Source organism: Orbicella faveolata, unplaced genomic scaffold, assembly GCF_042242905.1.
Source record: "Orbicella faveolata isolate gen_17 unplaced genomic scaffold, um_ofav_v1 contig_3, whole genome shotgun sequence".
NCBI classification, from domain to species: domain Eukaryota; kingdom Metazoa; phylum Cnidaria; class Anthozoa; order Scleractinia; family Merulinidae; genus Orbicella; species Orbicella faveolata.
In genome coordinates, this window is record NW_028301558.1 from 19,639,188 (window position 1) to 19,780,535 (window position 141,348).

Genomic DNA, 141,348 nt, shown 5'->3' on the forward strand with positions numbered 1-141,348 from the left:
GTTACAGGGTAAGCTGTCGCAAAGGGTTGCGCTGCTGTAACTAAAACTCTTTTTCATGTAGTTAGTTCTCAGAAAGGGAACAACAAGCTAAGTTAACCGAGTCCCTCAGATAATAATTTGATTCATTTCGCGTTACAAATTTAGAAGTGAGATATTCAGGAACCAGACCGTTTAAAGACTTGAAAACCATTAATTAGAGCTTTCTGAATTTGGTGTTTCAGTCTTTCCAGCTGAGTTCGTGAAACAAGGAATCGACATCAGCGTCATAGCCCGATGAAGTTATTACTCGTGCAGCACAGTTTTGTAGTTTTTGTACCTTATTAGATAATGTTTTGCCACAATTACCCCAGACTAGGCTGCAGTAATCAAAGTGAGGTTGAACTAGTGAGTTGTATTTGCAGAGTAGGGTAGATTGAGGCACAAATGGCTTAACTCGCTTTATGGCTCCAGTTGCAGTTCAAAGCGAACTTTTTACACAGTTTATCAAGTGGGAATGCCACGTTAGATTTCCATTGATATATACTCCAAGTGATTTCACAAATCGTTAATACAAATTAGAAATAAAAGAGGGCCAAGGATGGTTCCTTGTGGCACACCACATTTAAGAGTGGTGAAGTTAGAGAGACAGCCATTAACGAAGCACCATTGTGTACGATTAGTAAAATACGATTTAAACCAATCAAGAGTTTTCCCATGAGATCCGCACCGAAATTACTTATATCCCGTTAAGTCAGACTTAAGGATGGTCGTGCGAAAATTTTACAACATTGACTTTTTTTCTGGGACTTTTACCACTGCAAGATAATGAGTTAGTTATGTCAAAAACGTAAAAAAGCAATGGGGGGTCACCGACTTCATTTTGGAGAGAACATGCCCGAAAGAACACCCTAAATCTTAAAAAATCGGGCTTCGTTAGTGAATAAGGCCACAGCGTCTGTAAGCCCAAAAATATTGCAAGTGGATCTTTGAAATGAAATGTTCTCTGCCAAATATTGGTCTTTGGTTCCTTAAAGACCAAGTTCGCATTTAGCGACCATAGTTTCACGCGCCTTGCAGTCGCAAGATGGTAGGATCCAATGTCTCATGGACAGAAATCTTGAATTTTTTTTAACTTCCTGCATCGATTTTTTGTTCAGTTTTGGAAGTTGTGGAGATAATGGTAAATAAAATCTGTTTCTGGAAAGAAAAGTAGGGGTCACCGAACATCTAAGATCGTTAAATCCAGGCAAAGCTATAGCAATGGCCATCTGTCCTATCATTGCCTATTTTATTACTTAGCGCGCGCTCTCATGCATGACGTGGCTTGTGAATTTACGTGCACAGTAAGGATGCGCAGAAACAATTAGTGTGAACGTCCTGAAGGTGGCTCCCTAGAGTATTTACGAACACCCTTCCTATGGAGCGCCAGTTAGAAAAGGAAAAGTTTTCCCTGTAGAGATTTACCATTATGGGTACTGTTAAAATAAGGCTTATTTTTTGGTTGTCAATTTTTGGATTAAGGCCGTTACCATGGCAACATCTCATCTAATGACAGGCAGATGTATTCCTCATTTTCGCCTAAACTCCTCAATATTTATACTCTCCTTCGGTGAAATGTTTTCATACTTTGCCACATCATGGAAATGATATTGCGTGCCATTTTGAATTAATAAAAAGTCAAGGTCGTTCAGACGGTTTTTCCAATATCCTGTAACTTTTCATTCTTCTAAATATATCAAGTTAGCTCTGACAGATCTTAACAGAAATAGGGTATTTTACAGGAATTGTATGTGGTTACAACTCAGGCAAATGAAAAAAAAAAAAAAAAGAAAAACCTCACCGAAGGAAACGCGAGAAAATTCCCTGTCAGTTTTGCTTTTTGTGCTCATGTTGACGTCCTTTGAGCGCGCGCAGTTTACTTGAGCTTTCGTCCTACGCACGCGTGCAATCATAAAACTCTAGGCAGCCACCTTAAGCAAATCACCTCAACAGCCAACATAGATCCACGCTTTGTCTAAGCCTCGATTTGATGCAGAGCCCCAGTATGACACTGTTTCCAAGTTTGAATCTCTGATGACTCTATATGTAATGTTCAAAATGATTGCTTCATTTTATGTACGGGGAAAAACGAGAAAGAAGAGAAATAAAAATTATTATTCGTATTAATGCAATATTAGGTATTATTTTATTTTTTATTGAAATGATAGTCACGTGACTAATCACGTGACAACAATTTTAGACTCCCAGATACTTTATAAGTTGCTTTTATATTAAAAAGCAAGAAATCTAGGCAAAGAACTCCGGAGAAGGCTTAGAAATAAGCATTTTAACTCAGCCTCGTTCCCATGTAAAGGCTTAATATGTCATTTCTTGACATGCGCGTAGCATTGTTGTGGGTGTAAATTTGGGATGGCTCCATATCAGAAAATGTTAACCTTATATAGAGGTTAGTAATCCTGGGAAGTTTCATGCTTTTGTCACAAAATGAACAATTCTGGTTATTTTTGGCTCTTAACAGCAGGACTACTTTGGGATTCCACAGGAGCCGATAACACACAGTCATAGACAATCTTGGTAATCTGATGGTAGAAATCCAAACGAAGAGGCTGGAAAAGGAAACAAATGCAATGTGATTATGACTATTGGAGAACTCTTTCGCATGAAATAAGTTGTTCTATGGCAAAGCCATTCATAAACAACTCCAACTGCCATTAAAAACAGGGGCTCTTGTTGGAGGTTCCACGGTAGGTACGTCATGTATGGGGACATATATTGTATCGAAATTTATGTTTCATATGTGCTTGTTATGCTTGAGATGCTTGTCTAACTGGACATGCTTGACTTACTTGAGATTCTCGTCTTACTTGAGACGCTTGACTTACTTAAGATTCTTATCTTACTTGAGGTGCTTTGCTTACTTGAGGTGCTTTGCCTTCTTGAGGTTCTTGACGTACTTGAGGTTACTTGAAATGCTTGACTTACTTGAAACGCTTGTCTTACTAGAGATACTTGTCTTTCTTGAGATGCTTGACTTATTTGAGATGCTTGTCTTACTTGAGATGCTTGACTTACTTGGGGTGCTTTGCTTACTTCAGGATCTTTGCTTTCTTCAGGTGCTTGACTTACTTGAGGTGCTTTGCTTACTTGACGTGCTTTGCCTACTTGACGTGCTTTGCTTACTTGAGCATCTTTACCTACTTGAGGTTCTTGCCGTACTTGAGGTTACTTGAAATGTTTGACTTACTTGAGATGCTTGACTTACTTGAGGTGCTTTGCTTACGGCTTGAGGTTCTTTCGGCTAACTTGAGGATCTTTACTTACGTGAGAATCTTTGTGTTCTTAAGGCTCTTGGCGTACATGAGGTACTTGACTTACTTGCGATGCTTTGGTTACTTGAGGTGCTTTGCGTAATTGAGGTTACTTGAAATGCTTGACTTTCTTGAGATTCTTATCTTACTTGAAATGCTTGACTTACTCGAGATTCTTATCTTACTTGAGATGCTTGACTTACTTGAGGTGCTTTCCTTACTTGACATGCTTTGCTTACTTGAGGATCTTTACCTACTTGAGGTTCTTGCCGTACTCGAGGTTACTTGAAATGTTTGACTTACTTGAGATGCTTGACTTACTTGAGATTCTTGTCTGACTTGAGATGCTTGATTTACTTGAGGTGCTTTCCTTACTTGAGGTGCTTTGCCTACTTGAGGTCTTTGAGGATCTTTGCCCAATTGAGGTTCTTGACGCACTTGAGGTTACTTGAAATGCTTGACTTACTTGATATGCTTAACTTGCTTGAGACGCTTGACTTACTTAAGGCGCTTTCCTTACTTGAGGTGCTTTGCTTACTTGAGGTGCTTTGCTTTCGGCTTGAGGTGCTTTCGGCTAACTTGAGGATCTCTGCCTTCTTGAGGTTCTTGACGTACTTGAGGTTACTTGAAAAGCTTGTTTTACTTGAGATGCTTGTCTTTCTTGAGATGCTTGACTTACTTGAGATGCTTTTCTTACTTGAGATGCTTGACTTGCTTGGGGTGCTTTGCTTACTTCAGGATCTTTGCTTTCTTGAGGTGCTTGACTTACTTGAGGTGCTTGACTTACTTGAAGTGCTTTGCTTACTTGAGATGCTTTTCTTACTTGAGATTCTTGACTTAGTTGTGGTGCTTTGCTTACTTGTGGATCTTTGCTTTCTTAAGGCTCTTGACGTACTTGAGGTACTTGACTTATTTGCGATGCTTTGCTTACTTGAGGTGCTTGACGTACTTGAGGTGCTTTGCTTACTTGAGGTGCTTTTCTTGCTTGAGGTGCTTTGCTTACTTTGGGTGCCTTGCTTACTTGAGATGCTTTGCTTACTGGAGGTGCTTTGCTTACTTGAGGTGCTTTCGTTACTTGAGGTTCTTTGCCTGCTTGAGGTGCTTTGCTTACTTTAGGTGCTTTGGTTACCTGAGGTGCTTTGCTTACTTGAGGTGCTTTGATTACTTGAGATGCTTTGCTTACTTGGGGTGCTTAGATTACTTGAGATGCTTTGCTTACTTGAGATGCATTACTTACTCGGAGTGCTTTGCTTACTTGAGGTGCTTTGCGTACTTTAGGGGTTTTATTACTGCTTTGTTTTTAGTGCTCTAAAGATTTTTAATTCCGTCACCTTATACACTAGAAATGCCACGCTCAGAGAAGGGTAAAAAGGGAGGAACAACACTGTGTTATTGCTTCTTAATGACATCTTACACCCTTTTGTGCTCTGGTTGTAATACATGGGTGCACGCTACATGTGTCGGTCTTAGAAAGACAGCCGTCAAGTGTATTACTTGGATTTTCCCGACTTCGCTCAGACATGTTCATGGTGTAATCTTCCACTCGCGAATGTGAATCTTTCGTTTAAATAGAGTTAAACACGCAAATGAACACACTGTTATCAAGTTCGTCGATGGAAGGCAACGAAATTGAAGATGAATTATATGGTAATGATGTCCCTCTTAATCCCCAGGAGAGCTCGATTATTGAAGAACGAACAAACAACTCACACGATACGTTTGTAGCACACTTGAACATTAACAGCGTACAAAACAAATCTGAGTAACTAAAATTGCTGAATGGTTCTTTTAAAGTACAAATACTTATTGTATCTGAAACCAAAATTGACAGTTCTTATTTCGACGACCAGTTTAGACTACAAGGACACCATATGGATCGCGGAGACAGAACCAAAGGAGGAGGTGGACTCATTGCTTATTTTTCTAGAGCTACAAGACGCTGGAAGCTATTGCTGTTGAATGTACGATAAGGAGGAAATAAATATTGTGTTTAGCGCTTGACAAGCACCTAGACAATCGAAAGAGATCAGAATGTAGAGGAAGAAATAAACTACCTTTTTGGGTGGGCGTGTCTTCAGAAGCATGGCACATTTATATTAAGAGACTTAAACTAGGACAGGCTCAGCCCTGGTTGGGGTGAGGAAAATAAAGGTATATAATTTAGCCTAATAACAGAGCCTACCAGTCGCTACATATTTTTGCACGCTTTTAGATATGCTGCTCACAAACACCCCAGAGCTGTGCAAAAGGTGCGGGGTTTACAACCCAGAGATAAGCGACCATCACCTGATCATCACGGAGAAAGTCTGCAAGTGTAAGACTAAAATCATAACATTCAGGCGGACTAAGAACACAGATCTTGAACTGCTTTATCAAGAACTAATCAATGCGCCTTGGCATGTCGGTGACATTTTTACCTGTTTAGATGATAACTATGATTACTGGAGAGGACTATTTGGAAGTGTTGTGAATGAGTATGTACCAGTCAAAAGAAAGAAAGTGAGAGAAGAGGATATCCCTTATATGACACGGGTATGGAAAAATGCTCTGAGAATGGAAAGAAAGTACACTGGAAAGTTTCCTAAGTATTAAACGGCCGAGAACTTGGAACTCACTGACTCAAGAGGAAGTACCAAAACTTAGCCACGCATATTGGTACAAAAAGACGGAAGAACACAGAGACAGACCAGATAAGTCTTACGACACTTTCAAACCCGTTTATTAGCAAAAAAGGCAAGGGATCTACAGCAATAAACCTAAAAACTGAGGGAAACAATGTGGAAAAGAATTAAAATGAAGTGGCAGAAATGCTGGCCAGGTACTTGACCAATGCGGCATTAATTAAATATTGGAGGAGATCAAGTTAGTAGTCTGACCGAGGAAGATGATAGTTTTAGAAGAATACGAGAAGTTTACAAAGAAAACAATTTTGATTTACGGTGGCTGAAGTGTAACAGGCACTTGAAAAGATCAACCCAAAGAAATCTAGTGGATGAGACTTCGCGATCTCACAGAAGCTTCTTAAGAATGTGGCTAAGGGAACAGCAACATCGCTAACCAACCCGCTTTACAACCATTGTATAGATAAGAGCGAATGGCCGACTTCGTGGAAAATGATAGTGAGGAATGATCATCGCAGTAAATTTTCCAATTTAAGCAATTGGAAAGAAGAAGCCTGAAAAAATCAGGGCTTCAACGGGAAGATATGAACTCAATAAATTGACCTCGCTCCCAATGTGCGACTTCATAGCTCAGTTGGCAGAGCATCGCACCGGTATCGCGGAGGTCACGGGTTCGAATCCCGTTGAAGCCCTGATTTTTTCAGGCTTCTTCTTTCCAATTGCTTAAATTGGAAAATTTACTGCGATGATCATTCCTCACTATCATATACTACCGCAGTTCATATATTTATATTTCATATAAACTTCACATCACTTCGTGGAAAATGGGGGAATGGAAACCTGTCTTTAAGAGGGGGGATAGACGGGGTGCAAAAAAACTATCGCCCTATCACTTCCCTCACAGCAGTTGACAAGATATTTGAACAGTTATTAAGTCACCAGGTGATATGCCACTATGACAAAACTCTACTCCAAAATGACAGCGTACAGGAAGAAACTTGCTTGGACTGATGGACGATCGGAAACTGGCCGTCGGCACAAAACAACTTTTGTATGTTTTATCTACTGATATGAGTAAGGCCTTCGACTGCTTGAGTCACTCTTTGACGATAAAGATTAGTTGGAGGCTCGTATTATGGCTTTGGAAGTGGATCTCTTGACTTGATGCGATCGTTTTTCAAAAACAGAAAAAATACAGTAAAACTGGGCGAAATTACAAGTAACTGGAAAAAGATGGAACGTGGATGTCCTCAAGCATCATCCCTCGGGCTCTGCATTTTTTATTTCCCTTTATATATGTATCGTAAATTGATTCTTGTTAATGTATTCATCTCCACTTTTAACACTTATCCTAGATTAACTTCGAAAAACCTATAAAGGAGGAGTTAACATTCTACCTTAACTCTAGGAGAATGGTTAAGGAGCCCAGAAAAGTTTTTTGTTGTATGTTTTTGTCCGCTTTATGGGGAATAATGACACTGCACAAATACAAAAGGTGATTATTTGTGCTCATGCAACTTACCAAAAGAAGCTTTACGATTAGGTAATTAGTGTACAGCTAAACGAAAGATGTGGAGGGTCCTGGACCTTCCGACATAAATCCGTTGGCCTCTTTGGTTGCTCCTTTTTTGTTTGCCGGAACTCCTTGACCATTTCCCTCTATTAACTTTGGCACACCCATACCCATCTCGAGAAACTTCAAGGGTAAATGAGCAATTTTGAAGACAATCTCTCAGCCAAGGAGATTATCAGCCAACATACCAAAAAGGAGTTTATTTATTTTATAACCCTCCCAGTAATTTTCATATTGCACTTGAACCGCTCGCAAAAAGCCAGTGTTGATCTGAAGACGAATTGGTACGATTGTTGAGAGCTAGTTAACTTGATCGGCTTAACTTAATTTCCACTGCAATTAGACCAAAACTTGACAGACTGTGATGTGAAATGAACTCTTGCAGTGTCCCTTAGATGAACTCTCTTGCTGGCTTTTTTCCCGCAGACATTGCTCTTTTCAGTGGAAATCAGAGGAGGAGGACAAATATCGTCTCAAACGGGGGTTGTCACGCGATAACTGTCCACCACGTGACATAAAGTAGCCAACAAAATCGCGCGGAAATTAATGGGTGGGTTATAATGGAAGATATTCCCTCCGCTATAAGAATCACGGTAGTTGTATGCACCGGGTGCCGGTGCATAGAACTACTGTGATTCTCAAAGGGGAGAAACAGGCGTCCATTCATCAACGAAGCTGATTGGACAATCCGCCAATCTTAAGTTGCGAGTGTAGACTAGCGTCAAGGATCCTATGTGCTTGCGTCAACACGTCAACGCAGTGTTTTATTTTAGCATGGATCATCTCAAGTAAGAAAAGCATCTCAAGTAAGTCAAGCATCTCAAGTAAGACAAGCATCACAAGCAAGTCAAGCATCTCAAGTACGTCAAGCATCTCAAGTAAGACAAGCATCACAAGCAAGTCAAGCATCTCAAGTACGTCAAGCATCTCAAGTAAGACAAGCATCTCAAGTAAGACAAGCATCACAAGCAAGTCAAGCATCTCAAGTACGTCAAGCATCTCAAGTAAGACAAGCATCTCAAGTAAGACAAGCATCTCAAGTGAGAAAAGTATCTCAACTGAGGAAAGCACCTCAAGTAAGCTAAGTACCTCAAGTGAGAAAAGCACCTCAAGTGAGCAAAGTACCTCAAGTAAGTAAAGTACCTCAAGTGAGGGAAGCACCTCAAGTGAGCAAAGCACCTCAAGTAAGCAAAGATCCTCAACTAAGCAAAGCACCTCAAGTGGGCAAAGCACCTCAAGTAAGCAAAGCACCTCAAGTAGGCAAAGCACCTCAAGCAAGCAAAGATCCTCAGGTAAGCAAAGCATCTCAAGTAAGTCAAACACCTCAAGTAAGGAAAGCACCTCAAGTGAGGAAAGCACCTCAACTAAGGAAAATACCTCAAGCAAGCAAAACAACTCAAGTAAGGAAAGCACCTCAAGTAAGTCAAGCACCTCAAGTGAACAAAGCACCTCAAGTAAGGAAAGCATCTCAAATAAGCAAAGCACCTCAAGTGAGTAAAGCACTTCAAGTAAGCAAAACACCTCAAGTAAGTAAAGCACCTCAAGTAAGCAATGCACCTTAAGTAAGCAAAGCACCTCAAGTAAGCGGCAAAGCACCTCAAGTAAGGAAAGCACCTCAAGTAAGAAAAGCACCTCAAGTAAGCAAAGCACCTCAAGTAAGCGGCAAAACACCTCAGGTAAGGAAAGCACCTCAAGTAAGTAAAGCACCTCAAGTAAGCAAAGCACCTCAAGTAAGCAAAGCACCTCAAGTAAGCAAAGCACCTCAAGTAAGCGGCAAAGCACCTCAAGTAAGGAAAGCACCTCAAGTAAGTCAAGCACTTCAAGTGAACAAAGCACCTCAAGTAAGGAAAGCATCTCAAATAAGCAAAGCACCTCAAGTGAGTAAAGCACTTCAAGTAAGCAAAACACCTCAAGTAAGTAAAGCACCTCAAGTAAGCAATGCACCTCAAGTAAGCAAGGCACCTCAAGTAAGCGGCAAAGCACCTCAAGTAAGGAAAGCACCTCAAGTAAGTAAAGCACCTCAAGTAAGCAAAGCACCTCAAGTAAGCAAAGCACCTCAAGTAAGCAAAGCACCTCAAGTAAGCAAAGCACCTCAAGTAAGCGGCAAAGCACCTCAAGTAAGGAAAGCACCTCAAGTAAGAAAAGCACCTCAAGTAAGCAAATCACCTCAAGTAAGCAAAGCACCTCAAGTAAGCAAAGCACCTCAAGTAAGCAAAGCACCTCAAGTGAGTAAAGTACCTCAGGTAAGCAAAGCACCTCAAGTAAGAAAAGCACCTCAAGTAAGCAATGGACCTCAAGTAAGCAAAGCACCTCAAGTAAGCAAAGCACCTCAAGTAAGTAAAGCACTTCAAGTAAGCAAAGCGCCTCAAGTACGTATGTTCTGCGGCATTTTGTAATAACTACGCATTTTGTAATACCTTACGCATTTTGTAATGAAAGTTGCAGCACTTTGTAATTACCTGCAGTATTTTGTATTAAATGCAAACGACGCATTTTGTAATAAGAGCTGCAGCATTTTGTAATAAACGTCAGTCTACGCAATTTGTAATAACGTGGTGACGCAAATTGTAATAAGTCTCTTCACACGATAATTTCACCAAGCATACAGATTGGCTGGATTCCCTTCAACACTGGCTTAATATAGTTTGTCAAGTGCTCTTTTTTAGCAGATATTGGGAGCTAAACAACCCACATACTTCTATGCAAATCTATATTTTCAATAAGCATGTGGCATAATTTTAGTCTGAGAGGTGTATAAATTTTGGAAAATAAAATTCTCAATTCCTTAAAAATTTCCTAAATCTTCATAATGGAGAATGGAATACCACCAGGTGAAATAGTTCCACCCATTGTCACGCAAATGTTGACGTTTTATTACTTTCTTTTTCGTGAACCTAACTTGATTCCAAGACTCGGACAAAAGTGAGAAAAAAGAACTTATCTAAAAAATCGCGTGCATCTACTGTACAAATACCCATGCAGATACTGTACTCATATTCAGTTTAAAAAATCCTGCAATAATATAATAACTGATTTTCCATCAGGTTGGTGTTGAAGGGAATCCAGCCAATCTGTATGCTTGGTGAAATTATCGTGTGAAGAGACTTATTACAATTTGCGTCACCACGTTATTACAAATTGCGTAGACTGACGTTTATTACAAAATGCTGCAGCTCTTATTACAAAATGCGTCGTTTGCATTTAGTACAAAATACTGCAGGTAATTACAAAATGCTGCAACTTTTATTACAAAATGCGTAAGGTATTACAAAATGCGTAGTTATTACAAAATGCCGCAGTACGTCAATCACCTCAAGCAAGCAAAACACCTCAAGTAGGCAAAGCACCCGGCAAGTAAGCAAAGCATCGCAAGTAAGTCAAGTAGCTCGAGTACGTCAAGAGCCTTAAGAACGCAAAGATTCTCGAGTACGAAAAGCACCTCAAGGAAGCAAAGCATCTCAAATAAGCAAAGCACCTCAAGTAGGCAAAGCACTTCAAGAAAGCAAAGATCCTCAAGTAAGCAAACCTCAAGTAAGTCAAGCATCTGAAGTAAGACAGGCATCTCAAGTAAGTCAAGCATTTCAAGTAACCTCAAGTACGTCAAGAACCTCAAGAAGGCAGAACACTTCAAGTGAGGGAAGCACCTCAAGTAAGCAAAGCACCTCAAGTAAGGAAAGCACCTTAAGTAAGTCAAGCATCTCAAATAAGACAAGAATCTCAAGTAAGTCAAGCGTTTCAATTAACTCAAGCATTTCAAGTAACCTCAAGTACGTCACGAACCTCAAGTAGGCAAAGATCCTCAAGTAAGTCAAGCACCTCAAGTAAGCAAATCGCCTCAAGTAACCAGAGCACCTCAAGTAAGCAAAGCATCTCAAATAAGCAAAGCACCTCAAGTACATCAAGCACCTCAAGAGAGCAAAGATCCTCAAGTAAGCAAAGCACCTCAAGTAAGTCAAGCATCTCAAGTAAGTCAAGCATTTCAAGCAAACCTCAAGTACGTCAAGAACCTCAAGAAGACAGGGCACCTCAAGTGGGGGAAGCACCTCAAGTAAGCAAAGCACCTCAAGTAAGCAAAGCACCTCAAGTAAGCAAAGCACCTCAAGCAAGGAAAGCACCTCAAGTAAGTCACGCATCTCAGTCAAGTAACCTCAAGTACGTCAAAAACCTCAAGTAGGGCCAATTTGGCAAGGATCCTCAAGTAAGTCAAGCACCTCAAGTAAGCAAATCGCCTCAAGTAAGCAAAGCACCTCAAGTAAGCAAAGCATCTCATATAAGCAAAGCACCTCAAGTAAGCAAAGCATCTCATGTAATATATGAAACATATATTTCGGTACAATATATGTCCCCATACATGACGTACCTACCGTTTCCACTGGCCGTGCAGCTGGACGTGTGAAGCTGGGAACTCCCGGAAGTTTTGGCTTGGAACTCGAAAGTGTAACATCTTCCGTAAAAGCTTAAGCCCTTTAACGCCTCGCAGAAGAAAGAAATTGCAAGGTAAGCTGACGGCATTAATAGCAAGTTAACTGAAAATGGTTTGGTAGAGGTTTTCAAATGGATTTAATAATCGGATGATAAGTTGGATGTTGTGCTTATCAATCTAATGAAACTTTATAAGCTTATATCATGATAATTTCGCATCGAGCCCCTGTGAGGCAAACGTGCAGGGTTGACCTTGAGATAATGAAAAATATCTCGGAGGGGATTGCGTGGAATCTTTATCTCTGGTTATTTAGGCAGACCTTAGCACTAAATAGAAGAGGAGGAGGGAAAAAGATAACATTCCCAACAGTATGTGTCGCCAATATACAGCAGTTAACCCCAAGGGTTTGATAATAATTTCTATTGCCAACCACTTTGCTGAAACAAACCTGCTGAAACCTGGATGTAATCACAAAGAATCGGATAAAACTTCACCGGCAAAATGGACAATCACAAAAAACTACTCCCATGGAAACAACCAAAATCTCCCTGAAAACTGGCCTGACAACCTTGGCAGAAACAGCTTGCAACAATGCAGTTTCCATTTACGGCTGTTTCGAGAAAGGCTACCAGATGAAAGTGTCAAGCCTACACGATAAGACCGAGTGGTAGTCTGATAGAATAGAGGCGCTTATGGTGCATTCTTAGGAATTTTGTATATTGGTGTAGAGAAAATCCAGAAATTTGTATTTTTGCATGTGAAGTATTACCATCAGGAAGAAATAGAACTGGCCATGGAGGTTTGAACTTCACTGAAGGGGGTAAAATAATACACTCAATCCCAGGGTGTTAATCCCTTCATTAATTATAATCAGGTGTTCAAGCTGAATATTATTACATGTACTCTTAATGGCCTGTTCTTATTATGCATGGGTCTCTTGACTGTCATGTATGCATCTTAGTTTATCACCGGTAGAGGATGATGGGTTAAGTTCGTAACATTCATAGCCCAGTTGGTAGAGCAATCTAGGTTTGAATCCCATTGAAGCCCCCCCCCCCCCCCCCCAAAGTATTTTTTCTAACTTACTTTGCAACTGCTTTTGAAAATTGCAATCATGCTGTGTGAGTACTGTTGTGATGGTCACATCTTCATTTTATTTGTATTTCTGTAGTTCACTTCATTCCCCCTATGTTTCATTCCTTTCAAAGGTCAAGATGAACTCAATAAATAATTGCCCACTGAGTCTTTATAGCTCAGTTACATGGTAGAGCACTGCAACCCTAATGCAGAGGCCATTGCCTTCAAATCCTGTTTAAGTCCCCAAATTTTTTTTCAGGCTTATTACTTGCAATAATTTTGCTTGTTGACGTATATTTTTTATTACATAATTTTAATTTGGTGTTCAAGTTTTCCTCTTTAAGTTAAAAATGAAAAAAAAAAAAAACGAAAGCAAAAACAAAAATGCTTGGAAGGAAGAAAAGATAAAGCTAAAAGCGTCCACAAAACCGTTACTCTAGGATTCTGTGATTGTTCCATAAATTATATATTATTACATTGTTGCACATGCTGAAGACTTTCCACTGTGCATCGCAAAATGTTACATGAACTAATGAAACAATACACACGATAAGGTATAATTGGGGTACGATTGGCCCATCATATCTCTTAAGCAGGCATGGTGACAAAACCTTTTTTGGTCTATTTTTTGAAACAGTGCTTGGTAGGGAACATTCAGGGAAAATTTCAAAAAACAAATGTTTGACAAATTTTATTTCTGAGGAATCACCTTAAGGTAATAATCCCTTTTAAAGGATAAAGCTCCAAGTTTAAGAAGATAGCTCACCCAGGTGGGATCCACCAGCTAGGTCTGTTACATTGGGATGTTAAGGAAATATATTTTTAATTTTTTGTTTGATTGCAGCTTGTGCATTTATGACTCATTGGCAATGATTTGAGGAATCAATGGCAACAGGAGGGTAAGTTCATCTTAATAAGCACTTAAAATAGGCTGAAAATTGTGGCTTAAAAACATGATAGGGAATAATACAATGATAGAAGTCATTTGATTTGACAATAATTGTACAATGGTGTTTCATGGCATTCGTTCAGCGATTGGCTGATCTGCAACAGTGGCATTTGTGTTTGAAGATGGACCGTTTGGACATGTTACAGAAGCAATCATATAATCGAGACGAACGTCTCGACATACTCAAGATGTTCAAGGAACAACATGAGGCGTTGCTAGAGAGTTGTTTGCAGCGTACACTGCAAGCCTTCTATGAATTCAGAAGCCATGTAAATAAGATGGTTAACAACATGGACGTACTAGAGGAACATCTCAAAAGCAAAATTCAAGAAAGAAATTAAAACACCCATTGTTAAGACATTCCAAACGGCCCTTTCAGAGTCACCACAAGAAAAAAGTTGTCTTCATTTGCTTTGATTTGTGTCCTTGTTTTGTTGATGGAAAATTGGGAAAGGAAATGATATCCGATACACATTTAGCCAACTTGTAGCTAACAGAAAACCCCAGGTCCCTCATAACATTTCAGTCTAAGTCCTTTTTTGGAAGGCAAATGTCAGAGAAAGTAGCTTACAAGCCATAAAATCTAAAAGGAAAGGCCGAAAACGCTGTCCTGACGGACTACCGTGGCATTTTTGGTGCGCCAATGATACTTAGGATCAGCAGCAGATACAAATGGACACTTTAACGGTCCAATCATATGGTACACACACAGTACTGCTTCAAGTACCAACTCACTGAAAAAGCCACTTAACGGCCTACAGACACCCGGTCGGGCATCTAATTACACAGAGCTTCATAAAAAGTAGAAACTTTTTTTTGCGAGTTTTGGAAATCACATCAACAGCATTATTTTGTAATGTTTGCTCTCTTGTGTCATTGCCCGAATCATGACTATTTGGCCAAAAAATTACGTAATTTTCTGTAGCTGGAGGGGGGGGGGGGGGGGCTGCAGTCCCCCTCTACCCCCCAGCTCTTATGCCTATGGGTACCCTCATAACCACCTGGAACCCAGACCCACTTTCAGGGCCTAGTCCTCAAAGAGTTGTTTATAAGTGCTGGGTGACCATAGCAGCACTAGATGAGGTGCCATTAAGATGAAGTGCATTCAACAGACTGATCTTTGTTTCTCGTCACATCTAAGTAGCTCTAAGTGGATGTCTGCTGGCTCTTGCAGCCATCTGAATAAAGTATTCCTTGACCAGGGGCTACACCAGCATTAGTAAAATTAACTACCACAGAGACCTGTAATGTATTAAACCAGAACTCCCAATTCCAACCAGACATTTGCCCAGGTATATCAGCCGGGCACCGTTGGTAATCACGCCTACTCTTGAAGTCTACAATACTGAGCCACCTTCTCTTGTGTCCATTCTATAAAGCCCTCCCATAAAACAAAAATATTGGCCAATAAAACTGTAAGTAACCCATCACCTCGTAGCAGCAGATTGCAATGTAGAGAGGTCACAACATGGTGGGTTAACACCACTGGGGAGGATGGACACCAGTTACTGTGACTTATGCTAGAGTTGCCAACTTAAACCTTTCACCTCTACTTGCAAACTAAATCCCCACCTTCAAAACAGTGTTAAGAGCAGAGGCCAGAGCCTCTAACACTTGGTTATGTATTGCTGCCAATGCGACCCACCCGTAGCAGTAATGTGTGCCAGAGGTCCTGATTTGCCACAGGGGGTTGGCAAGAATTGATTGTATTGCATGCAGAAGCATACTAATTTTTTTTAGGGGTTCCATGGACACAAGTGCTGACCACTTAACATGCCTTTCCTCAACTGCTGCTTTGCAAGTGTCCCTCCCAGGTAAAAATCTTTTAGAGATAATTGAAGATCTATGCTAGGATCTTTGTACATCTTGATGTCGAGGCTCTAGCTGATCTTTGGGGACATTCATTGAGATCCCCAAAGATTTTTGAGTATATAAGGTCCTTCATGTTCTTGTTGTATAGGATTGTACAGGATCCTGACTGGATGTTGTACGGTTCATAGGATCCTATAGAATTTTAAAAGGATTTTCACCAGGGTGCACACTCTACTGAGGCTTGTCCCACTTGAACTTACCCCATCTTCCTTAGCTTGGTAGTTACCATACATATCATGTCTACAACTCTCGCTATCCTCATACACCTAAGTGCTCCTTAATGGCAGGCAAACCCTCAATGATCATGGTGGACAGTTCCAATAATCTTGTAAGGTGGGATTCTGGCAGGCTTCACTAAATTATTTCTCTCCAGTTTCTGCCACTGCCCATTTCTTCCAAGGCTGATCTGTATATGCTGCTGACATGCCTGAGGCATTAAGCTGCCAGCATGACCCTCAGGACACTGTCACACCATATGAGGACATTTAATGCCAGCATCACAATCTGTTCCAGCTGATGACTGCCAGCAAGCTTGCAAATTTGAGCTGAGTTCAAATTTCCAGCTCAAATTTACTCAGCTGTTGTGAACGATGCAGTGGTTGTCATAATATTGCCTGGCTTTTGAGACCATACAACTCTATACAAGGGACTTTGTAGGGAGTTGAAGCCTTGCTGTTGAGGGAGTAGACATTGTCCTAGTCCCTTCATGCTGAGAAAACCGGAGATAAGGACTGGTGTGATGGGCCACCAGGCTCCAACACAGACTTTTAACTACTCTAGTGTGGCTTCTGAATTCAAATCCTTAGTGCTTAGACTCCTTGGAGCTTCTTGGGATTGTTGGTCTGTTGGAAATCTACTGCAGTACCCCCCCTCCACACACACGCACCCACCCACACAATATGGAATAGTACGTCTTTGTTTCTTTCTTTTACCAGGGATGTGACAGTTGACTGATTAATAGCTGGTTATTGTATTTCAATTATCAATATAGTGGTAATAAAACAATAAAAATCCATATGTAATGGCGGGACACTGATTCAAAACTGGTTCTCCCTATTTTTTAGTTATTTGAGTAGATTTAGGTGTGTCCTTCTCGCCTGTTTTGTACTTTTGTTCTCATGTGCATGTTTAAAATAGCTATTACAACTGCTTTTAAAATTGAGACAATTTAAGCTATGAATCAGGTCCTTAATTAGCAAAGATGTAACGAATCAAGAAGATCCCAATTGCATATTTCCCCAGCAGTTTTTAAGTTTTTGTTTTCAACTATTGCTGTGAATAGTACTTTTAAATAAGCTGTAAAATTAAATTCTTGGAACTGTTTTTCAGGAACACTTTACACGGTGTTACAGACGACCAGAAAAGATGGTTAGTCTTTGGAATTGCACTCAACAAGGTCCTGGTTACCCAAATACGTTCCTTTTCTGAACAAGAAGTTCAGAGGGAGTATGGCAATCTTCAAACAAGCCACAATATTCACACTCAGAGCTCAGCTGGGCGACTTAAGAATTGGCTAACAATCTTAAAATATGAGAACATCAATGGTAACAGTGCATTGTCCAGGCTGCCAGGTGGAAGGTTTAATTACTCCTTGTTTGACTGCCGTGTGACATCACATGTTGACTTTGCCAAGCTCTATGTAGAGAACCACATGGCCAAGTTTAACGCCTTTGATGAACACTGCGATGCATCTGCCGTGCTCACCTTGCTTGGTAAAGTGCCAGTCTTCTCCCTGGCTGTACAGAGTGCGGCTGCTGATGTAAGAAAAGCTAGAAATTCCTGGGCTCACTGTGAATTCAGTGACTGGTATCCAGTGAATTATCAACGGAGGTTTAAAGAGATGGAAGGGCTGGTTAAAGCCCTTGGTCTGCCACCTGCCAACGAGAGAAATCTTTTAGGAGAATTGAAAGACTGGGAGTTGAAAGGTACATTTCTGATTTCCACAGTAACCTGTTTTTCTTTAAACATTATGATGAAGAAGTACTTTCCTTCAAGATGCATTAAGATAGGATCACGTAACCACTTTACCTGTAGTTTTACAGGTGGCTTAATTGTTACTTAGCTATCTACCAGGAAAAGGGCTCACAACCATCAAACGGGGGTTAAGGTTTGCACACAGAGACTGCGACTAGTTGACCTGCAACAAGTCATGGGGTCAAGTCCCATCGTTTGAACTAGCCATTTTTATGTCACAAAATCTAGTCACGAGGACTAAACCTTGGTCCTTTTGATTAATTTTGTCCCACGAATTCAAACTGGATTGAATTGATCAGGGAGAAGCTAATGCGACTTGCCCCACAAAAACCTTCGGGTGAGGAGAAGTCCTTGCGACTAAATTAAATTAAACCTTTCACAGATCCACATGATAAGCTACCATATAAACTCCTTACGAACTCCTTTTTCAAGGTGGTGATGTTCATGTTGAAGAAGCAGCTTGGCGTGAAAAACCAACCACTGAATAATTTAGCAGAACAATCTGCAGTTTTATAGCACTGATTTTGGTCTTAACCACCTAAATTTTTTCTAGCCCGGAAACAAATCCCTCAATCCATCCAATGATTCCCAGTGTTAACCTACCTCCATGCCTCTCCACGAGTTTTCCACTTCCTACTCTTAGCTAGCTTTCCATCCAGGCGAGAGCATGTAGTAATAAAACAGAGAAAGACTGGTGAAGTATTTTCTTCTTCCCAATAGTTGGGCATCATAACAATGTAGGTCAATGTAGACTGGACGTTTCTTCTGCAACAATTGGAATGGCGTGACCAGAAGTATTGTAACTCCTCCAGAAAGGAATGCTAATCCACCACCATTCCCCAACATTTTGCCAGGCTTTAATGAATAATTCGCTTCATTATATGGCTAGCTACGTTGAGCGTGCAAGATGAACTGAATTCTGTGCTGTGATTGGCTACCCGAGCGGGCAAGATGGCGCTATCTTGCCCGCTTGGGACTACCCGCCATCCCCGCAAGAAACATTTCCCCCGAAAGCCATATAAGAAATCCTCTATTGACCAAGCTTGTTCAGTCAAGATGGCTGGATTTTTTTTTTTTTTTGCGTGTTTATGGAACGCGACTACGTCTTGGTCCATAAACACGCATTAAAAGAACTTGGTTAATATCAGCCATCTTGACATCACGCTTGGTCAATAACTCATACAGTTGTATAGCGTGTTCCATGCTCTCGGTCAGTGGGGACGATCGGAAAAGCGGGCGGGCGATGAGCGGGGTGTGGGAGAGAAAAGGAGAGGTGGCCCGCTTCTGTGTCCCGCCCACTTTTTCGATCGTCCCTATTGACCGAGAGCCTGGAACAGGCTATAATTTGCCTGTACACAGTTATACTTGTGGGTGGATTGGGCTCTGCAAAGGTTAAGTGTCAGTTTCCCATGAACGCATGCAATGACCACCCGTGTCCAATATCACCGTTTGGTGGAAGTCGACGACATCAGAACCAGTTGCCATATTAGTGAATCATAAAGTTGCTAAGTGATGGTTTACTTGTTACTTTAGCCACCTTACTGTGTATGAACGCTACTGGGGATCCTGATCTGTTGAAGTTGGTACAACAGCATGTTAACTCACTGAAGGCAGACGTGGGGCAGTTGACATTTGAAGTGCAGGAGGATAAGAAGCGAGTAACACAAGCACTTAAGTACATTTCAACATGTCTGGAGGGACTAGGAACAAGAGTTGCGAGTGTGCAACATGAACGAGAAGTCGTGAAACAAGAACAAAGTTCGCTGTTGAATAAAATGGGAGAGGTGCAACAACGAGTTGCACGTGATGAAGACAAACTGAGTTCTACTCTCCAAGAAAACCAAGGCAAGTGTACAAGGAGGCGTCCATTTACTTGGTTATTATTATAATTCTTGATATAACTATTATTATTATTATTATTATTATTATTATTGTTATTGTTAATATTGTTATTGTTATTGTTATTGTTACTATTATTATTTTTATTATTATTGTTACTATTATTATTATTATTGTTATTATATTATGATTAGATACGGAAACATGTTTTACAGGTTTAACAGACATCAAATTATGTAAATATTATAGCATTTTGTAAAGCTTAGCTCTAGTTTTTGTCACAATAAACACTCTTTTCCAAAAAATTAAAAAAAAAAAAATTATTATTATAATTATTATAATTATAATTATTATTATTATTATTATTATTATTATTATTATTATTATTATTATTATTATTGGTTTAGCAAGGGACAAGTGACATTAATGGGGCAGAGTGGATTACAATTCAAGAAGAAATTTCAAAATCGACCAAACACTATGTAACTTTAATGCTCATATAACATTGTGAGCGCGACTAGTATTACAGTCATTATACTCCACGGAATCCACCACTTTTTTGAAATTAGAACTTTTGTTCTATAAGAAGGAATATAAGCTGAGCTAAGCTAACTGGCAATTGTGTTGCGATGCGAGAACATTGAAGACAGCCATATGTTATATCAGTACGGTTTTCCTTAACGATAGAAAACCAACGCCGGATGAGTGAGCCCGAGACTACAACTGAGCGCGCTTTACACTATGTGGAACGTCTTACACTGTAAAGTCTTGAGAAAAAATGTCAGTCACTGTCTTTTACAAAGAGATTATGATCATACTCTGGTGCTTATACCAAAATGATGGTGGGATACAAGTCTAACGATAATAATTGTTTAAAAAAACTCCGAATTATTGTTTCAAAAATATATAGTAGTTTGTAATTAATTGCAAAGTTTTTTATTCTTCAGGGCAGAGTAGCTGTGGTTATGGAGAATCGGCGAGTGTAGTGTCCCAGCAGGACCTCAGCAACTTATCCGTTGGTAAGTTGATTCTTTTGTAAGTCTCGAGTATGAATTTTTGAGATATCAGTTGACCCAATCTTTTGAGCCATGACCAGACACCGATAAATTGGTCCCATTTATGATGAACCGAAATACTCGTTCCCTTCGTAAAGCTCAAAATACATCTAAGCTGACGTGAAAGTAAGGGAGAAACTTAGAAGTACGTGAAAAGCGGAAAGCTCCTATTGCGCAATGGGTAAATCTAGCCACATCCCTGAAAGAAAAATGGACGTCAAGCTTTCATACCGAAAGAAACATGTGGTTTTTAATCTTCAAGGAAAACAGGAAGTAAGCATTTTTTTTTTGTTATTTTCAGAGATTGCCAGTTGTGAAGGTGACATTACCTTTTTCGCTAAACGCCATGACGTTGACACAAGACAGTGGTTTTTTGATGATTTTAACGAGTGGTTCAGTAATCCACGCGATTCCAGAGCTTATGTACTCCTAGGCGATCCAGGTGTCGGCAAAAGTGTGATGGCCGGAGTCATGGCACAGCGCAGGAGAAGGGCTGGACAGTTAGCCGCTGCCTACTTTGGCCGTCACAACGATGGTACAAGAAATGATCCCAGGTATCTTCTTGGGACTGTTGCACGTCAACTCTGTGATTTTAATACTCAGTATAAAGTAATTATAGGAGGAGAAAGTGGAGTAAAAATGTTGTTAGGCAATTCTAAACTTGGTGTTCGTGAACTCTTTACAAAAGTATTACAAGAACCATTAAGCAAGTGTCCTCCTTGTGACCAGAGGAAGTTAGTTATTATTGACGCGCTGGACGAGACCGAGTACGAGTCCAGGGAAGATTTTCTTGATCTCATAATGCACTGCTTTCCCCTGCTTCCCGAATGGCTTGTGTTCTTCATCACCAGTCGCCCTGAAGATTCGGTAGAGTTCAGATTGAAAAAGTATAACCCCTGTGTTAAGATTTGTGCTGGAAACAGCGATCAAGACAACGTCTATCAGCAGCATGAGCAGGATATTCAAATATTTTTGAACAAGGGAATCGATTTCTCTCGTTTATCCGTCACGGTAGAAGAGGTATCAAAAAAGTGTAACGGATTATTCTTGTTTGCACATTACATTGCGGAAGATCTGAGGCGTTCTTGTGATTCAGGTAAGGAATTAGGTCAATTGAGCGATATTTTCCCTGGAGATATGGACAGTTTCTTTTTGAAGAATTTTACACGTTTCTGCGATCAAGTGGGACAGGATCTCTTTAGGAAGGTGTTTGGTTGTGCCATCGTATCCCCCTCTCCACTTCCTGTTTCAAGCATTTCCTACATCCTAAAGAGAGAGAACTCAAATCACGATGAACAACAAGTGATCGATGCTGTATCACAATTTGTGGTGTTACGAACATCTGATCAGACATTAACTTTCCTTCACAATCTGATCCCAGCGTGGTTGACGGACAAGAACAAAGCTTCTCGAAAATTGTTCATCGATAAGAAGAACGCAGGTGAGTACCTTAGAAAAGTTTTTGTTGAAATTCTCCCTTTTGTCGTGAATGAACCTCCGACAGGCCCATCCATTGACGCTGATTTGAAGGACTATGTTTCACGTGTTGGCATCCGCCTTCTGTGTGAGAATGGGGAGAAAGATTCGCTGAAAGTTGCTTTTGATTCCTTGACGAATTATCATTTCATTGAAAGAAGAATGAAATATGGGAGAATTGAGATTTACCACCTGCTGGAAGATTTCAGGCTCGCGGCTAGCCGCTTTGCTCTCGAAGAAGTAAGTAAACAAGAAATCCTCCAGGAGATCTTGTTTACTATTGAAAGCAATGTTCTTATTCTCTTGGAATGCCCACACCTTCTTCATTCGTGTATACGAAACGCTTCAAATGCTGTCCAAGAGACCGTTTCCATCCCTCAAGTGTCGGCTCCTTGTTTGGAGTGGATCAATTATTATGCTTTTCCATTTGCTGTTGATGCCAACATTACTAACATGCACTGCTTTGCCACAGCTCCTAATAAGAGGACAGTGGCTGGAGCAAAGGGTAGGTTTCTGCAATTCTTTGACGCGTCTACGGCACAAAGAGTGAGTGGTCCTTTTGATATAGGCAACGATGCTATTGACTATAGTACCCGTTTGAAGTTTACCCCTGATATTACCAATTTGGAGTTTACCCCTGACGGCAAGTTTCTGTTTTTTGGACGCCTCGACAAGTGGTTTTCTGTTGAACGAGGTTGTGTCGTGGACTTTCCTCAGTTCTCAGGGAATTCTCATATCTATAAATGGGGCGTGTTTACTCGTGATGGACAGTGTATTGTCGTGAAAAGGGGTTTGATGTCCAACCCAATATCCTGTCAAAACAAGTTTTGTTTGCCTAACTTACTGGCTCTGTGGGCGCTGAAGGAGATTGAGCAGAGTGGAGATGATGAGGTGACTGTCAGTTTTTGTCCTGACGTATCTAACCAGAAGGAACCATATAGCAGAGCAGGATTGCAAATCGAACGTTTGTTCGAGCGTCTTGGAATAAGACAAATCTTGGGTGAGGGTCTCGGAGGGGTTCTTAGGAGGCATGATGATGTCTCGGAGTCTCAGGGTCTCTTGGATTTCCTTTATCCTTGTCAGTTCTGTAGGACGCCACACGAATTAATTCGGTCGGAACAGGACCCGTCCTTGAAAACTGTACAAGAACGTGTCATTGTGTTCTACCCCAATATATTTGATTATCAAGTTTGGGATCTACGGTCTGGGAAACCTGTGTTACAGCAATTGTTTTTACATGATATTCAGCTCGACCCGTTCACGTATTTGTGCCATGTGTCCTGTGATTATAGTGAAGCTGGATTGAAAATGAAGTGTTCTGGAATAGAAAAAGCCATGTCACTTTGTAACATTGCCATAGTAACTGCTGTTTGCCATTTTTCGCTGGAGTTGAAAATGGAGAGGGCTATTCAGCAGGTGTGGCCGAGGCACAGACATACTGGGCAGAGAACAAAGTTGCAAGGTTTTGTGTCCCCTGAGTTATTCAGAGAGGTCCATGATGACGCATTCAAGATTGGCCTGTGGAGGAACATTCCTAGAGGTTTTCTGAATCTCTTTAACTGTTTTGCTTACGGAGAAATTCTTACTTGCGTGTCACCAGAAATGAAATGGGTAATCCAGGCTGATGATTCACTGAAGGTGAGTTTGCTACAAACAGGAAATCAAGAACAACACCATATTCATCAGGAAGAAGCAGAATATACCTTCAGTACGTTCACACGCTTTACGTTTTCAAATGATGATCTTTATGTGGTGTATTCCTGTGAAGGTTCACTGCAAGCCTTATCTCTCACGACAGGTAAGATATTTTCGAGTGTGTCGGGTTGTAACCTTTTGTACTTTACAAGAGAAAGGCAAGTTGGGTATTTGTTTCGTTGTGGTACCGAAGAGACAGCCATCTTTTTGACAAGTTTATTCAGTCCTTTTAAGTGTCTTCCAGCATCACGTGTTCAACCGTCAGTTGTGGGAAAATCCGTTGCAGCGATGTTCTTTTCAAGTAATGCTCTTATTTCTGTTAGTTCTGACTCGATGGTTACGTTATGGCAAACTACTACTTTTGGTGGTAAAGAAGTCATCACCTTTAGTTCTAAGTCTTCGTTGACTGCATCCAGCCCGCAGTCTCTTCCTGTGAAGAATTGTGCGCTATCTTCAGACGGAAGGCTTATTGCCATTCACCAGGAAGCCAAGTTAGAGTTGTATAGTTTTGACGAATCGGAATTAAAGTTTCTTCACTCAGTATTTGCATCAAAATGCGCATTCACGGTTCCATACTGTGCATTTTCAGCTGACGGCAGCACTCTCCTCTTTTGTATCCAGGATAGCAGGAATGCTTCACGTTTCTATGCTTGGGATATCAAAGAGGAAGTATTTTCAGCTTCTTTCAAATCACCGTGGTTGCTGACTGCGGAATGTTGTTATCTTTCATGGAATAAACAAGAACTAGTCTTGTGTGGTGACGAGATCGAGATCTGGGAGTACGCTGAACATACCTGCCGCCTTCTTACGAGACTCACAATTAAGAAGCCATACAACTCTGTTAAGTTCAGTCAGTGCAGTGTGTCGGTAGATAATCAGGTTTTGGTATGCTGCATCGCAGACGTCATTCTTGCGTACAATCTTCATGCTTATGATATCGATTCCTCCAAACAAGTTCTCCGCGGCCATCTTGGTAGAATCGAGTTTTGTCGGTTTTTAAAAGTAAATCGTTATCTTATCTCATACGGTGTTGATGGTATGGTCTTTCTGTGGGACATCAGCGAGTCGAAAGCTGTTGGATTCGCCAGGATAGCTGAAGGGCAGGAAAGCATCGTAAGCATGGCCGTGTCCACTGAAGAAGACAAAGCTGTCTGTTTTACATCCTCTAATCGAGTGTGCATGGTAAAACTCTGTGAACTGGGATCTGCGCTTCCAATGAAACCTTGGACGACACCTTCGAAAGGCCAAGTAAGCAAAGCTGACACAAGTCCGCAACTGCAAGAGGAAGTCGCTTCAACATCTGAGAATTGCAATTTATCTCTTGAGGATGACATGTTCGAGGCAATGAGCAGTTCTGACTCTGAAGAAGAAATGGATTTTTCTTACTACCTATCCGACTAGATATGTCATATAATGTATGGAACTGCTCTACGGTGACTCTCCTTAATACGCTAAAAGAAGCTGGCGCTTGCAAACATGTGTATCATAATATTGAGAATCCTAACTGAGTGTAGTCGAATAAATAAGGCGAGAATTTCTCAAAGCAGCGAAATAGGAAACGTGAAATGTATTTAACGTGAAATCAAGTCACTGGTTGTTACCAAAATTCAAATTATTTTTTTTATGGACGTTTCCTCTACTGTTCCTATTTCCGAAACTAATCAGTGCAAAATTTCAACAACTGAAATACAATTCATTGAAAAAAAACTTGAAACAGACCATCATCGTGATCAGGATCGGTTTGACCTGGGGGCTATGGTTACCGCCCCGCAAATTATTAAAATATGGCTTCCCAAGCGGAATTACTTTCATCAGAAGATGGGCTTAAACTGATCCATAGCTGAGAATTGTTCAAGCTTTCAACTGTCTTCTGCGAATGGACACTTTCTTTAACTGATAGGTGAGATCTCCAAAATTCACCGATTGCTGAGAAATTCCCGAAAATTTAACGGATAACTGAGATTCCAGACTATCTTACCAGCTTTCTGGTGTTTTAATAAACATGGCCATTCGTTTGGAATTCGTAAATCTGTTTCAATAAAATTTTGAGCTGTAACTCAAATCATAACTAACTTTGCAATTCCATCAAGAAACACGCAAAAACCGAAAACCGCAAGCTAAATTTATGAAGGGCGCAAACGTCAAGAACTAAAGTTTGCAAGCTAGCTCGGTGTTCCCAGCGAAGATCACTGCTCAATCTCTCCTGGACTTGAATTCTGTTTTTCAGAGTGTGGAAGTTAACTCACCTTACCGATTTCTATTCATTTAAGACTTACTCTCAAGGAACTCAGTCACAGTATTTTCAGTTATATTGGCCACGTAAAAACCTGAAAACAGTAGTTTACTAAGATAGAAAAACACCAAAGAGATAACAATAAGCTATAAAGTAACGAGTATGGAAAAAGATGGAGAAGATTAACGCGGATTACAAACGATAAACTTGAAAAATTTAGGCTAAACTGTAAAAGATCAGCAAACCGTGACGTAGCTCCTTTAATGTCAGTTCTGAGAATTTGTTGTTGTATCAGACAATATCCACTTGTTGATGATTTTGCTTATTCTCCTCACCTGTCTGTCTGACAGTGTATTCTTAAACTCATTCAATCTCGTTCCCAGAGTCTTCGTTCCCCTTGACCAGCGGTCGGAAAACGAGTGCTCTGGGAGCAACCATTTTGAAATAACCGAATTCTGGTGATTCTGCCTATCCGGTTTCACTGCGCAGTCTGCATCTATGGCGCATGCCTGAAATGGTTGCTCCCAGAGTTCTCGTTTTCCGACCGATGGCCAAGGGGAACGAAGATTCTGGGAACGAGATTGAAACTCATTAATAATTTATTAAGTTTAAACAATGGAAATCATGACCGTGACGGTGTTTGGATATCAAATTGACAACGCCAGTGTATCAAACACTCAAGACAGTGTTTGACCACATTTCCAAACATCTTCGAAGTTCGTCAGAAATACTTCGCTACGCGTCGTATTTTCAACTCTCTTCTGGGTGTTTGGAAATGTGGTCAAACACTGTCTTGAGTGGTCGATATATTCCATCAAACTACATGGAGAAATTGGATGTTGGCGAGTCGAAGAAATTTGAAAATGGGTTATGTATCAGAATGTAGTTTGACCAGCTCATATCGCTAAGGACTACTAAGTAAATTTTGATCAAAATATGTACGTTTGGTACAAAGGGAATTAAAGTAATAGTAGTACAAAGTCATAGACTGTATTTAGAAGTTGTTTGTAAGGTGTAAGTGTACAAACAGTGCTGGTCAAGTATAGTAGATTTGACGTTTTTGACAGAGACATTCAGGTATTAACGTGTTATATTTTAAATTAAAGGAGCTTCGTTGATATATTAATATATTAATGTGTTTTATCTTTTTGAGGTATTACTATAGCAGAATATTTCAGTTGTAACAGAATAATTGAGCTCTTTTAGAAAGTGACAAGTCAGTGTATGAATTCTGCGCTAATAAGTAGTTTATTTCCAACCTTGTGAGGTTGTAAGTTTCGCTTAATGTGGATTAAATGTCAATTAATTTGTTCTCGATAGAGAAGTAAAAAAGTAATGGTGAGTTTCTGTTTGTATAGTACTGTTAAATTGTAGCATAAGAAAAGCTGAAAGAAGTTTAATAAATATATTTATATACATTCATGGGACAAAACTCTTACAGTTCACTTAAACCATTTTTTTTAGAAAGAAAGCGGTAACTGTCTCTCAATTGTCTTTACTTAAGTGCCTTGCGCCAGTCGGCCAGCCAGCCAGCCCGCAAATACCCATTTGGCCAGTTTTGCGCATGTCACTGGAATTTTCTCATGGGAGAAAATTAGTTTTGAAGGTTCTACAGTAAAACCCGCGTGTAAGAACCTAGTGGTTAAGGAACCTGCTGGCAGAAATTTGCCATTTTAATACGCACAAATATAAGAACCTGTTTAGTCAAACACACTCAAGCAGGTTCCCATGTGTGGGTTACAATTACTTATTAAATGATAAACATTTTAACGGAGTGTGCCTTTAAGATTGCAAATTTATGTCACAAGAAAATACGTAATACAGTTGTGAATAAATACACTGTGTTCAAGGACCAAACCCAAGTTTATTTATTTTTCTGGTTTAAGGTAATATCATGTTTTATACCATTGACGTCAACAGTTGCTGCCCTTTAACAAAGCTAGATTTGACTTTCAAACTAACAAAGAAACAAACCTTGTAAATTTCTGGGTCGCCCTGTGTAACGAACCAAACTTTTGACAGTTCTTTTTTCCGCGCTATCTATCTCACGTTTGAGTCATACGCATGAGCGGCGAAAAGCGAAGCAATTCGGCGGGGGTGGATTCCGGTGAAGAGGCACCAAGAAAGTAAGCCTGCCTTGATCTCTGTATTTTTCTCATTTCTGCTTCGGTCGAAAACCGGGAAAGACGAGAAAACTGTTGATGAGGAGCGATCATATTAGATCCCCACGGAGTTGGTAATTAACCGCGGATTCTCACGACAAAAAAGAACTTCCTCGTCTCGCGACTTTCGCGCTCGCGCTTGTGCTGCAACGTGGGCCCGTTCCGGCTATGCTTTCTTCAGGCTTTATCTACATTCTTCTTATTTTGTACCACCCAAATTATCTCGTGTTATGTAACAGACGTTAAAATGACTTGTGTCTTTTGGTTTACATCATCATGAAAGCAATTGGGCTTTGAATATGCAAAGTTTCAGGAACTCCTCTTAAATACCTTTTAAAGTAGAAATGTTGTCGTGAAGTCAGTCGGTACAGAAGTAGACATACGAGAAAAATGCACTTAACTTTTCTCATACGATGGATTAGTAAATGTAATCGCATGGTTAAGGATTAATTTCACGTGTATTTTCAAAGTTTTCACAAAATTGCCCGAGTCGCGAAGCGGCGAGGGCAATTTGGAAAACTTTGTCGTTAAAGGACAGGCTAGCAGTAGAACGAGGAAAGCCTACTATAATAGTAAGCAAAACACAGCAAGTTAAATTCACTCAAAGCAATTTCTTTACAACTAAAACTTCAAGCAATTTAATTTTATTTACCTGTTTTGCGAAGTTTGCAACGGCGTGAAACTAATACATCGATGAAAAAAAAAGTGTCCAAACGAGCTCTAATAACTTTCTTGAATCCAAAACTCTCCTTTCCATCGCGAAAACTTAACGTACCAACAAAATATACGCTGTTTTTTACACCGACATGGTGACCTGTGACACTAATAAGGCGACCCGAAGCAAAACGAAGAAATTAAGTTTACCTTCGGCAGCCATGGAAAAAAAAGTTCTGTAACTCTATGCTTTGTGCGACACTAACCAGCCGTTCCCACTCAAACTTTTTTCAGGCTGCGAATCAATACATTTTTTATAGTAGTAGTAGGCCTCCGTCGGTCAGGGTTGACCATGGGTAGCATCCTAGTTGTCTACTTGGCTGGAGCACCGGCGTCTGTGGCTGCAGAGGCCGATGTGGGAGTGACAGTCTCTCTTGCAGAGGCTGCATCTGTGCTCGATCTCTGGTCTGTCGAGGCTGTCTCTTTGTTTTCTGCGGACCCGCCTCTCTGTGCACGTTTTTTATAATAAAGTGTATTATCGTTTGTCTCACGATGTGAGAGTGTGGGTGTTTGTTCACCCTAACCATCAATCCGTTTCATCATGGAGATCGAGAATTACAGCAAGATCGCCTTTCTCGAAACGTCAGTTTATAGAGAACCTGATGGCCGCCTTACCACCAGTGTCTACAGGAAACCAACACATACTGATCAGTACCTAGCGTATGATTCACACCACCCTCAGTCAGTAAAGCGCGGTATTGTGAAGTGTCTGTACGACCGGGCTAAACGTCTCGTGACCAAACCATCAGTAATCGCTGGAGAGAAGAAACATGCATCTGTCATTTGTATTTGTTTCTAACGGATATCCCTTCTCTTTTGTACAGAAGATCACAAAGGCACGAACAACCCCAAGAAGAGAGCCCGTCGCGGAATTTAAATCCACCGCCGTTTTACCTTACGTCCAAGGAGTTTCGGAGTCTCTCCACCACTGCCTAGAACAACAAGGCATTCGCGCCGTCTTCAAGTCCACACGACACTTCGGTCACACTTAGTGCGACCAAAGGACACCGTCAACCTGGCTAAACAAGATGGTGTTGTCTACAGGATTCCCTTTGAGTGCGGCAAAGTCTACATCGGAGAAACAGGGAGATCTATGCAGGAGAGGATCAAAGAACACGACAGGGATATACGACTCGCCCGTACCCAGACCTCAGCCGTTTCTGAACACACCCACGAGACCGGTCGCTATCCTATCTGGAATGAGGTCAAGTTTATTGATCGAGATCCTCACTGGTACACTCGTAGGGTCAAGGAAGCTATTCACATAAGACTTCACCCCAATAACATCAACAGGGATAGTGGAATTGAAATTCCTGAAGCATGGATGCCCACGATCAAAAAACACAACAACAGGAGAACGGTACGACAGCGGAGCACTGAGGGAACAGCTACTCGCCGGAACAATGGAACAATAGGAGGATCGAAATGCACCAATCACAGCCGACCTCTGTGATATAAATGATACCGTGCAATCAGTCGACGTTATCGCCTGAAGAAGACTAGCAGTAAGCAGTCGAAACGTCGCGATCTACATCTCAAGTGACCACATCGTGAGACAAACGATAATACACTTTATTATTGCATCTACCACGATGAATAACAACAACCTTTCCTCGACAATACATTTTTGGATGGAAAAATTCTTTTGCTTTTCCGCCATAAGACTGCGCTTTGCTGCATATTGATTTTCTTTCACGTTAAGATGAAATAACCGCGTTTAGATCAAACTCAGAAGCGATGCGTTTCAGAAAATCCTTTTCAAGATCCTTTTGAAGGGGGAAACCAACTTAATGCAAGCGTGCTCAGCCAATCAGCATCAACTAATCCTGCCCTATTGATTCTTTTGATTACCAAAAGTGCGCTCCGTCTCAGCCTATCAGCATTCAGTAATTTTGCCTCGAAGCCCTGGCCAAACGGTCTCGCAAGTAGCCGCAAGTTGAAAACTTGGGTCTACTCACGACGGTTTGGCCAGGCCTTGTGTTCACTTCCTTCATGGCCTCTGGAGCCCGTTTCTCGAAAGCCCCGGAAACTTTTCGGGCCCGTAAAGCTATTTTTAGTTCATCTGTATCTAAAAACGGAAAGTGTATACGCCTGAAACTTCTTGTATGAATGGAACCTCTGTTCATATTAAGAATACGTGAATAAAACAGATTTGTAATCATAATATTCGACATTTTGTCATGGCTTTTCGGGTGCGAAAACATTTCGGAACCTTTGAGAAACTACGCTTGTAATTCCTCTTCATTGTTAGCAGCTGTTATTGTTTTAGGGGTAAGGGGATTGTTTCTGTTGTTTGTTCTACTGTACCCTCAAAGGGTATCAAACCATTCATGTGAGACCTTACCCTTTGGTCCAGTCTGGACCCGGGCATTCAATATCGGGAGGCCTAGTAACAAGTATCCTTTGAGCGGGAAAACATGGCCGCGAAGCGGTAAAGAAGAGTGTCAACACGATCTTAGCGGCTCTGCATCGTGCTTGGTGACTTTCTCTATATCGAAATACTCGTATATTTCATCTGTTTCTGATATGGATCCTTCAGAAGTGGAATTTCTGGCCGAAAAGGAGAAGATATCTATCCTAACGAACTTCTCAGAGAAAAAGTTATATTTGATAGGGGTACGTAAGGTTTGCATTGGCCATAACTAAACAAATATTATACAGGGGCGAGGGCCACTTTTATCTATAAGTATAACGTGGTATGAAACTATAAAAACTGCGATCGAACTTGTACAAGAATAAAGTGATATGTTACAGTTCAGAGTTGATATACAGATTTTGAAGTTTGAATAATTAAGATTACTATTTTTACAGGGGGACACAGGGCCACTGAATGCATCATTGCCCACAGAGGTGCCTCTGTGGGTCGCAATATTTCTGAAACAGCGAAGGAAGTGCAGAATCCAGCCTCCTGACTGGATGGAAGTCGGTAAGATTATATTAAAAGATCAAATTACAAAGGTATCCATTAGCAGTCATTCTGGTTTATGTAATCAGATAGGTGTAAAACAAGGGTGAGTGATGGAAGGTGAGCTCTGGTTAGCCTGAATAACGCTCAGGTTAGTCTGTTTCATCTCCCAATATCAGGGACCTTACCAATATACGATGGTGATGGCTAGGACAACACCCATTGAAAAGTGTGTTTATATTTTACTTTGGAATTTCGCATTTATTTACATGTGTAGATCTATTTAGTGTGTTTGTCAGTATTAATACTTGCCCCTGCTGAATATGCTATGACTGCATTCAGTTCCAAATAGGAATTACCAGTATATGAAAAATTCGCCGTAGTGGGCCCCGTTGTCAAAAAACTTGGAAATTGGTCATTTTACATAGTTGATTTGCAGAGGACAGCAAAGAAATGTACCAAGAATTATAATGCATGTGCACAGCCATTGTTCTGCTTGTTAAACCTTCTGTTTGGTGGCATTCTTGTTACTGTTGCTGTCGTGTTTTGTGCAAGGTCCCTAATGTTGATGACAACACACACCCCTACCCACCTCTCACCTCTAACCCCTGTTTTAGAATTGCTTATCTAATCCTGGTTTCTATGGTATGAATCAACTAGGATTGTTGTACCTCCCAACTCAAATAGGTTTTCGGATTGGAGGAGAGTGTGTCATGTGTTGTTGGTCAAAACTCGCTAACTCCCTAGGGTGAACAAAACTCACTAACTCCTAAGGGAAACAACAATGTGAACTTTTGACTTGCACATGATCAGGTCGTGCTCCTTGAAACTACAGCAAATTCGTGAGCCAGCCAGCATCATGCGAACGATTTCTTCGCAGTTTTTTTTATATAATTTTTTGAGTTGGGAGGTATAACAAAACACTTAATGACTGGTCCCACAGGAAACAGTGAGTTTTGTTTCCACTCGATCTCAATGTTCCCCTCAGCTTCTGCTCGAGGAACATTGAGGGTGTCGGGGAAACAAAACTCACTGTTTCCCTTGGGGCCAGTCATTAAGTGCTTAGTATTACTACTCCCTCTAGATGGAATGCTACTCATTTCAGGTTAATCCCCAGCATTTGCCGGATCTCGGTAACAGTTTGCTGTGGCAAATGAAACATTTATAACATTGGGTGGGTGGAAAGTGGAAATGCAGAAGTTTATTTTAGTGCTTGTCCTACTTAAACACAACACAATGATCCAGCCAGCAATCAAACCAAGACTACAAGATCCAGAGTGTAGTTCAGTAACCAGACAGTCACCTTCCCTGTGCAAGCAGAAATGGCTAATGTTGGAATTCTGGCTTTAAAGTGAAGAGGGGGCATAATGAAGCACATTTTTCTAAATAGCAATTAGTCTGTATGCTCAAGGTTTATATAGGCTGATGGATGGTGGAGTGTGCAGCCCCAAATCAACTATCAAGGTTGATAGAACCCAACAACAAGTTGTCTAAACATTTATTGGTTAGTAATTAGCCCAGTGCAGGCTGTTCTTTTAGAAATAGCATATTGATTAAATAGGTTTTTTGATAGCTTTGTTTAGCACTCTTCTATCATGTTACACATGATGCACTAAAGCTACACACATGCTGCAAGGGCCCTCTATTTTAAATATCAATAATTACTATTGTAGGTGGTTACATAGGTAATCAGATAGGGTGTTTGGTAATGGCTGGCTACAGGAACATGCCAACAAAGCTGTATAATGTTATTGCTCTGCAGAAAAGTTGCAGGAACTTAAAGAAAAAGAGAAAGATGCAGAGTACTTTACTAAAATGCCATCTAAACACTACATGGAAATTGCTTCTCTTCTTCTAAGCAGGTAGTTTGAATAGTGTTACCTCAATTAACATAGGAATTTAAGTGAATAGTTCAAATTCACCAATGCATTATAGGACTGACAGCCTAGAGCTGGAAAGAACTTATCTCAATCTGCAGGCTACGAACTGAGGTGGATTACAGCTGTTTTTCTCTCCCTTCCCCCCCCCCCCCCTCCCCCAACCCCCAACAAAAAATATATTTTTCATCAGCATGGAACAACAGCCAGGAATCCAACTAGATTTGCAGGTTATATCCTTTCAAATTTTAGCATTGGTCAAACACATCACAAAATGGCATCAGATGATATAGTAACTGTTATTATCAGCTGTTTTTTTTTTTTTTGCGAAAATTTGAAAAATTAAGAACATTCTGAGTACTTTCCAACTTAACGATAGATACACATCTTGTGGTTTTCAGTGCTGCTGATGACATTCCACATGCAGATGAAGTGCGTACACTGATTAAAGATATCTGGGACTTGAGGATTGCTAAACTAAGAAAGTCTATTGACATCATGGTCAGCCAACAGGAGGTTTACGCTAGGGTTAGTTGGATTTGCACTGGATATATCACTTATCTTATTTTATAAAAAGTATAGCAGAGTGTAGAAGTGATGCATGGCAGATCCACTTCCCTTGTGGTTTTTTTTTTTTTTTCAGCTCAGTCTTGAAGTATTTATGTCTTGTTTTATAAAATTACAACTGCAGTTACAGAGTATTGAAGCAAGATGTGACCAGATCCACTATCCTCTTGTTTATCCCAGACTTAAAGTATTGAGGCCTGCCTCATGAATTATTTTGGCATCCTTTGCCAATCCCAGTTCTTCTTCTCTGTCCATCCAAGATTCTTTTTCTGGGGCTGTGCTTTGCCCAACAGACACTGATTGTTCTACAGTGTTTGTGTTATAGTCACTGAAAGGAGGACTGAGGAGGACTGAATATGTGGACTGAAGTTAATTCCACAGCAACAGCCTATTTCTTGACAATAAGCAGTTCCAGAAAATACCCATACTCTCCCCACAGAATGGATTGGAATTTCCCGGGGGTGGGGGAGGGGAGGGGGTGGCTCTGTAAGACCAAAACATTTGAAGAAATGTACATGTAAGAAGTTTAATTGGAATTTCCAGAGGGGTATGGAGTCTTCTGTGGGGGAGGTATGGAAATGTTTTCAAACTACACAATTTAACATACCTTTCCAGTCAAAACAATTGAGATTGTTCCTTATTTTCACAGCTGGATGACTTGTCTTTGATGGAAATTAACATGATACGCCCATTCCTCACACAAGCACTTGATCACATGCACAACTTGAGGTGTCACGTTGTAGAGAATCCAAGTAATACGTGAATAACAAGTCGTGAATTGTGAAAGCTTGCAGCTGCTGGCACCTTAATGGAGTACAACTGTTCACGTCACTAATAAATTTCAGTGACACTAGAACTTAAAAGCAAGAGACACTGTAACTACTTCTAGTATCTTGTAAAGTAGTTTAAGGGTATTATTTTCTAAGTAAATTTTTGCTACATTAACAAGCAAGCAGAACAGTCTCTTAGTTTATCATTAACTTGGATTTGATAAGATAAATTCAATGCATCTGTGTTAGAGTAGAGCCTAAAACCTCCGTAGATTTGTCCCAAAATTCTCTACAACTAGCATTATTCTACTTCCTGTCATACATGCCAGTTTCCCTGCATCCTTTCGCTAGGAAATCCCTTTTGTTTTTTCTTCTGGAGCCTAATGCCTATTATACTTTCATTGGTCGGTGACATTGCTACTCTTTGTTACTGGATAGTTGAAGGGAAAAGTATGGCAGTTCGATAGCTTCAGTCATTGAGAACATGGCAGCCTCATTCCCAGGGGTTTCATTAAGGGCTGGGCACTGGGCATGATTTTGCCCGCCTGGTTTGACCATCTAGAGGAAAGTTTCTCTTATAAAGAAGTTCAGTTCAAAACATTTTGCCCGCCTGTGAAAACCAGTTACCCTCCTGCTGAAAACGCTAATAAAACCCCTGCATTCTAGAGTGAGAACAATTACCTCCAATAAAAGCTTAAGCGCAAAAAAGAAGTGAATGATCAAAACTTCAACCACTAAACTTGATATTGCTAACATGGGCATCAACAAAAGGGGGTGGGGGAGGGGAGGGTGGTGGGGCATATTATACATAAAACTTTCCATGCTGTTGTGAACTTTTTATAAAATACATATATTTTTTTTTTCGCTGTTGTGATCTTGTAGTGGCGAACACATCATAGTTTCCCTTAACTGTAGACCTCCAGTTAACAGACACGATATCTTCATTGACACTAACAGTAAAAACCCCTGGCTAAGTAGCTGAGTATTGTGATGTGCAGGTAAGAGGGTCCTTAGCTAAATGTAACATTACTAAAAAGGTCTTGAGGTTGCCTTTATTTTAATTGCACAGCTAACAAATAAAAATGTCTTTTTTATATTTTTACTGACTTTCCTGTACCTTTCAATAACATGTGAACTCTGCTTAATCAAAATCAACTATGGGTTACGCTTTAAAGTGGTGCTTAACAATGGCTGTGAAAATTTCTTTATTAAGATTGGCTGAGGACAGGCAAATTTACCACTTATTTTTAATTTGCCCTGCATGGCAAATTAATGCATGTACGTTTAATTTTCTCGCTTATGTAGCAAAGCTATCAGTGACATCACCCATTGTTAATAATATGCCAACCAGAGAACTATTGGCTGGTCAAACGAAGAATTCTTTTCTTTAACATTTCGAACATCTAAATAACAAAAATAATGTTTGTAAACAAATATCTTTCCTGTAAACAATAATAAATGAGTATTTGAATGAAAGCTTGTCATGAGCAATTAAGGATTTCCACTACTCAACAAGTTTGAAATTCACAAATTGCACTTACCCAAAGACTTGTGTAATTTTGAAAGAATTTCAGATATAACTTGCAGTGTCTACCCTAAATTGCACTTGCATTCATACAATTACCAAATTATATAAATATCAATGGTCAGACAGGTTTTCTTTTTAAATAGAATTTATTCATTTCTTCTTCACTTAATTTTGTTATCTAGCTAATGGATAACTCTTTTAAAGCATGCGGAAAAATTAACCTTTGCACAACATAGAAATCTCTTCAAGCTGAAAAATACATTAATGTCTGAGCTTTAATATTTTAAAAGTCTGGAAATCTTTTCCGACACTGTTGTGTCTCTGCATCATGTGAGGCAAAACTTTGTTTTCTTTCATAAGAGAATGCCATGAAAAATGTAGCTCTTAAATATAGAATCTTACATCTATGTTACAAATATATTATCTTTTTAGACTTTCAATGAAGAAATGGAGTTTGTCTAAGCCTTCTCTTAGGGAGTTCCGCTCTTCTAGAAGATCCTTTTTGGCCTGTACAAGGTTCTGCAAAGGAAAAGTATTTATAATTAATGCAATATGATTGTTATAGATTCACCTTAAAAGCCCTTGGCTTTCAATGGGAGTGGCTACAAGTCCTTAGTTAATGAAAACTGCAAAACATAGTCTCAGTGTTTGCTGTTTTAGAAATTCAATTTAATTACACCCTTCTACTAAACATGCCCTCCCTTAGAAGTGCCCCTTCCCTTGTAATGTGTTCTGTACACAGGTAAATTACATGTAGCTGTTCTTTGAAATGCTTAAGAACTGTAACAAGTTCATACCTGTGTTCAAATATTATAATACAACATAATCCTGTTAATTTTTTGAAACTTTTACCCATGTAAAACTGCCATGATACACACTTAAACTCTGACTATAGCTTTTGCAAACTCACCGTCATTTGGAGACTAAGGGCCTGTGCCTCCTCATTCAGTGAAAGATTTTGTGACTTTAATACATCAGCATTGTCTTGGAGCACACCTATTTCAAGACCCCTCTCTGCAAAGACATAGTTACATAATAATATTAATAATATACATGAAAAAATTACTTGATTCTGATTGGCTGAGAGTAGTGCAGCTCCAATGTAACACCAGTGCAAATTACACATTGTAATTCTGGATTATGATTGGCTGAAAGAAAATTGGAAATTTTCTGAGCGAATGCTATCATGCAAAATGAGGAAAATTGTGTGCGGAAGCTTTGAAAAAGTTTTTTCAAATGAGAAAAAATGGCTTCAAGAAAGATCTGGCACTTCCATGCAAATTTTTTTCATTTTTATATTATTAATAAGTAATCATACGGTTTTTCTCATTCAATTTGGAATAAATTTGCACTTGTGAGTTTTTCAAAAAGCTGAAATTGCACGAGCCACTTTCAGCTTTTTGACTAAAAAAAATTAATGAGTATAGTTATGTTCAACAATGCCTTGAACTTGCCTGATGCTAGCTTGAACTTGATACTTAAAGAACGCTAGTCACCCTCCGCCATTTTTGATGCCATCGTAATTATTGATATTGCATGGTGAAGCGAAATCTTAATTGCCTTTACTGTAAGTTGTGTTCCTAAAAGCTTGTTTAATTATTTCTTGATTAGTAGTTTCAAAGTGATTTCCTTTGTTTTAACATGCTCCAAGTAAAATATAAATTATAGCCAAACTCTCGCATGTAAACAGTGAGTGCTTTAGATAAAAAATTACAAGAGAATTCAGGGATGGCACCTTAGTTCTCACAGTATGTGTCATTCGGATGAGTGTCTTAAAGGTGCACTCGAAAATGTACAATTTGTACCCATGTAAAAGGTGCCCAAAACCAATAATGTACTAAAACCAGGAACACTGGAACACAGTATCCTGTTAAAAAACTACCTTGAACTTACCTACCTATAACAAACTGCTATATGACAAAATGCTAACTGCCAACTACAGATGGCACAGTGTACTACTGCTCACCTTATAATTATCTTTTGCATGGTAAACTTTTACAACGAATAATCGTACCTGCAGCATGTGTGAAATAGGACTGCATGACAGCCTCCACCCCACACCACTTGAATCCTTCCCTGTCTCCTGCAGATGATGAGTTCTTCTCATCCTTGACATTGTGACACAAAAGGTTATTAGGGAAATACAGTGACTGCGGGTACCACAGCTAAACAAAGCTTAAAGGACCCTAGTCAGCCTCTGCCATTTTCGATGCCATTGAAAATATTGCAGGATGAAGCAAAATCTTAATTGCTTTTACTGTAAGTTGTGTTCCTAAAAGCTTGTTTAATTATCTCTTGATTATTAGTATCACCCAACTAGTGGACTAATGCAAATCCTGCATTTTGATTGGCTACGCTACTAAGGGACTATTAGCAATAGTCATCGAGTAGCGAAATTAGCGCCATCGAGCGTGACGCTTTCTTTCGTTTTATTCCCGAATAAATATTTCTTCAACTTGCATTTGCTAACTTTATTATTACCTTTTCTGTCCGACTAGTTGGGTGATACTAAAACAATTAGACCCTTCGCCCTCAAGGGCCACGGGTCAATAGCCCATTCAGCTTCGCCTCATGGGCTATTGACCCGTAGCTCTTGCGGGCTACAGGTCTAATTGTTAAGTAGTTTCAAAGTGATCTCCTTAGTTTTAACATGCTCCAAATAAAATATAAATTATAGCCAAACTCTTGCATGTAAACAATGGGCCCTTTAACACTTGATTTATTACACTAGAAAGCTGTGTGCATTGTGTGGTTCCAGAAAATAACCATACATATATACAATCATATGCTTTATTAAATTACTCTCCAATTTACAAAGTGGTATTTCTCCATATTTCTTCGAGCTACCTAATGTAACAAATTAAAGTAAGGGGGAAAAAATTACAACAAAGCAAACAAACGTGTGCAATATTATTAATAGGACAAAATTAATTTGCCAAAGGTCTTGAAATCAATACCCACCCTGAGGAGGGTTACTAGAAATTCCAAGGGAGAGGGGGTCCCAAAAGCCAAACTTATGAAATAGTTTTTTTCTAGAGGGTTGTGGGGTGGGGGTGGGGGGCCAATAAACCTTCTGTGGAGGGGGTATGGATATTTTCTGGAACAACACATGGCAGGTTACCAGACACACATTTTGTCTGGTTTCTCAAACATAATTTCTTGGTATCAATTTACACTGAGGCGGTACAGATAGGAGAAACGTGTCTTGCCCAAGAACATAAGTTTCCTAAGATTATATCTTGCCAGGGCTTGGGCACGTTAACCATTTGGCCAATGAACCTTAACTTTCTACTATGATGCTGCATAAAAATCCAGTAATAAATATGACGGCTATTAATTATTTACGAAGTCAAAACATCCAGTGGCTAACTAAATTTTGAGTGGCTCACAAAAGTAGGCTGTGTTTAAGTTTTTTCCAAATGTACTCTCCTAATAATGTTTAAAACCGTCTGGTCAATCTTTTTAATGAATGAGACCTAAAATCTCACAAAGAAGGTAAAAAAATTAATAAATTCACCTTTGCTGGAGGCTCTCCTTGTTTATTTCTAGTTCCTTGTTGTTGTTCTGACAAAGGCAATGGTCCAAATTGTCGTCCCTGTATGCTGCCTGATGGGTGCTGACTGAGGTAGTCCCTGGTCTCTTGTTCACTAAAAGATATCCCCATACTTCTCAGAGGCTCAGGTCTAATTGGTTGGGTCACAGCCCGATGTTCAGGTCTCGTATGAGAGGCAACATTGCCGTGCTCATGCGAAATTGACAAGAGCCCTGTATGCCGTAGATAAGGTGGTCGAAATTGCGATGCACTGATGTTACTAAAGGGATCTTCCATGTTAGTTAGGGACTGAAGTGTTAGACGTGGTGGCAGATGATTAGTGTTACCGCTCATGGTGGGGCTTTGTCGATATCTTTCCTCACTGCCTCGGCGAAAGGTTCTGTCAAATGGATATTGAGCAATCCTTTTTTCTCCATCCTCTGTTTTTATATTAATGGGCTGTTCTTTGTCCACATCTTTGTTTTTGTTTTCTTTTCTTTCCTGCTCCTGTAATAGTTGTTGCTTTTGCCGAGTTATTGGTCCTGTTATCGTGTCAGGATCAACAGAGCCTTGGCTGTTATCAGAATCCCTGTCATTCTACAACAAAATCAAAGGGCCAAACAGTCAGAACCAAGTTTTTGTATCAATTAAGGAACAACATTAATTTCTTACTTTAATTTGTAAACTTCATTCAGCTTTAAAGGAGTGGTACCAGAGTAGTGCTACAGTCTACGAAAAGAGATGTAGTTTTTGCACATTTATAGGCAAGGCACTAATTTTTTTGCTAAAGTGTAACCTGTATGTTTTACCGCTACTCACCTCTTTATCTCTACGTGCTCTCTTGGGAGGACGACCTCTGCTTTTCCTGTTCTTTCTCTCGGTTCTTTTAATTTCATATGACTGCTCTAGCTCTAAAGGTAAACAAAGAGAACTTATCAGTTGTAAATTCATGGCACCAGGTAGTAGATAGCTCAATAACTTTGTGCAGTACAATGTCTTAAGTTATAACACTTTTTAAGACCGTCAGTTCCTTGTGATGACATTGCCGTAAGTTTGTGACCAGAAACTTCTATTATGAGCATTTCTGGAAATGGTATTAATGTACGAGTCAAGTTTGTCATGATTATTTTGAATTAAATTATGGAAGGAACAGATTCAAACTTACAGGCTTGGAAAACCAGCCCATATTTTTAGCCAATAAATGCCATTAGATAGAGATTTACATGTAATTTTTGGCAATTGATTATTTTTTATATTTTGGTCAAATTTCATTTTATATTTCAGAAGATCCACTTTTGTCACATAATGACCTAAGGACAGTAAACTGAAAGACTTGGTTCCCACAAATTTACCAGGTTCTTTTAGTGAGGAAGTTGAACCCACAACATAATCCAGTTCTAAACACATCTACAAAAGACTGAGCCCTGACCAATGAGGAAATAGTCTGCCTAAATACCCGGTGATGATGAAGACCAGGAGTAAGGAGTTGAAACATAGTGATCTAGTTCACTAGTGAATTCCCATCCCTAGTTGTAACATAATCATACTCAATAGTGCAATCAATTACCTGGAATCACAAACCTGACCTCATTCTCATTAATTTTTGTTGACAGACTGTTCACTTACCTTGTCTTTTACTAGGAGGTAATAAGCCAAGCTTTGCCATGAAGTCTAATTTCTGTTGATTGGAAAACATTTCAGTCACACATCTTTACAGGAAAGCCACCTTAGCTTTATGTAGCCAGTCTACCACAAAACCCAACTAGTCTTATTATGTTATCAACTGTTTAAAATCAACTGACCTCAGCACTAGGAAGAGGTGGTGGCACATTTTCATCATTCTCATCTTGGCCACCATTGACATCACTGTCATTCATCAAGTTAATTGGAGAATCAACACCATTTTCATTGTCATGGTCACCTTCATATTTTCTTTTCAATGTTGCGCCTCCTTGGTGGATTTCTGCAAGCAAACACATGATCATCAGTACCACAATTTAATTATACATCTAAACAAGAGATATTTCAGTCTGATTTTTCTCTTATGTTGGTGGCATGTTGATCACACATGTCATCAGTATGTCAGTGGTTTGCTAACGCAAAAGGAATTATGTGTATTGTCAGGTCATGCATTTATGATGAACAACAGAACAAATCGGTTGTGTCACCTGATGTATTGGTAGCATGTCAACTAACACTTTGACAGTGGCATGTTGGCCCATGGTAAATTATGTGGTATCACCTGAAGCATTTGCATCAGATCCAAAATGGGTGGTGCACAATCCAACGCATTGGCAATGTGTCAGCCACTGAACTGGCATGTGTTACTCAACATACATGTTGAGTAACACAACCCTTTGGGCAAGCTGTAATTGTGATGTGCTAGCCCAATAATAATTCTCATTAGCCTCCAAGAATTTCATAGCTTTCAATACTCTTGTAATTTGAATTTCCCCAAAAATTTCCCGAGAAACTTCTGTTGCCTATGGGGCAAGTACAGGACAGAAACCATTAACCCAGGTGCAAAACCCAATAGCCCCAGGTTAATGAACACAACTTTCTTTGCATGCTGCAATATGCCAGCAGTGTATTTGCTGCAATATGCCAGCAGTGTATTTGCAGCATGTTTCATAGACCAACATCTTGGTAGTACAGCTGAACATCTCCTTACAGATACCTCCATAATATGGCCATCTCTATTTAGCTGGAGGCCTACTCCTGAATACAGATGGAACCCCTAGCCAGGGATAGAGAGGATTGGAGGAGTCTTGTCAGTGGCCTCTGCTCCAAAATGGAGTAGATGGGCTTCCAGTCAGATCAGATTTATAATGGACAGTTCACTTGGTCCCAATAAAACACCAGAGTTCACTATACAACTAATGTAAAAACCTCTTTAATACAGACACTGTACCCCTTTGCTCCAACCCCGCAGTGTCTCTGTTGCAGAGGTTTGACCTAACTTGTATCTTATAGGCCATAGATTGAGTCATAGACTAGTTAGTTCAGATTCTTCACACAAAGGATTTACCTTTTTTCTTATCCACAGTTACAAGCCCTAGCCCCTCAAGAAACTTCAGTTTATGAGGATTGTGTCTTATCTTAACTGCAGGCTTAACAGGTGGTTCATCCATGATTCTTTCAACTTTAATTCTTTTGGCCAGGCTCGGGGATGATCTATCGGATGACTTTGGTCTCTGCACATCTACAAATATTAATGCAAGTTTAGGTGTAACATTTGAGAGGGCTGTTGAACATTAAAGAAACACTAAAAATCCTGACTTTTTTGTCTAGTACATGCAACACAAGTATCAAGGGAAAAAAGGTCATTAACATGCGCCAAAAAGTTTTTCCCTCCTGGTTATAACCCTCAAAGAAAGTTATTTATAAATATTATAGACATTCCCAAATGATTAAATATGCTGAAAACCAGTAGCTATAATTAATTCAGGCGGAACATACCTAGGCTAGATCACTTAAATATGAGTCTGAGCCACTCAGAATTGTTTACCACAAGCACCAGTGGAATTGCAGAACAAGCTTTTCACATAAATTGAGTCTTGATGTGAAGTAAATATGAAATAATTCATATTTGAACTGCGGTTGTAGATGAAAGTGAAGAATGATCATCACGGTAAATTTTCCAATTTAAGCAATTGGAAAGAAGAAGCCTGAAAAAAATCAGGGCTTCAACGGAATTCGAACCTGTGACCTCCGCGAATACCGGTGCGATGCTCTACCAACTGAGCTATGAAGCTACACATTGGGAGTGAGGTCAGTTAATTGAGTTCATATCTTCCCATGAGGAGTGAAATGATGTGAAGTAAATATGAAATAATTCATATTTGAACTGCAGTTGTAGATGAAAGTGAAGAATGATCATTGCAGTAAATTTTCAAATTTAAGCAATTGGAAAGAAGAAGCCACGGAAAGAAGAGGTCACGGGTTCGAATCCCGTTGAAGCCCTGATTTTTTCCAGGCTTCTTCTTTCCAATCACTTAAATTGAAAATTTACTGTGATGATCATTCTTCACTTTCATCTACAACTGCAGTTCAAATATGAATTATTTCATATTTACTTCACATCATTTCACTCCTCACGGGAACATATGAACTCAATTAATTGACCTCGCTCCCAATGTGTGGCTTCATAGCTCAGTTGGTAGAGCATCGCACCGGTATTCATGGAGGTCACAGGTTCGAATCCCGTTGAAGCCCTGATTTTTTTCAGGCTTCTTCTTTCCAATTGCTTAAATTGGAGAATTTACTGCGATGATCATTCTTCACTTTCCCTTTTAATTGAGTCTTGTCACTTGAAAGATGAAATATCATGGTTAAATTGTCACTTACCAGGTTGGTAATCTCCATTGACAAGTGTTACCCTGTCTCTTCTCTGCCACTCCCTCTCACCATTGGTACTTCTCTCTACTCTTTGAACATTCCCATGGAAGTTTTCACGGTTAAATGACTGAGAATCTAAAAAGGGCATTTCACGCACTCCCAATCGCTCTGATGGCCCACCCGCTAATCTTCTTACACTTTCAGGCTGAAGATGTCGAAGATCAAGTTCATTGCCATAACGATCACCGAATCCTTTTCCATCTGCAGGAGGGGGGTGGAAAGGATGAAAGGGGAAGCCCCTGTATAGGTGATCAGCCTCTCTATTGGCTACCATCCGAGCCAACGAGGGATCACCTTTGTGATGATCAACAGAGAGAGGACTCTAAAGAAGAAAACGAAGATTACTGCTTTGTGAAAAATTTTAACAGACAATACCTAGGGTTTATCAATTTGTTGCTAGCCTACTGGAACCTTAATACCTAGATCCATCATTGATGTGAACACATCGATGTGCAACATTAACTACTGGTTTTGATACAATTGATACTGTTACTCAAATGTAATCAAATTTCTCACAGAAGCCAAGAGGACATACAATAATTTTATCATAACTAATTCTTAGATATTAGTTATAAATCAAGATTCATACTTTGCTGGTATCCAAGCGTTGTTGATGAAGTGGCTGAGGATAATGCACCACGCCAATTCCTCCAGGTTTTTCCTGTGCCATGTGATGTCTTGGCCAGTCTTCTCCTGGTGCATGGACACCCTCTTTTTGCTCAAACATCAGCCGCTCATGTAATAAGAACTCCTGCCAAAACAAAAGAAAGAAAAGAAAATCAGTTAAATCATAACTTGTGTGTTTTCTGTTTTCACCTCAAAATATTATTTAGTTCTGATAATTTGGCAATACATCGAGACAATAGTTTAAGATTGGCTGAGTAGTCTAAATGGTAAGTAATTGGTTTGGTTTTGGTTTTACAACACTATGGCAGAACATTGTCAGTGATGTATGTTTCATTCTCCCAAGGGTGACTTCTTCAAGCACATAAAGGAGACATGCAACCAAGAAGACATCATGGCAGACCTAGCCAGACGAAGGTGGAATTAGATAGGCCATGTCTAGAGGAAGCCTACAGGCAACATCACCAGAGAAGCCTTGTACTGGACACCAACAAGAACTCACAAATGCTGTCTGGCCAGGCTTAAATGGTGACGCTCAGTTGACAAAGAGCTAAGGGAAAGAGTGACCTTGTGGGGGCCTCATGCTCCACATAATGCGAAGAGGCCTAAGTAAGTAAATATTTCACTGAAAGATGGCTAGCATGTGTACCATAAGTTCTGGTTGGACATTTTTTAAACCAGTTCAATTGTTTTTTTCCCTTTGTGTCATTATTCAAGCTGAGTTACCATAATCTGAGACTGGTAAACTGAAAGCAAATTGATTAGAAAAATTTCACATGGAAATCAAATTCAAAGAATGCCATTTACCCTCACCTGTCTTTCTCGTTCTCTAACAAACTCTGCATGCCTCTCATCCAGGGGGTGAATAGGGTAGGGAGGATCTCTATGGGGGTGGACTAAGTAAGGATGAAGCACGGGTACTTCATGAGCTGGGAGGAACATTCTTTTGTATTCTCCAGGTCGCCCCATCTTAGACACCAGTGCTGGGTCACCTCGGACATGAAGACCATGACTTCTAGGTGGCTCAGATGAGCTTGATGTTGGTGCCCCTCCAGGTGTGCCATGTCCATGAACAGGACAGGATCCTGGTTTATGTTCCTGGTAGAACCCCCGTGGAAGAGGTCCCTCTCCAGAACTCCTTTCTGGTTCCCCTTGGGCACCATCACTTTGTTTTTCTTTCTTTGTAGATTCACTTCCTTCCTAAAAATTCAAAGGTTTCATGAGAGATGGAAAAGTCAAGAATTTGTGTCAAAAATATAGAAAGATAAAACTTCAAAGCTTTAGGATGTAATTATTAACTGAGGTGTCTGTTCAAATACAACATAATATCTTTTTGAACATTGTGAAATCAAGCTACAGAGTCATGAAAACATTTAGAGCACTTACACCATAGGTTTGTGAACTGTACTTCTTAAAAATACTGCTAAATAGCTTGCATTTGAATGGTCACACACTACTGTACATATACACATACAGCATTTAGCGCAATTTCATTCACAGACTTAAAAGTCAAGATCCTTGTTAATTAGCACATTATTATATCACTTGTGTTTGTGGCTGATATAACACACGCTCTGATTAGATAATTCTACGGCATTATTCTCCCCTAATGCCCATGGACCATTTACAGGCCTGCAAAAGCAAAGCAAAAAGCCATATTATAATAAAAAGCTTATTAACCTTGAACATTTGGTCTTTACAGGAAAATCTCAAACCTTGGCCTTGCCGTATTGATCAAGCGATAGCAAGGTCGATATGGCAAGGTATCAGTTTGAGATTTTCCCATAAAGACCTCACTCTTGATTAATAAGTACATGTAGTTAGTAAGACTAACTGAGTAAAGGGTTATTAATATTTAGTCCTTGTTTTGTGTGGTTAGTATGGAGCTAACTCTTTGCTGCAGTGCACTAACATGGTCAAGCCTTCTATAAGAACAATAAAATCCTGTTCAAACCTGTTTCCTGCTTTCCCTTGCCTCAGGAGTATCTCCAGGTCTTAGGTGTGGAGAGTTCTTCCTGACAAATGGCTCAACACTTCCTGGTGGTAAATGTCGAGCCGGTTCCCCAACATGGCCGACATGAATGTCATATGATGGCTCCACAATTATTGTACCGTCTGGCAAAATTGAATGTCGCTCATGCTGCTGCCGTAAATGTTCTGCTGCTCGTTGTTGCCTCCAGGTGCTGAAACGTACATCATGTGGATCTAATACCTACGGGAAATGGACATCAAGTTATTAATCAATACTGACTGCTGTTGTGCTTGGACCCTCTTAACTAAAGTCACGAAAACTTATATAAGTACAACTACTTCAAATTTGCTACGACACCTAATATAACCTTCAGGTTACAGCTGCAGTAACAAATAAAACAAGTTACTTTGCCTCCTACAAGTCACAACAACAGTGTCTTAAATTCAAACACTACTGATAACCACTTTTAGCCCAAAAAGAAATTATTTTTTCCAGATTACAAAAATAACAGAGTCATCTTACTGGTGGAGGGTAAGGTGTTGGGTAGAATGCTGGTAACATGTGGGCCTCTGGACCCTCTCGTTTGGAGGCCAGGAGGGGAGGGGGCCCAGGTGGATGGGCTCCTCGAGGCACATATATGGGCATCTTGTCATAAGCTGGATAGAAGGCTACAGGAGCATGAGGAGGCTCTGCGCCTGGATAGTGCTCCGACAGCATGGGCACTTCTGAATGACCTGAACGAGAGAATACAATAAGTACCGACGGTTCACACATTGCAACCAAGTTATAACATGTTTGAGGAATTACACACTATGACTGGTCAGTTTGGGCTCCTTGTACTGCAGCTCCATAAAGCACAGAACCTATGTCACATGAATGCTTTACTGAGTAATAATACATGTGGCCCAGGTCACAAGCTTGAGTGTGTGCAGTTTCTTAAACATGAGCGTTTTAAAGAATACATTCAACTTGGCCTTCTTGCATTATAGCTCAAGTTATATGAAGAGCACTTGAGAATTCTTAACTCACAGGAAGTGAGAGAAGCACTCCTCTTGTGTTCTTAAAACCTTATTTCATTTCATTCTCAGGATTGAACTTCAAGTTGGCTATCATTAACATTTAAGTAGATGTGTTTGAAACATAACTGTGCAACTACATGTATCCTAATGGAAGCCAGAAGTAAACTCAGTAGTAACATAAAGAGCCTGATGATAAAAATCAGCCAGATATAATCATTCTGACAACATAACAATCCTATTAAATTATGAGAATCATACATTTCTTACTTTTAGACAACTTTGATTTTCAAATTTGTGATTATAATATTTAAGCCATATCATTAGTCAAGAATCACTTTGTTTTTGCTTTCTGTACTGCCAGGCCAGAATCAGTGTAGCCTGAAGGAGTTGAGTCTTTTTAAGCTGTTCAACGCAAACAATAGAGCATAAAGGCCTAAAATATGCATTTAGCCAAACAACAGAATGACAAAAAATGGACAGGTGTCTGATGTAATTCCATTCACACTTCTTTCGTGATTAAGAAATCAAAAAAAGTTTTTCCAAAAACATTTAAGCCCATCTTAGTTTACATTGTTCCTGAAATAATGATTTGAAATAACTAGGTATAGAGTCTGAATAGTGCCCTTCACATGTGACTTCTCTTTTTTCCATCCCGGTGAAGTTACTAGTATAGGGTCTTTGACGCAATAAGAAATGCTCCATTTAAAAAGCTGCCCATCAATTGAAACAAAAATTTTTTTTTTTAGAATTTTATGGTTTAAATTTCATTCCATGACTAGTGCTAAAAAGAATCAAAGATTAATACCAAAATTGAGAGACATACTGCAAGAAGATGACTATCATTTGACATCATAAACATGTTTAGTTCCCTCTTCTTGATATTTTTATCAGTGGTAATGTGTGAGTGATAATATACCGAGGGAAGAACTATTGCACAGCAACGGGCGATTGTAAGTTGAGTAGAACCTCAGATTATTCATGAATAGCTTGTTGATAAAAGACAAAACACCAAAATATGATTCAGTGTAAAGTGTTACAAATGTTGAGGAAACATCATCTTTAGGTAGCAAAATGATTTGTTCTTCTTGGAAATGGTATAAAATTTAATGCTTCAAGTGCTAATATCTGTAAAGCAAAAGTCACAGACAAGGAGACAAGTTGAATTGCCGGTAGATCTACATAAACCGAGCATGGCAACATTTACATATAACATTGAATAAACAGGAAACCCTAATCTGAATTAACTGCTGGCAGATATCTGTTTGTAGATTAATGCGACTTGCTTTTGATCGCTCAAATTAATTGACAGTGAATAGACATCAAAAATAATTTTTCACAAGAAATGCAACACATCTCTATGTAAAAGAGTTTTGTGGAAGAATATTGATAAGTAGCATTATTGTAAATGACCTGCTATTCAAGACAAATAAGAAAGTGTTTTGGTGTTATCTGCTAATGAGAGAGAAAGGTCTGGACTTCTGGGATCAAACCTTTATATTTTCAAATATCCACAATAAACTTAACTCCAATTTAAACTAAAAAAGATAACTTAAAAACCTCAAAGAAATGCAAGACACTGTAAAATATTTTATGGTTCTAAGTCCTTTCATATGAAAACCTTGTGTAATTATAAATAACCCCCTACCAAACATGAATAAATATTGTTCAAATTTTACACAAAATAAACCAAGACATGCATGTAGCCTTCCTAGAAAACAAGGAAATATTCCCTGTCAAGATGTCCCAAAATTTACCGAAAAAAACAGGATCGTACCTGATTCAAATCACCTTAAAAAGCCTCAAGAAAATCCACAATTCACTGATCTTATTAATTATTCAACAACAATGAAAGGCATAAGGAATGAACTTGTTTGGAGATTTCTACAGTCCTACCCTTTTGTCACTTTGCTAGGCAACTGAAATTTCCACAAGAGGAATGCAAATTGATGAATACTGAATTTAAACTTTTGTAAATCAACTCCCTGATCTCTCCCAAATTCAAAAACCTTGTAAACTGCCTTTGCAATCTACCTAGAAGTGCCTCAAACCATTTTGTTTCTTGTACAAATAATTCATTAAGTTACACTTTTAAAAAGACTTCTGTAAGATCTGCAATATGAGAATAACTGGCTCAACAATTGTTGCCTACCCTAGTTGTTTCTGAAGTCACAAAGACTGGCTGTAGCAGCTAACTGGGTGGCATGTTGCAAGACCTGAATCTGCTCTTGGTTGATGTTATGAAGGGAACGTAGTCAGAAATTCAGACAGGTGGCTTTAGCCAAATTAAAATAAACAAGGCTAAAAAGTGCAAGGCTCATTATTCAAATAACCAACATCCCAAGCAAAATGTGAATAAAATCACAATAAATCCTCATATGGATATGATTATAGAACAGTTGATCACACAAAAATGACTTCCTCAAATCTGCAGCAGTAAACACTTAGTACATCCACAAAGCCATTTTCCCCATTTCCCTTACAGTTCAATTCAAATTACATATATCCTCTTAAAGGTAAAATAATTCCCCACCTAGAACACTCTAGAGTGAGGACTAACAACTTGCCTTTGTTTTGTAATACGAATATCCTACCTCTAGCCACTGTTGAATAAACACCTGGCATCACTTCATGCCCCATCCGAGCCTGGTGGCTAACTTCTGGCCTTTGGGGACCCCTATTTGGGTCATGAGTTTGTTCACCTTCACAACAGAAATGATGATAAGATTTTATTATTGGTACAATGAAGAATTTCTTTAACCACTCTGAAGTCCAATTAATGAGACAACAATTATAGTAAAACCATCAAGTTAAAAAAAAAAAACAACCTGCATTAGTGTTTAGATTAATTCTTTTAGAATTTTAATTTAGATTTATAGAAGAATATTAAGACAGATTCCACTCAAAGTTCGAGCTATAAGTGCAAATATTATTTACTAAAAATCTACTGATACCATGGTAACTTTTTGAATACTATTTAAAACATCTCACTGTTATTAATTTCTCTAACTGACCCTGCGATTAAATTCTCAAGCATTCTCGAAAAAATTAATGTCAAACCTCGTGAGAATGCTTAAGGCGTGTGTTATTGTGTTTACAACTGACATGAAACGTCTGTTTCAATTGAAATATGGATAACTTCAAGTTCAATTTTCTCCTGTGCAGGCAGCTTGAGAACTTAAATCTTGATAGGTTCTTCTTACCTTTACTCAAAATATTACCATGCTATGAGGTTTTTTTCGCACATGTAACTTTATTTTTGCCATTATTGCTCAAATGTTCTGCAGAAATCATCTTAACCTTCACAGATTTTTACAGGTCATAACAATTACTTCATATGATTTACTTTTGGATGAACCAAGGAGGGCTTGTAGCAGATACAGTTAGTCTGCATTTTCAGATAACCTTTGATTATCTCATTGCTTCTTACAATGTCAAAACAATGTCAGCCACAAACAGGGAGAGAACGTTTATAGAACAGAGAAGTAGTTGTCAACTTCATGATATTATCTTGACATCAGGGCTTGAAAAAAGTGTCACTCAGTTATCCGGGACGAGTGGATTTTCCTTCTGGGCAAATAACTTTTCATTCTCACTGGCCCAATGGGTAAGGGCCCAGGCAAGTCATCTGCCAACAAAAAAAAACAACTAAATCTTGCCCAGGTAAGCAAAATTTGAGAGCTGCTTGTCCAAAGGGAAAATTGGAATTCAAGTTTTTTTCAACCCCTGTGATGTCAGGCGCCAACTTTAAAAAATGTTTTGATGTTGGTGTTAGCATGGATAGGAGTAGCTGGCTGTGACAAATTACACTCCATAAGGCTACTCATTCTAGCAGAGGTTGGGGGCATGTACTCCCAGAAAAGTTTGAACTCTACAAGCTTGGATTAATATTAATGCTGTTTCCAGCAGTCTAGTATCAGTTTCTGAAATCAATTCTGAAGAGATCTAATAACAACAGCTGCATTTATTGTACTATTTATTGTACTATTTTTTTTCTTAGATGGCATTTAATGAAACTAGTCATTCCCCGCAAGAAGACAATAAGAATTTCTGAATATTAGTGACCATGGTATCCTACTTTACAAGTATACATGTATGTAGAGCACAAAAATCAAAAATACATGTAACTGTTCACTTTTTGGATCCAAAGAAAACAGTAGACATGCATGTACAGTATTTATTTCAAGTGTAAATTTATGTGTCTTTCTGTTAAAAAACGTTATTGAAACCCCTGATATATACGGGCTATTTCATATATTACCTGGGCGGTGATTTCTGTGATCTGGATCCAGTGTTGCAGTGGACGTCACAGGAGGGGTACGGTTAGGAATCACTCCTGGACTCTGATGATCTCCCCTATCTTTGGTATTCATTTCTGTTTGACTTGCTGATGGTGAGGTTCTGGATGGAGACATTCCTAAAAATAAATGAATAAAGAGATTTAACACTTGACAAATTAATGCACCTTTCTCATCTGTAATGGTTGTTTAACAATGACTCTATAATAATTAATATTGACATTGTGTAGTTACAGAAAATGTCCAATACCCACACCATAGAAGGCCACTGGAAATTCCAAGAAGGAAAAGGCTCTCAAAAGCCAAAAAATTTTAAAGGAAATTATGAAGCTAAACTGAAATTTCAGGAGGGGTGAAAATTATGCAGATTGCAAATTTTATTGTGGACAAATTCCTAAGGCAGTAAAGATGACAAGAATACCCTCGTGAAAACAGCACAAAGATGAAATCGAAAGAGGTTTGAGAAGATGAATTGCAAGTGAACTAGAGGTTGGGTGGTGAATTTTGAACGTGTGATGTAATCATGCATAATAAGACCAATTTCGAATGTGAAATTAGAATATTCACCGCTAGGCAAAGCTGTCTTGACTTTTTAAATTCAGTGATAATGACTGTCAAGGAGATACAAAAAACAAAAACATGAATTTTTTTTTTTAGTAAGTTCCACTGGTTTCTATAACGGACAAATTGAGCGGTTGTAGGGATGATTTTGCCTGCCTGGTTAGTCCATCTGGAGGAAACATTTTCTTATAAAGAAGTTCAGTTCAGCATGATGGTTATTGGTAATGAAATAAATACTGTCTTCAGAAATTACATGTAGAGAATTTAATACCCCTTGAATTTTGTTGTTAAAGCCGTAAAGATTCATAAACAATAATATTAACAATTCAACAATTTAATTTGTTAAAAATATTTACAAATTTAATTTTAAAATGCACATGAATTTAATGACTTCCTAATTTCATTTGTTGCCTCAGAAAAAAGCTGGAAAAAGTATGCTTAACATGGAGGATCAACAATTGAAAATTCTCACCTGTACTTTTTCCACTGACAGCAGAGATACTGGGTGAAACAGACTGAGAGCTGCTGTTTGATGGTGCAGGAGATGAGGTTGAAGACGGAACTGGTTTAGCTTGTTTGGCTAATTTTCGAAGGGCTGCTGCGAAACTAGCTTGACCTGCTGACATGGACGGGTCAGTGGACGCAGGTGCTGAATCTTTATTAAGCAACACAGGTTGTATTCCGGGTGACACTGAAGTTGTATAGTGCATGGGGGACGCATTTGAACTCTGGCTGTTGGTATTCAATTTCACTTTCTTGTTTTGCAGCTGGACCAAGCTACCATCACCCTCTTCACTTTCTTCGCTGGAGTCAATGACTATAACCCGTCCCTGGTTGCTAAGTTTCGATTTGCGTCCTTTGATATCACTCTCTTGGAGATTCTTGAAAGAAAACATAGAAACATCAGTGAATTTTATCTCTAGCAGTGAATGATACACATTAAAAAGCCATTTAATGCAGTTCAACTGATTTGAGAGTGCGGTACTCCCAATGCTTGATCTACTATGTAGCAGATCGATGGGGCTGAGGTAACCTACTGTGTTTCCTGTTCCCATTGCATAAATAAAAAATAAGTACTAAATGAATTACAATGTTTAGAGAGGAAGACACATCAGCCTAACCCTTAGCTGGTTTTCATGGTCCTCTATCCTGGTCCAGTTGGAATTTGGAGAGAACCTGGAGAAAAATGCTTGGAGCAAGGCAAGAACTAACGACAAACTCAACCCACATATGACACCGCACCCGAATTGAATACAGGCCACAATGTTGGGAGGCAAGCACTCTCACCACTGCGCCTTCCCTGCTCCCCGAAGTTGCCAAGAAGGGTGCTAAGTGATGTGGCCAGTTGGGCTCCAGTTAATTGTGTCAGGTTAACACTATTAAATTAATTTATAAATTTGCCAAGTTGTGCCCAAGCTAACTAATCACAGATATTTTATGTGTGTCACCCTGACTACTACTACTACTTTTCCAAGGATCTCCTTTCTCTTTCAAACAAGAACGTGACTCAACTCTTAAGCCACTTCTAGCTTCTTGTAGACTCAATTTTCTTTTTTAGCATAGTGACATATATTCACCAAGTAAAACATCACATTGTGTTATACGCATGACATACAGTACATCTTTATTCAACAATTAAATTCGATCATTTTCAGAAATGCTTAGTCTTGCACAAATATGATAAACAAGAAACGTCTCCACTTTCCAAAACTCTCCTCAAAGCAAGTCAATAGAATATTGATCTGCAACTTCCAACAGTAATCAATTCCTCCTGAGAATTATATTAAGCAGCAATGTCAAATAAGAGTTAAGAAAAGAGATATATTGCTTATTTTATAAAAGTAGCGCTAACTTCTCAGCTTAAAGTAACTGAACAGGAAATAATTATAATTATGGTAATCCATAACTTGAGAAGTTTTACCTTGTTTCTTTTGTCTCCTTAATATTTTGGAATTTAGATTAAAAGAGTTGAATTGACTGTGGAAGTGGTACAAAATTTCCAAATATAAAATACACATTGGAGGTAGAAGCAATTTGAGGACTTAGGCATGTAAACTCTGAGCATTAAACTGTACAAAAATACACATGTATATGCAGACTGCATTTTGTGTAAACAAAAGAAAATATACTCAAAATAGCTTGATGATTATCCTGATACACAATTTGTGATCAAAATCCATCAATGAAAACAGGCACAGAGCAAAGGCAATTTATTGTAAAGTTCTTAAAACTGTGTAATTAACTCATGTGGAAAAAATAATGCAAATATATGATTTTTCAATGAAGACAAAAGAAATCTTGTAACCATGTTTGAATGTTAAAGTTTAACAGTGCGAATTTCTTTTAATGCAACAGTGTCTCAAAAAAATGGGAAGGCCTGAACTTATCACTAAATAAAACACCTCAGATCAGTCAATTGTGAAACATCTAATCAACTATTCTGGGGTTGTCCTATATGCAGTTCACAATATCTTTCCCTTGAAGAGCATTAAATTTGCATCAGTCTTTCGTCTGAAACAACAGCTTTCAATCATAACATGTTTCTCCTTTTATACTGTATAAGATAAAGTGGTAAAATATAGCAGAGATAAAACCCCTTAGGATGATTGCAAACAAAATTTTCAAGACATGTATGTAGATATAATTATTGTGTTACAAAAATATTCCAGCCACTAACCTTCTATCTGTCACACCGGTCAGGAGTGTTTGAATGTAATTTAATATGTTTTCATGATTGCTAGCAAAAGTGATTATAAATGGCTATTTCCATTTTAGATTTCTACTGTGAATTACTCATGTAAGAAAGCAATCAACAGTCATTCTTAAGACTTTGTGAACAATAAGGCACAAGCTATACGTCCAGAATTCACAAATTCAGAAATAGAATGATCAGCTTTCCCCTAAAATAAATTACCAAGTACGATGAAGCACCAACAAACAATGGATGTGCCTCATGTTAGAAACAGCCCAGGACATGTGCTTTACAACAACAGACTTCCGACCTCAAAATCAAAGATATTATACTCCACTACAGATGGAAATTTGCCACAGTACTGTAAGCAGAAATATTGGAAGCCATTTGAGTCTAAAGACTTGACTTCACAGATGAGTTGTTTTTTTTAACATGTGCTGTGTTAGCCTGAAACAACACCTTGCATAACCTGCCTTTATCTTCATAGAAGCCTTGAAAAACTTAGCAAAATGTGTGCCTTACCTTTGGGAAAAGTGTCCCAATTATAACAAAGGCTGTAAAAATCAATCCTCTGCCATAATAGAGGTAGATTTCTGTTAGTGATGCACTTAATGATATTCAGCAGCTTAATATATGCTGATATAATAACGGCTTGGTGCAAAATTAAAGCCTATAACTCCTGGCTGTAATATTCTTTTGCCTGATTAGCATAAACTGCCATATGTCTTCTCCAAACACTGGCCTTAATGTGAATTGAAAACGTTTTGAGACAATGATCTAGTCAGTTAATGTCATGCAAAGCATTTCAGCAGGTTTTTTTCTGGTACCTAGTGCTTTCCTTTTGTTCATGACAGCACAACTTATTCAGTATATCAAATTGTTCCCCTGAGAGGCTTACTAAAAGTAACCACAATCACATTTACCCAAGGGAGAAGTAATTCTCTTGCTAAACATCAAAGGATACACATGACAAAAAATATACCTTCTTCAATCTCACCTGAATTTCTTCATTAAAAAAACTTCTTGCACCAACAAACCCAATATTCTCTTCTCTTATCAATAATTCATTTACCATATTGCTTCTTTATTTAGCAAGAGAAGCCAAACCATGCTCTTTCATGCTTGTATCAACAAACATGAAAGACTGCTCTAGAAACCATTGTGCCTCACAAGAATGGACCCAAATCAATTGAGCCAATGTAGAGATGCTAAATCTCCACTGAAATAAAGCTAAATGCTATCAGAGCTTTGGTGTTGCTTTCTTATTTTAGGAGCCACCTGTTCTTTATTGTTCTTTTCATATGCAAATCACCACAATTAACCAACCACGTTAACAACCACCTTTGTGTTTGCTCAGAGAAGTTCTTTGGAGTACTGAATACATTACAATAACTACGTCAGGCAAAACCACCGAGCCAATGATTGCCATGACATTTAAGTTATTACCACACCATGCAGTGCAGGAAACCTTGATTTCAGAGGCTTAATTTTTAATCCTGACACACAAGGAATGCACACAAATATTTTTTATGTAATTAACAGATAAAAGGGACCACAAAGCATATCTTTTGATAGTATACATGTACTGTTTGGTTTACACACAGTAGTATATTACATATTTTGCCCCCCAAAATAGAAAGTTCTGATGTTTTGATTCTATCATGACCACTGTGAGAACATCAAAATCACCCTAAAGCTTACATCTACTCTGAATTCACATTTTGGGGAAACTTTTATTTACATGAAAACTAATTATAGCAATTGCTTATATAAATTAGACTCATAATGTGTAGAAACTTTGAGATACTGAAATGTATAAAATATTATGATCACTTTTTCTTCAAAAAAAAAATTTGTTTTCTTTGTTTTCTGAATAATGATGTATTAGAGATACATTTTACAAATTACAAAATCACATCTTAAATGGGCTATTTTGAAATACAGGACACATTCACATTGTTTTAAATATTTAAAAATAAGTATGTGTCAGTATAACTCCTTTTTTCTTGAATTTCAAATTTCTGTGAATGTCTTTTAAGGTAAAAGTGTCTAATTTATTATAAGGCAAAAAATGATATTTAAGAAATAGAAAACATGTACTGTGTTTCTATCGAGTTATAGAAACATGAGTGGAAGTTTAGGAGAACAAGAAATGCTGTGGGAACACAAGCCGTAGGTGAGTGTTTCCACAGCTTTTTTGAGTTCTCCCAAACTTTGACTTTGTTTACTTTGATCATCAAAATGTAAATTCTCTTTGCTCATGTCATCATTATGTCAACAGCTTGTGCTAGTTCTGTGTTTCTATCGAGTTATGGAAACACGATTTTTAACCGATCAGCGCACATAGTTTCTTAGGGCTGTTTCCTAGTTTATTTCAAAAATATGATGTACATTATAACAACTGAGACAACTTTTTAATTAGTTTGGAATCAACTTGCAGAGTCAAAGTTGAAAAGGGACATAACGACTGGACCATTATTAACAAAATTGGTACAAGATCAGTGAAACACAAAACATTTCAAATCAAATCATACAGTTTGAAATATGTGTTCTTAAGGATCATCCATCAGCCAGTTGACATAAAAACCCCCAAAGTACCCAGATTTACACGCTCATCTAAATTACAATATTTCTTAATACTTTTAAATCACTGATTTCAATAAATTTCCTTGGAAGATGAATTTTCATTTATTACATGATGTGCTTTTTCCTATTTCCTTTTAAGTCAGACATCATGTATACACTCTTATTTGAAAAATGACCTTCTTTGACTGAAAATGTCCAGGAAAAAGTTTCTGTGAAATACATGTGTTCCATGTAACTTACACTTATTTCATAAGCATTTCCTTTCTTTTGCACCATGAGTTACTAATATATTAAAAATGAGAAGACAGAGTTCATAACATGGAATTACCAACTTTGACCCCTAACTAACTGGAATGACTGATTAAAATAAAACAAAGTATAAAATAATGTACTAAGGAATTGCAAAATAAGTATCATTGCAGATTTCCATTTAAATGCATTTAAACTATTAATTTCTCCCCACTTTTTTTCAAATTCCTCTGAATGTTAGTAAATTTATCCGTAGAATATCATGAATTTATCAGTAAAATATCATGATCTCATTCATTTCCTTATCTAGTAACAAAGTTGACCTTACCATCTAAGCTTATGTACACAAAAAAAGTGTTATGCACAAACGATCAATACGTTAAGCACACTCTTCCCACTTCAGACCAACTTGGTTAATTACTGTTTAATGAGTTTATTTTTCCAACTGTTTACAACCACACTTGATTTCTTTAAAAGCAGATGGAATATTAAACTGTTTAACATAGATCTACAAGCCTTATACTCCTTTTGTTCATGTATTTGTGATTTAAAACAGTTTGATACAGTTAAGGTTGCATCACCAATTTTCCAGCCAAATAACAATTACAAACTTAAGGTAAATTTCCAACACCTTTTAAGATATCATCAAAGACATTGCTCAAGATCAATGGGAATTAATTAGAATTAAACTGCACAATTATTCAAATATATTCTCACCTCATCTTTATCTTGATTGTTCTGTTGCCATGTCAACATACCTAATGCAGCATTAGAATCATCCATAGCTTCGAGATCTCTCTGTACTTCCTTCTGACAACCATCACATAAAACAACATCTCTACCATTGTTAACCACAATTCCAGTTTTTGGTGGGTGGTGATTGGGAGGGAATGTTATGAGTTGTTTGTTTACAGCTCCAGAGAACGTCCTTGACCCTTGTTTAGAACAAAGATAACAGTTTATGGTGGCTACTAGATACTTTCGAAGCCATCTGTTAGAATCCTCACGAATGTCTGATCCTTCATAAGCTTTCCACTGCACCATTAAGTTATTATAACAAATTTCACAGGCAACTGCAGTGCCTTCACTATCTATTGGTTGGGCATGACGAGCAGGTTCTCGAGATGACAGAAAAGGAAAAAATGGTCCTCCATCAGAAATTCCCTTCCCACTATGAGGATAAGAATATAGCTTAAAATGAAATGATGCATTTACAGTAACACCACAGAGAAAACAAACTGAAGAGATATCTAGGTCTTCTGCTATTGCCGCACTCAATTTCAATACATAAGAGCGTTCCTCCTGGGGTACACCATTTTTCTCAAACTCTTCCCATTCTATTCTCAGTTGTGCATGACATTTTTTGCAAACAAACGTCCGGCCTTCAGCATCCAGGTGTCTACTGTCTTTCCGAGGTTTCATTGACGCTATAAAGGGAAAGTAGAAAGTCTCTCTTAGAGGATTGGTGTTTGCTTTGGTATGAACAGGTCTCAAATCGGATTCAGAACACTGCTGACCACAGGTATAACAGGCTATCTTGGTTGATGTTTCTGTTAACCCTGTTACACTTCCTCCCATCTGAACCATAACCTCATTGCGAATCCTGTACTCCCTCTTTTCATCACTGATCCCAGCAGCCTCAAAATGCTTCCACTGTCTATGGAGTGATTTGCGGCATCCGCTACAAGCCCTGGTGAGCCCTTGCTTTGTCAAAGGCATGGCTCCTTCAGGTGTTGGTAGATTGTTTAAAAATGGATAATATGGGTGTCCGGGTGTATGCTTACGAGAATAAAGAAATCTCCCTGATGTCGCAGGCTGCGTTACTCCACAAATGAAGCACACCATGGTTGACAGCTGGGACTGTTGTTCCCTTGGGAGGGAGGGATCAGATCTCAATTGGTACTGTCTCTCACTCAGAGGGGTCAAATTCTTCTGGAAAACTTGCCATTGGCGAAATAAAAATTTTTGACAAGCTTCGCAAACAAGAACTTTTCCAAGGTAGTCCATCTGCTTTGCCACTGTGGGTGGAACATGCCGAGCAAGGCATGGGTAAAACGGTGTCTCGGTTTTGAGCTGTGGCCTGGTGTGAACACTTCTCATAAATTCTTTTGGCTTCCGCCGACTGCAGATGTAGCATGTTTCTAGACCCACAGCACGTCGAGAAGCGAGTGAAGAATTCTCAACAAAAGGGCCAGTCGAGTGTTCAGAAATCGGATTAACACTTCCCAAGTCTGAAGTGGTTGCATTAATATTCCCTTCCGATAGTTCACCAGGAACTATCGTGCATTGTTCTGTACTTTCGGTGTCATAATTCTCTTCAGCCATTGTGTTGTCGTTAGGCATTGATTCCTCTCCCCTGACTTGGCTGTTCGCAACAGGGCTTTGAGCTCGTTCACTGCTTGACTCAGGGCCCGACCTTTTAAGCCAATAAATTCGTTTAATAACTGGAGTGTCGCTTTCTTCGAAAGCGTGCCATTGTTGAGTAAGGAAAGAGAAGCATACCGTACAAGAGTCGATTTGTCCGCTTGCTTTGTCCACCGGTCGAGCTCCCTCAGCCGGCTCGTGATACTCCAAGAAAGGGAAAAACGGCATTTTCCCCGAATTGCGCGATCTGCAGTAAACTGGCCAGTTCGCATTTGATGCACCACAAATAAAACAGATCAGCCCTTTACTCGAAGTTGGCGCCGTTTCGGCAGTGCTCTGATCTTTTACCCCGTTTAATTTAACCATGGCCGGTTAAAATACGCTGATGTAGAACTACCAAAAAACCTCACAGAACCTACAAGAGTGCCAGCGCATCCTAAATTCCATTCAACATCATAACCCGTCAATTTGTGGAGAAAATCCGATTTTATGGCACAACTGTAGCAGTCCGGGCCTTTGTTGTTGATGTTACCCAAGATGCTTTGCAGCCCTATCCACCTGGTTCAGCTGATGTTCATTGACTGACCTTACAACACAACCCACTATACTCACAGGAACGCCGTCGGCGCAACTTAACAGGAATCATTCCTTTCAAACCGCGGAGCTGAAGAAACTTCTGAGTGACAGTTACACAGGTCAAAAGATTTTCAGATCAGGTGGAAAACAAAACGCTGATAACCGAGTAGAAATACCGTTGCCAAGATACCGGCAGACGAGAGCGCGAAATTACACAACCCGGATTTAACACGTATAATACGTGTCAGTTTGAAAGGTCTTTAACCCTTTTGTTAGCGCCACAGATCCACTATCACGTACTACTCAGTTGCGACTTTATTTGAAGGACAGATGCGTAGTTAAATTAATAGAAGTATTTTAAGCTTACTCGAACAGATAATGACGGTCTTTCCGCATTGTTTAGACAAATTTTGTGGAAACGTGACCCGTTCACTCAAACCTTTCATTTACATATCACAAATAGACACTTTTTCAGGTTTTGAAAAAAAAAAGTGCATTTTGGCACGAAACTTCGCCGCACGTGCTTAGACAACTTCTTGATCATACCGGAAGTCCTTCACGGAGGTGGTAAGGTTCAGTATGGCTGATACGACTGCGCGAGCATGCTGTATGCATTATCAACAATATTGATAGCAATCTATTGTACTTTGAATCGTGGAAGCGATGTCGATAAGGCGACCACGAAAACAATCCTTCCAAAACGTAAGGATTGCCGGGTAAAATAGGGAATTTGTTTACATACAAAACTGATTGTGTTATATGGGTCGCTCGATGCGCGGCCCCAAAGCTGACATGTGTTCTGGCTGTGTTTATGTAATTTTAAAACATAATAATTTTCACTCAGTTAAGAATGCCCTATTGTAGTTTCGACGTTGCAAATAACAGGTGGCAGAAGCAGCTATCAATAAATGGATTTAATGGGGGAATTAACACTTAATCCGATGGTATAAGGATTCTGACTTATACCCCAAGCGAGTTTTGTCTTCTTAAACAATAAAACAAACAAGAAATCCATCAAATCTTTGCCATCTCATCTGATAAAATAAACTAGCTAAAAAAGTTTCTCTTATAGCAAGAGTTGGAGCCGTAGGAAACGGATATTTTAGGATTTGATGTTTTCCCGACGTTCAATAGTTTCGTCCCTAGTGGCCCGGATCCCTTTTGGTCACGAGATCCAAAACACCGGCGCCTCTGAGGACGACAATGGACGCGCTAAATGCACCTGGGTAGTTTAAACTGGTTCTCACCAATCAGGTGAAGTCAGTAACAATAAACTCGTACCAAAAATTTGCTCCAAAGGAAATATCTGAGTACGGGCCGGGGACGAAAAATAGAAAGGCAGCTCAAGGAAACCACAACGACAACGGTTACAAGAACGCCACTAACCGAACAAAAAATATAGAGCAAAACAATGGCTGTGCACCTGCGTTATAAATCTTTGTAAAGCATCAAAGTGAAACGACCAAGTTCTGCTTACATGTGTTTAGTCTAGAGCACGCTAAGGGTGGGGGTTAATTTCTCGTATTTCTATCTTTTGGAATTGAAGGCTTGCATTACACATTTAGCCTGAGCAAGTCCTTAGAGTCATAGGCGTATTGAACGGATCTAGAAAGTTGCGAAATTCGTATGTTAAGTATGAATTCCATTTTAACTAGACGTCGTCCTCGGCGTCGGCGTCGTCATTGCTTAAGCTCCCTAACAATAATCCAATAATCCAGACCAGAAGCATATCACCTATATGCTTCTGTCCAGACGTAAAAAAGTTTCTCTTTCAGAGAACAGTACATCTAGGTTCGTTGGTTCTCAAGCCCGGCAGCAAGTGCACGCAAGTTTGCGGTAAGTAAGAATATGGCGTACGACAGGAGAATGATCGATTTTACCTCCCAGTTTACTTTGTTTTCTACACGGAAAAAGTATTACTGAGACTGAAATTTGGAAGTGTTCTTTTTCAGTTTCGCACATAGATTCAAGTTCAAAGTCAATTTGACCTTGTGCGGAGGCCAGGCGGTGGGTGACTTCGATATTTGATGTAAAGTTGAAACTGAACACTGGCAATAGACTTTTAAATTTTTCCAAGCATTTTGCTTTTGCTTCAGGTGCTATACATGTATATATCTAATTAGTCATAGCAATTTGAAACGATTGCGTCTCGCCATTTCTTGCCAGGATCCAAACCATGGCCCCACCAAACATGTTTGATATGTCGCCGAAGCGTCAAAAACGCAGTTTGGTCTATTTTAGGGCTTTAATTCAAATTTTCCACCGAGCATCCTCGACCCTTTCATATGGGAGTCCTCGGCAAAAATGTTACCTCGTTTCTGTACGCCTTTCTCCCAGGCCTTCACGGTCAATCGATTTCATCGACGTATCCGATAAATGTCCGAAGCGAACGGTGGCCTCGGACCACGTGACCTGAAAACAATCGACCGCAGGCGAAATAGCGAGGCCTAGGAACTAGGCAATCAAAAGGGTGGGATTAGGTATTTCTCATACCCAAATTCGGCCAAAACACCAGCCATCAGTGACTTGACATCGCATGATATGATATCCTGACAATGCACATAGCTTCTGATTGGTTACTTCTGCGAATTTGTGTACTGTTAGGCGGCGAATTTTGCCGTTTCGCAACTGCTATGAGGGTAACTGCTTTAGAAAACCGAAAGTACGAAGAAAAAGCGCGAGTGCGCAACAATTGTGGTGCAGCAGCAGCTTTTTTGACGCGAAAGTTGTCCAGTTTAGGGGGTTAGAGCGCTTCTGGACTGGTTTGAGTAAGGCTAGTTTGGGCAAGGTTGGGCTTTAGGATAGAAGTGGTAGGGCTGGGTTTTGTTTTAGGATGGGCTGGATAGGGCTAGGTTTTGAGCTGGGTTAAGAAGAGGTATACATACTCTTTATTTTTGCCATCGTAGGCTAATAATAAATAACTTGCAAACTGCGGTAATAAACATGATGAGAAAACGCATTGTTGGAAAACAAAAATTATATCTTTTTACTTGACTTCCGATAGTAACGACCCTCCGAAAGTAGCAATCCCCCGAAAGTAACGTCAAAAAATCGTTGCCTCTAGTAAATCCCGAAAGTAGCGACCCCCCGAAAGTAGCGACCCTTCTTAAAGTAGCGAGCCAGCCCCACGCCAACTCCACCTACCCGCCAAAAATAACGAGACCAAGGTTTAATACAACGGTCAGTATACATTTCTCCAATCAATAGTCAAGTGAACAGGAAAATAATGAACTTTTCTTCGCATTTTCGCATAACTCGTCCAAACATGACCCGCCTAGATTAGCTCAGCTATCCGCGGGCATGTTATAATTGTAATTTTAATTTGATAACAAATAAAATGTATGTATGTATGTATGTATGTATGTATGTATGTATGTATGTATGTATGTATGTATGTATGTATGTATGTATGTATGTATGTATGTATGTATGTATGTATGTATGTATGCATGCATTTAAATTTAAAACTCTCCATGTCAGTTTGAACAGGAACGTAGGTAAGAACGGAAACGTTTCAGCTTCCCAAAAAATAAATTGAAAAATCGGCCGAATTCCTCCATGCGGTATTAGTCCGGTCAAAGCAGGAGTGCGCATGAGGGTGTGTGGGTGCAACGAGCTTAAGGAGGAGGAATAGAGATTCCTTGTTTCTATGATGTCACTGTGAAGAAAGGAAGGTGATTAAAGGGCTCACAAAAGAACTTCAGGAGAAACTTGCAGAACTTGTGCCTACGTCAGACAACACGGTGTAGACATGTAGAGGCCACCCCTTGTTACTAACATGAAACTGGAACAATGACGAATTTTTCCTTGTTTTGTTATGAATTGCCATCTTTTATTTCGTTAAAAAAGCTCAGTTGTACCAGTTTTATATAACGTTTTTTGCTCCCCGAAAGTAACGACCTCCCGAAAGTAGCGAGCCCCAAACGCTGCTAATTCCGAAAGAAACGAGTTACGAGGGCCGTTACTATCGGAAGTTTACGGTAATGGGTGAGTTAGGTTTTTGGGCTAGGTAGAGTATAGCTAGGTTTTTGGCTGGCTAAAATTAGCCAATCAGGTTGGTCCGTTACTAGTCCATTTCTGGTATCTATTTCGTACCTCAACCATGTTTTGTTTTGACAAGGTCAAGTGATACCGCGTTAAACCCTTAAAGAATTAGAAAGGAGACCAATTTGGGCGTGGCTCTACTGACTTGAGCTTCATTTGACCCCTAAAAGAGAGACAGACAAGGGCTACAATGATTTTAACGAATTGATGCTAAATAAATTTTCATCGAATATTTTCTTCTAAAAGTAGAATCTAAAAACCTCTGCTTATTTGTACTTGTTGAAGAGAAACCCTAAAAGATACCTCCCTTTACGGTTAAAAATAGTGGGGTTTTGTCTTAAACACCCTAAGTGAGACCAAACTCCGTGATTTACACCCCTAGCTAGGTCTAGCTAAGCTAGACGACGAGCATGCCCGACCTTCTCGCAAAAGCCCCCACTTCAACCTTTTTAATTTTGGCGCTAAAGATTGGCCAATGGTCAGTCACGCAATCTTTCGAACGATTGCGTGATCCAACTTACGATCCAGCGGTATTTTTCAATAGTTATGCGCTCTTGTAGCTTGGTCCCAATCCCCCCAATTTCCCGCGTTCTCTGAGTTAGCATGCTGACTGCAATCGAAATAAGTCAGAAACGAACGTCTTTCTCGAATTAACTGGCTCAGAACGTCTTCATTTATAACGCAGACAGTCAAAAAAGAGAAGGAAGTAGTTCGAAGAAAGGAAGAGAAGGAAGGAATTCGAAGAAAGGTTGGAGTATAAGACATGTCTTCTATAAACGTGGAAAATGATCCTAATGAACTGAAGATTTGCCCGTATGACCCAGTTCATCGGGTGTCAGCCAAGAGATTCCCATACCATTTGGCTAAGTGTCGAAAGGTAAGAGATGCACATGACTTAGTAGTTTTTACATGTATGTTATGTAAGAAATTATTTTCTTAAGCTTTATTCAGTATTTGAATGAAATACGAACAGTTTGGTTGAGAGCTCAAAACGTCGTTACGTCTGTAGCGCGTGCAGTTACTGAACCACACAAGATGTTATTAATTCCCAAGACTCCCTTCTTGGTTGAAACCAGGGGAATGTAGCGGTTTATTGCCTTAGCAAACGTTTTCTTTCTCTTCTATTTTGACTCCATTACGTCTTGGGTTTTGATTAATGCTGGCTCTTCATCACCAAGTCTCTGAAGCTGTGTTTGTTCAGGTGGCATATCCACCAAAGCAAATAACCTTTTTACAATAACTGCAGAAATTCTCTCGTACTCATTGGCTAATTTTCATTGTCAATAACCAGACAGACACATGCATTTATAATTATGTTATGTGTCAACAAGCAAATCGATGTCAGTTTTTCGTATGTCTGTCCAATTATTGACAATGAATTTTGTCATCACATTGTCAAAGTAGCCTGTGCATCCACAGCTACTTTGACAATGTTATGGTAAAGTTCATCATCAATAACGGGACAGATGCATGAAAAACGGACGTCAATTTGTTAAGTGGTCATCAAATATTGATAAAATTGGTAATTGATAACATTCGATAAATATCGGTAGAAATTAGATAATTATAATGGAAATCAATAAAAATCAATAAAAGGGGTTATTGTGAGTTATCTCTATTTTTCAATTTTTCAATTTGCATTATCGATTTTATTTTCAATAAACATACAGTGCAACCACCCTGTTAATACGACCACCTCGTTATTACGGCCATTTTATTCTGACCCCAAAAAAAGCTCAGTCAGTCATTTTCTTATTTCAAGAACCCCTGTAATATGACCACCCTGTTTATACAACCAATTTTCCATGGCCTGAAGTTGGTTGTATTAACAGGGTTCCACCCTAGAATTATTTGTTGAAGCAAGAAGCCAGACAAGGGCATCTGATGCTGAATGACCGATGATGAATAAAACCTAACGTAGTCACCGAATGTTTTAGAGTCGACCATAACATTACAAATAAAATTGCATAAAAACATGGTGTGGTCTCTCATAAATTGCTTCTTAACATAATATGTCACAGTTATAGGTGGCTATGTTACAATCAGTCGCTGCCTCGATGGACACGGTTTTGAAAAAACTAATGAACAAATACTAGATTTCAATTGATTCTAAAACAAATGTGAATCATGTTTGAGAGACACATAGTGGAATATTGATTATAATGGTTAGTTTGGAATGGTTACTATATACCCTAACTTTTCAACTATTCAAACTTGTTATTTGGTACTGAAAAGAGGGCCTGGATAAATTTTATAATAAACCCCCAAGCAGTCCTGTTGTTCACTTTTTGGAGCTCATTTGTGCCTGTCCAGTCTCAAGGAAGATCAACGTAGTATATCGATTGATTAATACTTTATGGAGTTTAACAACTGGTGTAGTAAAGTGATGTGAAAATAGCTGTAAAGAATAATACACAACAAAAATTGAATTATCATTGTTGACAGTGTTGACTGTGGTGGTACATGTATTTTGACAGCAATATACCAGCGCAGGATGGACAAAATGTCCCTTTAATGCAAGGCACGAGATTCCAGTTGAAGAGTTAGATTATCACATGTCAATCTGCGAACATAAGGTATGAGTCATATTTACATTGCATAAATTTCTTTTTTTAGATTCGTTCTTCACATATTTATAATTTTTAAAAGGCAAAGTTAATGTTGAGCCAACATGGTCAGCAGTCAACCCCATGAGGGCATGAGACTTGCAGAGTGACTTAAGGAGCTTGCAGCTTGCGAATTGACCTGCGTACATTTGGTGTCGTATTTCAGCTGATCTTTGCGAATCATTTGCAGTTTTGAGCTGATATTTGCAGATTTCTAGCTGCATATATTTTTCTGTGAATCATTGCTGATTCTAGCTCCCAGCCCTTCCCTCTCATGGTGCTTGAGTATATATGTTTCCACTGAACTCCTTTCAGTGTGATGGTGCCAGGTGACAGTTGCTTACAGGGGTGGGTCTTGCTCACAGGGTTGCCATGGATACCTCCCTGCTGTGCCTGAAGTGCTCAGGTACCCTGCTGACCTATAAGGCACCAGTTCCCAAGCTCATCTAAATTAGAGATGAGTTTGATGATACTTTAAAGTTTTAACATTTTTGTTGTTATAAATACAAGTAAAATACAATTACTACAATTTATTTTTGGATTAAGCAGCTACACCACCCATTTTAGACCTTGACTAATAACAATTTGGCAAGTTGTACATATTATTAAATTTTTCTTTAGGCTGGACTCTGGTATTATTTGAATAATGGCTTATTATTTGAATCAAGGCTGTCTAAATTGCTTTTGTTTGTGAATGTTTCATTTTTTTTAAAGGATGTCATCAGACAAGACATTGAAGAGTGTAAGTTTAATAAAATTAAATTGTAATTATCAAGCTTTGATTCATTATTTGGTCACACTAATTTGAAATCCTGTAGATAACCTGGCAATAAGGTCTTAGAAAGATTTGTCCACTGAGAGAACAAAATTGAATGCAACCCTTGTATGCTAGGAGATACATGTATACCCCCAAAGACAGTGTCAAGACTAGTTATCAATCTGCTTGAAACTACAAACATCTACATAGAAACTTGCACGCAAGTAGAGTTTATGTATCAGAATATCCATCAAGTATTAAGAGGACATGTCCACATACCATGACCCAATAGTAAGTAAGTAAGAGTGCCAAATACATGTATATTACTGTCTGACCCTCCCACTCAGTTACATGTAGTAATCCTCCATAAGAAAAAAGATGGTGACTGATACATTTACCCTTAATTCTTAGCCCACAAAAACTTTAACAAGACTCACAACATTGTATAGAAAAGTTCTAAAATCTTCAAACTTAGCATTCATGATGTTGTTAGCACAAGGGCAAATATCGCAAAAAATAATTATGGCTTTCCTAGTACTTTATGGGCTGGGTAAGGTTCACATGATATTGTGGTAAAATGTACAGATGCCATTTTTTCTACAGTGGATTGCTTATGATTGCAACAGTTTAAAACTCAATGGGTTTCATCCACAACTAATTGTGTGTCAATCTAAATTCTAAATTTCAGATGCATGTCAGGCGATAATTGAGGAAAAGCGACTATATCAGCCACAACCAACACCAACAGTTGATACTGATACGACGGAGGATTGGGAGTCAGGTATTCTTTACCTCATCACTTGTTAACTCAGGATTGCTAGTGATCTTTCTCAGATGATTTGCCCATCCAAAGGGGAAGACGGTGGGTATTTTGAACACTGGTTGATAATATCTTGCTAGCGAATTCTGACAACCATTCCTCAACCCTAATGGGGTTTCTGGTATCGACTATCAAAATTAGTCAGTTTCTGAGCTGTTCTGTCTTTAATCTCCCAATGAAACTGTGTTTCATATTTTACATCTTTACTTAGGTACCATATGCACTAAGTTGACAAGATTTGTTTGGCTCTGACAAAAATGTTGACAAATTCTGTCTCCACCAAATTTTGAATTTTGGTAATTTTGAATTTGGTAAAAATTTGCCTATTATGTTTCTTTGCCTTAGTCTTTTATTACTATTATGATACATTGTATGGTAATAACTTACTATTTTCAGAGGCTTACAGTCAACCATTCTCCATCAGTGGTGCTGAACCAGTTGAGGAAGACGTGGATGCATATGACATTGTTCAGGCCATGCAAGAGGTTCAACTACAAGCACATGGAGTAAAATCCACACCAGTGGACACTACTGGGTGAGGGAAGTTGTTATTAAGAATCATATTTCTTTGCCCAATTGCACTTTTTGTAGTTAGCTTTTTTCATAATTCAATGTCGATGTGAGGTAATTTCGAGAAGAAGCTTTTTGTTTTTTTGTTTTTTGCCCAAAATTGCCTCACATAAGTTTTTGGATTGTATTGTAATGCAGACGGGTCTCAAAAAGGGGTGTTGACATCTGTCCAGGGTCCGAAATTAACTTTTTAAGGCAGGCGCCAATTGGCGACTGAAATTTTTTTTCAGTCGCCATATGGAAAAATGTGGTCGCCAAAAAGTGTCAATAAAATTTTTCCTTCGCAGCGAAACAGAAACCAAATTTTTGGGTGCCATGGGCTTGCCCGCAAAATATTTGCAATTGATGTAATCAGGAATCAGACCAGTACGCAAATCATCTTTTGACTACTTTGACAGATCTACATTTCTGCCTTTTGACGCCCAGAGAATATCTAAATCTTCAACTAATTTCTTCACGGATGTTCCGTCTCCATCTTATAATAAATTATGGATAGATTTCAGAACATCTTTGGACACCAAATCGCCTGAATAAATGTTTACGGAGAAAGAACGCACATGGCCTCTTGCACCTGCAATTTGTATGTTATGGAAAACTACTAAAAAAACATGGCGGTGAAGCTTCGCACTGATCGTAGCTGTGAAACGTTGTGGTAGATTTATAATGAGGAAAATCGGTTTCATACTTCAAAAGTAGCGGGAAGGTAAAAAGTAAGTGCCCAATTGGTGGGTGGCTTTGAATTTTATTTTAATCGATTTGGCTGAAAATCAAAGTTATTGTATAATTGTCGTGGCATGAAATAGTTAATCGCCTGCTGGCAACCAGTTGTGAAATTCTGGTCGCCAGAGCAAAATTTTTAGTCGCGTTGGCGACCAGGAAAGCGCAATTTCAGACCCTGCTGTCGTAGTCAAAACAACTGATTGAAAATCATTATGTGCTTCACATTTTTCATGTTTAACCAAAAAATGTTTACTTACATGTAATCTTTTAATGATCTCAATTGAGTAAAAACATTTTTTACACAAATCAAGATCAGTCACACAGTTTCAATACGAAAAACATTTTATGTGTGTGGTTTTGCATGTACACATCTTTTAATTAATATGCTAACTGATATTGCAGTATGACAGCCACTCAGAAGAAGAACTTAAAAAGAGCACAAAAAAGACAAGAGAGGCGTGCTGCTGAAGGGTGAGTTAAGGAGATTAAAGGCCTGGGAAGCACAGGAACTTGTGTGAGCGACTTGCAATTGACTTTGGTTTTACTTCTGATTTGATCAAAAAGGCAATGTGAGTTGTCTAAGCCAATTGTGAAGCACAGTAATGTAAAGCCAAAAGATGAGAAATTTCTCCCATATCATGATTTTGTAGAGGTCCTCAGAGGATTATAATTATTTGGTCATCATTAGCAATCTTTTGAATTTCCACCAATGGAAAAAATTACAACCTACAGTCATTTTGCCTTGAATACTGTAAAGAAAGGAACTAGGAACTCTCTCGAATTGGATATTTTTTGTGTTGATGTTTTTCTGTTAGCTAAGCTTCTGACTGCAACACTTTCTCCACGATCACAGTGTCATTTTGCACTTAAATGTATGTGCAGCAAAGAGAGAATTGACATGAATATACTATATCTTAATGTAACCAGCACTGATGACGAACCTGTGATGACTGATGAGGAAAGGTTAGCAGCCATTGTCAAGCAGTATGCTGTGCTGAATAACAGAACATCAGGTAGCATTTTGCAATTATCTTCTATAATAGAAGTAAAATAAAAATTCACCAGAACAGTGACATCTTCACACCCTTAGAAAGTAAAGCATACTTAGCACATGGTGGGGGTGGCAGGAGGGTGGGTGGGGGATATGAGACCTACACTGTACCAACCTGAGTGGTTAAGATAAAAGGATCCTCTCGCCAGATATCTTATTACACCTTACACATAACTCATTTTGTTTAGGCTTAGAATAGAAATCACAATGAGTAAAGCAGTTTGCAAAGTATCACATATTTAAATCAAAGTAAAAATTCAGTGGCCATGTCACATTTCCTGGACAGAAAAAAAAGACCCTTTTAGTTTGTTACTTTGTTTAAACCTAGAATCTGAGAGTGTGATCACAAGCATTAGTGTACCAGTTCCGTGACTGTTAACAACCTAGTACAAAAGCTCATGATCCAGGTGCTGTCATCATGACTATTTTAACCTTGAGTAGCAGGAAATAAATGACTTGATATTTTCTCAGGTGAAAATTAATAGACACCACCTTGCTTTAACTGTAATATATATATATTTTTTCATTCCATCTACAGGCAGTTTTGTTGACTTTGTCAGCATCTTAAATCAATACTGCCAGAAAAACCGAATAAATGTACCTAAATATGGTGAAGCAGCAGGGGTGCAGGGAGGCTTTGGAGCACAAGTTTTAGTGAAGGGACAGATATTTACCACCATGAAATATTGCTTGACCAAGAAGGAAGCACGTCATGATGCTGCTAAGTGTGCTCTTCTGGGTCTCAACATTCCAGTAGGTAGGTAAAGTCTGCATACAAGCCAAGTGGCCCATCAGGCCAGTGCTTTTCTCTGGTTTCTGTAGCATGAAGTGACTGGTAAGGAGTATTTCCACTCTCTCTTGGATGGGATGCCAGTCCATCAGAGGGCTACCCCCCAGCATTAAATTTGCTGCTACCCATTTAATATAAACCTGGGTAGAAAGAGGCTCTTTAGGGGCAAGATATTAGATGTTGACTCTAAATTGGAGATTTGTGAAAATAGTGATTTCCTCTCATGGACATTTTTCTGGCTTGAACTCCCCACCCCCAGACCACCTTCTGGAAACTCTGATATTTAACTTTGCACTTGCCATTAAAAACTTGCTTTCTTTGCTGTGGCCTTCCTTGCAGTGGGTATAGGAGAATTTTTGTTTACAAAATTGCCTCAATAGCATAAGTGATAAAGTTTCTGATGGAGCTACAAAAACATTAGTTCTGAATGTTGAAAGGGCGTAGCATGATTAATTGTCTCGAGGAATTTGAGCCCAATGTACTTTTTGTGCGATGAAGGTTGAAAAACTCAAAATTTTACAAAGAATGCATGAGCTCATTAGCGCTTTTGCCACCCAGAAATGTTGCAGCTTTTGAAAGCCAATTTCTCCTTGAATATATCCAAAGAGCCAAATTTTCACCAGTTACTAAGTTCAGAAGCTCTTTAAATGTTTGAAGTCATTTGTGTCTAGCATGATGCCTTCTCTGTGCAAAGTTGTATGTTAATGAGGAAAAATGTAAACAATGACATCAGTAAAGGTTTGCCTTTAGCTATGTCCTGGTTTTCCACAATGAACAAAATATGGTTAAGAATCACTGCATGTACAAGGCAGACCAGTTGGCTATACTCGGAGGAACTACAGTAATCGCATCATGACTGAGAATAACATCCGCCAATGGACACAGTAGAGAAATTTTAACTTTAACCCGAGATGCAAGACCACACTCCATTTGTACAAAAATGGCTTTTAATTATTAATGTAGAAATTCTTGCACGCTCATTGGCTGATTTTCATTGACCATAAGTAGACAGACACATGAATTTATAATTTGTGACGTGTCAACGAACGAGAGTGGACAATTCGACAATTTGTTATTTTTAAAAAACAAATTGATGTCAGTTTTTCTTGCATCTGTTATTCACAATGAATTTTGTCATGACATTGTTAAAGTAGTCTGTGGATCCACCTGGCTATCACCTGGTGGATCCACAGCTACTTTGACAATATTATGACAAAATTCATGATCAATTACAGGACAGATGCATGAAAAACTGATGTCAATTTGTTAACTTGATTAGTAGAAAGTGCTAAATCTATATATCTACAGTGTGGTATGCAAATTTCTAAAGGCAGTATACGTGTTTTTGTTTTCAAAATTGATAGTTTTCATGTAATTAAATTGTTTACTGTCTAGAAACAATCTTAGACTGAATAATAATTATTGTCATCTGCTTTTTTAACCAGTTGACCCAACACCCAACAAACCAATGGCTGCAAGAACGGCCATGGACCATCAGCGATTAAGAGAAACACACGAATTACAGCTGCTAAATGATGCAGGCCAGCCACAGCCTAGAGGGAGGGGAAAGCCAGTCTTGAAACCTCCAAGCGCCTTTTCCAGTTCTGCTACTGGCCCACCCATGACACAACAGCCATCCCAAAATGGCGCAACCATGGTGCAACCCGCCCTGAATGATACACCCCACAACTTCCCCGTGGTTAATGGAGCATCAAGAGAAGATGATGATGAGTGGACAACAGTGGGCAAAAAAGGTATAGCAGAGTAGTAGTAAGGGTGTTTTTCTGATGTGCATCAAAACTAATTAAGTTTTGCTTTGGTTTTCCATAACTACATTACATGGATTGGCTTTAAAAAACTCATATCTATGACTTGTTTGCAAACGTTTTCCTGTGCTTCCGTCAGCTTCATGTATTGCATTTGCTTGGATGTTTTAGTTGACCAGAATGATTACTTTGATTTTGGTTTTATGATGCTCAATTGGAAAGTGTGCTCTTATCTATATAACACATGGATTATCATAATTGCCATTGTCCTTGTCCATCTTGCCTAGGCTGCATGATCAAAAACAGCAAAGTAACATCATTAAACAGAGTTCCCACTAGTTTTGATTGTTAAGGGTCCTTGGGACCGGACCCTAGTTCCAAAACGTTGGTGGTTCTTTTTGCTTTTCGGGGTCCTTTGCCTATTAAGTAAAATTTTCTGAACTTTTTTCCTGTGCCCCAAGGACACACTTTCTCCTTTTCATTTTTGCACCTATAAGACGCCCACCTTTGCGTCAATGGGAACTCTGTTGTTGTCCAAGCAAAGATGTTTTATTGACTCCAAAACTCAATAATATCAGAGTATTACAGTCATTATTTTTACTGAATGTGGATGTGTCTTAACATCTGTTTCAATTGAAAACAAATGAAACCTGGGCCTCAGGCAGACATGTACAGCATGGAAACAAGAACTTGATTTACTCTATTAATATTCTCTCAAAGTAAGTTAGGAGAACACTGATGTTGAGCTTAAAGGTAAAATGTTTTATGTATCACTTTGATCGCAGGGGTCAAGAATCCTGTGTATCAACATTCCCTCAAGATGGCAGGGCGTGGCAGGGGCATGCCAAAAAAGTGAATCATGTTTGGCTTGTCAGTGGTGCACTAAACACTCCAGAAATGCTTCCACCTGGAAGCTCCATGGGATTTTCTTGTTACAGTTCAGCGAGGAAGCCAACCTGTTAGACATCTCACTTTTGCTTGGATTATTGTGTTACAAACAGTGAACTCATCCCAAAATGGACATACTCCCAAGCGTACTACAGACAGGCATCTGCCTGGGAAGGGAAGAGACTGAAACCCTGAAATAGGGCAGCAACCACCTTTATATTCATGAACATGAAAGAGATGTCCATTGTGATTAATGTTCATGCAATACCTTCTAGCTATTTAACCCCAAATGCGACCAGTATCAATGTTAAATTCAGTGTACTCTACGACATTGACATTTTTTTTTCAAGATTGTGCTTTTAGAATAGATTTTTAACTATTGTATTATTATTTTTTTTTGGGGGGGGGGGGGGGGGGGGGTTGGAAGATGAGAGTACCAGATCTTTAGCAGTGTATGAGGGGAAATGCTTGTTTTATTGTTTCTTGTTTGGCCTTGACTGTGCTTATAAGTGAGAATAAGGCATCGATTCAAGAAATTGCCTTGATTATCATCAAAATTATTCTCTTGATGAAGAAATTAAGGACTTCGAACAGGAATCCTCTAAGTTGAAGTGAGGGCTTAAAGGATTATTGAAGTCAGATGGAATTGATGGTCTGCAGGCAAGTCCTACCATTGTCATAGGAAAAATGTTTTTAATATATAAGATACTAATTAAATCTTTATACAGTTCATAATTGAATGCTCATTTGTAAATATGTTAGACTAGCCTTTGAATATTATTTAAACTCTAACTTCCATTGGTCTTGCCAGCAGCTCCTCAATCATTATTTATTAGGTTTAAGGGTAGTCAGAAAGTGTTATTAATAAATTTGTTGCTGTTTTAAATTTTGATTTCTTAATGTATATTCCAGTGATCAATAAAGATGCTGTATTTCTTAACGAGTTTGCACTAGATGAAGTTCGCTTTGTTTTCACTTTCGGTATGTTAATTAAATGCCCATCTTGAAGTTCACCATGTTATGAAGTGACTAATTATGTTGTTACACACAAAATGTAATACTACACCACATAGGGCTTACCCCAAGGCGTTTTGTCAGGTTGCTCTAACATCATTATATATTAAAACATTTACCCCATCACGCTGCCCCCCTCCATAGTTTTTCAGTCATTCAAGGCCCCTGTTACATCCCATGAGAATCAAAGCAAATTATCAAACTCAAGAAAGTACTGTTAGAGGCCAGTTAACAAGAGTCATTCCTCTCATCACCCCAACAATCTAAAACAAGGTGTTTTTAATTGCAAAAGTTTAATTACTTATTGACAGTATTTTGCAGCCTCCTTGTAGAAACACACAAGTAGCTTGCACCTCCATCAAATTAGAAATGCACCAGTTCTTTTGGATTCTTGACTATTCCTGCCTTTCTGGCACAGAGCCACCTTAAGCCGTCACTGGATGGAAAGTGCCATGTGTCTCCTGTAGTTTGAACATGAGCAGGAGTGTCAAAATTTTTCACATTCTGAAAGAGTGATAAAGCATAATGTTCACAACTTAACAAAACTTAATAATTATTGTACTCAGTGTTAGAACTATTGTCCAAAAATAATTGAAACAAAAATGGGAAAAAAAAACAATTTTCAAAGAAACAGAGTTCCTGATGATCTAGTAAGAGATTTTCTCTCTTTATAACATATTATGATTATTGCCAAACGTTATTAAACAGAGAAATGAATTGAACAGAAAGATTCTACAGTGCAAAATGTTTGGAAATTCAGGACTACAAGGAGGGAAACAAATTGCAGTTCATAAAAATTTCAGAATTTGATTGGAATTGGGTTTGAAACTTTTAGCTATCTTTGCTTTCTCCACCTTTGATGTTTCTTTTTTGTGTCAATTAAGGCTGGAAAAGCTCAAATCTTCAGCTCGGCATGAAAAGAATTGGTCTGCAGGTGTGAGTATGTACCAGATCCAAGTTTTCAACTTGCAGGCGCTAATATTGGCAGGTATAATCTCTATGTTGGCACTTCCGAGAACATTGACGTCTGCCTACAGGAGATCCCCTTTTATTACCTCCAAAAAAACAACTTACAGCAATGAAAACAGTACATACTGCAAATATTGGCTTGTCCTGATCAAATCCCTCCATCTTCCACTGGTAGTGCTGTTGCCATCGCTTAAACTGGGCTCTCATAACTAAATCCATGTTATGGATGTGGTCAGCAAACATGTCTGACGACACTAGGATGGTACCAGGTCCACAATGCATGGCAGCACTGAGGAAGTACACATCATCATAGGAACTGGAAAGTTAAGTACATAATGTTAGTGTGGTTGCAAAAATGAGAAAATTGTTAAAAATCAAGACAAGTGATATCAAGTACTTGCTCATGGTTGTGTGTTCTCATACAAAGGAGAAACAGCAAGATTTAAAATGTGTAGGTCCCCCCACCCCTCTGGAAATTTCAATTAAGCTTTATAGATTTCTTCAATTTTATGGTCTTACAGATCCCACCCCCAGGAAATTCCAATCCCTTCTGTGTGGGGAGTATCAATATTTTCTGGGACTGTACTTATTATCAATAAAATCTGAATTGACAATATTACTCTGACTACAAGGAAGTCCATTCCCTCATAGTGTGAAGCCCTTTGTTGGATTTTAAATTTGCAATCTAAGGATTTTTCTTGGGTTAGTAATTTTGTGGTGGCCTTTTTTGGGGTGGAAGATAAAAGGATTTCATTAAGGTTTTCAGCTAGAAGACAACTGGTTTTCATAGGCAGGCAGAACCTTCTGAACTGAACTTCTTAAAAAGGAAAAATTTCCCCCAGATGGTCAAAATATTTCTCACATATGGTCAATAGGCCTGGTGCATGGCCTTGATGAAACCACTGACAGTATTAGGACCTATTAGTAGTGAAGAAATATTTTATTTAAAATAAAATATTATTTAAAATTGGGCCTGATAAAAAAGAGTAACAAAAATGGTTCTTTTTTTTTTTACATCAAACAGTTTCCAGTCTGCCATCTACATAGCCTTTTCTATTTTTTTTTTTATGAAAAGGTAAATGGAAAAAGGGAGAGAGAAGGGGGTTTAAAACTAAAATATATTTTCATCAACAGACCAGACAGTTGGCCCATGACCAGGAGGTTTACTAGCAAGGAGAGCTATTAATATATAACCACCATTTTAAATAAATTTTAGAACTTCACTAGGATACTAGTGCACATGCTACCATCTGATGGCTGAGCTATCATACACTACCAGGCATTAGATAAGCTTGGGGTAGGGGAAATTTATTAATATTGTTGAATAATCTATTCTGGAGAAGACAGACATTTACTGTTAAGTGACTTTAAAAGCTAAAATGTAAAATTTAATGAACTGATCTGATGAGCACGCTTACACTGCTGTTAGTTTCAAATGACAATTCACTCCGCATGCAATCAGTGTCACTATTAAAGTATGTACTTAATGACGCAGAGCTTGACATTGCGACTGCTGGGGTTCCCAATGCGACAAATTTTTTTCACTAGCAACTAACTTTTCACGCTGTTCACTGAAATACTTTGTTTGCTGGCGACTAAATCTGAAAACTAAGGGGCCAGCTGGCACCAAGGTTTTTCCTGAAAGTTGAGCCCTGTGAAGCACTAATAATATTATGCTGAGACTTAGCAGGAAATCATTCACTCCAGTAAATTCAGTTAGAATTCTACTAAAACAATTACAATAGATTATTTGCTCTTGCTTTCTATGAGATATAGTTGATTCCACGTTCAGTTTCATCAACTATATTAACATATCTCACCTCATAGAAATCTCAAGCTCCTAATCTTATGACAACTTACATGTGGGCACAATGAGAAATACACATCTCAGGCAACTACAAGAATGATTTATCATCAACCAACAAATTCCAAGACTGTGTGATACGATTTTGAAAAATTACCTTTGGTACAGTAAAAACACACCGCAGTGTTCCATGAGAAAGTCTAGAGCTTTACCAAATCTTGTTTGTGCACCTGGTCTATATCTTTTAGGAAATTTAAAGGGCCCAGAGCCCACAGCCAAGACTTTCTTGTTTTGTTTCAGAAAATAATGAGCCACCTTTTTCACCTAGAAAATAACAATGAAAAAAAAAGTTTAAAAACACTTTGTAACATTAAAATGCCATGTTATGTAAAACACTGAATCATCTCAACTATAACGGAACGCTTGTGAACAAAAAATGGTCGCAATTTGTTTTTCAAATGAAGTATTTCACAGTATCTCTAACGACAATTTCACAAGTTTTGTTCTTCTTTTGTGTGAAAATCAAATACATGTATGTAGCAAGGATCTGAACAAAATTTTGTTTCTTCAATGGTAGACTTTTTTTGTTTGTTGATGGTAAGGTCCATACATTTCTCCTAGTACAGTCCTGGACAAGCATGGTTAAAAAACGATTTATTTTGTGACTGAATATGTTTAGAAAAATTATATGATTATGGACTAAAAAGACATGATCATAAACTTTACCCAACAATCTTCAATGAGACCCAACTTACTCATGTCTGATTTTGTACTGATAAAAAGGAAGAGAAAGCTACAATAAAATAAATTTAATCTTTTATGTGCACAAGTTAATTATTTTACAAAAAGAAGCAGTAAAACTACAAGGAAACCCCTCATGATCATCTGGGACAGTACCCAGTCCAATACATACACTGAAAGAGCAATCTGAGATAGAGTGATAGAGCAATCTGGTTGGTTGATTTTAGTTACTTGTCCTCTAAACTAGTAGTGCAATAAATGTTTACCTTTTCAGGATCAAATTTATAACCACCAAAAAATCCAATGTTGAGAGAATCCAAAACAACATCATATCGTCCTGATGTCCTAATAAACTGAACTATGCTTTCAGGAAATTTATGATACCCTGAAATTATGTTATCCACATAATTTCCACTATTAGTGAAAACCCGCACTTGCGATGGTTCTTTGCGATGTTCCCACAGATGTGACACAAGAGGGTATTTTAGCTCTTGCAGTTCTTCTTCAGAATATTCACCAGTCTCTAGTTTCTGTTCACAGGCTTGGCAGTGAAATCTAGTGTTTTACAAGGAAACCGTGTAAATTTAACATTAGTGCAAGATGATGCTAGTTAAGGCTTACAGATACCACCAAAGCTTCAGACAACATTGCTAACTCTACCTGATGACTCACTTGCCTGTGCCACCTACATGTACAAGTACTACCGTGTACAGGTACCACATGTACTACACCAGCCTATACCTTCATGTACTATGATCAGGTGACACAAGCTAAACCTGTGTACAGACAAATGGGCCAAAACTTCCAGTAAGCCCCAGCTTGCTCCAGGGGGGAGGTAGAACACAGACCTTGGGAACAAGGTTTTACCAGGAGAACTTTGCAGCTACACAATAGAGGGGTTTTCCAATGATTGGGTGTTGTATTTAACCAAAAGCAAAATAATCACTCTGGTCAATCGCAATGGACAGAGACAGTCCAATGAGTCAATGAAAACTTAGAGCAAATACATACATGTACATGTAACTGGTGTGGAGAGTGGGAAAACAAGACTAGTGTGAGTGAGTCATCATTGGCTTTGGTTTCACTTCTGAGTGGTTGAGAAAGCGGCGAGAGTTTTTTAAGCCAATCGCTTAATAAATAGATATGGTAATCTAAAACCAGAACAAGTGCAAACTACTTCTAATGCTCAAGTGAAAACTAACCCACTGCCAAACATAAAATTATGTAAACAATAGCCTCCATTTGGTGTCTAAATATACTCAGATATTTGGCAGCGGACATTATCTGTTCTGAAAAGCAAACAGTTTTCCAAGACCTTAGCTCAAGGAAAACAGCGAGTTTTGAGGAACAGAATGGGGAATATCACTTGGATATTCTCCAATTTTAGCTGAGGCATATTCAGTCACATGATGCATTTAGACCAATCGCACAAAAGCAAAAATATTTGATGGATTATAAACAGGAATATTCTAACTTGGCTATTCAATCTCCCTGTTCTCAAACTCATTTCTCTTAAATTTGCATAAATTTTGAATTTTCAGCGATTTACCATTGGCCAAGGTTGCGGTCTAAGAAAATTTTGAAGAGCCCAATGGTTCCTAACCATGAAACCCTGAGTGCCCAGCACTTAAGATTATATAAAAAAAGTAAATGTTCCAGCCACCCAGAGTCAAAAGTTAGTCACCTCAGTGGCATTCAAGCACTTCTAGAGCACAGCCTTGTTGACTATTTCATACTTGGCGATTTCACACTTTCTACAATGGGCTGAATTTTGTTTTCCTCAGCCAAAAATCAACCCTTTCATGTTTGTGTGTCATAAAAAATCGGTCAACTATAAAAAAAATGAGGATTTTGGTTCTGAAAAAAGAACGCTGTTTGTTGGGCAATGAAGAGAGCTTACGTTTCTGAAGGAGTGGACCATGAAGTCATCCATCTGGGACTCCTTTGACTGCAAATTAAACAGTACAAGTTTAGTTTAAGCAAATGTGTGCTGTATATAAATTAGGAGGGACTAATAACTATTATTGCCCAAGAAAATTTCTCAAAAATACATTCTAAACAATGGTCAGTGGTAAGTAAGTTGGTTAGTCACTTGGTCAGTCAGTAATTCAGTTGGTGGGTCACTCAGACAGTCATTTACATTTCAGTCAGAATCAATGACATCTTTTTAACCCAAACCACCTTAGTTTTTATTTCATTTTTAACAGTTATTCTTTTTATATCCCTATTAACTAATTCTTGCTCTTGGTGCTAAGTAACTGTTGGTCATTAAATTGTTTCTTTTTATTTATTTATTTATTTATTTATTTATTTATTTATTTATTTACTTATTTATTTATTTATGTTAACAATTAGAAAGGTCAAGCAGCCAGTCATTCAGTCTATTAGCCACTTAATCATTAACTTATATATGAAAGTTGTCTGAATGAACGAACGAACAAATGAATAATGGACAGACAGATGGATGGATGGACAGATGGATGAACTGACTGACTGATGGACTGACTAACAGACTGACAGATGGACAAAATGAAGGAATGAGGGTAGGCTTGAATGAATGAACTTTCTTTTAATTACCATATTCTAGTTCAGTTGAAAGATGCAGGGTAAAAGAGGTAATCTCTCATACAGGCCTTTTTCTAAAGGTAATGCCTCTCAAGCTATTTTTAGATATGGTATCCCCAGGATAACCTTGCCACATGAAGATGTGGTAGATATTTTCTTGCAGGAAAAGCGTGTAAACAAAATTGGGCTGTCCATGTCTAATTTGAGTCACACAATTGGCTAGACCCTCGTGGAATTTCTGAAGCCATGAGTGATCTAAAGATATCTTAAGAGGAATGAGCTTGAGAAAGAGGCCTATATGAGGGATTAAAACTCTTTCACCCTTCATCTTTTCTTGAGTGCAGCCATTGTTCCAGCTTACATGTACCTGTCAAACCACGTCTTAATTGCTTCCAGAGTGTCGTTAGTTAATGGGTCCCGATAAGCTCGAAATTCACGAAAAATCTCCAACACTTTGTCTTGTAACTGCTGACTATCTTGGCCTGTGCAAGCTCGAACTAGCGCGGTATGTACATCAATGTTTCTCTCACGAACAACCCCAGACCGCTGCATTTCTTCCAGACACGAGAACGCTCCCATGAGATCGCCTCTCTGGGTAAATGCTTCCACAAAAGGTACATAGTGGCGAGCTGTAGGAGTTAAACCGTCCTTAATCATCTCATCGAACATGGTTTTATAATTTGCCATGTGATTCGACCTGGAGTACAATTTGGCCAGAACAGAATATGTTGAGTAGCCCTTAGGAATACCATGTTCTTCCATGAGATTTTTCAGCGCAAAAGCTGCCTCATTCCTGTCATAATATGACAACCAGTATAACGCACTGTCTACAGACGCTATCTTGTACTGTTCAGGAAGGCGAAGAAATTGATTAAATAGCTCTGGTATTTCATTTGGTTTGCCAGACGTCTTACAGAAGTTACGAATGCCCGAACGTATTAGCCGAGAGTATGTACGAGGTCTCTCTCTGGACTCCTCGCTTTCAGTCTCTGGAATTTTTCCCTGTGATCCTGGAGTCGAAGAACAGCACCTCAACCTTTGAAAAATGCACTGTCTAAAGTTAGTAGTTGTTTCATCGGTTGATCGTACGCTACGCTGTAAAATTTTCCACGCAGACCTGGCGGCCATGTTGGTTCGTGCATGTGAGACCATTCTGGTCCCCAGGGCCGCCCGTCCCTCTAAGCTGTGAGGGCCTTGGTACCTTTTCCAACAAATTTAGTAAGGAATCAATCAATAGCTGTTATCAGGAAGGAAACCAGCGTTGAATCAGGAGCTCCTGTGTCGATTAAATCATGAGTCTTCACCTTTTTCTCGCTAATAAGAGTGACTCGGGTAGATCACCTCCCAAAACGGTCAAGCATCGATGCCCTCTCTCAAACCCTCCTCGGTCGAGAGGACTGGAATAAAGTTAGGACATAGCACAAAGAGCGTTGATAAACATTGCACACCAACGCACTTTTATACTAAACCTGACGTTTTGTATGCTGGGGAATGTATGTTAAGTTGTAGTACATGAAACGTCAAGTTTAGTCTAAATATGCGTTGGTGTATTATGTTCATCACTGCTGTTTGTGTCTAGCCTCTTCCAGTTACTTGACTTAGTCGAGGCGCAGCGCGAGTAAACGACGAAGCGAAAAAAGGAGAGAGGGGTTTGGTTCGAGAAGTGAACGAACGCCTGTGGACTCCTGTGGGCAACTCTGTGGGCAACTCTGTGGGCAACTCTGTGGGCAACTCTGTTGGCAAACTTAACGAATGCTACCCTCTGATTGGTCAATTTTGACAGATTTCTTTCAACGCGCGAGCGCTACTGACGTTGATGAGAAATGTGATATGGCATCATAGCCACGATCACGCAGTTTTTAAATCAGTAAAAAAAAAAAAAAAAACCGCGCTCAAAGATTTGCCGTCTGCCGAGTTCTTTTCCAATACATTTATACGCTAAGCTTGATGTTAACCTCAGTATTCTTTACGGCTGAAGAAGGTAGCCACGAAACTACCAGAAGGTAGGTTCAACTGAATCAATTTTGCTGTTTATCATGTACAGTCATAAAATTTATAAATCCTTCCAGAGCGGAACGCTTAGCTTAGATAGAGATGAACTATCGTAAAGCATCTTGCAATGGAAAGGAACCACGAAAAGCTACAATAAATCGAACTGGCAAAAGATCACAAACTCTGTTGACAAGCATTTACTGGATCATGTCTTAAAACTCCTCCTAATAAATAGCGCAGAAAAGGGAGGAAGACTGAAATCAATAAAAAAAGCAAATTTACAACTGTTACGAACCTTAGGAGACGTGTAGGTCATGTCTGTCACCCTGAAAACTACAGCCCCCCTTCCCCCCCCCCCCCCCCCAAAAAAAATTATATATATCGGACTAAACATGCTACAGGCCTTTCTCTCGCTTTGCCGAGCCGCGCTTCTCCCATATTTTTTCGCGCACTATTTTTCGCGCTGCGCCCCAACTAACTGGACAACTGGAAGAGTTCAAGATGCATACCTCCATAATTTGTCTAAAATTAAAACAAGCAAGTCAATTAAATCGACATTTTTACTTAATAGAAGACAGTTTTCTTGGTACAGTCTTTCAAAAAAAAAAAACGAATTAAAATCAGTGAACTTATTCCTGAGTGGTTCATCTTAGTAGTCACACAAATTCGGTTTACTCAGGTAACCAATCATAATGCTCCTTTTAATCCTGGGCTAATTTGACATTATTGTCACGCAGTATGTCACGCTGCTTAGCAGTATTACCGACATGCATTGTTAACTCAGTCGGGATGTCGCCATTACCTGACCTTGTTCCTCCGACGAAAACATTAACCAGCTTTTAATAAATCAACAGAAGATTTTCATTACACAAGCCGGCAGAATCGTGATTGGCTGATTGCTCTTGTGTTTGTAAAATGCCACCTGTTACCACAACCTGTATGTCTCGACATGTTTTTAAAACATACATTATTGAGAAAGAACTGTGCATATAATATATATATCATTTTACCAAAACTTTGAACATTGTTACTCGAAATTCCTAACTGAAGAAAATCGGATACATTTTGATTGCCAACACTAACACTCTTCGTTTAAAATCTTATTATGACAAATATTATTTCCGTCCATAGTTCAAAACTGGTTATTATTACTGCAGGGAAAACATACCACAAGGTTTTGTCATGTACCCAGAGGAAGTCTTAATTCTAAAGCAGCTACTGGCTTCCGTGCGTGAGAGTTAGATATGTAAAACGAGACAGTACCTACTTTCTTTGCTCCCCCGCAAAACAATGATGCAGAATTTAAGAATAGCACTTGCGACTTCACTGACTAATACATAAATTATTTACAGCACATACCCCCAACTGTTGCTAAAGGAGTTAACGTATTCCATATTAAATTAATCAGCAAGGTACGAACGCAACGAAATAATCGTCCATTTGATATATTTTTTTATATAGTTGGACAATTTTCATCGTATTTACTACTGCTACAGAAAGGAAGTCGATCGTTTCGAATTTCTCACCCACGGTCGAAGGCATATTTTATCTTAGCTTTTATTTCCGTGACTACAAAGCACAAGCTAATATTGTAAATTGCAGCGCAAAATTACAAGTGCTTCAGTTTGGGCAAAGCAAATCGCCACTGCTATGAGACGTTGGAAGACCTGGGAAAGTTTAGCAGTTGAAGATTATTTCGATGATGTTACGCAGCCAATTCGTTGGAATTCATTGGAGAAACTGGACAGAATGTCAAGCGATGGACTTGTCGCTGAAGGGTTCAAAGTTCCGCAAAAACCCAAGAGAAACGATGGTGTTTTAAACGACCCGTCTCTGTTGTGTGGTGTGTGCAAACAATTTTTCCACCGGCCTAAACTGCTGCGATGCCTCCATAGCTTCTGTAAAAGTTGTATCGAGAGTCTCGCAGGAAATGTGCCTGGTAGAGAAGGCACTGTTATTTGCCCCATATGCTCTTTACCTAGTGAACTTGGCAGCAAAGGAATTGACGAGTTGCCGGTGAATTTTCTTATCGCCGTGGAACTCAAAAATCGGAATTACGCGGTTGAAGAAAAGAAAGCCCCGATCAAATGCGGAAACTGTGAAGACAATGCGGAAGTTACAGGGCAATGCAACGAGTGCGCGGAATTTTTGTGCGACAAGTGCACCTCTGCGCATAGAAGGGTGCGTGTTACGAGAGAACATCAAATTATCTCCTTAAATGAGCTAACGACTAATGACGAAGAGAACAATAATTTGTGCAGCCGGGACCATTGCTCGGATCACAGCGGCGAAGAACTGACGTACTTTTGCCAAACGTGCAACAAGCTAATCTGCCGTGAGTGCACGGTGGTGAGTCACCCAAAAACAACGCACGCGTTCGAGCCGCTAAAAGACGCGTCCGGTAAACACAGGCAAGAGATAACCGCACTGCTAGACGCGATTAAAATGAAGAGTCCGTTCGTCAAAAGAGCTCTGTTGGAGATAGAAGAGGCATGTGGGGACATCCCACAACATGCTCTAGCGATTGAGGAGCAAATTAAGGGCTCGACGACACGCTACATCAGAGCACTGAAAGAGCGCGAGGAACAGCTATTGGACGATTTGGGGGCCATGAGAGAATATAAAGCAACATTGCTAGAACAACAAAAGGAACGCCTGTACAAAGGAATCAGAGATATCGAGAGCAATTGCGAACTAATTGAAAAGATGCTTCAGGAAGGAAATGCTGCCGAAATCGCCAGAGTAAAAGATTTCATGGCCGGGCGATTGCGCAACTTAACAGACATGATGCAAGACATGTCGCCAACGGAAGGACCAGATTTTGATTACGTCACTGAAGAGGAGCTGCTGTTTGGCATCATTAAAAGTGGCGGCAAGATTGAGAGTAGCACCAGGCCCCCCGCCGTGCGTCTTATCGGGGAGGGCCTGTACAACGCCGCGGTTGGTAAGACCTCAAGCTTCACTTTGGCTGTGCGGGAGGACGCAGAGATCAACAAACATGACCTGGATGTTCGAATCGAAACACCTGATCTAGTCATTCTCACTTGTAACGTGACAAAGCACAGTTCACACCTTTACACGCTCAGTTACACGCCGAGAATTCACGGAGAGCACGTGATCACGGTTCTTGCAAAAGGAGAGGAAGTGGAAGAAAGCCCTTACTCCGTGAACGTCAAAAAGGGGCACATGTGCTTTGCTACGAAATCTCTTCCTGTTTGCTTACGGTTTGGTTACAAAGGCAAAGGAAGAGGCGAACTTAACAGTCCTTCTGATGTTGCTGCAGCGTGCAACGGCGTTATTGCTGTTGCAGACACACTGAACGATAGAATTCAACTGTTCACCAGCAAGGGAGGTTTTCTGCGGCAGTTTGGAAGTCCTGGTGAAGATGTTGGAAAGTTAAACTCGCCGACCGGTCTTTGCTTCTCTCAAAGCGGACAGATAGTCGTTGCAGATCAACAGAATAACCGAATTCAGGTCTTCAGTATGGAGGGAGTATTGTCTAAAGTGATTGTATGCAAAGGTCGTAACGCTGGAGATTTTAAGAATCCCACGGGTGTAGCTGTCGACGAGGAAGGCCAGCTACTAGTTACAGATCAGCAGAACCACAGAGTTATGGTATTCAACAGTCATGGAGTCTACAGCAACCAGTTTGGATCACTAGGAACGAAAGATGGAGATTTCAACAACCCTTCCTACATCGCTGTCTGCCAAGATGGCGAGATTTATGTTACAGACACTTCAAATCATCGGGTGCAAATTTTCGACCCCACGGGGAAATTTCAGCGAAAATTCGGCAGGCCCGGCACGGGGGATGGCGACTTTCATTATCCCTCGGGAATAACAGTTGATTCATCCGGGTACATTTTCGTTTCTGACCGCACCAATCGCGTGCAGGTGTTTAACTCACACTTGCGCTTTGTGACCAAGTTTGGCGGGAAACTGAGTGGAGACGGTCAGTTGAGCGGGCCGCTTGGAATTGATTACACTCCGGAAGGCCGGGTTGCTGTGGCTGACGCCGGAAATAATTCTGTTAAGATTTTCTATTTTCCCAACGAGTAGAGAACGAAAAGGATACCACGCGAGAAAAACTTACCGACGGATATTGGCATGAGTACTTAGTCCAACCTACACGTATTGGTCCGTATTCTGTTGGGGCTTTTTCTGACACTGTACAAAGCAATTCAAGAATTATAATTACAGGAAACCGAGATTTTTTGAAGACAATTATCTTTCTTTTGGATTTTTATAGGTTGAGCTACGTAATTTGTGCAAATTCGTCCACAAACCTCAAGTAACCACTTCATGTAATCTGCTGCTTTGGTCAATCAGAGGAAACATTGATTCTTTTTCAGCCAATTAGGAACTCGTGTTTTCGTTTTCCCGCCCTCAGCACGGGTTGCACGGTGTTGTTGTTGGTTTTGTGCCTTTGCTTTGGTTGGCCAAAATGATTACTTTACAGTCAGTTTTGCTTTTACTGAAGACAGTGGTTAGAAACTGCTTTGATAGTTTTGCAGCCGACAATTACTATGCCCCTGGGGGAAGATATGTTGTTTATACGGATACAGGGAAACCTAAATTTATACTTACAGAGATCAAATTGAGGCATCAAACTGATGCTCTAGGAGCAGTAGAATTTAAGCTTTTTAATTCGCTTGGAAGTAAAACTTAATCACTTGCTTTTTCCATTCGCATTTTGAAATTTACTGACATATCTATGTGATGACTACGTCATCTATAAACTTTATATCAAATTAACGTTAGTTCCATTCTAAGCCTCAAGGTTATGTAATCACAAATCCTTCACAGGAAGTTTATAAAATGTAACGTGTTTTGACACTTAAACTTGTAGTTTCTCCTCGATGAGAAGTTGACAGGTCTTGATTGATCAAATTCAGAGACCTTTGTAGCTCATGATAATACTGAAACAACGTGTAGCAGTAGAAAAGATTAGCTGTTAACATCTTAGCAAAGAATAAAGAAATCTGAAATACTTTTGCTTGTAAAACTTGTGTTTGTAATTATAATTTCTGGTTAAAAATCTGCGCTACCTGGTTTTAACACAAGAAGTCATTAAAGCTGTCAATTTTATTATCTAGAATGGACTTTTGTATTATTTTATTACTTGTTTAAGGCATGTTTCGAACAACGGTTAGCAAAGAGACGTCTGATAACATGCGCATGTGCGTTCTTGGGCCCCCACTGTGCACAATCCAACGTGGATTCGGCAAAACGAATAATCAAAATTACATAATTCTAGAGGAAAAGGCATGCATGCACAAAAGACTTTTTCGCTGTTTATAAGTATTGAAAAAACTGCAAAATTAACTAAAAGGGAAATTGAGCAAGCTGAAGCGAAAGTTATTTTATTTTTTGCAAAGTTTAGCGCGAAATGCTTGCAAAACTGGCCAATTAAAAACTCGCTCAGAAATTTTTTTTCCAGTACATTTAAGTCGCGTCAAGCAGACAATATTAAGGTTTACTTTGGAAAGGTAAATCTTGAAAGCGTGAAATCAAGATGGCTGAATACTGGCCAAGTTCTGTGTCTTTATGGACCTCAACTGCGTCTCGGTCCATTAAAAAAATAATGGCCAATATTCAGCTACCTCAGTCAAACAAGTTTGGTCAGACCATTTTCTCGCAGAAGACAGCGGGTAATCTCAAGCGGACAAGATAACCTCACCTTGTCCGCTTGGGTTGCCACTGATGGCGTTGGCGGCCACTCGCGGAGCAAGCCATGTAATAGGGAGCTTCAACACTCGTCCTTTCACATGCGTCCTTTACAGAATGAAATTCGTAAAGTTGGGAGATAAGATTGTGATTTTCTGTTACTAAGATCCTGTAACAAAGCACGTCACTGGAAGGGGGAAGGGGGGGGGGAGGGGCATGTGACCTTACGGTGTCACATCATTGACAGGCGTGGCATTTGACCATATTATGCCTCTGACTGGCCGACTTCATGAAAATTCATTTCAGTGTTAGGCACTTTTTTGCCGTCCTTTACTTGCACTAAGCCAGGGGTCACGTGCCACTTTATCAAGCACAACGTTTTACACACCAGCGTCAGTTCTTCCCCTTTCAAACCAGAAAAAGATCCGTAGAAATTCAAAACGCGTCTGCCGTGCTTTATATGCTTGCCGGATAAGCTCACGAACAAATTATGCTCCCCTGGGGACCTCGGACAGTAGAAAATTGAATACGTTCCGTTTTTGTTATCAAGGACTTTAGCCGAAATGACACTACCGTCGGGTGACTCGAGCTGGATTCCGACTTCTCTCGGACGTCCTCGGCTATCGGTCGTGGGAATGACGAATTCCGTCGGCGTTAGCTTTCCCACGGGCTCACTAGTTTTCTTACCAACAGTCAAAGCTGGAAAGCTAAACCGACCGCCTTTTGCCTTTTTGGAGGACTTTGGATCTTGATTTATCGCACGCTCACTAACGGACAAACTCATGTCAGCACCAGGCTTTTGCGAATCTGAAGAAAGAGAACTGGCACTAGTTTCGTCGTCATCGGCTGAAGCAAACGAAACAGAACTACCTCCATTCGGCAACGAGCTTGATAACGTTGATTTATCTGTAGGTTCTTTGGCTCCATCGTTGCTAGCTTGTTCGGCCGGTTCATGTCCAACACTAATCGAACCAAACGTGTCCTTTATAGCTTCTAAAATTGGCCTCTCATCTGGATCAAATCCTACTTGAACATTACTTAAACCTGCGTCGATTTTACTTTCCTGCAGCTCACATAACCTCTGACAAATCAAACTGTTCACCGCTAATATGTCGGCTTCTTTTCCTTGTTTGAGAATCTCGTCAGAGAAATCACATCCATCGATTGTGCAAACCAACTTCCTTTCAATCTCTTCCTTTTGGTTCACCAGTACCGAAGAACGGTTATCTCTAATGGTGTTGAGTTCTTTTAGCAATTGATGTTCCTTCTCCTTGACAGCTTGAATGAGGCGACGCGAAGTTCTCCGAATTTGCCACGAGACGTCATCGATTTTATTTTGCCACCGACCGTACACCTTGATAATCTCGTAAACCGACTTCTGCAAGGTGGGAATATTCTTCTGCGTCGCGTCCAGCAATGACAGAAGCGTTGGTTTAATCGAGTCGACTGCATTTTGCAACGAAATAAGTTCGTGTCCGTCTCCATGATCAGTGGTTCTTCTACATTCCTTGCATGTTAATAAATCACAAGTTTTGCAGTACATGTCTATATTTTCAGTGTTGTGTTTAGCGCAAGTCACGAACACAGAATCTTCCTTTGGATTTGTTTTATCGACAAATTCCTCAAGAGACAAGATCTCATGTTCTCTTGTAAACTTTACCCTTTGATGAGCTAGTGTGCAATCATCACAGAGAAATTCTTGGCACTCCATGCACCTGTGTGAAGCCACGTTGTGGCCATTTTCGCAACCACTACAATCTTCCTCGCGCTGTCGTAATTTTTGCCTTTCAAACTCCTCAAGTTTCCTGAGAATAATTATGTTTGGCTGCAAATCGTCGAGATTTTTCGACGGCAAGGCAACCTCGGAGCGGCACACAGGACAGAACAGTGAAGTTTCGTTTTCTCCCATAATTAAACCTACACACCGCTTGCAAAACGTGTGTAAACACGGCAGCACTTTTGGCTCATCGTACAGTTTGCTGCAATATTTACACCAGATATCTTCCGGGCTTTCTTCTCTGAATGCCACAGATTTCCGCGGACCCCGTTTGGAAGCCATTTCTATGTAGTAAAAGTTCCAAAAAGGTGGTTATTGACAACACATTAGAGGTTTCCTTGGTCGCATCTCTCGTATGACAACGAAATTATGCAGCTCATTCCGCCGGTCCCAGCGCACCCCAGTTGATTTTCAAAACTGCGGTCGCCAAATATTTACAATTGGAACTCTTCCCAAATGCTCCGCTCCAAGTTTTTCTAAACTCGTATGATGTCTCACGCAAATAACTTGAAAGCCTACATTGGAAAAATACCAAATTTGTGAGATGTAAAGAACTTCAGGTGTGGCTGCATATCTTTCTTCACGGGCAATTGAATTCCGATTTCAGTTTAGCATTTAATAATTCAGAAGGCGTTATACATCCGTAGCAGGTACTACAAGCCAAAACTACAACCAGTCAAACAATAGTCTATTGTTAAAATAATCTCTGACACAATCACTATCCCCTGAATCACCCATACCTCCCTGTCGGTGCGATTAATTCAAGTGTCGCCTTTTTTTGTTGTTGTTCCTACAATTCAAAACTGCTTTGTACCTTGCGTATGTGACTTTACGGGACAAACCCCATTTCACGTAAAGATCTTTAAAGCCAATTTGCATTACATGTAATACAAACTGGTTCATCTTTTAATTTCCCTCAATTAGTCCCAGAGGCCGCGACTCTTTTGTTCAGCCACGCGGAATACGGGACGAGAATGATAATCTCTATTTCATGCCATGCGCACATTAAGCCCCGTTCAGACAGTCTTGATAGTCAATGACAGTGAATGATAGTTGGAACTATCGTCAACTATATTTCTTCGGTCCCGCTGGAAACTGTAAGTTGTAGATATCAGCTTGGTAACGAAAACGGGACTGTAAGCAAAAAAACCCGAAAAACAGAACAAAACGAAAGCGCCAAGGTCATACGTTTTGCACGAAAAACAAAAACATCGTGTTCCAAGATTTGCCCTGAACATGAAGTTCCAAGTTGTAACCGTTTGCATCAGAAACAAAGTATAATGCTACTTGAGCTTGCACGAAAGCAAAAAATATCAAGTTACAAAAACGAAGTGAAGGTTAAACATTTGTCAAAAAATTGTATCATGTTACAAACATTTGCACGAAAACGAAAGCCAGGCATGAAATATGAAATGTCTAGACTTTTAGATTTAAAATTATCAGAAAGTCTTTAATGAAAATTTGTAAAAAAACACTGAGTCATGAATATGTAGCAACGTTTACTGCTGACACAAGCAAGAACTTAATCATCTACCGAACCACCTTGCCATAAACTGGCACAAGTACATTTCGTGTTACATACACACAGATATACCTCGCTCAACTTGACATACACACTGATATTCATCGTTCAACTTGACATACACACAGATATACATCGTTCAACTTGACAGCTAACAAGCTTCAGCAAATTTTGCTCATGAAAAACGTAGTCTGAATAACACTAGTGAAAATTAAGGCTTTGTATGCAATGGCCACCAGTGGAGGATGATCTGAAGTTATATACCGTCGCTTCCATCAACGTTTTCGGGTGTTTTAGTGTGGACGGTAAGCGAAAACATATCAAAAAGTATGCGTTTTCGAATGAAAACTGAACGAATTAGTGTGAACTGGTGAGAACAAAACGAAAACGCTAGTGTGATCGAAAATATTTTGCTCTGTTTTTAGTCGAGACGAAAACTGATACTTTTAAATACATATTAGTGTGGTCGGAGCCTGAACCCCCCGAGGGATACTTCCAGAAAAATTGGGTGGGGGTGTGCGGCCCACTTCCCAAAACCCTTACCCTATTTATGACCAAAATCTACGTTTTTTTCTACCCTATTTATGACCTGTTCAAAAATTCGATAGCCTACTTATGACCGTTGCGGCTGACACATTTGCCCCAAACATAAGTTATGAAGGGCTTTTGTTGACGGTTTTATCATAGTTAGTAACTATGGTTTTATCGATAGAGGTGAAAAGGTAGCTTCTTCTAAGAAACATACCCAATTCAAGACTAGAGTGCTAAAACCATACCCTATTTATAACCAAAATGGCCAAATTCGATACCCTGTTTATGACTAAAACGGCTGAAAAACCCTACCCTTTGAGGCCGCACATACCTTTATAGCTCATAAAAGGGAGTACCACCCTCCCCGGGCCTGAGCCCAAGGATTGGGGACTGAGTACGAAGATGAAGTCTGGCATCGAAAGCCAACTGACTGGATTTAAAATACATAACGGCATCTTATTCATCACACGTTCATCTTCGACTTCGTAGTTGGTCGCGCCTCAACAGATTTCAACATTTCTAGATCTTTTCCTCAACTAAACAATGTGGCGCTGACAACGAGACCGATACATGTCACAGTTTGTCTTCCGTAACGCAACAGAGATTCATTGACATGCAAATTTGAGGCAAAGTTGTCGCTGTGGCTTTGTTCGACTTTGCATTGTCCTAATTTGAATATGACAAGACGCACGCGACTTTGAAACGACATTTTCGAACGACAAACACCTTACGACTGCCTCTATGGTCTGTCCATATCGATGGCCCGCCTGAACAGAGAAGATCGAAATTTAACGGGTTCACTACCTGATTTAAAAGCTTCAGTAAAGGCCACAGAGCACCAAACCAAAGTTGTCGACAGAAAGATATTCGTTGTTGAAACCCATTTCCCGAAACTCGCAGCTATGCTTCAACGATACGCAGTGGGAACAGCGAAATTACGCGACAAAGGAGACGAGCTTTCAAAAACAATAACGGCTTATGCTGAAGAAGAATCGCCGTCAATGAAACAAGGGTTAATGACTTTGTCCGAATGTCTATCGGCCATTCAAGATCAACGAGACGCTGAAGTCAGTCGACTAGAAGGGAAACTAGTTCAAGGTTTCAGCGTGTACGACACAAAATGCAAGCAAGCGAGGAATGACGTCAGGGTCAGTTCTTCGCTCTGCACGAGAGAGGTGAAATCATTTGAGAGCCTCGAAAAAGCCCAGATGAAATCCACAGACCGAACAAGAATTGCGAGAGCACAGGCAGAATTTCAGAAGGCGTCTGGCGAAGCGAATCGTTCCCTGCGGGTTCTACGCGAACAAATGAACGAGTTCGAAAGCCAAAAAATGCGAGATGTTAAACAGATTTTATCGGAGTTCGTGGTTGGTGAAATGGAGCTCTTAGCCCGGTCTATGGAGTTGTATACCCGCGCTTATCAAGGCTTGATGAATATAAGTGAAGATGATGATTTAGGAGAGTTTAACAAATCCATGACTTTCAAACCACCCCAATGGGGGTCGGCTCCAACTTTGTCCAACGTTGGACGATACAATAATGCAAATGCTATGGATAACATGCTGGAAGAGGTCGAAGATGAAAGCGACGACTTAAATCGTACAATGTAAATACAAGTTATTAACAGAAAAAGCATTAGGAAACATTATTTATCTTAAAATTAATGCATGTATAAATGCGCATAAATTAAAGTTAAGGTATAAAGTTAGCTAAAGTTATTCAAGATTGGCGTCTCTATATTAATTAATTCATAACATAGGTTTTTAGTTAGCTAAATAGAAGACATGAGCCAAGTTCATGAACAATACTCTCTATTTATCTTACAAAAACTGTAAATGGTATATTATTATTAGCCTTATAAGAAAAGCAAATAAAGATCGCGTTATATTTACATAAGGTATAACTATATGATAAAGTTGTAATTTTTAAGAATGATTAGCTGTGCTAAGATTAAGGGCATATTTGCTGTATAATATAATAAAAGAGCTATACAATGAAAATGGAAATATAATGAATATATGAACTAGATTTGTTTCTACATGTCTCGCGCGAGTGTGTGACGTGTGTCACGTGTCACTCACGTTAATATTGGATGGCGCTTGCACCTAAATTCCGTGTTCTGTGGGAGAGGAGAGAGGGGACGAAACCGGATTACAACGGTAGTACGTGACAATGTGTCAGTGATTGTATCAAGGTAGCTTTTAAAACGTTATGTTTGTTTGACGCTGGATTCCATTTGAGTTGTGGAAATGCGCGAAATATTTTAGCAAATGATTGGAGAAACTCTGTTTTGTGGACCAATCAGAAGCAAAACAAATCAAGAAATAAACGCGAATTTCCCCCCCTAAAGGTATTGCCAGTGATCTAGGACGCCTGCCAGCAGTGGTCGGAAACTTTGCACCATTTTGTTCGTAATTACGTCTCTGGTTCATAGGGAATCGACAAGGTTAGCTAGAAATCGCACAACTTCAACGTTTTTAATCTTAACAATATTTAGGAAGAAGTTCAGTAGGCTGAAGTTCTCTATTCTGCTTTTGTCAAAATCACTAAATTACGAAAACTTCATTTCCGCTTGTTTTTCAGTTGCGACTAAAATGGCACAAAGTTCTTCCTGCCTCGTTTATGAGAAAAGCGTTTCTTTCAGGGATAGACAGCTGATGATCAACGATTCGGAGGAACATTAGTAATTATTTAACGATGAAAACTGCATAAAGGAAAATAAAGCGGAGCGTACTATGTCTGCAAAGGAGATAAAACACAGCTGACAACGTTGTCGTCAAGAGCGGTGAGAACTAACACGATCATAATGACCAAATGTCGTTAATAATTTACAAACGTTTTATCTGAGAAGCTGAATAACCTATCAGATCCTGTCACTTTGATTTGCATTGGCAATCAACAAACCGCACAACGAAGCCCATAGGTTTACACCATCATTAACAACATTGCACAAAATATATTCTCTTCACATGAACGTCAACAAGATCCGAAGAACAGGATTTTATACCACATTCTTCTTTCTTTATTAAGTTTCCCTGCTTGCAATTTTTTTTTAAATTCCTTACTGGAAAACAATGGATCCAGATACATTGATGTTTGGTTTCAACGCAAGCACGGCGACCAAAGTTGAAGACAGTGACAATGTCATGATACAGATGGCCTTGAAACAAGTGGAAAACACTCTAAAAGAGCTTGGTATAAGAGCATCACAAGGATACGCGCTGGGATATGAACTGGGATACATAAAGGGAGTTCTGGAACATGTTCTGAAGATTGTACCAGAGTCAGTAAACAAGGAGGCTTACATGAAGGGGTATGTGAGCGGTTACATACAAGGAATGCTGTATTCTTTTAATCAAGGACAAATGCAGAGAGGGAACCCGGACAACAAGCAAAATTGAAAATGTGCGAAGTGCTGTAATCTTCTCGGCCCGGGTTTCATTTTGTCTCGGGAAAATAAATTACACGAAAAAAAAAGTAATGCTTCACTTGAACAGGAAGATGTTATTATCTTCAATCTGCACTGTCCGTAGAGACTCTAATTCAACATTTCTCTCGCTTTCTTGATGTCAAAGCACTTTGTAATCCCTTTGCAAAAGTATTTTTTCGCACCAATTGATGAAAGGAAGAAACTAACATGAAAGTAACGGAAAGACATTACAGGACAAGCGCAGCTAAACAATTCTTATTCAACGACGCTGCCAGGCAAACCGTCATTGAGGACCATCCCCCAATACGTTGTTCAATACACAAGAAGACAGTTCTTTTCAGAACTGTAGAATTTCTGATACAGAGATTCGTAAAAGAAAGCCCTCTGTAGTTTTCTTTTTACTTGAATTAAAAAAAGAAAAACAAATAACCTATGCACAGGGGTACTTTAAATTACTCTTTATTACATGTATACCACAAAAACTAAAACTACCACGATAAGTCATTCGTGTCGGCATCGCCAAGTTTCCACTGCTCACGCTGAACAGAACGTACACCATGAGCTCACGGTAATTATTTTTTGCCGAGCATTCTGTAGAGACATTCAGGTGGTATCGGAACTACGTTCGAACTTCGGTAGACAATTCGGAAACTCTTCAGCAATCTTCGGGTCAATTCGAAGCATTTCAGTGGACTGCTGGATCCATTTCGGTCACCTGAAACATTAGGAGGGCCATCGCTCTTTTCATTTCACCTTCTGGGTGGGATGTTGATGTAGAGGAACATGATCCCAGCGCGTAAAAGTCGGACGGGCTTTGCTTACGCGTGTAAATGTCCAATAATTTTTGGACGTTGCCGTCCCAGATGTTCCACAATTTAGGCAAATATATAACTTCAGTAATTTAATAAGTTACGCAAGTTCCTTATGTCCAGCACATGATGGTCTTGTAACCGGTGCGCGTAAAATGCAAGGTGATGTCCGAAACTGTATTTAAGTTTGTCTGTGTCCAGATTACCGAGTTACCGTAAGATCACAGAAGCAGCGTCACCCTCCAAGACGGGTGGATAAATTCCATGATGAAGATCATACTCACGACGGAGAAACGCAAACAGAATGTCAGACGTCAATAAGATCTGCAAATGAAGCAAAAAGAGGAAAACCTCAAGACAGCAAAACGAATACAAATGATGCAAAGTTTGGAGGTAGAGGTAAGGTCGAACTCCCGACCACAAAACATTGTTACGTTGTCTCTGTTGTTTACTTCTCCGTTGGACTCGGTAGATTCAAAATGCCGCTTCTATCATAGCTTTGGAAGATCTGAAGACATCGATGTCAGAATTTACAGCCTTTTTTGGTGGGAGGGGGGAGGGGTAAGCAAAAGACCTTTTTATGGTTTCTGACGCCATCTTGCTTGGAAGCGAGCACGGCAAAAATTACAGTAAATGTATGGGAAAATTCAAATGGTCGATGCCCAATAATTTGAGAGTGATTAACTTTCTGGGTATTTTATGTGTTGCAGGAAAAAGATAAAAGAAGACAGTTTTTTTTGACATAAGATTTGCTGTGAGGCGAGGAATTGAATTTTTAGTTTTTCATAAAAATGTCTCGAAATTTTCCGACGAATAACGACTCGGTTTTACAGAAAATATGTATGGAAAAATGGAAACCTTTATTGTGGCTATTCTAGAGAGGCTATTTCTCTCAAACTTGATCCGTAAATTCCTTTACCTGATATCTTAAGTTTTTAATTCATAAATATTTCGAAACTCGAATTTTCCGTGGGTTGTTAGACATTAGATTTTCCATTTTTCCCATACATCTACTTTAATTTTTCCCGGGGTGTAGCTCCAAGCAAGATGGCGTCAGAAACCGTGAAAAGGTCTATTATGAGATCACTAAGACCAATGTCTATGAAACCCATATAAGCAAGACTTCACATTTAACTAAACTACGCAACTAAATTGCCTGAGTGATAAAAAAATTAGTCCCAAAGACAATCTTATGGCTAATTTGTCTGAGCCCGCAATTTTCTCTTCCAGTTGCTAAATAACATGACGTATCCTTATGACGTAATGCTGACGATCCAGTCAGAGTCAGGCTCGTGAGTGCGCGTCAGTGATTTGATTGGATACGAAAAGTGACAACCTCCGAGTGCTGCAACGAAGATTTGCCGACACTTGTTGTGTAGTTAAGTATTAATTAACACGACTATACCTGAGCAGTAGAGTACGCCAGTGTTATTGCAAAGAAAAAGTTAGCATTTGCACTCCCTGCGTAAATCCACAACTGCCAGAAGACTGGGGCCAGGAAGGAACTACAGAGTAACATACACGCCACCAAGAAAGTGTTTCGGAGATCTAGAAAAAGAATTCAAGAAAATTGCATAAGTTTATCAGAGGTGTGGTTGCCTGCTGGTTAGAGTTTGACTCGACGTTTGAGCCTAGCTGAACCTGTAAACGGACTAGGAAATACACGTTGGTTTTCTCATGTTACGGAAACACTGATATTCTGCCAATATACTTAATTTTAATAAATGCAACTGCTGCAATCTGATGAGCTGTGCCACCGCACACTATTAGTCATTATTAGCCAACTGTGTGCTATTGAGAAACCCGTGAATCAACGTGTTCTATTTGAGAAATAGATTCCATGTTGCCGTGCGTCTGTTCAGTAACAGATCACAGATGATGTCAAAATACGGTATGAACATCAGTGACACACTCGGCCAGCACTTTTTTGTTCTTACCACATTTTGACGTCATCTGTGATCTATTACTAAACAGACGCACGGAAACATGGAATCTACTTGTTTTATATAATAAAGAAACGAGACAAAATGCTAATGACGTCATCTATGAGTCTGTCCTCCAATAGATCATAAGTGAGAACCAATAAAAGTGCAAGAAGGACTTGACTTATTATATAATCGCTGAGAGACAGTTATCACTCGCACGCTGCTCCATTTCTTTGAAGTGATAGCTGATGAGGCCGAAGGCTACTCCTATCACGTTCCTATCCATTGACCTAGAAAAAAAAAAATTTCTCTTCAACAGTTGGCAACTTCGAGGCGTTTTGACACTGAATTGGCTTACAGGGAAATATGTGAATCCACAGTGCCAGGAGGGACAGTGGAAGTGCGGTATCACCTAGGGCAGGATAGGACTTCATAATAGCCATCACGGAACAGAGTATACAGGCGAGAAACGTTGGATTATTCCTGAAAGGAAAAAAGTTTCATGCTGTTACGTTCTGACTTTCTCCAAGTGTTCGAAGACCCTGTGTTGTTAAGTACATGTACTTAACAAGAGCTAGAAGGAAAGCCCTTTGTGACTTTAAGAACATTGATATTGACGTTGAAACCCAGGAGGGAGCCATTATGTAAACACTGTTGAAATAGGTTTTAATGGTATATTTCTTTTATTTACTTTTACCTTGTAATATACCGATATTGACGTTGAAACCCAGGAGGGAGCCATTATGTAAACACTGTTTTATTTTACTTAACAGTGGGTAACGATTTTTATTGAGGAGAAAGTAGATTACATTCCTACAGGCGCGCATCCCGCCACTATTTTTGGCCAAATCCCGCCATCCCGCCCCAGTCAGGATGTTTATCCCGATCCTGCCCCGTTAGAGTTGCAGTTTTCCCCTTAACGCCCGTAACCTGTGATTTTCTGTTTTTCATCCCGCATGCCACTTGTCAAAATGAGCAAATCCCGCTCCCGCCGTTAAAATTTCCATTAAAATTGCTGTCTTCCCGCATCCCACCTTCATTTTTATTCCCATCCCGTATCCAGCTACGCATATGTTGGACCCCGTAAGAGAAACAACATACAGTAAAGTGGATTGAGTGAACCAAAGAATTACGAACCATACCTTAATTTGAGGGTCAAAGGGATGCAATAGAAAAAGGCATTGAGTTGAAACACCCAGAGAAAGAAAATCCTAAAATGTTCAAACATCTCCGTGAAGAAGTACCAGAACAGTCCCATGTTTGGTGTGAGATCAGAAACCTGCAGACTGAAGAGCAACAATAAAAATAAGTCATTTTAAAATTCTGTTTCTTCAGAAAGCAAGGAGATCTTCCAGTTGGTTGGTAAAATTTAAGTGTGGTAGCCTGGAAAATTAAAATTAATTTTTCTGCTACCAGAGAAAAACTCAAGTTCCAATGAAAATGTACACTTTCTACTTACATAAACCCATGAGTTGCCCTTAGGAAGTCCCACGAGTTGAACACATGATAGGACATGCTAAGCAAAAGCACTGTCCATATAATAAAGGAAGCAACAACTTGACTAACAAACACAACAGTCTTCTTGCTGAGTTCAATATCAATAAACCTAACCTGCAAGAAATATGTTTAAAAACATCCATTAAGATAGTGATAAGTTAATAAAGATGGTGAATTTTAAGCTCGGTAATGAAATGTGAAGGTGAATTAATCAACATGACACGAGCCTGGGACAAAGAAAAATTCTGAGTCCCCAACAGGAATCGAACCCATGACCTCCCGAACACCAGGCGGGCGCTCTATCCACTGAGCTCCAAGAACTCATGGAGAGCAAGGTCATTTAACTGAGTTCATATATGACACGAGTGTGGGACAAAGAAAAATTCTGAGAATTTTTCTTTGTCCCACGCTGGTGTCATGTTGATTAATTCACCTTCACATCCATTAAGATAATCAAAGTAAGCTATTTTAGCCCCTGACAAGCAAATGAAATGTCTCCTATATCACATAAGACTGCAAAGAAATTTACTTTATTGAAATTTTTGGGGAGCAGACAAACTTATCTTATAATTAGAAATACTCAAGTAGAATTACTCCTAGTCGCTTCATGCTATTGAAACCAGAGAAAAGCACTGGCCTGATGGGCTACTTGGTCATATGCAGATTTTACCTAATACACAAGAACTGCAAGGAGAGCATATGATTTGACTTAGCTGCATTTTGCAGCTTCAATGAACAAGATGACACAAGTTTACCTTCATCAGTATAAGAATTACAGGAGCCAATAATGTCACAGGATAGAGGGAGAGGTAAGTGCCAACAGCTACCCCAAGGGTGCTGAGAAGAATACTCCCTGAAGAGAAGAATAGTATATCTTATTAACCATACACTTCATTTGGTAAAACGACATCAACAATAAGCAATAAGCCAAGGAGATTATCGCCTGGTTTTACAGAGGTTTCAATAAAAGCTGGTAACTGCCAAATTGCTCTGTCTATGTCAAGCAATTTTACTAACATTTGATGCCTACCAGAACTTTTCTGAAATAAACAAATTTCAGTTATCGTACATGTAACAATTCTACTTCTATCAGCTGCCTACTTCGCAGCTTCTTCCTGTTTTAACTGACTTGTATGCTAACTAAATTCTAAATCCCAGCATGACTAAAAGAACCTATTCCTATAGAAAACAAAATATATTCCTGAAAGAGGTGCAGTATTCAGTGTTCAGTAAACTGTTGGACTGTATTGACCATCAGGAGAAATATTAAGCTACAGTCAAACCTCCCGTAAGCAACCACCCAAAATGTCTAGCCTAGGTAGTTGCCTATGAGAGGTGGTCGCTTACGAGAGCTTAGACCATATTGGGTCAAAATTTTCCCTAATTAGCATATGGCAACTGCGGAGACTTACCTCATGTTTTAAATGTTTTGTTCATGTGAAAAGTCAATTTTGAGAAAAAAATCTGGTACTTCCCACTGAGAAATTTCCATCTCTTGTACTACCGAGGATTGCAATAATGTTACAACACCTTATTATCTAATTTATGCTCAATTATCTGTCAAGGGGTAAAACAGAAGAAAAATTCAGAGGTTTGGCTTTAAAAGAGGGTGCAGTTGCTTACGAGAGGTGTTCATTTACAAGAGGTTCCAAATATAGTGATTTGATTGGAAACTTTTGGTATTTTGGAAAACTGGTCGCTGAGGAGAGGTGGTCACCCCCCAGAGGTGGTTGTAACTGGAGGTTCAACTTTATTTCTCAACTTGAAGTCAACAAGGTACATTAACCACCATAGTGAATTAGTGAAGCTGACATTCAAGTGTTACACTTTGCTCTGACAAAGGACTAATACTCAAAGTGTCAGCTTCACTAACTTGCTAGCTTCAGTAACTAAACTGATTCTTTAGAAAAAGATGGCAAAATCAGCTTCCTGCTCCAGCAAGAAAGTCCCCACTGCACCTACTTCAGAAGATTGCATCAAATCTGGATTATTTCCTGTAAGAGGATAGTTGATAAGTACGTGATGCCATTTTCTTTATGAAAAATTAAAAAAAAACTCTTGCTCCACAAACAGTACCTTTTAGCGAAAAAAGAAGTGTAGTTGTTATTGCTAAGTTGGTGAACATCACAGTAGAATGAGCCACACAGGAACCAATGGTGTAGGGGTTTAACAAATAACTACAGAGAAAAAAAAGAGTTCGATGTTGAGATCAAAAATTGTTCTCTGTTTTCTGGAATTCTCTCCAAGATTAAAAATGATTTATAAAACAGATGTTTCACCAAGCTTTGCTTGCCTTCTTCAAAATTGCTGAAACCGTTGAGGTAAGAGAGGTTTAATTCTGTATAAAGCGCTTTATTTTAGCATACCATAAACACCAGCAGATAAGCTGCACTCACAGATAAGCCACATCCCAAGCTTGGTCACCATAAATTTGAGGACAAATAAGACATGTTTTTGCACCAAGAGATGCATAACAATTTAAATATCTATTCAAAACACACGGCAAGATTGTACACTTCCATAACTCTATCACTCAATACAAACATGGAAAATGTTTTCTATTTCATTAGCAGAAAGAAAAAAGAAAACTTACATGGACGAAACTAGCAAAGGAATGCCATCCAAAGAGTCCAGTTTGAGCAAGATTGGCTCTAAAGACTTATTTGATTTCGAATTCAGTGTCTGCTCTTTCAACTGAAAACAGGAAACAGTACCATGTCAATCGAATGACTCATAGTTGAACTAATGTTTGCCTTGCTTGTGTGGTAAGTAAATTATTACATGTACCAGCATTTGAGAGTGAAGACTGGCAAGCTTGTAAAGAAGCCATCCGATCAACAGATCTCCCACCTGGCGACAAAATAAAATAAAATAAAAAATTAACTCAAGTAAAGAGTAGAAAAACAATGGAGAAAAAAAATTCTCTCTGTTTTGCTTTTGTATTGATAAAACTGTTCAATCCTTGTGTTACAAAAATAAATCTCTCACTCACAAATCAATGTAAAAGGAGGCTACAGACATCACGTCCCTGGTCTGAAATTATTTCAAACCTTATCATGTCACAATTTCTAAAGTTCCTTCTGTTGCTCAAGGAATTTCAGCTCAAGTCATGTTGTTCGTCGTGATTTTCAGCCTCTGTGTCAATGTTTCAATGTCATGTCACATATCAAATTTTTACCCTAACAAGGTCTCGTAAAATCACTGGAATCTATCCCCTGTGTATTCAAAGTGTTTAAACATAGTGAAAATTTTAACATACCACAAACAAAAGTGGAAACAACTTCTCTGACACCTGCTGTAATCCAAGGAATACTGATAGCACCAAGGGAGTCTTAATAAAAGAAAGATTTGTTTTCATTATTTTATACATCATTCATTTTCGACAGCACTGTGTAACAAAACTTGACTTCCAGCTTTTTGTATACATTCTACTTTTCATCTCGCTCTGTGCAAAGAATGTAGACACCCAAAAGGCTGGAAATAATACTAGATACGGTATGTTTTTTGGAAAAGTATGAATGCATATTAAATAAAGAAATTTAGTATATTAGTCTTGGTAGTTCCAAGAGGATAGGGACTGGTCCCATAATAGCGGCTGCCAGACACTTTTTGGTGGGGTTAAACCTAACTATAATAAAATATTGCTACCTTTGGACAGTTGCAACTACAATTAAACAACTATATTGCATTCAATCCATCAGAAACAAGAAAAAATGTATGAATGTACTTGTTCAATCCATGCTTTGGGTAATAAAAGCAATCAATAGGATACTGGTAATGAACTTCACAACCAGCTTACTAGAGGGTAGTCCCTGTATTTCATTTTCTGTGTGCCAGTACCCTTAGTATCACAACATTTTCAAATCTCACTTCATGTACTATATCTCCAGAGTATGGTGAAACTCCATGCTTAACTAGAGAGAGGCCTTCCTGTACTGAAAAAGATAAAAAAAAAAAAAAAAAGAAACATCAAATTGTGGACAATCCATATAAAACCTCTTGTAAATAAAATGTTATGGGCAGATTCTCTAGACACTAAAAGGTTTTCTTTCAAATACAAGAGGTAGGCTCGGCACGGACAGCACCCCCCGGGGGCGTACTCCCCGTACAGTTTCCTGTGGGGATGTGCAGCCCAAGCCTTAAAACCTGCCCCCTATTTAAGACCAAAATCTGTGATTTTCCAAACCCTAATTCAGACCCGCGCGAAAAATCAGTACCCCATTTCCGACCTCTAAAATTAGCACACATCGCTAATATATGACCACAGCTAACCGGAATTGGCTACCACGTGCGTTTAAAATTCGAGAAGGACTATAAATTTGCCAATATTGATGTGGAGAAAATAGTTCCCAGTGTAAATCCAGAGTGAAAAACATACTCTTTTCAGACCAAAACCGCTCAAACCATACCCTGCTACCAAACTAGTCCCTCTAGTAAAACATACCTGAATACGAATGGTTTAAAAATTTGCAGTTTATGGGTCGGGTTTTATATCGAGTACAAACAACTGAAACAATAATAAGCTTAGAAATACTTTGAGAACATGCCTCTGTTCCAAGCAGTTAATGGTGTAGAAAGCTCTATTCTGTTAATCAGCCAATCTTTAACTGGACTGTAAATGAGAACCAAGCGGGAAGCAAAGGCTACACAGAAAAGAGGAAAACTCCTCTTGTAATCCGCCATCTTGGATACAGACGGGAGCTGGTGCCCAGGCTGCGGAGAGCTGCAGTCTCGTCCCCACCCCCCATAGCCCTTTTCGTTTCTCTTAGCCGGCGGAATCGCTGGCGGGGCCTTGGCTAAGAGAAGCGAAAGGGAACGCCACCGGCCAGCGGCCACCCCCTGTTAAACGGCCAGTTATCAAAGTCCCGCAATTGTTGTTACTTTAAAAATGCTGTAAATGAAACTCATATTAAGGCGGAGTACACGTGAATTTCATTGAGATTTTAAGAGGTTTAAAGAAGGAATAGAAGAAAGAAAATGATTTTTGGAACACCAATAGACAGTTGATAACCACGCGGGTACTCTTACGTAGGTATCAACTGTCTGGTGCTGTCCATTTACTAATTTTAACTTCATATTCTAATTTTAAAACTACTACTGCTTTTCAATATATCTTATTTCACTAAGTTTTACAACTCCCTTGAAATTAACAAAATGTTCCACAGCAGAGATTTATGGGATGAGCTAAGAGTTTTTGGATCGCTTGAAACGTGATCGAGATATTTCCATTAAACGCATGTTAAGCTGGCGGACAAATGGCATTCAGGTGGACCCCGGCCTTAACCGGCTACCTCTTTTAAGCGGCTGCGGCCACCTTTTGGTCGTCCCGATGAGAGTTTTCTATTGTCCTTCCAGTTACCCTTGTGAGGCGGCCACCCAAATTTAACACATTCAATTCAGGTAGTTTGGCTTTGTTTTGGAGGAGACGATGACAAATAAGAGTTCGAGCATTTAAACACACGTTCAGTGTTGTCTGCACGGGATTCTGTGTTGCCTTAAAGTATTTGAATAAACTGACATTTGCAATAAGACTCCAATAAGCCTTATCAGTTGTATCACTCGTATCGTGTGCTAATTCTTAAGCCAACTCCCATCTCCCCGAAGGTTCCACTGTGACTTCAATCGAAGTCTCCAGTCCGGCTTCTAACTAGCAAAACAAGACAGGACGTTGATTTTTGACAGAATATAATCAGTCATAAATCTGATGATGGTTAGAACTCTAACTTAATTAGTTTACAGTGCAAGGCCGGTTGGAGCTTGGGTTGGAGCCTTCGTGGTTGTCACTGTGTAGTGTCTTTAGTCTATGTCGTGCTCTTGGGGAAAACTCCCATGCATGCTCAAGGCCAAGGAAGAACATCCTACGACGCCTGCGTTGAGAAATGATTGGAAAACGTTATTTCCAAAGGGTCTTGATAATAGCAGGCAAGTCAAGAATTTAAAGAAACCGACAAAACTTTTGAGTTCAAAGACATGTTTCGACAGAAACTGCTGTCAAGCATCTTCAGTTGATTAATGTACAAAGCGTTGGAGGTTGACTTTATAAGAAGTAGAAAAATGCTAATTGTGACAACAAAATGAAGCAAAGCGTGAATGTGTGAAAATTGAAGAAAATTTAGTCAGAATTCTAAATCTTCACTGAATTCTCGAGCTCATAATCCAGTTGTTAATTAGCAATGTTGGTCAGCGATGACAGTAACATCTCAAATGAAATAGACAAGTTTCATTTCCGGCTTCCTAAGTTTTAATTCTTACCCTTGCATATACAATGAATAATTGCTAACTACAATGCACAGTAATATCAACTAATAGTTGAAAAGTTCTCTATTGAACATAATAGTTGATATACAATATATTCTGAATAAATAAGGCTAGACGGTAAACCACTGATCCAATTATCACTCACTGGGATCCCAGTAATTCACCCTAGTATGTTGATAAAATTATACTTCAAATTGTAAGTAGCTTACCATTATCAATTCGCTTAGATATAAATACAGATACACATTGCCTTTCAATACTAATTACAAAACTAGCTAGCTCATCAGGCAACTGATTAAGATCGACCAAGGGTTCTCCTGAAGTCACGTGGTATTAAATTTCATTTAATTAGATGTTGGTTTTTAGAATTTAAAAACTTATTTGCACTTTTGAAAACATCAATTTCATGTTGGAAATGATCCTTATTAGGTTCCTCATCTTCCAAAACTAAATCTTTCGTTTTACCGATAAAACGTCTGAAGTCTCTCGCTTTATCCCCCCCGCCCCCACCAAAGCATCCACACAACATGACGTCTTGTGTCTACACTGATGTGATTAATCAGTTTAATTGTAAAACTTCTCCAAAGGTTCTGATGCCAAACCGACTCCGAGTGAATACCGACATCAATGATAAATGCACTGATGAAGTGGAAACACACCTTGTTTTGCCCACCTTGTAAAGTCACCGTCATTCACTCAACCTCATAAAGATGATTTTTCAGTAGCTTGAGTATGTTTCCGGTTGAAACATATCTTGGATGTGAGGTATTTCTAAACTAAACGCCATACCGGTAGCTCCACCTTTTACCAGAGTTGGATCTTCAACTAAGATCGCTACCTTTGGTTTATTCCATTAGTATACCCACTGGAAAGCATTAGAGATATTCCGGCATCATAAGAGGTTGAACCTTAACTTTTTTCTGTATTATATGCGCTTCTAGAACGTCCGAAATTCTAGTTATCTCTCTATTAATAAGCTTGCTTTCTAAAACTCAGATATAAGGGATAACTGATGACTTCCATACAGATATGTATGAAGACGGAAATCTGTATAATCATAGTCAAGTTTGTTTGGACATTGGTGACCAAACGTCGAGCGCTTCGTTTCAATGACAAGGACCAGGAGCCATAATCGGGGACGGAGACCGTAAGCGCGCGCCATTTCAAGTATTGGGGTTGTCCCCATGATATGGGACAATAATTCTATTTTTAGAGCAAATTGCGCCATCACCTGCGGCACACGCGCGTACATCCTGCGAGGATTTTTGCGGATGTCGCGCGGGGGAAATGGCGTCCGAAATTCCCGAAATGTTTCATGTTTTTGCCCCACAACTCAACGCGTTTACGTCTGTTGGAATTTTGCTTAAGTATTTTCGTCGTAAGCTGCTCCAGTTTGAGTGAAGTAAGACAGTGTCGAATTTAGGTATGTTCCGCTGTAAGCTTATATATATCGCTGACCAAGTTGTGTTCCGACTGATGCTTCTTTTACATGAGCTGTACATTACTCCACTTTAAATTTCACATATGTTGAAGATTAACAGCTTTTCCATTACACAGCAAAAACCTAGCTGGATATATTTAGATATAGCAGAGCTTCAGGACTTCATAGTTTCCTAGCTCCTCTTGCCACACGCTTGCGAGGAATTTGTCAGTCTATCGCGACCAAAAAGTAAAACAAAATAATTGCTAGTTTGAGTTTCGCTTGAATTGTAAGCAACGCTTGATGTTTCATCAAGGCTTAATAACTTTACGTCCGTAGATACTGCTCAGTTTTATTCGTGTAAAAATCCAGTAAATTCTCTGTTGTCGATGAATGAGAGCGCCCGCCGATGCGTGTTTTGTACAGTCAGTAAACATGACAAACTGTACTTCCGCCGCACTTTCGTGTGAAAGCGTACATCGAACTCAAACAATAGCTCTATAGTTTTTAAATATGTTTAAGACTGATAAATGTTTGAGAACATATTAAAAGCTAAGCTGAAAATATGTAAATAAAGCAGAAACAATCAGCAAAGTTACATGACGCTTTCTTTAATCAACTTGGAATAACGATTTCGATTTTGATGATCGAGTTATCAAAACTCCTTGCCTATTTTCATTTTCGCAGTATAAAACTTCACTATGCTCATGTTGAAGAAACACACATGATGTTAGTAACCTTTTTTGCATTCGTGAAATTTGTTGCAGCATCTCAGCACAAAAGATAACGAAAGAAATCTTTGTCAAGACTTGTTGACAATTGAAAACACCGACTCGGACTTGAAAGTGCACGAGCTGCATGCACTATGCAAATGAGCTAATTGTACGCGTCAGACTTTCCTTTCAAAAACTTTTGCAAACTCACCAAACAAGCAGAGACAATAAGAAACCATCAAAACAGGTTTTGGTTATGATTAAACATTGTCTGAGAAACTCACAAATTAACTCGATACCAGAGTAGAGAGTTTTCTTGCTATATTCTTAAGCATACGCGTAAGCTTACAACTAGCGTGAGCAGATCTCATTATTCATTCCCAGCGCGAGATTGAAGTCTTGTTTTCGACCCTGAAAAACCCACCTTTTCCGTTAGCTCAGAGCACAAAACTACATATAAGCGCCCTGGTTCGTATTCCCTGCCTTATTCCCTGCCATCGCTGTGAAAAATACGCAAGAGAATCTCTCAACTCTCACCATTTGATCACGTAATGTGACAACATCCACGCGAGAGCCCCTGACATGTGCGTGAATCCGCGCGGATATATGACGTCAGGATGGCGCAATTTGTTCTAAAAATAGAAAAATTGTCCCATATCATAGGTGCGCGCGAATCCCGAGACTTACGGTCTCCGTCCCCGATTATGGCTCCTGCAAGGACTTGATCTACATCTTGCCCTGTGAAGAAACATCCATAATGCAACCTATTAAGATGTATTATCAACTTTTAAGATGTACAAAAAAGACCAAAAACATTTAGTTTTACTTTATTACCCTTCCTAAAAGTGAGACATTCAGCTGAAACGCTGAATCTTTCTTGGCATTTAGATGACATCGTATAATCGGCTAAAATTAGAGATAGTAGAATGTGCCTTTACAATTTTCGCTGAAAAATGCTGGCGGCAAAATAGACAACACAGCTGTCGAGATCATGATGCAGCAATCAGACCTGAAGAAAGGAATTAAAACAAGGCCTGCCGCGAGGTATATAGATAAGATGCGGACCCTCTATTTGTGAACTTCTCACCAGCTCGCCTCCACCCTTTTCCTATTCTCCCCCAGCCACCGCAGGTTAGTGAAACAGTGCACTTTCATAAGTAAATGGAATGATAATAGACCCTATTCATAAATGGCTGCCGATTCAAAATTCTTTTGTATGCATTTAAATTAGCCCAACTAACCTCGTTTGAGAGTAAAAATTCCTTTGGGCTAATTTTAATACATACTAACAAAAGAATTTTTAAATGACAGCCATTTATGAATAGGTTCTATAAGATCCCTTAAAAAGTTCTTTCACATTAGTTTTAATCTATTGAAAGTAGCAACAATAAAGTTGACCGATTTTTCTATTTTCGTTTATCTCAAGCTGTCTTGGCAATGAGACAGTCAAGAGAAGATCACTGATCAAAACTCGATTTCTCCCGTTTTTTCGCTGATAAGTCCGCTGAACCAGCGGTTAAACCGAAAGAAATGATGCACTGCAGCACTAACGATTGAGAGCCTGCTCGCAGGTTACGCCAAAGAAGCATAGATTACTTGCAAAACAATTCGGACTTCAATTTTTCGGACGTTTTATTTCGGACGATTAATTTCCGGGAAGAGATATTCTCTTGTTTTCGGACACTTTTTATCTCAGTTTGGTCAAATTTCCGAAAAAATTTCGGACACTGTGATGAAACGTAACTTAAGTAAATTTACGCCTAAAAAACACGATTTAGACTGAAAAGACATCTATGAATCGAAAATAATAGTTTTACTGTGCCTTTAGAGATATACCGAGGAGAAATTAATACAAATTCTATCAAGTCGTTACGCATCTCAAGCAGCGTCTCAAGTATCTCAACTAGAGTTCTCCTCATAAAGGAAACTAAGAGCTTTGGGGTTACTTAAAAATTTTATACTGCACCGTAAATATTTCGGACGCTTAAAATTTCGGACACTTTTTTGTCCGAAATCAAAATCGTCCAGACTTTATAATAAATAGCTGGAGGGGTTTATTTTTTCAGAGCAAGCGATTGACGAATTTACAATAACGCCGGTCTGCCTCATAATCGATGGAGTTCTCTATTGGTTAAGAACAAAAGATTATTAAGGTAACTTACCTTGATAATCTCTTGCCAAGAACGATTCTTTATTACCGAGAGCTTTCCCTTGTTAAAGATATCTTCACGAACACTCATGAATTAGAATTCTGATATCAAGGGAATAATCTTTTCTGCACTGAGATCCTCTCACAAATTCTAAGAATCATTAACTAAGCTTTTTTGTCTCGTTTCATGTCCATCATCAGCTGATTATTAACAGAAAAGTTTCATTCCAAGACTGGGACATGAACGTTGACTGAGCCGAAATGTTTCGCAAAGAAAGCGTTTTACTTTGATGGGCTATATTTACGTTGCCTGACAAAATATGGTAAAATATATAATACTTTCTTTTCGCTCTGGTCAGGAGTATAATGGGCTCCTGCTCTGGCTAAGAAAACACAACTAAAAAACAGCTTAATCTAAGTCTCATTCTAAATTTGGCTTAAACTAGGAGCAGATTAGAAAATTATCTCTGTCTAGGGGACAGGCTCTTAAAAGAAAGTTTTGTAAGCAAAAAAGAAAACGCCGCAAGGGACAGCGTTTTAATTACTGTACAAACCGGCAATAAAATGATCGAAGACTTCACCATTTTAACCTAAACTTCTATTACCTTTATGCGCCTTAAAACTCACGTGATCAGCAACAAGAAAAAGGAAAATAAAAGTGTTTTCCTGAAACAAAAAGAATAGAATATAAAATAACATTATATCTCTCCAATAGACATCCTCGAATAATGACTTATTTGTCTTTATTTTGCCATCAGAGAACTGTTAGAGCTGATAAACGTTTCTCAGTTCTTCTCACCTTAATCGTCAAGTGTGAAATATGAATGGCACTCATGGCCGTGAAGTTAATTATGACAAAGTGACTCATTTAAAATGGAAGACACGATGACTTGGTAAAATAGATCCATTAGGTCTTGCTCTACTAATCATGGTGGAAAGGGCGAGTTCACAGGCAGGGTGATATCCATTCATTAACATCATTAGTCATCTTAGAGATTTTCTTCCTTTCAACAATGTCGTTGCATTAATAACTTACCATTAGGTTTGGAAACAAATGATAACAAAATGTTACCGGCCATGTCGAAAACTGGTCTTATTTCTGAGAGATTTTCACGTGCTCTCTTTCGATTTATTTTGTGTTTAAAACCTGTCTAAGACGATTTATGAACAAACTCGAGAAAGTCCTTTTGGTTATGACTATATGACTGTAGTAAATTTTGACATAGATTAGAAAATTATCTCTGTCGAGGGCACAGACTTTTTCAAAAAGTTTCATAAGCAAAACAACGCCCCAAGGGACAATGACCTAATTAAAACACAAAAACTACAGTGATTGAAGAAGTAGCCATACGTTTAATCTAAACGGTTCTTCGTATTACCTTTACGCCACTCAAAGCTCAGGCGTTTAGCCAAATAAAAGTGTTTTCCAGAAACACGTAAAAAAATGAAAATAGAATATAAGACTAATATTACATCACTCCAACGATTATCATCATGTGAAATTATTTACTGTCTCTTTATATTGCCATCAGAGAACTGTCAGAACTGATAACCACTTCGTAGGTCTTCTGTCTTTAATCGCAAAGGGTAAAGTATGAATGGCATTGATGACTGTAATGCTGTGTTAAATCTGACTCATTTAAAAAGGAAAACTCGATGACCTGTTAAACAATGTATTCATTATGTCTTTCTCTGCTAATGGAGAGGGCGGGTTCACAGGCTGGCTTGATGTTCATTCATTAAGGCCATTAGTAACCTTAGAACGTATCACTGAAAATTAAGAGGCTTTATACAACTTGCAAACTGCATGTGCTTTGCTCAGAAAGTCTGGTTTCAGATTATTATTATTAACATTTTTTGAACTGCCACATCTGAAAAGCACGCACGACAATCATCAATGCGGGATGTTATTTTTGTTACGATAAGTTTCACAGAATTACAGAATTATTATTTTTGTAAAGTTTTAGTAAGAATTTTATTGGAGCTCCGCCCAGCGAAGCGACGCTAGCGGAGCACCATAGGTATATGCGAAAAATTTTGAGAGCAATTCCGTTGATTCCAAATTTCGAGTTTAATCTGTTAAGTAGGATTTCGTGGGAAACAGTGTCAATTACGCAGGGTCGACAATAGTCCAGCCCCACATGTAAACCAATGTGAAATGTCGCATTGTGCAAGACATGACGGCGCGTCGAGGTACAAACTTACGAGCTTTCAAGGTCTTGTTTTCGTTCATAACACAGAAAATTAGCTCTTTTAGCACTTAAACTGGAAAGAGGAAATACCAAACAATGTTTAAGAGACACCAAAAAGAAAACTCGTGGGGTAGAGAGCACGATATTTTTCCTTTGACGACTGCAAAGACATGATCGATGCGCTTTCCGCGGATTTAATCATCAGAAAACAAAGCGGTAATGTACATTACTGCCTGTTGGATTCGCTTTTTTAAAGGACTGGTAAAGCTACGACCGATAAAATAACTTCAAAGCCGTCGACAGAATTCCAATTATGCTTTAGAGCTAAATATTAATTTGAGCAACTGCACGTCTTTGAAATTTTTTAGAAGTTTTTCATGTTTGAAAAGCATTTGATTTCTCGGCTTTATCGGGAATGATAATCATTCTAAAACGAAGTTTCTTCAACATTTGTTTCATTCGACCATGATTGTAGATGGGAAGCAGCGCGACAAAAGGCGAGGAAGGAATTAATAACCTTTACAGCTACGACCGATAAAATAACTTCAAAGCCGTCGACAGAATTCCAATTATGCTTTAGAGCTAAATATTAATTTGAGCTGCACGTCTTTGAAATTTTTTAGAAGTTTTTCATGTTTGAAAAGCATTTGATTTCTCGGCTTTATCGGGAATGATAATCATTCTAAAACGAAGTTTCTTCAACATTTGTTTCATTCGACCATGATTGTAGATGGGAAGCAGCGCGACAAAAGGCGAGGAAGGAATTAATAACCTTTACAGAAGTTCACCAATAAGCATTCAACCACGCTAAATGAACTAAACAAATAAACCGAGGCACAATAAGAAATTCACCGCGTGCGAATGTCAATTATAATTTCCCGTGTTTGCTTTAATCGTGTACTTAAAGAATGTATACCGTCATCAAGAGAAGATCAAGGTAAGCTTTAAAGCCCCGGCCAAACGATCGCAACATATCAACGCAACATATTGCAACATGGTTGGGCGCAACATATTGCGTCCAACAATGTTGCAATATGTTGCTTTGGCATGTTGCCATCGTTTGGTCGGGGCTTAATACCTGGATCTTCTCCTACCGTCACGCATTCAAATTTCCACATGAAGCATAATTACACTGAAGGTTTTGATTCCTTTGTTTTATTTATTATGATTTATGATAATTTTGTCATGATACATGATTCCAGCATTTCTTTGAAGAGCGGTCTTGCTTAGAGAAAGTGAAGTCGTTTTTTGCCGTGTCTCCTGCCGTCAGTCTGGATATTTTTGTTGTTGTCGCTGGTTTTCTTATCTTCGGATTTCTCTTTCTTCTGGTCTTCTTCTTTGTTATTTTTCGGTCTGGAGGAATGATCGGAGGCGGCAGATGCTGGGGTGGGGGGAGTCGGGGTGGGATACGGATAGGGATAGGGGGAGGGATACGGGGAGGGATACGGGGAGGGATAGGGGGAGGGATAGGGGGAGGGATACGGTGAGGGATAGGGGGAGGGATACGGGGAGGGATACGGTGAGGGATAGGGAGAGGGATACGGTGAGGGATACGGTGAGGGATAGGGGGAGGGATGAGGGGAACGATTGGGATAGGGTAAAACTACGGAAGCATCGCTTGGTCCTGTGAAAATAAATCAAGAAATGAGAAGGGTTACACTCCTAAAGCACTGACCAAACGGAGTCACAAATGGGCACAACTTTCCTACTTGGGTTCACGCAAGTAGAGCTACTTTCAGTTGATGAACTCTTGAGGAGTCAATGTTTCCGAAATTTAAATGTTTCTATGAACGTGAATGTATATAGAAGAGTAAGTTGGCATTCCAGGAAGTTTTTCAATCCGGACAAGGAAAGGTATATTGTTTTGGTAACTCGCGAGCACTTGCAATTGTACGCAAAGTTGTGACTCCGTTGTACAACAACTAGATTATTTCATGTCTAGTACGTCATTTAAACCTTATTGTTGTAATGCTGTTCATGTCTTTTTGTTTATACTGACACTTGTTATCTTCGAGGATGTTTTTACACCTTCTTAACTTATAGAGATGGGAGGGCTACGAGGTTATCAGTCAATTTGTATTATCATCCGATTGGCCGAGAGCCCACCACGTGACCCGCAAATAACTGCCGACTAATAATGCTCTGCTCATGCGGAATACCGTTTAAATGTGTTTTGCTGCAAACGATATTCTGCTCATGCTTAACTGTAACCATGCTCTTGCCGGAAAAAATGGCGGATCGCTTCCCTGAGCTGTCAGAGAATGATTTAAAAATATGAATACAAAAGTTTGTAAGCTTGGTAATTGCAAAATATCGTGATTTGTTAACTATAGTGTCCTGCAGATCAGTTACTCGCCTCAGCAATTAATTGATCGGCTTGCCACTGACAAGTCACAAATCATAATTTTAACTTTAGCTAAGGTATATTTTATTGTGTAAAAAATAGATACAAGGTAAGATTTGTAAACAAAACAATTACAAGTACCAATGCAGAAAAAAATTCTCCCTAGGAAGAAAGAACCCACACCCCCACCCCTCTCCTCTTGAACTCAAAAATTAAATGCTCCGTCCCCAAATAAATAGAGCAACAATTACAACTTTTGCTGGAGCGGTTATATCTTGTAACTTTGGCTGTTAGCTTTGGTACTGTTTCGCCATTTCGCCTTTTCGTCATTTCGCCATTTCGTCATTTCGCTATTTCGTGTTTTAAACACGCCCTTTTATTGTCATGTTTGCCACCGCAGTTTGCGTGTTATTTCTTACTCCATTATCGTTATCGTTATCATTATCGTTGTTATCGTTATTGTTGTCTTTATTATTATTATTGTTATTATTATTATATTTATTAAACGAGTTAATAAATTTTTAAAGGTTTGAGTACCAATGACGCCGCTCAGAATTATACTGTACAAAATTCGCTAACCTTTGAGACCTTTCCTCGCGCAAGCTAAATTAAAAATCTTCATTTGATTGTCTTTGAAATCGCGCAATTCTGTTTCCTGAAGGCGTTGGACAAATCATGTTATGAGTGGATAACGCGAGTACAACAGATCTCCGCTTATGAAAAACACCCAATTTCCCTTTTCAAAAACAAGATTGTTCTCGATCCACTTAGAAATTGCTCTGATGCAATCCTACAGATGTTTAACAACTCACGAAAATTTAGAGGGATCAATTGTTGCTTTAGAAAATGGCTTAGTAAGGTTTTGTTTTGCCAGACGGGTAGACAGAGATCCTTACAGGTACCACGGAATTTCTTTTAACATGGCTAGTTTCCGTTACTCACCTACTCGTTCAGCCTTGTCGCCGTTTCTAAGCATACAGTGGTAAAAAGAGGTAAAAAGAGTGGTGATCACTTACAACGTGATCTGCATAAGGTCGATTTTTTTTTTGTTCCGGGTTCTCTGAAAAATTGCAAGGTTCTCTGGGTGTGGGGTAACAGTATTATTTTTCCTGGTTAAATAGTAGGATCGCCGAGTCCCTACGCGTTTCAAGCCGGCCGGATTTCATGATCAATTACTTTTCATCTATTTTACCACCAAAGCTTAGAATAATTGACCGCAAATCTGAACCTCGTTCTTAATGGCTTAAGGATTAATTTACCCTCTCCCGAGCCAGACACGCCACTTCCCAAAAAGGTCGAACTAACACCCGAGCCTTCCTCGTGTTCCACTTTGTGATCTTCGCGTTCGTTCTGATAAGGACTGTGATGTCTTGTGTCTTTGTGTTGCTTCTTTGACGCGACAAACGCCAAAAGGCAAGCGATTATCAACAGGGTTAGTGTTCCTCTCATGATTTGCCCTTTACGCCGGTAAACACCGTATAAAAGAAAACCAGACATTGTAAGTAAAATTAAAATTCGTTTTTGGCAATAATAACTCAATATTAACAGAAGATTTCAGCAAAATTATCCAATCTTTAGTAACAATCGCGAGTTAAAGAATACAATTTATAAAGACCAACTCTTAGCACTTTGAATAAATTCTCTCACCTTTTCGAGTTTTCGTCTTTTGCGAGTCTGGCCAGAGAATGTGTGGGCGCAATGCAATTACCTGATTAGTGAAAAAAATCACTAAATTATTTAAAGATACTGTAATACACGTATACGTGCAGCTGATTACGATCTTAAATCCTAGTGGTGAATGAACATGAAATAACCAGGATATTTGGCTGGTCGTGCCTTCATTACCAGTGACGTATTTAAAAATTGACTATGGCAGCACATCTTCTACGCCAGGTTATTTGCTTGTGTGTCTTGTATGATCGGCCCATGCTTTGATACTTAGCCGTATTTTGGCTAGCTGAAATCTCTGTCCTCACTTACATTTCACGACTTGGTTAAGAAAATATGTCATCCATCCTGGGGTCACAATGTTTAATGGTGCGTGACAGCGGTTCGACGTTGGGTCCAGCTGCCAGGGTAAGTGTTATGCCTGTACTGTTTTCTAAGAGTAGCGAACGGTAAATTCGAGACTTCACAAAACGAGGACGTGACTTTCGCTGCCTTGAGAAAGAGATCGAAACTCCGAGATGGCGATGCAAAACAAATTCGCAACCCGAGAAATTTGACTCAAGGTCTGTTGTTGGACGCGTATTATTTGAAGGACCATTCAATTGCTGGTTTTCAGTGCCACGCCATTCAAAATAGATCAAGAAAGAAGGTAAATATGCAAAGAATCTCGCCAAGATTCTGGTCACAGCAATTTTTCTTATGCAAGATATGCGGAGAAATTTATTACTCAAATTTATAGAAATTTGTATGGAGACGCCATGCTGGTGCCCATCCGTATGGGCACCAACATGGCGGCCGGAAACCAACAGAAACATCTGTCACTGAGTTTTGCCACAAAAGCGTGAATTTATCCCTCGAGAAACTCTAAAATAAAATGATACTCTTTCTAAGACATGAACTGTTCAGATATCCAAATTCCCCGAAATAAGTCACTTTTTTAACCATCACGACAGCTCCCTAGGCCGTCAAGTAAAAGCCGCGTCACTCAAAAGCTTAGAAATTCAAGCGTAGTGTATCACAAAACCAAGCACCCATTTGGAGCGAAAATTTGTATGAATATTGGTTTTCAGCTGCTCTTATACATCATTAAAGTAAAATCTCGGGAAGATCAATAGTTTTGCAGTTTGAATTTTAGTGACGTCATGTGAAAACCAGCTATAGGACTACATGCTCTCCAATTTGGAAATAATTGGATGAAAAAAATTCCGAGGACAGCCAAAATTGGACGAGGCCGCAGGCCAAGTCCAATTTGGCTGTCAGAGGAATCTTTTGAATCCAATTATTTCCAAATTGGACAAGCATGTAGTCCTGTTACTTATTAATTTTTTAGCTGGTGAGGTAATACAGCTTCGCAAGGAAAACTACAGTAACTGTCTCTGAAGAAAAACAGACTGGGCCCTCGATCTTCCAAAATTTGGGAAGGCTTCGAAAATATCCGGTGATCTTCGGAGATCGCCGGAGATTGTCACAAGTCTTCGAAAATTCTGGAAAGGGGTCGGAGGATCTTCGGAAATCTTCGGAAGTGTTCGGGCGATCTTCGAAAGTACTCAAGTGATCTTTGGAAATCTTCGGAGATGTTCGGGTGATCTTCGGAAATCTTCGGAAGGTTTCGTGTGGCCTTCGATAATCTTCGGAAGGTTAATAGCCTAATTTCATTGGCTGAGACACCTATTTTTTCCCAAATTGGACAGTTTCTGCGTTTTTACTCAAAGTCCTTATTGAAAACTGTCCAAATTAAATCCCAAATTGGACAGTTTTCAGAAATTAAAGGATAATAGCTGTGCTGACAATACTGGATTAACTGGCTGCTATATAATTATAGTTTCAATTGAGAAGATATATCAAACACTCAAGACAGTGTTTGACCACATTTCCAAACACCTTGAAATTCGTCAAAAAAAACTCCGCTACGCGTCGTATTTTCAACTCTTCTCTGTGTTTGGAAATGTGGTCGAACACGGTCTTCCGTGTTTGATGTAATATATCAACCACGAAAGACCGTGTTATCACCAGATATCTAAACACCACCACGGTATTGATTTCCTTTGTTTAAACTTGGTGGATTATTACTGAGTTTGAGAAATAAAACGTCATTTTGTCACAAATAAAAAACACGATGTATATCCAACAGGCACTAAACGTTATGATCTGCTATCCGATTGCAAATAACTGCCTACAAATGATGGTCTGCTCATGCGTAGTACCGTTTAAATGTGTTTTGCTGCGAATAACATTCTGCTCATGCGTAGCTATAACCACGCTCTCGAGTGAAAAATGGAAGATTGCTTCCCTGAGCTGTCAGAGAGTGATGTAAATATGAAAACAAACTTGGTGATAAAATGATAAAACAATAGGCCATATTCGTATTCCCGGTATTGGACTGGAACTAGCTTGAAACTGAGGCTAATGCAGGGAGTCTCTTCAAATGCAAATTAAATTAATCTCTTTTTTATAATATTCCCCCGCATGAGCCTCTATTGCAAGCTAGCTTCAGTCCAATACCGAGGATACGAATATGGTCTGTTATTGAACTAGTTTATCGCAAAACATCGCGATTTGTCAGTGTCTCGCAATCTCGCAGATTAATCTTTATTTGCCTCAGCCTGAGTCAGCTTCGACAAATAATGGATCTGCTCGCCACTGACAAATCACGATATTTTGCTTAACCTCGTCCAATAATTGGTAATTATAATCAATCAAATATATTCGCTCGCGCGCGGTTGGTCTAAACGAGCCACGTGACTGAATATGGCCCAGCTAAAACTGGGGAGTATGCGAGTGCATGGAAAGATCAAGGCAAGAAAACCTAAGAGAATCCTTGGAAGAACTAGACACCATGTCTAAAAATAAATTAAGAGGGAAAGAGCTACGTGGGGAATTCACTCACTTACCTTGATCATCCCTTGCCTAGTGATATTCCACAACTTTTAACCCGCGTGTGTTGCGAAAGTATATTTGAAGGATAATAAACACAATATGCTCATATATTTGACCTTGGACATTACCTGTTCTTAAAGGTCACAGTTTTCCTCGAGCTACGCTCCGGGACTGAACTGTCATCTCGGAGCAGGTAAAGTCCGCGGACAAATATCCGAGCAATTTTTTTTTTGAGCCAAATGGAGGTTATTGCTTATATTTGACAAATTGGCGTCAGTTTTTCGTGCCTCTATTCCGTTATTGTCATGAATTTCATCATAGCATTGTCAAGACTACTTTGACAATGTTGTGACGAGATTCATTATCAATAACTGGAAAGAGGCATGGAAAACTTACGTCAATTTGTTTTTTACAATTACAAAAAGGCAGAAATTTTAAATGCTTATGTCTGTCTGCTTATTGATAATGAAAATTAACCAATGAACGCGCGAGAATTTCTGCAGTTATTGTAAAGTCCTCATCTTGTTTGGATTTTGTAGTAAAGCTTGTATACAACATTTAATAATATTTTCATCTATGACAAATCAATGCACTGAGGGCTTGTTTTCATTCGCAAGTATTGACATAAAGGCAAAGATGATTTTAAAACTACTTCGTTATTTTTAACACGATGTCATCAATTGCTTTGGCCAGCTTTCAACTTGAGCAAAACAGCCTTGATTCTCGTGAAATGCTGCTTTTCCAGTGAGCATTTACTGTCTTGCCATCGCTAGTTTCTTCGATTTCGATTTCGATTTTTCTTTTTTCCTTTTCTCCTTATCTTTATCTTTTTCTTCTTCTTTATTATTTTTTCGATGACGACGACTGAGGGATACTGTCCAGGATATGGCCATGGGGGAGGATAGGGTCCGGAATTAGGAGGGGGATAGGGCGCGGGATAGCGGGATCCATGTGGTGGGGGATACGGGGAGGGATATGGTGAGGGATACGGTAAGGGATATGGTGAGGGATACGGGGAAGAATTAGGAGATGGATAAGGCCAGGGATACCGGGAAGAGGGGTATGGTGAGGGGTATGGTGAGGGATATTGGGAGGGATAAGGGGAGGGATATGGGGAGGGATACGGTGAGGGATAGCTAAGGCTTGCGTCCTTTCTTCCTGTCAAACAAATTAAGAAGGTTATTAATAAAAAAAGAGTCGAAAATCCTTCGCTGGATTTCGTTGTAATGGCCAGTTTGATGAAAATCTCGTATTTTCGAGTAACTTATCATTCCAAGCCTTCATTTAAAAGCCCGAGAGCGTAAAATTCTTTTTATGACTGTCATAAAAAGAATTTTACGCTCTCGGGCTTTTAAATGAAGGCTTGGAATGATAAGTTACTCGAAAATACGAGATTTGATACAAGTTAATACAAGTTAAAACTTGTCTTAACTGGCGAGTAAACCCCACAAAAATCTCTTGGTAAGTTTATATTTCAACCTCAATACTTGTAAATGCATGCGACTAGGCCAGCTAGAATTGTATCATCCCAAGAATCATTAATATTTAATTCCCCTTCTCCTGTCCTTGTAGAAATCCAAACCAACTTTATTACAATATTTTCCTCCAATTGCTATTTTCTTATTTTTTTTTTATGTACTACTGGTTTAAAGAGTTGGTGACCATGAGGCGTAATACTACAGTAGGTACTATTTTATCGTGTCTTGGACTACGACAGGTCAAACACGCCCCATACTTAATTAGTTTTGAACGTTTTTCACCGGATGGATCTGGCCTGCCTTTTTCTTAGAATTTGTTGGCAAGGGAACGATTTAAAATGTTAATAAGTTGGCTGATCACTTATTCTCGAGCCAGATTCCATCGTCAACTTCATTCCATTTTTTAAGGATTCATTTTAAATTTTAGCAGTTTAAGCGACAGGCTACATCCAACGCTTTGAATACTTGCCGAAAAACGAATTGTCAGTGGTGTAAAATCTTATTACTATATCATTTGACAAGTTTACCTTCTCCAGAACCCGAAGTACCACTCCCCGAATCGAACGAACCTTCTTCGTCTTCTTCGTGAGATTCGTGTTCGTGCGTGACAGGAGCGTGATCTTTAATGTCGTGATTCGACTTGTTCGAGGCAACAAAGGCCAAAAGGTAAGAAACTGTCAGTAATGCTCCCTTCATTATTTAACCTGTATCAAAAAAGACCACAAATCGTTGTCAGTAAAATAAAAAATTTGCTTCATGTTCTACGATTACTTACTACTTAACTTATACGTGAAAAATCTTTTCTTGGAATATAATGTAAAAAAAACATTTTTTTCCATTTTGAAGTATATCTCTCACCTTTTCAAGAGTTCGTCATCTGTGATTCTGACCTGAAAATAACAAGAGAGTTCAAGTAATTTAAAAGGAGAAGTCGCTAAATAATTTATAGGTTATCGGTACGTGCGTGTCGGACTGTTCCAAGCTCAACTCCTATTGGCAAATCAACGTAAAAAAAAGCAAGGTATCTGACTAATGTCGATCGATACCCTCAGTTCTTTATTCCACGACACTTTTAAGAACACAAAGATACAGTACAATGATGATTTTTATAGTACCAGTTTGCTTTATCTTGAAACTCCGGTGACTATCAAATTTTTTGGGAAATCGTGAACAGTTTTTCGCGCCTCCTGTTCAGCCCTCCGTTTTCTCCAAAGATCTTCAAAGCGTACGATCGATTTTTTTTTTCAAAAAGATCTAATATATCACACTATTTTAAAGACCACGAAATTAATCTTTACATAAAATTTGATCAACTCCAACTTGCTAAAGGAAACGTCGAGGTGAACGAGAACCGTTTGGTAACACCGCAGAATCTGAGAAGAAAAGGGGGCTGGATTGAACATACTCTGCGAAACATTACTTGACAGTCCCCCGCTGGGAACCAACAATGGTAAAAGGAAACGAGATTGCCCGGGAAAAACTGGCGACGCGACCGTTTTACTGTGGACCATGGATTATTACTATCCATGGTCCAACTGAAATGGTCGTGGACTCCAGCTTTTCCCGTGCGCTTTCGGCGTAGTGTGGACGGAAAACACTTGATGTGGTTTCGGAATTGAAACGCCGTTTTCATATTTCTCCGACGTCGTGTGGACGAGACCTGATGAACAAATTGAATTGATGGGATCCATTTAAAAGTGTGGAGGTACTTCGACTAAGAACAAGCTCAAGTTTGTCAATGGCGCGCGTTGTCAATATATTATGGTGTGTGTATTCAGGCAAGGAGTCATCAATTTTAATACGAAATTATTTCTTCGCGCAACACTTCATATGACTCAAAGAAGGATATCTCAAGGCAAATTCAAAAGTTCAAGGTGTCGCGCAGTGTTCAAAACTTTCGATAAATAAATTCATGTCGTTTTCAGCCAAACTTAGTGATGAACAATGAAGACCCCACTGAGCCCATGTTTTCACGAGACATGTTTACCTTGGTTTTGCTTTAACTTTACTGAGGTGAAATTTTTAACCGTGTAAACACAGCAGCAAACCTCGGTAAATGGCGGCAAAATCAAAAGTAAGCCAACCTAGGTTTGTCGACAGTTAAACGCCTCATCAGGCATGGTTTAGCTTAGCAACCGACGGTAACCGAGGAAAAGCAGGCGTTGTCGCGATATCTTGGCAGCAAGTGTTCATGCGTGCAGCACGTAAAGAAGAGAAAAATAGACAAAGATTCCTACTAATGTAAGAAGGTTTCAAGTCCACGGGCACTGAAAAAAGCTAAATAAACTCATTGTTAGGCAAAGAAATCCCGGACTGCTGTTTCCCGTTCATCGTCAAGTGCCGTAAGCGTTTCCTTTCTGTTAGAAGTTCAGTAGCTTAGTAGCAGTGTGCAGGCAGGCGCAACTAGAAGAAGAAGACCTACCACAAATAGAGAAAAACAAACATAATTGAGGTCCATGGAGAAGAAAAGCAAATGTTGGAATTTAAAGCGGCCCCGAATAATGCAATGTGGACGGGGCTTCAGTTGGGGTTATAACAAAACATTTAAATGAAATATGCCACCTGGAACTTAAGAAGGTTAACGAAATGTGTGTTGAAACTGAACATGAATACGAACTTTCTTTTTATCTTTTTCAGGCTAAAAGAAGAAAAAAAAACTGAATGACAAAAATTCGCCTTAAGCCAGCATCGCCAATGCAGGCAAACTTAAGTTTGCTAGAATTCTGTTTTGTGGGATGTTTATATAAATTGGGTGAAACTCGGCCTTATGAGCACCCGTTATTGCTACCACCTCATTCTCGAGATCACTTTTCATTGTAAAGCGCTTTAGAATATTTTATAATTTTAGCGCTATATAAATCTATTATTATTACTATTATTATTATTATTATTGACTTTAATTAGATGCTGGAGGTTACCCAAGGAAAATCAATAAACCTTTATTTTGTCAGGGTATTTCTTCAATTTTACAATAAAAACTTTTATCAACGAGAAGGCCCTAAACTTGTTTGACGTTCCTCTTCAGTCATCCTTTTCTTTTTTATCGTGGCTTGTTTTCTTATCATTTGGATTATCTTCGTCCTTCTTCTTCTCCTTTTTCTTCTCTTCCTCCTCTTCTTCCTCCTCTTCCTCTTCTTCTTTCGAGGGCGGTGCGGGTGCGGGTGCGGGTGCGGGGGCGGGGGCGGGTACAGGGGCGGGGGCGGGATGCACGACAGGGTAGGGATAAGGGGAAGGATATGGATAGGGATATGGCAAGGGACCTTGTCCAGGGTATGGGTATGGAGCAGGATATGGTGATGGAGTAGGGTAAGGATATGGAGATGGGGCTGGTGCAGGGAAAGGATATGGTGACGGGGCGGGTGCAACAGGGGTGGAAGGATATGGTGACGGGACGGGTGACGGGGCGGGTGCAACAGGGGGCATAGGATATGGTGCCGGGGCGGGTACAGGGAAACCAACAGACGGGGAAGGATATGGCGACGGGTAGCCAACAACCGAAGCGTCCTTTGCCCCTACCAAACAAATAACGAAGTAAAAAGGTTATTGGTGGTTGTGTAATCACCAAAACAAATTTTTCCTTCCACATCTCTCTTTAGAATGTTTTCCACTCGGCTTCGTCCTTTTTTAAGATGAACGGCCTGGTGGGACTTAAATAAACTTCTACTGTATTACCGTGCAGATTTTTTCTTCTCGTTTTCATTATCACGTAAAAATTTAGTGCAACTTTGGTTTACCAAACTCCAACAGACCGACAGAAATCTTTGTGATCTTGGAGCTGACGATCACCAGGCTATGTTTTATAACGAACCTGAGTATAACGAAATAATTTGAAAGTCAGTGTAACAAAGTACTCCAGGGCTTTGTTTTAGATAACAAATAACTAAAGATAAGAGGACTGATTTGAGTTTGATACACCAAGAGACTTTTTAGCGACGAAATAAATCCTGCTTTGTGATTACGAAAGACATTTTCACGAACGAGCAATCTTGTTACACCTGGGTTTAACGAAAATCCCGCTATATTTAAAAGCGTCATAAGTTAGAAAGACCCTAGCTTATCACTGACTTTATTCTGAAATCCAAAAGGGACTGAAATAATGTGGTGGTCGTATTAATGAAATGACTAAATGGCGGGGTTTCATTGAGGGTATACTTGACCTTTCTACGCGGCGCTAACCTACCTGGTGAAACTCTCCCATGTTATTTTCGTAACCTTTTTTGCTTTCTTGGAAAGAGGGCGTGAAATATTTTTGACCAGAAGTTTATAAAATTGTGTTTTCACTGACTTTTGACGTGAAAGAAAAACCGTGATCTAGTCGACGTGTTTGATAATTACGAGCTGTTAAGTCACTGAAAGATTAAACAGTTTCCGTGGTGAATATCACGCCCTAATTTGTCCGAGTTTTCTTTACTGACCAGGTTCGTGTTAATTCACTCCATGCGATTTCATCATCAACTCCTTGTTACATTTTTTCTTTAGAAAATCTCTTTCTCAGAAGTCTTGCAAGACGTATCTTTCACCTCACTGTACTTCATTGACAAATCGCAAATTTAATTTTCAGTATTTACTGTATTACGTTTAAATTTCAGTTTCCCTACCAGAACCCGAAGCACCACTTCCCGAATCGAACGCACTGCCCTCCTCGTCTTCAGCGTGAGATTCGTGTTCGAGCGAGATGGGAGCGTGATCTTTTGTTCCTTGCTCATAATTCCCCGAGGCTTCAAAGTTTCCTTCAGTCGATGTAATAAGCGCTACCATGGCGAAAAGGCAAGCAGTTAATGCCAGTGTTACCCTCATGACAAATGCTGGACGCGTTCACTGCATTAAATGAAAAGCGGAGATTTTAAGTTAACAGTGAGAATGCCTTTTTCCAAATTTTCAAACCATTACTTAATAACGATTTGATTCTGTTCGAGAGAGAACTTTCTCTTTTCCTTTTTTTGTCGTTGTCACAGACAAAGTTTCTGTATTGTTCAGTTACAAAGTACAGATTCAACATTCAGTTATGGAATAAAATGTAAATATAGTGAAGCTACTGGAATCAGTACTATTATTTTCTTACGACAATTAAGATATCCTCCCTCACCTCCTCGAGGCTCTCTTGCTCACTGTTCGTCACCTGTTGTTTTGACCTGAAAATTTCTTCCTTTTAAGCAACTATAAATCAGAAAAGCTCTTAATTATTGATAGATACTGGATGCGCGTGTCGGATTTTCGTAACCTTGAAAAGTCTGACGTAAAACTATGATCATGATATTTGACTGCGGTCGTTGCACTAGATTCCTTGTTTCCCTTCATAGCACAAACTTGATCGACACTGGTAAATTCACGGGGTGCTTTGGGCATGCGCAGATATGCTAAACTCAGCAGGATTTTTTTGGATCAGGCTAGCAGGTTGGTCAAAACCATTTCTTTATTACAGCTGACAGGGTCATCGAGTCATGACTGCAGTAAGAGTAAAATGTCTGCACGGGATACGGGTTGAAGTTTGTTGCGGGACCCGATAGGGATAGAGGGACATGAGTTGCACGGAAACTTGTTTTTACAAATGCGACACCATCTGACCAGCGTGTCAAGTTTGTTTCAGAGAAAAATCACCCGTTTCCTCTTTATTCGGTAACATGGCACCGCTGAAAACGCCCTTCCCTTATCCATATGCAATCAGAGACTATATATATGACATATATGACAAAAAATTCAATTAGTAAAATATGGGTAGGTAATCGTATGAATGCGAGTGCAAAATTCCAGTTTCGAGTTCGCCATGACCGCTGATTAAAAGCACTGAGAACGCATTTGCACAGGGTTAGCCTCGACCTAAAGTAAAATATTCACAAATTCCAGCGAGAAGATGACCTGTTTACAGCTCTGTGTATTGTTTGATTTTCAAACTTGTGGCACCTTCCCGCCGGTATTTGTGAATATTTTTTTAGTTCGAGGCTAACCCTGTGCAAATGCGTTCTCAGTGCTTTTATTCAGCGGTTATTGCGAACTCTTCAATTCCTATCAAAATTGACAGAACGCGCTGTATTTGACCAGACGTACAACCACATGATGGATCTTGGCCTGTATCCTCCACTCCAGTCTGCATATCGTAAATGTCATAGTACCGAGACTGCGCTCCTAAAAGTCCAGAATGATATACTAATGAATATGAATCGCCAGCACGTGACACTTCTAGTTCTTCTAGATCTCAGTGCGGCTTTCGACACGGTGGACCACAAAATCTTACTTCATCGTCTACAGTCGAGTTTTGGTATCACAGGAACGGCTCTGAAGTGGTTTAAATCTTACCTTTCTGACCGATCGCAAAGCGTCTTTTTAGACGGCTGTCTCTCTGAGAGTTCCAAGCTGCCACATGGGGTTCCTCAAGGCTCATGTCTGGGACCCCTGCTATTTACGATCTATTCTAGCAAGCTATTTGAGGTGATAAAGGATCATCTACCTGTTGCACACGCGTATGCAGATGACACGCAACTCTACTTGTCCTTCAAGCCCGACACCACATCAAGTCAATCTGATGCAATCGAAGCAATGGAACTCTGCATAAAGGCAATCAGAACATGGATGATTATTGACAAGTTAAAGCTAAATGACGACAAAACCGAATTCTTAATAATTGGTACACGACAACAGCTTAGCAAGGTGGACATCGAGAAGTTATCGGTGGGTGATGTGAGTGTTGCCCCTGTTGCTGTTGCAAGAAACCTCGGAACCTGGTTTGATACCAACCTTAGTCTAGTGACACACATTACCAAGACATGTAAAGCTGCTTTTTATCATCTGCATAACATTAGACGTATTAGGAAGTTTCTTACGGTTGAGTCTACCAAGGTGCTAGTGCATGCCTTCATAATGGGACGCATTGATTACTGCAACAGTCTTCTCCATGGTTTACCGACCACTCATATTAATAAGCTACAATGTGTGCAAAACGCAGCTGCTAGGCTAATTTGCTCGACTCCGCGTTTTAGTCGCATTACTCCTGTATTATATTCTTTACATTGGTTACCTGTCAGATCGAGAATTGTTTATAAGATTTTAATAATTACTTTTAAGGCCATACATGGCCAGGCACCGGGCTATATTTGTAATCTTATTCGTGTTAAAAATCCCTCCCGGTATGGTCTACGCTCTAATTCTCAAGTTTTATTGGTACCACAATCCACGAAAACGAGGAAAACACTTGGTGACAGGGCATTTACTGCTGCTGCACCATCACTTTGGAACAAATTGCCGTGTGCAATAACAGAGGAGGACAATTTTAACCATTTTAAGTCCAAACTGAAGACATTTTTATTTAGAAAAGCGTTTGAATAGCTCTTGATGTTTCATATACATTTTTATTAGATCCCTTGTTTTTAATATTTTAATTTTTAGCTCGTTACCTTAGCCTAATGAACATAATTATTGTAAATAATTAGTTTTAAATTAATCACACTATTCATAGCATATCGTTTAATTTATATTACTCATATGGTTTGTTAGGCGCATTTGATCATATTTACATGTTAATTTGCGCCTTAGAAATATTAAATATTATTATTATTATTATTATTATTATTAGCTTGAAACTGGACTATCAAGGATTTACACAACGTGTGATATTTGAAAATTCCGTGAAAATTGAACGAGCCTTTTGGCCAGTGGGAGGCGCGGTGGCCTCATGATTAGTGCGCTCGTCTGCGGATCGAGCGGTCCGGGTTCGAGCCTTGGTCGGGGACATTGTGTTGTGTTCTTGGGCAAGACACTTTACTCTCACAGTGCCTCTCTCCACCCAGGTGTATAAATGAATACCTGCGAACTTAATGCTGGGGTAACCCTGCCATGGACTAGCATCCTATCCAGGCGGGGGGGGGGGGGGGGGGAGTTGAAATACTCTTAGTCGCTTCATGCTACTGAAACTGGGATAAGCTCCGACGTGATGAGCCACTTGGCTTGTATGCAGACTTAACCTTAGGCCAGTGCAATTTGAGAGAATTTTCAAATATCACGAGTAGTGTAAACCCGAGCTTTCATACGATACTCATTTATTTTATGACCGAGAAAGTTACGAAAGAGCGCGCGTTTAATTTGTTCTATATGCAGTGCAAATTAAGAATTAACAATAAATTGGCCTGCTTTCAGCCAATCACAACGAAGTAATTTTATCCGTCACATAATAAACCTTGAAATCACACAAAACTGAAACCACAATCGATCCATTCCTCTGGAGTGAAGGAAAAGACCCAAATGTAATAAAGAAACCCGTAAACTCTGACAGCAAAGTTACCAATAAATCTGCGAAAGGTGATGCTGTAACAAAGAACGAATCAACACCATATTTATCGCTCTCTGGTTGATCATTACGCGAGAAGTAAAAAAGGGTGTGAAAAGTGTAAACTGAGGTGGAAAAGTACTTTTTCTAGAATTGAAGGAATGTGAAGACTGCTTATAGCCGTCTAACTTTGGGAGTTTCTATTTAGAAACGAGATTGTAAGCTCGAGGGTTTCTTTTTATCTCTTTTGGCCGGAAAAGCCTGAAGTCAAGTATCAAACTAAGTTGTGAGAAGCCAACGAAAGAGCTGCAATCTAACTGTTTGAGCTTAACCCCAGTTTCTTAACCCCAGTTTCTATTAATTAAACATTGGATATCTGCAAAACTGATTTTTTTTTCTAGAAAAACCTTCGGCCTCATCAGCTAACGACATCTCATGCAAATTTCGAGCTCACAGTCTAATAGGCCCTTTGCAGCTGGGGTTACGTAAAGGGTAAAGGGTAAAGGTAAACTTTATTTAGCCAGGGTGGCTCATTCAGCGATGACGCTGATATCCAGGGGGGCCCTGGACTAAAAATATAATAATTAAAAATACAAGACATCGTGATAATTTAAAACTACAAGATATAAATTTAAAACTACAAGTAATAATTAAGAGTATAGAGTATAAACAAGCATGCAAGCATGGAAGTACAAGCATACGTGACCAAGGTTTTCCTAGAAAATTTTTATATTATGGACTATAACTTAAAGAATGCCAGGAGTTGAAAGAGCGCATCGAAAATACCAAAATGGCCAAGTTTGAGGCCCCTGGAATTAAAGAGTAAGTTTATACGACAGTTTGAATTTTCGGAAAATTTAGAGGATTTGTATGAAAATTGTTGCTGGTGAACAAGGTCTTGCTCTCCAACAACTTTGTCCATACAAATCTTCTTATTCTTTTAAAAATTCGGACCGTCATAAAATCTCCCTCTTTAATGATAGGGGCCTCAAACTTGGCCATTTTGATATTTTCAACAAGCTTTTTCCATTTCTGGCATTCGTTAAGTTATAGCCCATAATTTTATGAAAATAGGTCACGTGATGGCTCAGCTGCAAAGGGCCTATTGTAATTTGACTCATTAGCATGTGGATATAACAGGATTAGTATCACCCAACTAGTGGACTAATGCAAATCCTTCATTTTCATTGGCCACGCTACTAGAGTATTATTACTAATAGTTCTCGAGTAGCGAAATTGGCGCAATCGAGCGTGACGCTTTCTTCCGTTTTATTCCCAAATAAATGTTTGCATTTGCTAACTTTATTATTGCCTTTTCTGTCCGACTAGTTGGGTGATACTAAAACGATTAGACCCAACGCGTGGAGTTGTGGACCTGTTGCAGGTATTAAGCCGAAAACCGACGGCGCCTGGGGACGAGACTGATTATTGGCTAAGGAAATGAGACATGAGCTGAGAGATCTCACAAATGTTTTTCAACTGTTCGACCTATTGCAAGACGTGCAGAACAGAGGGTACCCTGCGAGCAGAGTTCCCTTCGATCTTCCTTGAAAAGTCGGAAGATCCAAGGACCTCTGCTTGCAGGGTAAACAGAGGGCGGAAGGTGGAGTCGAAAATTAAGACGGATTCCGCTCAAAGTTCGAGCAATACTGAGTGCAAAAATTATTTTCCACAAATCTACTCATAACATGGTAACTTTTAAAACAACTCACTTCAGTTCATTTCTCTAAGTGACCCCGCAATTAAATTATCAGGCAGTCTTGAGAAAGTTAATGTCAAACCTCGTAAGAATACGTAAAGCGTGTGTTGTTGTGTTTTTAACTAACGCAAAACGTCTGTTTTAATTGAAATATGGATCAGTTCAAGTTCAATTTTTCCTCACGGGGTTAACTTTAGAGCTACAATCTCGATAAGTTCTTCTTAACTGTATTCAGAATATTACCATGCCATGAGGTTTCTTTGGTAACTTAATTTTTGCCATTATTGCTCGAATGTTCTGCGGAAATTATTAAAAAAGATAAATATTATGAAAAAGATCAACTGATCACCAGTGGGGTCACCCTTCCTGTTTGTGAAGAGGTCCAAACTGCAGCCGCGCTGATCGTTCTTAACTGCACCGTTCTACACTCAACTTACTGAAATTAAAGTCTGAAAAAAAAAAAAAAAAAAATGAGGGAGGACTGAAGGAAAGAAGGTCATTCTTCCACTTTCGCTCTTGAGGTTTCCGCGCGAGTTTATCAAGTGGTACAATCCAGAATATCATCCGGATTCTATCAATGAAAGTTTAACTCCGTTCACGTGGGTGATTCTTAATTTGCATGGCGAACAACTGCCTCGTCGATCGTCCCCAGTCGCCCGCGCGATAGCAAAAAAATATAATGATTAGCTAGGATGAGGGGCGCAGGGAATCATGGGGAGGAGAGGAAACTCTTTTTCTCCTTCCCATCGCTCCCTGCGCTCGCGTTCTTCACTGGCTACCAGCTCCCGCTCGCGCCATTTTGCTCACTCTCAGTCTCCCAATCGCTCTTTGCGCTAAGAAAAAAATAAGAAAAGTCTGTGGAGGAGGTAGGCGTCCAAAACGCGTTTTACAGACTAAGCTAGACATAGACCAGCAGCGATGCCAGTGCGGTAGGAATTTTATCTGATCCGGGAAATCTCGAAGGTTTTGAACTTACGAAGAATGCGCATTTCAGGGAAATTCTAGCGCTCAATTCGAGCTGAACTTGCCGCTGGTTGCCTTGCGAGGCCTCGGGTGCGAGCCCGACAAGATCTCAAGGGAAATTGCAACAAAAATATTTCACCGAAAACCCGTGCCGAAGACTTGACCGGGATCAAAGTCCGAAGGCAAATCGTTCTATATTCGAGTCTCTTCCCAGTCCCCTACCTCAATTTTACTTTCCTGTTAGTGGCCTGTCGTATTTTGAAGCTTACGTGTAATTAAGTGGTTACGCAGGGGTTTTGGCGGCTCAATGTTCGAGCTTCCAGAGAACACGATGTACCAAATGTCGACAAACGCTCCATAAAACGAACGGTGATCGCTCTTAACAGCAACTTAATCGACGTTTTCGTGATTGCGCTACTGGCCAATATCATAAACTTGAGCGAGCGCATAAATGGTTCCAATTTTGGGAAATGACAAGCTTATTCTCAGTTTTTAAATTTTGCAATTTACGCAAGGAGAAATTGCGAATGTTTTTTCTCCAAATAAAGCTGTAGCAGGATTGTAAAGGTAAACAAAGATATACAACCTCCGTACTACATTTGGCAACGACAAAACAATTTCGCAAAGTTGTCAGCTGATCACGTGCCAATTTAACTCTGTGAAACCACTGGTGCAAAGTAAAACAATAGCAGTTCTCAGGTGATTTTCGATTGGAAGTGGTATTTGTTCGTGTTCTTGCTCATTCTGGTTCTGTATACTTGCGGAACACCAGTAGTTAACGAGTTTTGCTGCATTGAGAGATAAGCGATCAAAACAGTAAGTAACACTCAGTAAATTTGATTCTATTCGTATCGAGCTAATAATTTTTTGGTTTACGTAAGCTGACGATTTTGCTGTTATGTCTCGTCCAATTTTCATGTCGAAGTATTGCAAACAGAAGACTCTTATCTTCGCTGTTTTTCGCCTTCTACATATTTCGGATGAAAAGCCTCTTTACCTTCCTCCAATTCCGGTTTCTTTTGTAACCGAATGTTATTTTCTTGAAATTTTCTTGTGGTCAAAATATTAGACTTCTAACTTAAGCTTATTTTCTTAGATGTCGTCAGAGTGTCTCTCTCTTTCTTGAATTCAGCATAAAAGATGTAGCCTTAAAAACGCATTGTTGTTTTTTTCTTTTAATAGAATAGAATTAGCTTTCCAAAAGAATAAAAGGGAAGGCAATCTGTACAAACAATATACAGTACAGCTTTGTTTGCAACTGGACGGAGAGATTCGAGCACTTACCGGATAATTACAAATTATGGACAGCATTATATTTGCAGTATTATTTCCTTAATTTAGGGGAGGTACATTTACATTCAAGTTGATCCATGTAAATTCTGTGAAAATTGGATTTGATTTCGGAATGAATAATATTGCTTTCAATATTTTTTATTGCCTGTCAAGTAGGTTTCTCTGATCCTCAGTCAGACTCTCCTGAAAAAGTTAAAATTATCCTAGGAGTTGGAATAAGAAATATGAAATGAAAAACCATAACTAAGATGTGCAATATTCTACTCTAATTGTACTTGTCAATTTAATTGACCACAAGGCTGTACTGAGAGAAAATTGCCTGAGGTCTTCAAGGTTGAGCAAGCTTCGCTCATTCTGGATGAAAAACAGCAAGAGTTAACAGCCCTGACTGTGGGCCAATCACAACAAGCAATACAGTACATATATATCTTAACAAGCTCTAAATATATAGGGAGCTAGATGATAAACCCAAAATTATTTCATACTAAGATTAACTGCTCTAGAGATATTTTCAGTGCTTCTGATTGGTTTATACTATTGCGAGGAAATTGTAACCAAATATCAACCAATCATTGACTCTTCCCAGATTTCTGTAGTGTGCAACAGCAGTGATGACATAGGATGTTTTCTTCTTCAGAATGAGTGTATAATGGACGAATGAAGTTTCTTGGGAAAATTTTTTAAGGAAATTTAAATTACAGGTTGGAGTGTTCTACAAGACAAAAGTCTTTGGTGGGCCAGTGGGAATGACTTTTGGGCTAGTACATGTACTATTAATAGTGTAAATTGCCCAAAGGGTAAACCCAAAAAGGTGTTATCTTGGCATCCTGTTTGGCTGATAATCACCTTTCACTCATGTTTATATGCTGCTAGTACTGACTTGGTAAAATCCCATCTTTGCTTATCTTTACAAAGTTACACTGTGTAACATCTCAAGCCAATTTATCTGTTACTAAATGTATACATCTTAATGTATTAACCTTAGCACAAAACTTATCTGTTTTCAGTGGCAGCTCTTGTGGCATCGAATCAGACTCGTGACCAGATGACAGAGTTCTGGAACAAACACTCTATGGCACAGAGTGTTGAGGAGATGATGTTGGACAGTAAAGCTGAAACATTGACACAGGATGAGCATCCTGAAGTTATGGGAATGCTGCCTTGTATCAAAGGAAAAGATGTTTTGGAACTTGGAGCAGGCATTGGGTAAGGAGAACATAACATTTTGACGGTCATTTCAACCATAACTCTTGTAGATCAGATGATCGATCTGTGGCATTCCTGTAATAAAATGTTTGTTGTTTTGGTTTGATGAGATGAAATTTTCAAACTAGTTTGCTTTTTGTTTCTAACTAGTTTAGATTATTCATTTCATTTTTGTTCTGGTGGTATTTCCTTACAGTCATGCATGTTGAAAAAAAAAACACTGATTGCAGCAAAAAAATATTTATTTGCCATTCTGAGGGAAAAGTAACTTTTTATCCACCATATATAGGGAGGAAAAAAATTCATAGTTCATTATATACTGTCTTTAATCCAATTTTTACAAACCAAGTAACCCAGCCCTAATATACCATTTAATTTCAAAGGTTTGTCTCTCTCTTCTCGAATGGACCCTCACAATTGAAAAGAATTAAATGTCGTTGTTACTGTGTACTTAATTTTTGTTGTGTGGGACAGAGGTTGACTGTATGGTTGAATGTATTGGACTTTGAATTCATAGCACTGGGATTCAAACCCTGAGCATTGTATTTGTGTTAGTTCATGTGTTTGACACTCTTACAATGCTTCTCTTCACTACGACATATTGAATAATATATCTAGGTGGTAGCAAATCATTGTCAAGGGGTAACCTGACTTAATGAAAGATACACTGTAGACTGTATGGTGTATGACTTGTGATATACTCGCTGGATTCTCAGCCAAAGGAAGAATACAAACTGCTTACCTCTCGTGATACAAAAATTTAGCTTAGCTCTAGAGCTTTACTTACCTGGCATTGCCTGTCATTGTGTTTCATCTTGTATCATTATTTTAGAAAGTGTCAGATCCACTATGTGTGAGAGGAGCCTCTTGAAAACCACCTTTGGTGAGTGAGGCTACCCCTCTGTGCTCAGAATCAGTAGTACTTGACTGTTTGATGGCAGGTAAATATGTCCACAGTACTGGTATCGTCGCATTCATGATGATTTCTATAGTTACTTGAGTTTATAATGGTCTATAGCTGCATGTTTTTCTGGATTACATAGCTTATAACTGCATCTTTGCCCATGTGTTGGCACACTGTAGCTAATAACGTGATATGTATTACTAAAAGTAAGATATTAGGTGTAAAATTTAAGGATAAAAATTAGCAAGAAAATAAAATAAATGTAACATATTGGACAGACATGTTTCATTGCCTTACAATACAAAGACAGTTTGAATTTTTTATTTTGTCACGTGGAAAATTTCATGACAACATCGAAAATATCAAGTTAAGCTGTTCTCAATTAAGTAAATTTATTAGCCATTTTAAGTTTTTCTACAATGCATGGATAATAAGTAACAAAATATAATATGATGTAGATACTACTATTTATTACAAAGAATATGTTATAATATTAATATTTAATTAAGCTATAATCACTACCTACAATTAATGACTTTACCTACAGAAAGAAAAAGAATTCAGACAAATTCTGTGTTATTAATTATGGTGAAAAAGCATGCTCATATTTGTGGGTCATATTTTCTCAAGTTCAAAGCCATAAAAGGAAAGCACATGTATTCTTCCTTGAGGAATACTAATGAAGCATTGATTGAACTGCTGGCATTACTGTTCATTATCACAGATAAATTATATAATAAGCCAAATTATTCTGACTTGTATTTTAACCAGTTCTCACTTATGACCTGTTGGAGGACAGATGCGTAGATGCCATCATTAACATTTTTTTTTTTGGTTTCTTTATTATATGAAACAAGGATATTCCCTGTTGCATTTCGTTTGTTCAGTAATAGATCTTTCACAGACGATGTCAAAATTTGTTATTATAAGAACATCCGTGGCAGACTTGCCTAATGGTTGGTGTGCTATTACTAAGCAAATGCACTGCATCAGGGAAACTATTTCTTAATTTGATAATCATTCTTTGACTCTTGTACTTTTTTTTAACAGGCGCTTTACAGGAGATATAGCTAAGGACGCTCGTCATGTCACTGCTGTTGATTTCATGCAGTCCTTCACAGACAAGAACAAGGAAGTGAATGGAGCAAAGTTCAACAACATAGATTTTGTCTGTGCTGATGTCACTAAACTTGAGCAGCCTCATGGAAGGTAAATTTACTTAAATATGTCGCAAGTCAGACTAAGAGTAAAATTAATTTACCCGTGCCATGAGACTTATGGCAGTCAACTATTTGCAGACTAGTGAACATTAGGTAGGTCTAGGTAGGTAGGTTGTGGATTTCTGCTAGCCTCTTTGGCTAGTGAAAAACCGCTTATTAAGTCTTGCAGTGTTGAATGAAATTTAATTTGGCATAGTTGTCATTTATGACATCATTGTAAATGTAACAATTGATTGAATTCAACCCCCTCACTACTAGAATGCCTCCCAAAAATAGTGTATTCCTGTGAAAAATTGTGACTGAGATCACAGTGAGTTTTTTGGCGGCAAAAATTTTGATATCTCGGTGAGATCTCAGTAGCCAAAAACTTGCCACAAATTTCACCAAGAGGTATTGCCACTCTCAGCAAGGTAGGCAGTTTCAGCAAGATCTCTGTGAGATTCTTGCAAATGTCAGCAAGATAAATATGGTGGTGAGATCCTGCCATTCTTGTTTGTGTCCATATAAATCTTGGCAAGATGTAGGCAATCTTGGTAAGATGTTTGTGTCTTTCCAAATTTCAGCGAGATCTCAGTCAGAGATCTTACTGAGATTTAGAAAGACACATACATACATAAATACTTTATTTCCTCTTAAATTTTAAGTGGCTAAAATTAGCTAATATCTTTGATAATGTAAATATAACAAAATACAATACTTAAATACAATAAATATGCTGAAAATAATGATAGAGCTGAACTATGTACATAATATAACTAGAAACAAGTTGCAACCCTGTCATATTGTAATATCTCTCATTTAAAGTCCACAAAAGTAGAAGTTCTAAGCGCATGAAGATCTTGGCAAAACTTCAATGCGAGATCTCACCATTCTCAGCGAAATGTAGGATATCTTGCCATGCCCAGATCTTGGCAAAACTTTTGCACAGGTTGGCTTGTTAAAAACTATTGAATGTTTTCATCAGCAAAATTTGGCAGGCCTCTACGCAGATGATAGAGGGACCTTAATTTCATATTGTAATGGAGATCTGATTCATGATTGAGTTTCTTTTTACAAGATTTCAATGTTGCCATGCATGTTGCATCCATTTTAGCTATGATGTTATCTTCTCCAACTGGCTCCTCATGTACCTGTCAGATGAAGAACTCGAAAAGCTGGCCATGAACATGCTCCAGTGGTTGAGGGACGATGGATATCTGTTCTTCCGTGAGTCATGCTATCATTCTTCAGGAGATATGAAAAACTCTGAAAACCCAACTGTGTACAGAACACCTCAGATGTACACAGATCTCTTCTCTGCTGTCAAAAAACAACTTCCTAATGGTGATAATTCAGCATTTGAAGTGGTGACTAAACGTTCAGTGGAGGCATATGCTAAGGTGCATAGTTAACTAACAGCAACGTTGAGACCCAGAAAATAAATATCCATTCCCACCCCAAGGAAGATTATTGGAAATTTTAAGAGGGAGTCGGGGGTTTCAGAAGCCAAAATTTTCAAAGGAAAGTATGAAGCTAAACTTGTCTGGCATTTCCAGAGGAATGCTGGAGGGGTCAAAGCAGAAATCTTCTGTTGGAAGGTGTGGATCTTTGTTTGGGTCAACACAAAATAAACGTGTGAAGGTACTCCAATTCAGCTGAATGACATCAAATTATGCTTTTAATGTGATCATGATTAGAAAAATTGTACATTTTAATGGATGGATGGGATATATGGGTGACTGAAAGCTTAATGTATCAGATTTTTGTCCTGTGAGCATGGAGTCTATTAGGGAAAAGTCTGCATTGGGAAATGTAAGGAAATTTCTAAGTCAAACTGCTCTCTATAACAACCATTTTGCCACATCTATCCTGAGCGTGTTTGGTGTCTCAAAAGGTAGTTAGACAATGTAAAGAAAGGCGTCGTGTGTTTGAGTTGATTTGTATTTTGCATGACAGCACAAGCAAAACAAGCATCAGTTTTCTTGGTTGTGGAAGAAGGTATCTTTTAAGAATGGAAGCAAAGGGACCTTGCAAGAATTTCTTGATAACAACCAGTACAACAAGTCAGGCATCCTCATGTATGAAAGAGTATTTGGTCAAGGCTTTGTAAGTCCTGGAGGAATGACAACAACAAAGGTATCAATTTGTGGAAATCTTTCAAAGGTTTTCAATGACTTTTTTTCTTTTGCCTTCTTTTCTACCTGGTAATTCTTGTAAACTGAAATGAGCAAACTGATTAAATTGTTTTATTGTTTGATGCATTTAGGAATTTGTTGGGCAACTAAACCTACAGAGAGATCAGGAAGTGTTGGATGTTGGGTGTGGCATAGGCGGGAGTGCTTTCTACATGGCCAATGTAAGTACTGTCTCGGTATAGTCACACCAAGCCAAATTGAACAGTGTTTTCTTGCGTTGTCTTGTAATAAAGTAACTATATTACCGACACTGCAACTGTTGGTGACATTTGAATTTCCTTTTTCCTGTTTTAGACATACCATGCTCATGTTCTTGGCCTTGATCTGTCCACAAATATGATCAACTTTGCACTTCAAGCATATGAAAACTCGAAAAGCAGTCAGGTTTGTTGATTTTTATTTCGTCTGAATAATACTTGGCCATAAAGAAATTTGTGTGGTGAAAATTTGACACCCTTCATGCGCACAACCATCCATTCAAGAACAGTTGCTTTGCTGCCTTGCACCTTAAAATGACACACAGCCAGGCACGGTAAGCAAGGAACTGCACAATGAGTCGTGGGGTGCCCCTGATAAAAGTATGAGGCTCTCCCACTGAGGCATGTGACTGGCAATTCTGCTGAGAGGCATTGCCTCAAGATTTACTTTGCCTAAATTACATATAACCACATAATTTGTTGCAGTTCAATTTCCTGCAAGATCATTCTTAAGTCTTTTGTTTCTCAGGAAATTATGCAGTTCCTTTGGCCCATAGAGTTCTGTAATGCTTTGAGGTAGTTAAAATTATTTTGTAGTATTTATCATTTATTGTTC

At 39.1% G+C, this 141,348-nt stretch overlaps 13 protein-coding genes and 1 long non-coding RNA gene across 16 annotated transcripts in view; 6 read left to right on the plus strand and 8 right to left on the minus strand.

The window, feature by feature from the left end:
• The first annotated feature begins 11,852 nt into the window (after positions 1-11,852).
• On the plus strand, positions 11,853-27,506 carry LOC110061515 (uncharacterized). Its single transcript, XM_089298448.1, has 6 exons — positions 11,853-11,978; positions 13,826-13,880; positions 17,132-17,727; positions 19,310-19,621; positions 20,563-20,634; positions 20,972-27,506. The coding sequence occupies exons 2-6, from the start codon at positions 13,867-13,869 to the stop codon at positions 25,240-25,242; spliced, it is 5,265 nt and encodes a 1,754-aa protein (XP_089154574.1). The 5' UTR covers positions 11,853-11,978; positions 13,826-13,866; the 3' UTR covers positions 25,243-27,506.
• Positions 27,507-31,328: 3,822 nt separating this feature from the next.
• LOC110061522 (DNA replication complex GINS protein PSF2-like) lies at positions 31,329-36,545 on the plus strand. Its single transcript, XM_089298495.1, has 5 exons — positions 31,329-31,566; positions 31,762-31,876; positions 33,618-33,717; positions 34,134-34,260; positions 34,949-36,545. The coding sequence occupies exons 1-5, from the start codon at positions 31,477-31,479 to the stop codon at positions 35,060-35,062; spliced, it is 546 nt and encodes a 181-aa protein (XP_089154621.1). The 5' UTR covers positions 31,329-31,476; the 3' UTR covers positions 35,063-36,545.
• Positions 36,546-36,724: 179 nt separating this feature from the next.
• LOC110061516 (uncharacterized) lies at positions 36,725-61,631 on the minus strand. The gene is made up of 17 exons (XM_089298446.1): positions 59,243-61,631; positions 53,471-53,879; positions 52,401-52,556; positions 50,734-50,841; positions 47,646-47,857; positions 47,106-47,363; positions 45,965-46,351; positions 45,117-45,278; positions 44,477-44,849; positions 43,158-43,331; positions 41,932-42,092; positions 41,756-41,807; positions 40,949-41,040; positions 40,115-40,726; positions 38,612-38,705; positions 37,508-37,611; positions 36,725-37,116 (listed from the first exon to the last, which is right to left on the minus strand). The coding sequence occupies exons 1-17, from the start codon at positions 61,253-61,255 to the stop codon at positions 37,018-37,020; spliced, it is 5,466 nt and encodes a 1,821-aa protein (XP_089154572.1). The 5' UTR covers positions 61,256-61,631; the 3' UTR covers positions 36,725-37,017.
• On the minus strand, positions 54,544-56,720 carry LOC149106768 (uncharacterized). The gene is made up of 2 exons (XR_016209945.1): positions 56,655-56,720; positions 54,544-54,769 (listed from the first exon to the last, which is right to left on the minus strand). It is a non-coding gene; the product is annotated as an uncharacterized LOC149106768 (long non-coding RNA).
• Positions 61,632-66,069: 4,438 nt separating the features above from the next.
• On the plus strand, positions 66,070-76,417 carry LOC110061568 (uncharacterized). The gene is made up of 10 exons (XM_089298472.1): positions 66,070-66,386; positions 67,987-68,085; positions 68,830-68,857; positions 69,561-69,653; positions 70,089-70,227; positions 71,385-71,453; positions 71,910-71,995; positions 72,572-72,790; positions 74,269-74,577; positions 75,375-76,417. Exons 1-10 carry the CDS (start codon positions 66,273-66,275, stop codon positions 75,443-75,445), a joined length of 1,227 nt encoding a protein of 408 aa, XP_089154598.1. The 5' UTR covers positions 66,070-66,272; the 3' UTR covers positions 75,446-76,417.
• A 338-nt stretch (positions 76,418-76,755) lies between these two features.
• Positions 76,756-83,908, minus strand: LOC110061549 (mitochondrial ribonuclease P catalytic subunit-like). Its single transcript, XM_020768379.2, has 6 exons — positions 82,938-83,908; positions 81,906-81,953; positions 80,272-80,560; positions 79,422-79,588; positions 77,587-77,776; positions 76,756-76,995 (listed from the first exon to the last, which is right to left on the minus strand). The coding sequence occupies exons 1-6, from the start codon at positions 83,720-83,722 to the stop codon at positions 76,855-76,857; spliced, it is 1,620 nt and encodes a 539-aa protein (XP_020624038.2). The 5' UTR covers positions 83,723-83,908; the 3' UTR covers positions 76,756-76,854.
• A 1,602-nt stretch (positions 83,909-85,510) lies between these two features.
• LOC110061545 (E3 ubiquitin-protein ligase TRIM71-like) lies at positions 85,511-89,567 on the plus strand. Its single transcript, XM_020768377.2, has one exon. It carries the CDS (start codon positions 86,213-86,215, stop codon positions 88,619-88,621), a length of 2,409 nt encoding a protein of 802 aa, XP_020624036.2. The 5' UTR covers positions 85,511-86,212; the 3' UTR covers positions 88,622-89,567.
• Positions 89,174-92,590, minus strand: LOC110061548 (E3 ubiquitin-protein ligase TRIM71-like). The gene has a single exon (XM_020768378.2). The coding sequence runs from the start codon at positions 92,286-92,288 to the stop codon at positions 90,495-90,497; it is 1,794 nt and encodes a 597-aa protein (XP_020624037.2). The 5' UTR covers positions 92,289-92,590; the 3' UTR covers positions 89,174-90,494.
• A 1,902-nt stretch (positions 92,591-94,492) lies between these two features.
• LOC110061429 (CBY1-interacting BAR domain-containing protein 1-like) lies at positions 94,493-96,087 on the plus strand. The gene has a single exon (XM_020768268.2). The coding sequence runs from the start codon at positions 94,818-94,820 to the stop codon at positions 95,667-95,669; it is 852 nt and encodes a 283-aa protein (XP_020623927.1). The 5' UTR covers positions 94,493-94,817; the 3' UTR covers positions 95,670-96,087.
• A 1,845-nt stretch (positions 96,088-97,932) lies between these two features.
• Positions 97,933-106,449, minus strand: LOC110061485 (GPI-anchor transamidase component PIGU-like). The gene is made up of 12 exons (XM_089298468.1): positions 106,268-106,449; positions 105,591-105,655; positions 104,980-105,051; positions 104,508-104,570; positions 104,314-104,414; positions 103,797-103,897; positions 102,476-102,573; positions 101,683-101,834; positions 101,366-101,509; positions 100,582-100,706; positions 99,704-99,846; positions 97,933-98,622 (listed from the first exon to the last, which is right to left on the minus strand). Exons 1-12 carry the CDS (start codon positions 106,401-106,403, stop codon positions 98,509-98,511), a joined length of 1,314 nt encoding a protein of 437 aa, XP_089154594.1. The 5' UTR covers positions 106,404-106,449; the 3' UTR covers positions 97,933-98,508.
• A 9,142-nt stretch (positions 106,450-115,591) lies between these two features.
• LOC149106769 (uncharacterized) lies at positions 115,592-118,692 on the minus strand. Its single transcript, XM_089298491.1, has 4 exons — positions 118,642-118,692; positions 118,444-118,504; positions 118,056-118,253; positions 115,592-116,076 (listed from the first exon to the last, which is right to left on the minus strand). Exons 1-4 carry the CDS (start codon positions 118,675-118,677, stop codon positions 115,679-115,681), a joined length of 693 nt encoding a protein of 230 aa, XP_089154617.1. The 5' UTR covers positions 118,678-118,692; the 3' UTR covers positions 115,592-115,678.
• Positions 118,693-121,434: 2,742 nt separating this feature from the next.
• On the minus strand, positions 121,435-123,516 carry LOC149106770 (uncharacterized). Its single transcript, XM_089298492.1, has 2 exons — positions 123,347-123,516; positions 121,435-122,499 (listed from the first exon to the last, which is right to left on the minus strand). The coding sequence occupies exons 1-2, from the start codon at positions 123,513-123,515 to the stop codon at positions 122,111-122,113; spliced, it is 558 nt and encodes a 185-aa protein (XP_089154618.1). The 5' UTR covers position 123,516; the 3' UTR covers positions 121,435-122,110.
• A 2,217-nt stretch (positions 123,517-125,733) lies between these two features.
• Positions 125,734-127,991, minus strand: LOC110061435 (uncharacterized). Its single transcript, XM_020768277.2, has 3 exons — positions 127,906-127,991; positions 127,418-127,637; positions 125,734-126,331 (listed from the first exon to the last, which is right to left on the minus strand). Exons 2-3 carry the CDS (start codon positions 127,614-127,616, stop codon positions 125,841-125,843), a joined length of 690 nt encoding a protein of 229 aa, XP_020623936.2. The 5' UTR covers positions 127,617-127,637; positions 127,906-127,991; the 3' UTR covers positions 125,734-125,840.
• A 6,016-nt stretch (positions 127,992-134,007) lies between these two features.
• The window catches only part of LOC110061537 (uncharacterized), a 9,481-nt gene continuing 2,140 nt past the window's right edge, over positions 134,008-141,348 (plus strand). The window contains exons 1-7 of one of the 3 annotated variants that reach the window (XM_089298462.1): positions 134,008-134,305; positions 136,039-136,237; positions 138,192-138,350; positions 139,455-139,740; positions 140,297-140,476; positions 140,607-140,696; positions 140,830-140,919. In XM_089298462.1, coding sequence (XP_089154588.1) covers positions 136,077-136,237; positions 138,192-138,350; positions 139,455-139,740; positions 140,297-140,476; positions 140,607-140,696; positions 140,830-140,919 — 966 coding nt within the window. In that variant the 5' untranslated portion in view covers positions 134,008-134,305; positions 136,039-136,076. Of the gene's footprint in view, positions 134,306-134,364; positions 134,555-136,038; positions 136,238-137,069; positions 137,179-138,191; positions 138,351-139,454; positions 139,741-140,296; positions 140,477-140,606; positions 140,697-140,829; positions 140,920-141,348 lie in introns of those variants that run through there. The other 2 variants (XM_020768367.2, XM_020768368.2) reach the window with 2 other exon arrangements.

Excerpts from the sequence above, each read along its gene's own strand:
- LOC110061515 (XM_089298448.1), top strand. Across the intron at positions 17,728-19,309 it reads GAAAGACTGGGAGTTGAAAG|CCACCTTACTGTGTATGAAC; the intron begins GTACATTTCTGA and ends TTGTTACTTTAG. Across the intron at positions 19,622-20,562 it reads TACTCTCCAAGAAAACCAAG|GGCAGAGTAGCTGTGGTTAT; the intron begins GCAAGTGTACAA and ends TTTATTCTTCAG.
- LOC110061522 (XM_089298495.1), top strand. The coding sequence starts at position 31,477 with ATGGATCCTTCAGAAGTGGAATTTCTGGCCGAAAAGGAGAAGATATCT. Across the intron at positions 31,877-33,617 it reads TCCTGACTGGATGGAAGTCG|AAAAGTTGCAGGAACTTAAA; the intron begins GTAAGATTATAT and ends ATTGCTCTGCAG. Across the intron at positions 33,718-34,133 it reads GCTTCTCTTCTTCTAAGCAG|TGCTGCTGATGACATTCCAC; the intron begins GTAGTTTGAATA and ends TGTGGTTTTCAG.
- LOC110061516 (XM_089298446.1), bottom strand. The coding sequence starts at position 61,255 with ATGGTTAAATTAAACGGGGTAAAAGATCAGAGCACTGCCGAAACGGCG. Across the intron at positions 50,842-52,400 it reads TCACAGAAATCACCGCCCAG|GTGAACAAACTCATGACCCA; the intron begins GTAATATATGAA and ends TCTGTTGTGAAG. Across the intron at positions 41,041-41,755 it reads ACCTCCTAGTAAAAGACAAG|AGCTAGAGCAGTCATATGAA; the intron begins GTAAGTGAACAG and ends GTTTACCTTTAG.
- LOC110061568 (XM_089298472.1), top strand. The coding sequence starts at position 66,273 with ATGTCTTCTATAAACGTGGAAAATGATCCTAATGAACTGAAGATTTGC. Across the intron at positions 71,454-71,909 it reads GAGAGGCGTGCTGCTGAAGG|CACTGATGACGAACCTGTGA; the intron begins GTGAGTTAAGGA and ends TAATGTAACCAG. Across the intron at positions 72,791-74,268 it reads GGGTCTCAACATTCCAGTAG|TTGACCCAACACCCAACAAA; the intron begins GTAGGTAAAGTC and ends TTTTTTAACCAG.
- LOC110061549 (XM_020768379.2), bottom strand. The coding sequence starts at position 83,722 with ATGGTCTCACATGCACGAACCAACATGGCCGCCAGGTCTGCGTGGAAA. Across the intron at positions 80,561-81,905 it reads TGGTCCACTCCTTCAGAAAC|ATTTCACTGCCAAGCCTGTG; the intron begins GTAAGCTCTCTT and ends GTAAAACACTAG. Across the intron at positions 77,777-79,421 it reads GTGTTTTTACTGTACCAAAG|TTCCTATGATGATGTGTACT; the intron begins GTAATTTTTCAA and ends TTAACTTTCCAG.
- LOC110061545 (XM_020768377.2), top strand. The coding sequence starts at position 86,213 with ATGAGACGTTGGAAGACCTGGGAAAGTTTAGCAGTTGAAGATTATTTC.
- LOC110061548 (XM_020768378.2), bottom strand. The coding sequence starts at position 92,288 with ATGGCTTCCAAACGGGGTCCGCGGAAATCTGTGGCATTCAGAGAAGAA.
- LOC110061429 (XM_020768268.2), top strand. The coding sequence starts at position 94,818 with ATGGCCCGCCTGAACAGAGAAGATCGAAATTTAACGGGTTCACTACCT.
- LOC110061485 (XM_089298468.1), bottom strand. The coding sequence starts at position 106,403 with ATGGCGGATTACAAGAGGAGTTTTCCTCTTTTCTGTGTAGCCTTTGCT. Across the intron at positions 105,052-105,590 it reads CTGGAGATATAGTACATGAA|ACTCCCTTGGTGCTATCAGT; the intron begins GTGAGATTTGAA and ends TCTTTTATTAAG. Across the intron at positions 101,835-102,475 it reads TAATTCTTATACTGATGAAG|GTTAGGTTTATTGATATTGA; the intron begins GTAAACTTGTGT and ends TATTTCTTGCAG.
- LOC149106769 (XM_089298491.1), bottom strand. The coding sequence starts at position 118,677 with ATGTGCTGCCATAGTCAATTTTTAAATACGTCACTG. Across the intron at positions 118,505-118,641 it reads AATTTTTAAATACGTCACTG|GTAATTGCATTGCGCCCACA; the intron begins GTAATGAAGGCA and ends TTCACTAATCAG. Across the intron at positions 116,077-118,055 it reads CGTGTCTGGCTCGGGAGAGG|GACCAAGCGATGCTTCCGTA; the intron begins GTAAATTAATCC and ends TTATTTTCACAG.
- LOC149106770 (XM_089298492.1), bottom strand. The coding sequence starts at position 123,515 with ATGAAGGGAGCATTACTGACAGTTTCTTACCTTTTGGCCTTTGTTGCC. Across the intron at positions 122,500-123,346 it reads TACTTCGGGTTCTGGAGAAG|GAAGAAAGGACGCAAGCCTT; the intron begins GTAAACTTGTCA and ends TTTGTTTGACAG.
- LOC110061435 (XM_020768277.2), bottom strand. The coding sequence starts at position 127,616 with ATGAGGGTAACACTGGCATTAACTGCTTGCCTTTTCGCCATGGTAGCG. Across the intron at positions 126,332-127,417 it reads AAGTGGTGCTTCGGGTTCTG|GGGCAAAGGACGCTTCGGTT; the intron begins GTAGGGAAACTG and ends TTTGTTTGGTAG.